We start from the raw sequence: 119,995 nt of genomic DNA, 5'->3' as shown, positions 1-119,995 counted from the left end.
CACCTGCCATTGGCCACTATTGGAAGACAGGATACGGGGCTAGATAGACCATTGGTCTGACCCAGTATGGCCGTTCTTATGTACTGTACTAGCAAGTATGCTCTCCTTAGAAACCCTCTGTGTCTGCAGTGCTAACAGTAATACAGAGCAGGTTATTATATCTCATATTGATACTATTATTTAATTAATGTCCAATACAGTATGTGCAAAGTGCTTAAGCTGATGTATCAGCTGACTGTAGAGTTTTCAATTTAAGGCTCTGATTCTGCAAAGATTTACATGTGTGCTTAAAACCTTATGCACTGTTGTCACCGCTAATTCCCCACTCTGGCACTTCGCATGCAGAAGGTGGGGGCCTGCAAGGATTCTAAAAATTAGAATTCCACTCCAGGCTTGTATTAAACTCCCAAGGTTACAGCTTTTCTCTAACCTTGGATTGGTAGATGCTGCCACTACCTAAGTGCAGAACCCCTTTGGAGAGCCCAGGAAGGCGCACTTGGGAATTCCTTCCTGTGGGGTACCCTCAAGCCCTTTCACCCCCCAACCCGCTGGGGAAGAGCTGAGAAAGGTGGGAGGGAGAGGAAATCAGCTGTTGCCACCAGCTAATTAAACATGTGCACAAACCTCTTAAAACACAAAAATCCAATTCTGTTCTTTAAAAAGGTAAAAAAAAATTAATAAAAAAAGAAAGAAAATACATCTGGGAACTCAGGCTATTGCTAGATTTTAAAGAGCAACTGCAAGGATTAAGCACGAAGAATAGCTTTCTTGAGGTCCGGCTTAAAGGTTACCAGCAAAACAAAAGCACCTGGGTTTAGCACAGAGGAGTCCACAAGCCATAAAGAGATAAACCTAATTGCATCTTCCTAGACATTCCTAATCTACTCACATATCTGGGGTTTTAAATGAGTAGTTTCTACGAATCATACTGATGATTCTTTCATATCTGGCCCCAAGCTTCTTACAACATAGCTGTTGCCCTGTCTGCCTCTCCCCCGGAGAACCAGGCAGACAGACAAAAGGGGAGTCTTGTTTCAATTTTAAAAAGTTCTAGCCTTCCCATTGGCTCTTTTGGCCAGGTACCCACTCACTTCCTTTTACCGATGCATAGCAGTGAGACTTTTTAACCCTTTACAGGTAAAGAAATTAGAGAACAGCTACTAAGAGGGATTTTATAGCTACTGGTTGGCTGAGTGTCCATGAAAGGAAGCTTCCTCCCCAACTGTGAACAGGCCTATTGAAATCAATGGGGACTATTCAGTGCACAAAGTTAAGCACATGTATACATCTGAGAGATTGGGCCCTCTGCAGGCCTTAGACCCTGGATCCTGCAAATGGTTCCATGAGTGGACTTTTGTGCCTGCTCAGAGCCCTATTGACTGTGTGGATTCAGTTGTATGATCTGGGCCTAAACAGATAAAATCCAGACGAAGAACAGGGGAACAAGAAGCAACATGAAAGCAAAGTGACCGCAGTAGCTAGTTCTAATTAGTTCAAGTGAAATAGAAAATATAAAATTTATCCTTCCTCTTTCCAATGGCATGCCCCTCCACACAGGTCAGAAAAGGAAGGATAGTCTAGTGGTTAGGCACTAACCTGGGATTGAGGAGACTTCTGGTATGATCTTGGGATTGGCTCTTGGTTTCTCAGCGGTAAAGTGGGAATAACCGGAGCTTTGTGAGTGTAAATATATTAAAAATTGTGAGATGCTTAGCTACTGCGGTGAAGGGGGAAAACCATATTTGTACCTAAGGTAGATACATGGGGTCTAGTTGTGGCTATGTTCCTAAATTCTAGTGGCTGGTTCAAAAAAATGTGTAGAAAGGATATCATTTCCTATTACGTTCTCTAGGAGTTTTCCATAGGAGATGAAGGGTGAAGAGAAGTGCCATAGATTGGAAGAGCTCTTCCACCCTGTCTAACGTAGCTCAGAAGAGTGGTGGTTCTGTTATGTCAACATTACTTTAAAAGCAGTCCAAAGAAGTTTCCCTGCCTTCTGAGGATCCATCTTTTTGCGCAAACAAGTGCCATTGCAATCTATTTTAAAAAGACTTTTTAATCCTACTACAGAAAAATGGTTTTGACTCAGTCACTGGTTTATGAGTCCATAATGTTGCTTTATTTTAACTATATTTATATTTTGATCTGGAGGCAGTATGTATATTCAGTTGTGCTCTGGTGAAACATTTATCTCATGTCCTGGGGAAAGAATGCAATGATTCCTTCAGTGGGGGTTAACATTACATATAATGAATGTGGGCAAACGGGGTAATATACACAGAAAAGGAAAGGTTGGTTTAGTAGTCTGTTTTAATTAAAACCTACACAAGAGAATCAATAACCAGCAATGAATAAAACACACTAACAACAAATTTATCCAGCCTTTAAAATTCCTGATAAAAAAAATTATATGTACTGTAGCAAAGATGACAGTTGTTCAAATAAGTAATGTAATATTCTGACATAATATGTACTTTGCACGCTTTGCTACACCTGCCACTATTTATGGTCTTGTGGTAAAATTTGGTAAGGAAAACTTCTTCTGATGTCCATATATGTTATCTTTCACAGCTGCTGGTCTCACTTTACAGCATCAGGGACAAGGCTGACTAGAGCACAGCCACACAATTGGCCTGATCCTACAGCCTTTAGTCATATGAATAATCCCATTGACTTCAGTGAGACTACTAACGTGAGCAAGGGCACCAGGAGTGGGCTCATTCTTAGTTCACATTTTAAAAAGTGGTAGGGTGAGATTCAGTCTGGCCTCATGTAATTACAGTATTGCCATTTCTTAACATTCCAGAATCATAAATCAGGGTCCCAAAAATCATGCGATTGTCCTATAAATCATGAGATTTAAAATATTATGTTTGGGTTCTTTTTATTTACCTTCTGGTTTTTGGTCCTCTTAGTGCACGTCTACACTGCAGTTGGGAGAGAGCCTCCCAACATGGTAGACAGACTTGTGCTAGCACTAAAAATAACAGCATGGATGTTGCAGTCAGGCTTGATAGCCGGAGCTCTGTTGTGAGCTGCAATGCACATATACATGTCCAGATCAATAGAATTTATGTCAGGGTCGGGGTTTTTGTTTTTTTGCAAACTCAGTCATAAAAATAATGTACAGTTGTCTCTATTCTTTACTGAACCTAAAAAGAATAGAAACAAAAAAAATATTCTTGTCTTTTATTGTTGTAGCTTCTTTTGCTTGCTTTTATTTTTTTAGACTTGTTATCTAGTAAATTTGCTGCTGTGAAAAGTGAGGTTTGTTTGTTTACTAATGTTTTTCAGAGAAGCAGACTTGCTAACTAGCTGGGAGGCAATGAAAAGCCATATTAACAGCAGTGAGGGCCGGGGATGATGCAGGGAGTGGTGAGGCGGGACAGGAGCCTGCTGCCATGAGCTGGAGCCCAAAGTCCCATGGCCAGAGCTTGTTAGCCACCGCCCCAGAGCTGAAGCCTGAACCCCACCACCCCCAGGAAGGTGGGCAACTCACACTGGCTGCCTGCTCCTCTGGCTACCTGCAATTCTGGCTCCCCTGCTGGTGGCCCTGGGGGAGGGGCCACTGCTCTCCCATCCCCACTGCCCAGAAGGCTGTGGCTGCAAGAAAAGCCCATGTGGCCATTTGAGAAATGCTGCCTTAGGGTCACATTTTCAAGCTTTTCTCCACAACCAGGAAGGCTAGGAATTTACTTTAAGTGAAAGCTGAGATCATCATATAATCACACGATTCCAGGAGGTGAGGCTTTAATAAAAACAATAAATATAATGAGAGTTGGCAACAATGAACTTAAAGTGGGGGGGAGAGGGTGCAAGGAAGCTTCCTCTGCCATTACATCCATGAGCAGGGACCAGGCACGCTCCTACTCATTGTGGTTAGAGAACAGAGAACCTAGTTAGTGCTTAGATTGGTTAGTGCCTAGATTGGCACTAGAAAGGAGACTGGGCAATGACCTGCCTCTCCACTCTTGCCAGCGAAGCTGTTCTCATGCATAGGGTATCATAGGGGCTGTGCATCAAAGAACGTTCCTGGAGCAAGCACAGTACCTCCAGGAAATCCTGCTGGAGTGGCGTGCCTTCCTACTTCCCTCTACCGTGGGCTATGGCATAAAGACACAGGTAAGCCTTCAAGCATAACTTTGTAAAGATCAGTAAAGTATCACCTAAAGGAGTCCCCTCTTTCCAGCATCGCTAGAAGAAAGATGATTTTAGTGCTGGTACAATGAAGTGAAGATGCAGAAGGCTACTCTAAAGCATCTGACTGTTGTATGGCCTTGGGGCACAGATGGGGAATCCTGCCAATGGGCATGGGTGTAGAACCACATATACAAAACTGCTGAGCAAAATCATAGTTTTAAGCACATTTTTTGCAACTTGTTTGCTCAATAAAGCAGCTTGCCCTCATTGGGCCATTAGGTCTTATTGACCCATATGAGCTGGGCCCAATCCTATGAATCTTCTATCCACCAGCCTGGAGAAAAAGTTTACCTTCTTGCTAAGTAGAAGATAAAAATGCAAAATGCGTCACAGAGTCCATGTGAAAACACCTCTACCAGATAGCACTGTGATGCTGGCTGACCAGGTGCCAGCTCTAGCAAAGGCTTTTGGCCTCAGCTGAGCATTGACAAATTCATTGCTGGAAACCAGTCTTTTCCACCTGTGTGTTAGTATGGTTACGAGGAGTATTGGCTTTATAACAATGTGTTTAGACTTTAGCAATTTACGAGCATTTCATACTTGCATTAATCTCTCATAGTATTTTTAGCACATGCTATAAGGTAATATTTAAGTTTTTGCTCTAACATGATAAAAAAAATGTTTGCATTGAAACTGTGAACCCAGTCAGGAGGGCTGCACATCAAGAAGTCTGGTCAACACTAAATGGGTCATTGTGGGACATCACAATAAAAAGACTTTGTTAATTGTCCCCTCACACTAATGAAGAGATTAATAATTACATGCAAAAAGGCTCATCCCATCAGCTTGAATTCTGGAAGGAGGAAATAAAAATAGCTGACAAGAACATTTTTCATCTTTTGCAGTTTTGATTTTCACGGGGCTGGAGCTATGAAACAGAGTGGAGATCCCCAGGCCAACCTGGGTTAGCCCTAAAAGGCATTCAAAACTGACAGATTACTACAGCTCTGTCACTTTTTGAAACCACAGACTAACACATTTGTGTATGTATGTTTTCCTGCTTTAACCCTGTAATAACGCTCTCTTTTTAAAAAAGTTAATAAATCCTTAGTTTATTATAGAATCAGCTGCAAGTGTTTTTTGCTGTGAGATCTAAGGTACAAATTGATTTTGGGTGAATGACTGGTCTTTGAGACTAGGAACAACCTGAATATTTTGTGATCTTTAGTGTACAGAAGCCATCTACCACTAAGTTCAGCTTGCCTGAGTGGCAAGATAGACTGGAATGCCCAAAGGGATTGTCTGCAACTCCAGGGTAGGACTGCTATAGTGCTTTAGGAGTTCACACTTGTTTCTGGGTTGGTGAAATCTAGTTATAGAACATAAAACCAGTTTGGAGTCTCTGTCTTCCTTCATGACAGTCTTTCATGAGGTTGGTACTTAGTCGTGAGCCACTCCAAACAGTGTGACACAGTTATTTAACTCTATTAATATATATTGATAATCTGCTTATTATTTCTCCGTTACCCTCAAAGCCCTTAAATCAGCTTTCAAAAGTCTAATATATATATATTATTGCCAAAAGAGGATTTTGTTTTTTAAACTGTGGAATTTAGAGTATGAAAGAATCCAACAGACAAAGCTTAAAAAGTGGCCGCTGATTTTTGTGTGCTTCAGTTTTTGGACATCCAGCTGGAGACTAATAAGTCTGCTTGTACAGGATCTTGCAGGATCATAGCTATATATTGTACGCAAAATCCTCTATCTTTATTTCCCCCAATAGTAAAATAAAAGATGCTTATGGAAAATTTAGATTTAGTGATATCCAGCTTTGCAGAGTGTGAGAAATGAGAAGACTAAATGCTGACCTTCTGCTGCGTCAGGATATGCAACACTGCTTATGGAAGTGTCTTGAGTTCAAAACCTGGCATTGCCCTTCCTTTGGAGAGTTGACAGACATCTTCACCTATTACAAATCTTGTAATTTTTTCCCCCCTTCAATATAACCACAGACTGAACTACACTATTTGTTATCGGTGGTTATTGTACATTTAATTACATAGCAAGGACCCAATCTTCTCAACATATATCAGGTAACTTGACTCACACAAGATAGCAAAGGGACTACTCACATGAGTAAAGCATGAGTAAGTATTTTCAGGATTGGGCCTTTTGGAGGGCAAGTAAAACGGGGGAAAGGAATACTTAAAATAGATTGTTACACACATACAGGAGTAAGCTGAACAATAAATTACAACATATAATTGTGTTATGTAATATGTATTTTTGTCACCCATGTTTTCCTCAAAAAGTAATTAATAGGATTTCATCTATCTGAAAATGTTTCCAGGCTTTTTTTTTTTTTTTTAAACCATACACCATTTTAAATGTGGCTCTCAGAAGTATGGCAGATAGCCAAAGTTTGATATTTAATGGGGAAGAATCCTTCCAGTGGTACAGAAATATAAGAGCTGTGATTTCTGTTTTCCTTTGTGTGTTTATTTACTGCTCTTTAGTAATTGTTAATTTCAATGTTATTAAAGGTTGATTCAATGTTAATACTGTCTTCATGATTTTTTGTATGGAACATAGTATTTCCTCCAAATTAATGTGTTAATTTGGCAGTGTAGAAGAAAATATCTTTATTTACTTGACATGACCATCACTAATCAAAGTCTGATCAGTTTAGCCTTCTGCATTTTGACAGCTGTCCATGCTGCCTTATGCAGTTGTCAGTAAGAAAACTGGGTGATGAATACAGTCCTATGTAACATGTGAGACTTGTCCATCTTTTGATTTAGGCCCAGATCCTCAAAAGGTATTTAAACCCCTAATTCCAATTGATTTCAATGGGAGCTAGGCACCTAATTACCTTTGAGGATCTGGGCCTTAGCAACAGTAGAAGTTGCACAGTTATAGAAATAGGTTATGGAACTGGATAGAAAGAACTATAAGTGAAAATGTACACTTGGAACTGATTAGATAATGAACAGTAATTAATTAAATAATGCAGTCAATGACTTTTGCCATTACTTGTCAAATACATTGTTTGAGAAATAGCATTTGATTAGCTATAGAGCAAGGCAAATAAAGCAAAAAATTACCAATTTAAAATGTATTCAGTGAGTAATGAACAATTCACTCAGCATATTATATGATTAACTATACTAATTGCAATACTAAAACTATGACAACAATTTAGGCTTTCAGTTCTGCTTCCACTGACTACAGTGGAAACAGAATAGGACTCTTAAGTTTAAAGATCTGGTTCCAAAAATCATACGTTTCAGGAGTAGTAACCAAATGATAAAATTTTGCAGGAAATTCCTAATACATCCGTATCTGAAAGACTGATTTTTTATTTTGCAAATCTTGAAAAGTAATCAAGTGGCCACATTTTCAAAAGGGTGGCTTATTTTTTGTGTGGGTAGTGTTCAGAGTTCCTGCCCCTCTTAAGTTCCTGATTAAGAGCACAATTCAGGCAGTCTTAGGTACAAGGACTAAATCTGAGGCCACAAATTGCATATGCAAAAAGGGAGGCTGGACCTCAGCTATTTGAACATATAGCCCGTTTTTAAAAGTTAAGTGTTTACAGCTGAATCCTGATATATGGATCACCATAAAATTTATATTCTTTTCACAGGTTATTGCCTTTAACAGGTATGTGTTTAAACAGGTTCTACACTCAAAACACAATTTTGAGTTCTTGCATCCTTTACTAAGCTGGCATGCCTTCTCAGTGAATCCTTTAGAAGCTTTCCATTTGTACTTCAGAATGTACACATACCACTTTGTAAAAGTGTAGTCTTAAAAATGACAAATATCTCATTTTTGTTCCCAAACTGCACACCAGGTGGTGCTGTTCATTTCTGTTCAACGGAATAATTAGCCAAAGGAACACTCAAGCAGAGCCAAAGATTTGAAGTTGAAACAGAAATACTAATGACCACAGAGCTGTCATCAGCTCAGTTTGGAGACAACATCCACAGCTTCTCTTAGGAACTGAAAAACCAAACGCTGAACTAATTAAAGTAAAAAGTCCCTGCTGCCACTCCTAGCCACAGCCACTACGGTTGTTTCTGAGAAGTTACTGAAGACTTCTGCAATCTGGAAATGACTGTGCAGAAAAGGGGCCATTTTCTTAGATTTTTAAGGCCAGAAGGGACCATTATGGTTCTCTAGTCTTATCTCCTGCATAACACATGCCACAGAATTTCATCAAGTGATTCCTGCATCAAGCTCGTCTTCTAGCTCAGCTAGATCATATCTTTTAGAAAGACATCTAATTTTGATTTCAAAACTTCAAGTAATGGAGAATCCATCACATCCCTAGATAAGTTTTTCAATGGTTAATTACCCTCACAGTTAAAAAAAAAAAAAAACCTGCACCATATTTCCAATATGAATTTGTCATCTTCAGTTTCTGTCATGGATATATGCTTTTGTTTCCTAGATTAAAAGGCTGTCTACTATCAAATCTTCCCATGTCAGTCCTTATGGGCCATGCTCAATTTATTGCTGAACCTTTTCTTGGATAAACTAAATAGGTTGAAGGAGTTCAGTCTCTTATTATAAAGGCAAGTTTTCCAGACTGCAAATTATTCTTTTAGCTTTTTCCTTGTAGTTTTTCAGCATCCTGTTTAAAGTTTGGACACTAGAATTGAACACAATATTCCAGTAATGATCTCAATAATGGTGCATGCAGAGGTAATACTAACTCCCTACTTTTACTCTATATTCCTCTCTTTATATATCCAAAGGTTTCAGAGTAGCAGCTGTGTTAGTCTGTATTGGCAAAAAGAAAAGGAGGACTTGTGGCACCTTAGAGACTAACCAATTTATTTGACCATAAGCTTTCGTGAGCTACAGCTCACTTCATCGGATGCATAAAGTGGAAAGTACAGTGAGGAGATTTTAGATACAAACAGACTGTGAAAAAATACACATTGTAAGGAGCGTGATCACTTAAGATGAGCTATTATCAGCAGGAGAGTGGGGTGTGGGGAGAGAAAACCTTTTGAACTGATAAACAACGTGGGCCATTTCCAGCACATTTCCAGGAGTTAACAAGAACATCTGAGGAACAGTGGGGGGTGGAGGGAGAGGGGGAGGAATAAACAAGGGGAAATAGTTTTACTTAATATAATGACTTAACCACTCCCAGTCTCTATTCAAGCCTAAGTTAATTGTATCCAATTTGCAAATTAATTCCAATTCAGCAGTCTCTCGTTGGAGTCTGTTTTCGAAGTTTTTTTATTGAAGGATAGTCACTTTGAGATCAGAAATCGAGTGACCAGAGAGATTGAAGTGTTCTCCGACTGGTTTATGAATGTTATAATTCTTGACATCTGATTTGTGTCCATTTATTCTTTTACGTAGAGACTGTCCAGTTTGTCCAGTGTACATGGCAGAGGGGCATTGCTGGCACATGATGGCATATATCACATTGGTGGATGTGCAGGTGAACGAGCCTCTGATGGTGTGGCTGATGTGATTAGGCCCTATGATGGTGTCCCCTGAATAGATATGTGGACACAGTTGGCAACGGGCTTTGTTGCAGGGATAGGTTCCTGGGTTAGTGGTTCTGTTGTATGGTGTGTGGTTGCTGGTGAGTATTTGCTTCAGGTTGGGGGGCTGTCTGTAGGCAAGGACTGGCCTGTCTCCCAAGATTTGTGAGAGAGTGTTGGGTCGTCCTTCAGGATAGGTTGTAGATCCTTGATAATGCGTTGGAGAGGTTATAGTTGGGGTCTGAAGGTGACCGCTATAGGCGTTCTGTTATTTTCTTTGTTGGGCCTGTCCTGTAGTAGGTGACTTCTGGGTACTCTTCTGGCTCTGTCAATCTGTTTCTTCACCTTCAGCAACCTATTGTAGTTGTAAGAATGCTTGATAGAGATCTTGTAGGTGTTTGTCTCTGTCTGAGGAGTTGGAGCAAATGTGGTTGTATCGTAGAGCTTGGCTGTAGACAATGGATCGTGTGGTGTGGTCTGGGTGAAAGCTGGAGGCATGTAGGTAGGAATAGCGGTCAGTATGTTTCCAGTATAGGGTGGTGTTTATGTGTCCATCACTTATTAGCACTGTAGTGTCCAGGAAGTGGATCTCTTGTGTGGACTGGTCCAGGCTGAGGTTGATGGTGGGATGGAAATTGTTGAAATCATGGTGGAATTCCTCAAGGGTTTCTTTTCCATGGGTCCAGATGATGAAGATGTCATCAATATAGCGCAAGTAGAGTAGAGGCATTAGGGGACGAGAGCTGAGGAAGCGTTGTTCTAAGTCAGCCACAAAAATGTTGGCATACTGTGGGGCCATGCGGGTACCCATAGCAGTGCCGCTGATTTGAAGGTATACATTGTCCCCAAATGTGAAATAGTTATGGGTGAGGACAAAGTCACAAAGTTTAGTCACCAGGTTTGCTGTGACATTATCAGGGATAGTGTTTCTGATGGCTTGTAGTCCATCTTTGTGTGGAATGTTGGTGTAGAGGGCTTCTACATCCATAGTGGCCAGGATGGTGTTTTCAGGAAGATCACCGGTGGATTGTAGTTTCCTCAGGAAGTCAGTGGTGTCTCGAAGGTAGCTGGGAGTGCTGGTAGCGCAGGGCCTGAGGAGGGAGTCTACACAGCCAGACAATCCTGCTGTCAGGGTGCCAATGCCTGCACCCAGGATTTCCAGGTTTATGGATCTTGGGTAGCAGATAGAATACCCCAGGTTGGGGTTCCAGGGGTGTGTCTGTGCGGATTTGTTCTTGTGCTTTTTCAGGGAGTTTCTTGAGCAAATGCTGTAGTTTCTTTTGGTAGCTCTCAGTGGGATCAGAGGGTAATGGCTTGTAGAAAGTGGTGTTGGAGAGCTGCCGAGCAGCCTCTTGTTCATATTCCAACCTATTCATGATGACAACAGCACCTCCTTTGTCAGCCTTTTTGATTATGATGTCAGAGTTGTTTCTGAGGCTGTGGATGGCATTGTGTTCTGCACAGCTGAGGTTATGGGGTAAGCGATGCTGCTTTTCCACAATTTCAGCCCGTGCACGTCGGCAGAAGCACTCTATGTAGAAGTCCAGTCTGCTGTTTCGACCTTCAGAAGGAGTCCACCTAGAATCCTTCTTTTTGTAGTGTTGGTAGGAAGGTCTCTGTGGATTAGTATGTTGTTCAGAGGTGTGTTGGAAATATTCCTTGAGTCGGAGACGTCGAAAATAGGATTCTAGGTCACCACAGAACTGTATCATGTTCGTGGGGGTGGAGGGGCAGAAGGAGAGGTCCCGAGATAGGACAGAGTCTTCTGCTGGGTTAAGAGTATAATTGGATAGATTAACAATATTGCTGGGTGGGTTAAGGGAACCATTGCTGTAGCCCCTTGTGGCATGTAGTAGTTTAGATAATTCAGTGTCCTTTTTCTTTTGTAGAGAAGCAAAGTGTGTGTTGTAAATGGCTTGTCTAGTTTTAGTAAAGTCCAGCCACAAGGAAGTTTATGTGGAAGGTTGGTTTTTTATGAGAGTATCCAGTTTTGAGAGCTCATTCTTAATCTTTCCCTGTTTGCTGTAGAGGACGTTGATCAGGTGGTTCTGCAGTTTCTTTGAGAGCGTATGGCACAAGCTGTCAGCATAGTCTGTGTGGTATGTAGATTGTAATGGATTTTTTACCTTCAGTCCTTTTGGTATGATGTCCATCTGTTTGCATTTGGAAAGGAAGATGATGTCTGTCTGTATCGGTACGAGGTTTTTCATGAAGTTGATAGATTTCCACTCCATACGGCTAAATGCAGTGCCTTGCATAATGACAGATTTCAGAATAGCAGCCGTGTTAGTCTGTATTCGCAAAAAGAAAAGGAGTACCTGTGGCACCTTAGAGACTAACCTATTTATTCGAGCATAAGCTTTCATGAGCTACAGCTCACTTCATCGGATGCATACTTGCGCTATATTGATGACATCTTCATTATCTGGACCCATGGAAAAGAAACGCTTGAGGAATTCCACCATGATTTCAACAATTTCCATCCCACCATCAACCTCAGCCTGGACCAGTCCACACAAGAGATCCACTTCCTGGACACTACAGTGCTAATAAGCGATGGTCACATAAACACCATCCTATACTGGAAACCTACTGACTGCTATTCCTACCTACATGCCTCTAGCTTTCACCCTGACCACACCACACGATCCATCGTCTACAGCCAAGCTCTACGATACAACCGCATTTGCTCCAACCCCTCAGACAGAGACAAACACCTACAAGATCTCTATCAAGCATTCTTACAACTACAATAGGTTGCTGAAGGTGAAGAAACAGATTGACAGAGCCAGAAGAGTACCCAGAAGTCACCTACTACAGGACAGGCCCAACAAAGAAAATAACAGAACGCCACTAGCCGTCACCCTCAGCCCCCAACTAAAACCTCTCCAACATGCGATAAAGGATCTACAACCTATCCTGAAGTACGACCCAACGCTCTCTCACAAATCTTGGGAGACAGGCCAGTCCTTGCCTACAGACAGCCCCCCAACCTGAAGCAAATACTCACCAGCAACCACACACCATACAACAGAACCACTAACCCAGGAACCTATCCCTGCAACAAAGCCCGTTGCCAACTGTGTCCACATATCTATTCAGGGGACATCATCATAGGGCCTAATCACATCAGCCACACTATCAGAGGCTCATTCACCTGCACATCTACCAATGTGATATATGCCATCATGTGCCAGCAATGTCCCCCTGCCATGTACATTGGGCAAACTGGACAGTCTCTACGTAAAAGAATAAATGGACACAAATCAGATGTCAAGAATTATAACATTCATAAACCAGTCGGAGAACACTTCAATCTCTCTGGTCACTCGATTTCTGATCTCAAAGTGACTATCCTTCAACAAAAAAACTTCGAATTCAGAATCCAACGAGAGACTGCTGAATTGGAATTAATTTGCAAATTGAATACAATTAACTTAGGCTTGAATAGAGACTGGGAGTGGTTGAGTCATTATATTAAGTAAAACTATTTCCCCTTGTTTATTCTTCCCCCCCTCCCTCCGCCCCCCACTGTTCCTCAGACGTTCTTGTTAACTCCTGGAAATGTGCTGGAAATGGCCCACGTTGTTTATCAGTTCAAAAGGTTTTCTCTCCCCACACCCCACTCTCCTGCTGATAATAGCTCATCTTAAGTGATCACGCTCCTTACAATGTGTATTTTTTCACAGTCTGTTTGTATCTAAAATCTCCTCACTGTACTTTCCACTTTATGCATCCGATGAAGTGAGCTGTAGCTCACGAAAGCTTATGGTCAAATAAATTGGTTAGTCTCTAAGGTGCCACAAGTACTCCTTTTATTTTTATATATCCAAAGATTATGTTAGCTCTGTTAGCCACCAGGCTGCTCTCAGAGAAGATGGTGGCACCCTCTTCTGGCAAGGGGCACAGAAAAGCATGGTTTGTTTGTGGATTAGGTGAGTGTCTCATGTTATTCTGGGCATATAGAAGGGTAGGTAATTTTTCAGTTTTCCTTGTGCCTGCACCAAAAGTCACCGAGGCTGCTCAATGGCTAAATTTCACACCCGGGAATATAGAATAGTTTGGAGAGATATGGGATACTTCAATTGTGAAGAATCTGGTAACTGTGAAGGACAGTGATCATTGTATTGTAAGTTCCCCAGGGCATATTCTTTGCCTTCCCTAGTTATTGTAAAGCACTACATACACGGATGATGCTGTACAAGTGATAGTTATCGTATCACAACCTGAACTCCTTTTCCATCCCATTTTAGCAGTGGATAGACTAGATTCATTGTTTCTGATTTCTGTGATTGTGTACTAAAGGAAGCATATTTATCTGATAAAGCAAATCTGCATTTACCTTTCTATGGGAATGTTAACACCGCTCTTGCTAGTTTAATCTCATTTTCAGCAGTCACAGCTGTTATATTTTAGGGTCCCATTTTTTACTATTTGGGTGATAATCTAACACCTAGTTCTGTAAATTCTTCTTTTAGAAATCTCACATTTCTTCATTCATTTTCTTGTGCAATTTGTCTTCTCCCCTGTGGCTAGTTTAACCTTTTCCTTTAAGAGAACCTGCTATTGCAAAATAAGTCTAGCTGTTGTAACTTGTACTACTTGTGTCAGCCTTGCAATAAAACCCACACTCTCATGTTTACCTCACTGGGTTGGGCTTTTGAAAACGGCATCATTTCATACTCCCTGATTAGGAAAGCACTTACAACAAGTGTAGCTTTGGAAAGGCTCAGATACATTGTTCATGGCTCAAATCACTCTGCTAAAGGACTCTTGAGATTAAATTTTAATCAACTTTAAGTAAACTCAAGAGCAACTGAAAGTCAAGAAAATCTGCTGGTCAAGTGAGCTACACGGGACTTCAGGCAAGAACAGTCATGGGGATACTTTATTCAGAGGTATGTGGTCATTTCTTATGAGGTATGTGAAACTGTAGAAGATCTATATAGAAGAGATTTAGATTTCCTTGACAGGCTTACATTAGGAATTGAAAACCCCATCTTGTCTAAAGTATAATATTTTAGAAGTGTATAAGGGTACTTTTTGTACAAATACCTACATTACATGGGTTGTTTCATTTTCAGAGAAGAAGGTGTTAGCTAAGTTAAGAGTATGCTACAGCTCTGCATTCAGAGCGAAGCAGTTTGGGGTTCTGTTTGACATGTTAGGCAATGCCACTGAGTGGCCACTTTACCAACTGTGTTAAAACCAAGCCAAACTATTGCCTTAAGGGCCAAATCCAGCGGCCATTTCTCTTTACTGAATGGAAGAGAGTTCTCTCCTCATTCCCACCCACATCTTAGCGTCAGTAATGGGGAGACAGCGGTGGGGAGGAAGGGGATTCCTTGATTTTAGCAGGAGTGCTGTATAAAATGTATGGCCAAATGCTTTCCATAATTACAGACAAGGAGCTGAATCTCTCCTTTGCTCCCTAAACTCTGATTACAACGGATAGGTTTCTCCTGCTGGATATAGCATAGAACATACATGCCTCTCAAAAACTAAATTTACATATGGAAAAGCAATAAAGTTTTCATTTAAAAAAGTAAAGCGCTATTTCAAATGAAATGGAATGAGGCACTTTAATTTATATATAGTTCAGTTGCACGCGTTCATAAGCCAACTAACTGGTTCGACTTCATTCCACTTCAAAGCTGTAGACAGATATTTACAACAACTTCCTTTTAACGTCTTTACTACTCGGACAGAACTTTCTCAGGCTTTTTACATCAAAAACTGAAAGTTTAAGAGGTTTAATTAGAGCAGAGTCAGTGTAATTACTGTCAACATTTCTTTCATACTTTTTAGTAAACAACTAAATTCATTAGTTATTTTTCCAGTAGAATGTATTTTTAGGGAGTAATTTTCTTTGGAAAGTAGGGCTCCTACATGACTAATATAAATGAACAGTGATGTAAATGAGTGACAAGTTATAGTTTCTGGACAGTTGGGATGCTGACCGATTTTTCAGAAATGGTGTAATAATTGTTTTATTTTCCAATTATTCTCTTCAACATTGATTCACACCTAATATGTAGAATAGGTGTGTCAGCTTGAGTTAGATTTCAAGGCATAAATTAATGCAATGGAGTTTCTGAAACAGAGTATCTATGCTTTGTGGGAAGGGACTCCATTTTATAAGAGCAAATGGAAATGTAAGACTATTTCATAAAAACCCGCATGCAATTTTGAGAGACTGTAGTTATCTGTACTCTGGGTCACAGTTACAAGACTAGCTGCATTGTTGTCCCCTCTGTGAGTACAGGCCTCATTGCCCTTTCATCAGGTGTCAGGCCTTGTCACAAAGATAAAGGGAAAGGTAACCACCTTTCTGTATACAGAACTATAAAAATCCCTCCTGGCCAGAGGCAAAACCCTTTCACCTGTAAAAGGTTACGAAGCTAAGATAACCTCGCTGGCACCTGATCAAAATGACCAGTGAGGAGACAAGATACTTTCAAAGCGGGGGGAAACAAAGGGTCTGTCTGTCTGTCTGTGTGACGCTTTTGCCAGGAACAGAGCAGGAATGCAGCTCAGAACTCCTGTAAAAAGTTAGTAAGTAATCTAGCTAGAAATGTGTTAGATTTCTTTTGTTTAATGGCTGGTAAAATAGCTGTGCTGAATGGAATGTATATTCCTGTTTTTGTGTCTTTTTGTAACTTAAGGTTTTGCCTAGACGAATTCTCTGTGTTTTGAATCTGATTACCCTGTAAGGTATTTACCATCCTGATTTTACAGAGGTGATTCTTTTACTTTTTCTTTAATTAAAATTCTTCTTTTAAGAACCTGATTGCTTTTTCAGTGTTCTTAAGATCCAAGGGTTTGGGTCTGTGTTCACCTATGCAAATTGGTGAGGATTTTTATCAAGCCTTCCCCAGGAAAGGGGGTGTAGGGCTTGGGGGGGAAGACTTCTCCAAGTGGGCTCTTTCCCCGTTCTTTGTTCACCATGCTTGGTGGTGGCAGCATAGGGTTCAAGGACAAGGCAAAGTTTGTACCTTGAGGAAGTTTTTAACCTAAGCTAGTAAGAATAAGCTTAGGGGGTCTTTCATGCAGGTCCCCACATCTGTACCCTAGAGTTCAGAGTGGGGAAGGAACCTTGACAGGCCTCATGCCCTTTCCAGCCCAGGGGAAGTTCTCTCTGTTAGATGACACTCTGGGATACAGTACCCTGTGCGTCAACTGTGCTTACCCAGCAAGCACAACTGAGCTCAGCACCTGTGACTTTTCCCGTCAGGGGTCTGTGACTAGTGGTATATACAGTCATCAGATCAACCTTCTTAAATCAGTGTACTTATTGATCACAGTAGGAACAAAGAATGGAGGGGAGATAATTTAAATTTAAATAGCTCCATGTCTAGTTGGCAGCCGGTGTCAAGTGGAGTGCCCCAGGGGTCGGTCCTGGGGCCGGTTTTGTTCAATATCTTCATAAATGATCTGGAGGATGGTGTGGATTGCACTCTCAGCAAATTTGCGGACGATACTAAACTGGGAGGAGTGGTAGATACGCTGGAGGGGAGGGATAGGGTACAGAAGGACCTAGACAAATTGGAGGATTGGGCCAAAAGAAATCTGATGAGGTTCAATAAGGATAAGTGCAGGGTCCTGCACTTAGGACGGAAGAATCCAATGCACCGCTACAGACTAGGGACCGAATGGCTAGGCAGCAGTTCTGCGGAAAAGGACCTAGGGGTGACAGTGGACGAGAAGCTGGATATGAGTCAGCAGTGTGCCCTTGTTGCCAAGAAGGCCAATGGCATTTTGGGATGTATACTTAGGGGCATAGCGAGCAGATCGAGGGACGTGATCGTCCCCCTCTATTCGACATTGGTGAGGCCTCATCTGGAGTACTGTGTCCAGTTTTGGGCCCCACACTACAAGAAGGATGTGGATAAATTGGAGAGAGTCCAGCGAAGGGCAACAAAAATGATTAGGGGTCTAGAACACATGACTTATGAGGAGAGGCTGAGGGAACTGGGATTGTTTAGCCTGCAGAAGAGAAGAATGAGGGGGGATTTGATAGCTGCTTTCAACTACCTGAAAGGGGGTTCCAAAGAGGATGGCTCTAGACTGTTCTCAATGGTAGCAGATGACAGAACGAGGAGTAATGGCCTCAAGTTGCAGTGGGGGAGGTTTAGATTGGATATTAGGAAAAACTTTTTCACTAGGAGGGTGGTGAAACACTGGAATGCGTTGCCTAGGGAGGTGGTGGAATCTCCTTCCTTGGAAGTTTTTAAGGTCAGGCTTGACAAAGCCCTGGCTGGGATGATTTAACTGGGAATTGGTCCTGCTTTGAGCAGGGGGTTGGACTAGATGACCTTCAGGGGTCCCTTCCAACCCTGATATTCTATGATTCTATGATTCTAAAACAAACATGTCTACAGGCACATTCTTACGCTTGATGGTAACCTGTGCAGGACTAACTTTCTTCAGACACCCCTGGAAGGTACGTGCACACAAATGGGTTGCCAGAACACCTGCCCAACAACTACCTCCTCCTTTCAGAGACAGTCCATTTTTAAACTGATAGGAGATCTAAAGGACTATTGTTTCAGGCCTGTTTCTTGTAATGGTATTGTCTCAGAACAACCCCCAAGTGTTTGCCAAGGGCTAGCTTATCTGCAGCCATATGTTTTTTGCTTCCTGCTTGTTTTTACCAGACAGCACCCTATTAGACTAAGCAGATACATTCATGCAGTAAACATCCCAATAACCAGATAAAAATCCAGTATTCATACGTTAGAGATCAGCTCCATGACTACCACATTCTGATCTAACCAAATGCTTTAAGACTGATGAACAAAATCTGTCTTACTGTCATCAGTATTTTGGTTAGAGAAGTTCAATTTGTTGAGAGCTTGATGCAATACCCAGTAAGTCCATGGAAGGACTCCCGCTGACTTCAATGGCCTTTGGATCAAGCTCTTGAGGATCCATGCTCCCCTTTTTAGATTATTCCTGTTACTGGGGCAGGAGCTGTGCTGACCATTGTCTGCCTCTGCACTACCCTTACAGGTTTCCACAACAAATGGAAGGAAGTTTTACAACTCACTGCAGACCCCATAGAATCAAGGGCAGGCAGCGTTCTACAAAGTGGCCTGTTCCCCACAACCACACACAGGGACCCCTCCCAAACATGCATCTGGATCAAATACCATGTCCTTGTGTAAGGACTTCTGCTATTTTAGAGAAAAGCACTTTCTCCTCTCTTGCCTCTGTTAGATGCAAGGGTCAGTCAACATCAGTTCTGTGGTGTCCCTCTTTAAGTTCTGGGACTTTTTAGAGTGGATGAAGACCTAGAGAAGGCAGAAGTAGATGTTGGGAGAGTGAACTATGGTCCCAGAGGCTAGTTAAGGCTTGGAGAAAATCCAGGCTACTGCTTCTTTGAGAGCCTGGGACTAGGAGCCTAGTAGAGTGTGGGTGGGCAGGGTACCCCTCGCTCCCAACCAATTGGGCAAGCTCTGGGAAGACTACTATATATTCTGTCTCTTCCCTTAGAAGATGATCTGCCTGCTGAACCCTCCTAAGCTGAGGGTGAAAGCATTGATTGGGGGGAAAAAGGACCAGCTGGAGGGGAAACTGGCCTAAGTTACAGCTTCAGCTCCAAGGAAGAGAGCTTGGGGACACCTATCTTAAGGAGAGGGACAGAGGGATTGTCTGAAGTACAACCCAGCTCCTTCTCTGGGTCGCAGCTTGTAAATGTCTCTGCTTCATTATCCAGGGTCTTCTTCAGAACCTGCTTTGATCTGAGCTCCTGTTGTGTAACAGTGGAGTCTAGTATGTCTTGTGGATGTTTTCAGTACCTCCAACTCTCCCCTCAGCCCCCAGCTCCTGGGTTTCTGGTTTGTTCCCGGCCGCTCAGACTCCAAGGGCTATATTCACAAAAGAATTTAGGAAACTAACTGCCACTTTAGGCCTAAATCCCATAATCAGATCCGATTGGGATTCACAAAACCCCTGCTCAGATGATCCTGAACTCTGCAGGCCTCTAAACTCAGTAAGCAAATGTTCGCAGTGAAAATTCCCTAGGTGCTTATATTTCTGCCTCTGATCATGTGCCCTACATCAGGCACCTGGATACTTAAGCCCAGAATGATGCACAAGCTGGGAGGAAAGACAGGCATTCCTTTGCCGAAATTGCCCATAGGATCCAATACAGTCTGAATGCTCAGATCTGGCCTACTGGATCAGGCCCCTATAGGCAAGTTTACACAGTATAGCTGGGGGAAGTATCACCATCCTAATCACTGGGCTAAAAATTATGAGGGAGGTGCCCCCTTTCTTGCTTTGTGTTAAAATGGTGTAGGTGCTTAACATTAAGACAGGGTTTGCAGCTGAGATTCCCCAGTGCGGGGAGGCACAGGCTTAGCATACCCCTTGGCTTGGCATCTCCCATTGGCTAGCTTAGGCAAGCTATATAGTGTGCTGGCTTTTGTGAATCCCATTATGAGGTGTGGGTCTCTCCCCATTCACTGTATAGGGAGCTTAACCTAGGCTTTGTGAATCCCAGTGATATTTCCAGGACCCTAACAGTTAGGCATGGCAACACTGAGTGCCACCACATTTAAGTTTTTGTGAATCTAGCCCCAAGTCTCTCTGAAGTTCAGTGACCTGAGATTCCATCTTACTGATTACCTTCTGGGCCGCTTCCTTTTCCACCTTCACCAAAGTGGCTTGTAGTTCCTCTTTCGATCAGCCAGTTGTCTTTTGAATTCTGTGATTTGAACCTACAACTCGGTACTCTGGTCATGCAGATCAGTGGAGTTTTCCTAAAGCTTCCTGGAAATTATCCCCACCACTAGTCACTGCTCTTCTTTGCAAGACAGACAGGCATTCCCCCAGAGCGGTGATTGTGGCCTTGTGCCTGTATAGGGTCATCTTAATTTAGTCTTGCCAAGAGTCATCATACCAACAACCCAGGAGACTGAAGTCATTTCTCGAGAGCAGCAGTAATACAAGGTTTATCACACTGTTCAACTACTGTGCCTCAACCCTAAAGCAGAGTACTCTTCTAGGTGTAAGAGGATGAAACTGTCTGCTAAGTCCCTAGCTTTTCCTTTAAGGCTCTAATATCTGCCGTTAGCTGTTATTAGTCTTGAATAGTTTGCAGTTTCCCCTGCTCCTTGATTTTTTTTTCTCCTTCTCCTGTTATTGGAGGACAAGATACAACCTTAAGATCTGTCACTTGCAATTTCTGAGATGGCTCCCTGGCCATCACCTCTCTTGGAGACATGCATCTCTCTCCCATTTGACTGGGATATCTCCAGGCTGAACAGTTCCCTGCCTTCATGGTGTTGTTCTCAGCAAGAGACTCTGCCTAAGAAGGCTGGTGAACTTTCTCTTCAAAGCATTAAGTGTAACTGCTCATAACCACATACACTTCCTGTGCAAGCCTATTTTATTCTTAAGGTAAAAGCACAACAGAGAAAAAACAACAAAATTATACTCATACAAATAAGCTTACCAGAGATTACCTCAATCCTAACATGGGCTGTGACAGGAGCTGTCCTTCAAAACCTCACACAAGTGGTTTCTTTATGGTTCCAAGATCATCACAGCTTCCGTTCAGAACAACAACAGTGTCTTTTGGGGCCTCAGTAGGGTCAGTCCCTCCAACTCCTCCCTAACAATTGGGACCCTCCTTGAACCAGAGGTCCTGTCCATTTGCTGGATCAGGAAGAAAGTCCCAAGGCTTTTTAAAACCAGGCTAATGATGCACAAATCCTTTGTCCATTGGTCCCTGGAGAATCCAGTTCGAACTAGTACGTAGAATCCTCTCCGGGGGTGGCTTCAAAGGGCTGATAATCAGAGTTAGCATACCTGACATTACATACAATCTCACAATAACATAAACAATTGCCTTTTAAATACAGTGGACCCCAAAACCATTGAATTTACTTCAGTAATGCTAATCTTATTGCCATAAGATTTGTTCAGGATATTGTCATATCGGTCACAGTACAGACCTCCCTACTCAAGGGAAATTACTTCCTCGTGGTATACCTTATCTAGGGCACTCTCCACCCTTTTTCTATAAACAGCCACAGCTGAAATTTACAAGGTCCGAGACCAAGTAGAAGTGGACCTTAAATAAGCCTGAGGTGTTTTATGTAGCAACATGGTATCAGGCAAGAGTACCAGGAACATGTCCTGACCCTCAGAGCCTGCACTCTAACCCAACCAGCCCCCTTTTTTTGGTTTAAGTCCCAGTCATACATTTGTCACTTTTATCTCATTTGTCCTCTTCTAAATGAGGGACTTCAATCACCCAGTTTTAAACTAGTCAAATGGCACAACAGGACAGTGTCTGCAAAAAACACTCTCTCTATAAGTCACGATTTTTTTAGGACAGCTAGCTCTTGAGCATTCAAGAGGAAAATGTAGTCCTGAGCAAGTCTTAAACAACACACAGGAGCTAATTCAAGAAGTGACAGTAGTTAAGCCACTAAATAATAGTGGCCATGACACAATTAGGTTCAGCGTCTAAGAGGAGGTAGGGTACCAAAAAGGGCCAACTTTAGAAAGGAAGATTTCACTAAAAGGAGAATGTTAGTCAAAGAAGCAATAAAGTTAAATGTAAAGGAAATAAAATCCCTAGAGGTGGCATGGATGCTGCTTACGAAAACAATAGAGCTTTAGAAGGCAGGTTAAACTGCTGAAAAAAAAGGAACAGGGCAAGCAAGGAATAAAACATTATGGCTAAATGCCAAGTTTTGAAAGACTATTTGAGACCAACTGAAATCCCATGAAGTGAGCTGTAGCTCACGAAAGCTCATGCTCAAATAAATTGGTTGGTCTCTAAGGTGCCACAAGTACTCCTTTTCTTTTTGAAATCTTTCTAAATCTGACCCTAGTGAAGGCAATAAACAGTAGCATGAACTAGAGTAGGCAATATTAGTAGGGAAATTAGAAGGGCCTAAAAGGATTTTGAAGAGCAGACAGAAAAAGGGGTAAAAAGATTCTTTAAGTAGATCAGGTGGAAGAAGGTTGTGACAGAACTTCTATGTCCACTGGATCAATTGAATAAAGGGAGCAGTTAAGGAAGACAAGGACATTGCTGAGAAACTAAATGACTTTTCTACGCAAGTCTTCACGGTTAAGGATGTTGGGAAAATTCCTACCTCGGACCCGCTCTTTTCTGGACTACACAGATTAGGTACTCTCAGGGAAAGTCTTCACAGAGCAGCAATGCATGCTGCAGGGTTATGATTTCTGAAGCACACTAATGTGTTGCACACTAATTGTTCCATTAGACCTGCTGGAGCACACTGAAAGTTCCCTAGTGCACTTTGTACCATTTCAATACCAGCATTCAGGTTGATTCATTGTGTTGGGATTGCTAAAAGAAAAGTCCAGTATATCCTGACAAGAAATTGTGTTACTTGTATTTAAGCTTCTTGACCCATATTTGCAGAAGTGAAGTGATCCTTTCTTGTTTTCTTTTTTAAAAAGTTTCTATTTTAACCTGAAGTGTGGCTCTATTCTGAAGAGTTACTATGTAAAAACTGTGCCTTCTTACTCAAGAGTTCTGATCAATGGGATTACTCACTGTATGTGAAAGTAAGCACCTGTTTAGGTGGGTTAGTGGATTGGGGTGCAGCATTTTTCAAGATTGAACTATTAGGGTATATCTACACTACAAAATTAGGTCAATTTTATAGAAGTCGATTTTTAGGCAGCGATTTTATACAGTCGATTGTGTGTGTCCCCACTAAGCGCATTAAGTCGGCGGAGCGCTTCCACAGTACCGTGGCTAGCGTGAACTTTCAGAGTGGTGCACTGTGGGTAGCTATCCCACAGTTCCCGCAGTCTCCGCTGCCCATTGGAATTCTGGGTTGAGCTCCCATTGCCTGATGGGGCAAAAACATTATCGCAGCTGGTTCTGGGTAAATGTCGTCAGTCACCCCTCCCTCCCTCCCTCCCTCTATGAAAGCAACTGCAGACAAATCATTTCGCCCCCTTTTTCCTGGATTGCCCACACAGACACCATAGCACTGCAAGCATCAGATCACCACGGGGCGGTGTTTGATAAGGGGCAGAGGGTCCCGGGGGGCAGTCAGGGGATGGGGAACAAGGGGGGTTGGATAGGCATGGGAGTCCCAGGGGACCTGTCAGGGGGCAGGGGTGTGGATAGGGGTTGGGGCAGTTAGGGGGCAGAGGGGGTTGGATAGGGGTTGGGGTTCCAGGGGGGGTGGGTGTCAGGGGACAAGGAGCCGGGGGGGGGGGGGGTTGGATGGGTTGGGGGTTCAGAGGGGGACAGTCAGGGGGAGGGGAGTGGGAGGGGCAGATAGGGGGCAGGGCCAGGCTGTCTGGGGAGGCAGAGCCTTCCCTACCCAGGTGTAATGTATTAAATTGTTCCCCGTAAGAATGTGCTACTTACGGTGTACTTACAGCTGCCAGTCCTGGCGCTTCATAAGTAGCACATTCCTATGGGGAGCAATTTAATACATTACACCCCTAGCGGCTCTCGCAGCTGCACTGCCTGGCAGGAGCTTGCAGCCCCGCCGCCCAGAGCGCTGGCAGCAGGGCGAGCTGAGGCTGCAGGGGAGAGCCAGGGGTTAGTCTCCCCGGCCAGGAGCTCAAGGGCCAGACAGGATGGTCCCACGGGCCAGATGTGGCCCGTGGCCACAGTTTGCCCACCTCGGAATTAGACCTTAATCTTTCTTTCTTTTCATGGGGCCTGAGCCTGTGAAGTGCCGAGCGCTTCCCAGAAGGTGGGAATTGAGGGACCTCACATCTGCTTGAAAGGGAGCTAACAGGATTCTCACTTCACCTTGTGGGAAGTACTTGGCTCCTCCTAGGCTCAGGCCTATAATGCCTGGGTCACTAACATTTCCTCCCCTCCTTTCCTCAGCCCATTTGCCAGGCAGCTTATGATAATGACTTCAATCAAATTCAACTGCTGCTGGAAGAGGATAGCAATTATTTGAACATTCAAGACAGCTTTGGGGGAGACACCCCCCTAATCTGTGCGTGCAGACAGGGACACAACAGAATAGTCAGTTTCCTTTTGAAATGGAACGCGGATGTGAACATCAGAAACAAGGTGAGTGGCAATAGCCAAGTGTCCCAGGATTTCCCCTCTTTTCATTAATGACATCTGATTACATTTTGCAATTAGGGAGTGGAAGAAAATGATTGCAGTATTGCCAACCCCAAAAGTTTAAAAAAAAAAAAAAAAACCAAAAAAACCCCCAAGTCAGACCTAAAAAAGCGCCATGAGATTGACCCCAAAATTGTGATTTTTAATTGGTTCTTTTTAAGCGGTCTCCAGAGTTTTGAACTCACTCATCCCCTAGAGCATATGGGACAGCAAATGAGAAACTGGATTTTTTGGTCATTGTAGCCTCATAGCAATTAATGTTGTGACTCAGCCTGCCCATCAACTCCAGCCACACCACAGTTCTTCACCCGCCTTGCTCCCCACTCCACATCTGTAGCTTTGGAGGCTCTTCACACCCTCCCAGGCCTGGCAGGAGGGCAAATCCGGGGACTTTTGTGTGTATGTCTGTCTGTGTCTCTCTCCCCCCGCAGGTCAGGAGGGATGGCAATTCCAAGGGAGCTCTCTTCTCTCCCTTCCCAGGCCTGCTGTTGCAGCATTACAGAGGAGGAGCAGACCAATACATTTTTCACAGGCGAGGAAGAGGGAGCAGAACTGCCAGGCTCTTACTGCTCTCCCCCACCCCATCCAGAAGCTTCTTTGCCTTCTGAGGGCATGGGGAGCTCTCCCTGCCTCTGCAGCAGCTCTGTTTGGCTGCTTATTCCAAACCCCTCCTACCTCCTCCTCCAGTCTCACTCCACAGCTACCCCATTACCCCCTGTGACTAGGGGAGAGCCAATGGGATCTCTAATGACACAGATTAACAATTAATGGCACACTTAAAAATGGGGGCTATTCTTGCTGTTCTTCCCCCACAGGCTACAGTAACAGCCACATGGGAACTGCAGTGCACTCTTCCCCCATGCTCCCCCTAACCTGGCCCAGGACTGGAGACATCAATTTCAGACCCCAGTCCCATGCACACTGTGCCCCTGTGAAGCTCAGGGACTGTGGCTTTGTGCAACTGAAATGTATTTCACTCAGTTGAGCAAGATACCCGTGTCCTGTTTCAACATTAATGAAAAAGAAATGCTCCAGATATAACGAGTCAGAAAGCTGTGACATACACAAGGGGAATAATTGTGCATCTAATGCTAATCAGTTGTTTCTTCCCTGTTTAGAAAGATCGCACATGTTTGCATTATGCTGTGAGAAAACGGTTTAGTTTCCTTGACTACCTGCTTATTATCATCCTAATGCCTGTTCTGCTTATTGGCTATCTTATCATGGTGAGTACAAACTAAACTAGGAAGACTTACCTTACATTTTTCCATCCTGAGACCCACTGTAGGTACACTGGCTTCCTAGCAGTGGCATACCATCTGTGTACGCAAGGCATATAACACGTGTCCCAGAAGTCACAAAAACCCTGACCCAAGTGGCAGCCTGCAGGCCAATTCCATTCAGCTCCCCACCATACACTGTGGAACAAAAAAGTATCCTCTGCACAGCATGACCTCACATGCCGCATACACGCAAGGCCAAGCCACAGGAAGGAAGCCATTTCGGACCACCTCAGGCATGCAAGTGTCGAATTACTTGCCTTACTAAAAGCATCACAGCATTCCACTGCTACTGTTTCACTGTCTCCTTCTTAGACTCTCCAATAACTCTGATGTAGGCTTTCACATGTCAAGTAATATTCCTTCTTGGAATATGGGTTTATTAATCAAGTTCACAAGGAAACACAGGACCTCCCACTCTGCCTTCCTATATGGCTTATATCTTTGGTACAGGGTCCTTAGTTCTGCTCCTGCTGAGGACATCCTATAGGCAGACTGACTCCCCAGCCTCCCTACGTGGCTTCTACAGCTTATAGGCTTACCACAGGCCCTCTGTTGGGAGTAAGAGGGGAGAAGGCATCTCTCTCTTTTTACTTCTCCTCTGGTCTCTATTAAGTAGCAACTCCAAGGACTATTTTCCTAGAGTCTCCCAGACCACTCCACTCTTGATTGACTTCTCTGACCTCTTGTAAGCCTCTCATGACCCCGTCCCAGTTGGTTCTAATAATTGAACAGGCCCATCTGATCCCTAGTCAGTCAGGGTCAACTGAGAGGGTAGTTGATCATGACAGGCAAGGCTGGGCTTGACTCCCCTTAAAGGGCCAGCCAGCCGGTGTCACCTACCTATCACAAATTAGCTATTACAAGCAGGACCCTGTACTGTAGCTCATCCAGAGTTATGAATATACACAAAATAATCCTGCATTGCATTCAAATTAAGGACTGAGTAACAACTGTAAAAGTGTATAAGGACCTCAGGATTTGGCTCTGAATATAACTGATATACTGCTGAGATAGTAGTGTCACATGTAAGTGTACTGCACAAATAGGGCATTTCCATTGTTTTGAGTAGAATACCCATAGCTAGCCCAAATCTGCTTAGTAACATGTGTTACCTGAATTAACATTCCAGCTGGGTTGGACTTCTTTCTATGTGTTTAACAGGTATCAAAAACTAAACAGAATGAAAACCTAATCAAGATGTTACTTCGAGCTGGCACAGATGTTAATGCTACAGACTATGTAAGTGGATTTGTACAGCCACAGAGGTCACTGGTGTGGTGTATACAACATTCATTTAGTTAATTTAGAAAAAGTACCTTTCAGAAGCTACTAGAAATAGTGTGATGCTTCAGGGGAAGAGCAACCTGTAAAAGGTCGTTTTGATATGTTAAGCTTGTCTGTCACTGTGGCTCACTGTTGTCCCTTGAATTTTAGGGTGAAATTTTCTAAAGTACACAATTTTCTCCCCCTTTGCAGCTCAGATTGGCTTTTATTCAACTCAATTATTGTTCTTGCCTCTAGAGTCTTAATCACTATTGCTCCAAACACAGCATCTAAAACAGATGTGAAATGTTAGACACACTCCCCTTACCCTGCTGTGTGACATTTGACTGTCAGCCTCTTTATTGCTGTGGTAGAGTCTTAGTCAAATGCTGGGGAATGATGAAGTGTTACATTGCCACAACACCCTTAAAGGAGTGCAAATGGCAAAGGAAACAAACCTGAGTTCAGTCACCCATCATCCTTCAGTGGAGTGAACATGCTTTAATTCAGCAGAGGTGATGGAAGGATTCTGTGTGTGTAGAATTGGGACTATCAAGTTTGCCAGTAGGTGTGGACTGCACCAGAAAGGAGCTGACTCCCTAGGTTGGGGGTGGTTAGACTTTGTGACTATTCTGAGTGATGTCGTGGTATGAGCGACTGTATGAACAGCTGGCCTAGAACCCTTTATCCATCCAAAGTCAGGGTAGGTTCAGGTTCTAGTCCTACACATGAACTGTCAACCTGGCTTCACAAACATCCATGGACCTGGTCTGGTGCAGTTTATGGGTCAAGGGCACTCCAATTTTGCCATTTTTTTGTTCTGGAGGAGGGGGATAATTTGATCCCTACAACCTCTTAGTCTTCAGAGGGCACTGGGTGGCTCCTTCTCCCTCCTGGTCTCATCTAGAGACTACCTGGTATACACCTACATCCATCAGGGTCTCTGGGTGCAGTAAATAATCTCTTTCTCTTTCCTCCACATAGAGCAGGAGAGGGGGGAAAGCTCCATCTCTTTCTTCAGCCAGTTTCTGTAACACTAAGGCATGAGCAGATAGTGTCCCATAAGCCTTAGTTATTGATAATGTCTAGGAAAGGTCTTGACATTCAATTGTGGCCATAGGCTACTTGCTAGGGAATCCCAGGTGCTTCTCTAACTATTATACAAAAGCTGATGTGGTATGGCAGGAGCAGGCATGCGTCTCTATTCCTCTTCTCTCACAAGAATGGAATAATTTCTCTTGTGTAATGAGCTAAGGAAGCAGATGCTATAGTCACTGAGGCCAGCCTTTAGAGGGAAACATGGTCATAAGCTAATGCATTGCAACTGCATCATTATAGAATCACAGGACTGGAAGGGACCTCAAGAGATCATCTAGTCCAGTCCCCTGCACTTATGGCAGGATTAAGTATTATCTAGACTATCCCTGACAGGTGTTTGTCTAACCTGCTCTTAAAAATCTCCAATGATGGAGATTCCACAACCTCCCCGGGCAAATTATTTCAGGGCTTAACCACCCTGACAGTTAGGAAATTTTTCCTAATGTCCAACCTAAACCTCTCTTGCTGCAATGTAAGCCCATTGCTTCTTGTCCTATCCTCAAAGGTAAAGGACAACAATTTTTCTCCCTCCTCCTTGTAACAACCTTTTATGTCCCCCTCAGTCTTCTCTTTGCCATACTAAACAAACCGAATTTTTTCAATCTTCCCTCATAGCTCATGTTTTCTAGACCTTTAATCATTTTTGTTGCTCTTCTCTGAACTTTCTCCAATTTGTCCACATCTTTCCTGAAATGTGGTGCCCGGAACTCGACACAATACTCCAGTTGAGGCCTAATCAGCACAGAGTAGAGCAGAAGAAATTACTTCTTGTGTCTTGCTTACAACACTCCTGCTAATACATCCCAGAATTATGTTCACTTTTTTTGCAACAGTGTAACACTGTTGACTCATATTTAGCTTGTGGTCCACTATGACCCCCAGACCCCTTTCTGCAGTACTCCTTCCTAGGCAGTCATTTCCCATTTTGTGTGTGTGTGCAACTGATTGTTCCTTCCTAAGTGGAGTACTTTGTATTTGTCCTTATTGAATTTCATCCTATTTACTTCAGACCATTTCTTCAGTTTGCCTAGATCATTTTGAATTATAATCCTATCCTCGAAAGCACTTGCAATCCCCTATCAGCTTAGTATCGCCCGCAAACTTTATAAATGTACTCTCTATGCCATTATCTAAATCATTGATGAAGATATTGAACAGAACCGGTCCCAGAATGGTCTTCCAGCATGTTGTACAACTCAGTTTTTTAAAATCTGTGAAGCTTACTTTGGATGCTAGTAAACATGTCTAGATAATACATTCACCTGGAAAAAACCAGCATACCTGTCCAATTTTTTTGAATTTTCATATTTGATAGACATACCTGGTCTGTTAAGTGTATGACCACTCAATTTAGTAAAAATCACAGAAATGGCAATCAGGGGTAAAGATTCTCATTCTGTAACATGGTAATGCCCTGTTAAATAGAGAGATCCAATGACTACTGTGTAATGTTTCTCTAATTGTTGTAATGATTATTGTATTGTCTCTTGATATTTACAGGGCTAGGATTTGTAAAACTGTTAAAATTTCCTAAATACAGAAATAGTTTAAAAAAAAAAACCCCACCAACCACAACTTCCTAAATTCACAGGACTGGACACAAACATGCAGTGATTCTCCTCTACCTCGGCTACTGCCTAGCTATGTTTACTAGCATGCAGCGTAAGCTTTGCTGTAGCAAAGCTGTACACAGTTAGGCTTTGCTCTGCATTAGGGGGTTGTGGGGAGGATGAGGAGTTGTACTACGCTGGGGGTAGGGGAGGGAGGGTTGTGCAGCCTGGTTTGTAGGTAGATGTGCTTTAGGATAGCAATGCAGCCTGAACCAGATCCCTCAATCTCTATATTCTCAAGCTTTGCGGAGACTGATGTCTGGGCCCTGTATCTAGATTGTTGTTTTGTGGCTTAGACCCATCTCTGGTAACAGTAAAACAATCAATCTTGTCACTCCATCACATTTTAAGTGCCTTCTGCCCTGTATCACATATGGCTACATATCATCCTTTTTCAAGAAACACACAAAACAACTTCCAACATCCAAGTACCATTGGCAGGTGGGCTGATGAAACGAAAGATAAATGTCTGTCTAAAATTTCTGCTTCAAGCGTGGTAAAAGTAAACTCTACCTGGATTCTGTTTACTTTCAGTCTGGTAACACAGCCCTTCACTATGCCTGTGAAATGAAAAATCAGTCCGTTGTCCCTCTACTACTTGAAGCCCATGCAGACCCTTCTATAAAGAATAAGGTAAGGAGATAATAGCTGTGTCTGTGAGCATTGCGCTGCTAAGCTTCCAGAAATCAGGTGGCTGGCACAGGAGAATGCTCCCCAAGAGTGGATTCACTTCTGGTGAAGAAGAAAGAAATATTTGCCCCACTGCCTTCCTGGGGGGAGAGCAGCTTTAAACTGTAAATAGCGCATGGTTGGAGCTGTGCAGGCTACTTGGGGGATGTATTGAATCAATGCATCTCCTAGGGGTCTTCGCCATGCCCATGCCCCTGTCAGTCCAGCACTACCCACTTCCAGTTATGATGGCTGGTTGCAGGCCCCCTGGTGGAATGAGATATGTGGGTGTCCTCCCCAGGGCTGCTGGGAGCCTTACACTGGCAAAACCTATTGTGCAAGGGGCTGAATCGGCAACTTCCTTTCCCAAAGGAGGCTCATCCACCTCTAATCAAATGTCAAAGGAAAGAACTAATTTCCTCACTACATACCAGAGACATGAAAGAACCTTGACAACACTGCAGTTCCTTCATTTACTATTGCTTCGACCCTGACTTCTGACATCAGCCATGTTGAATAACAGAATGGATTTTGATGTGATTGAAATAAAGACCCTGACCCACTGACTGACAGGGAGCAGGATCAGACTCAGTTAATTGAGACATCTTTTAGTGCTGGGGATTCTTATTGGTCTGGATCAGGCAATACAAACCATACAGATGAACACAAACTGGCTGATCTGCCCAATGAGGCTCTCAGGTATGTCTGCACTGCAGTCCGAGGTGTGATTGCAGCCCACGTAGACATACCCAAGCTAGCTTTAATCTAGTTAGTGGGAGTACCAATAGCAACAAAGCTGCATCAGTACAGACCTGAGGCTGCTCTGGACATTTAGTCAGAGAACTAATCTGTACCGAAGTCTGTGCTGATACAGCTTCACTACTCCTGGGATTGGTGCTAAATAGATTAACACTACCTCACATGTTTCTACACATGCTGCACCCCCTCCTCTGGTTGCAATATAGACATACTCACACTCAAGTACCTGCTTCCATGACTATTATCACAACATGTTTTGTCTATTTCTTTCAGAATGGGGAGTCTCCACTGGATATAGCGAGAAGATTAAAGTTCACCAACATTGAATGTGTGTTAAAGAAGGCATCCTAGTCCTTAATGAGATGATAAGAGTGTTAAGTAGATTTTTTTTTTCATGCCTATCTGGGCACTCCCTGTTGTACAGTACCAAGAATGCCCTGGAGGCATTGATTTTTTTGTTTTTTAAAAGATTTGATGTTTGCTGAAGACATGTACTGTATTATATTTACTGGTATGCAGTCAGTACATACGGCATATAAAATACATAGCCATGTGGTATGCCTGGAAGGAGTTGTCTTATTTTTATTCTGTTGATTTAGATAATTTTCATGTTTTTTTTTTCCAATTTATCCCCTTACTTACACTAGCAGGGAATTTTAAAAAGTTAATTTTTATTTGAAATCTGATGACTATAGAAGACATGATTCACAACAGATTCAGAAAAAAATTGTATTTAAATTTTATAATTTTTTTTAATAGATTGCTGGATATATTTGACCACAAGACAGTTGTCACCAGTGGTCTGCAAGCCCAAGATATTACATCTGAAGCTTTTCCTTTCTAAATATTCTTGACTAATGATGGCAGGCCAGAGAATGAGTCTTCAGGCATTCTGTACATGTGGAGCAAAGCTGCCACTCCAGGACACCCCCTTATGCCTGGATGTAATGATGCAGCAACTCTACTTCAGTCTCACACGCTATCCTTCAGCCCAGTCTAGTTGTAAGAGTGACCTGGCCCTCTGGCCAGACCACTTTAGAGTCCAGCCCTTTCCCAGGGCTTCAGTCTTTTATCAAAGTCTAACCAAACATAAGAAAACAATCCAACCTTCAGCCTGGCTGGGGTCAGCAGGCCATCTCTCCCTCATATGCATGCCTCAGTTACTATAGTCTTTCTCCAATGACCCCTCTGTCCAGGGGCTGGCACATTCCTCCCCTCACTCAGGGGTTCAGACAGGCTGCTGCTTATCTGGTCTTCTACCTCTAGTTCTCCTGGGCAATAGCATGTGCTGTCCTGTCTTCTCAGCTGTCGATTTCTCAGCCTTCTTTCAGGCTGTTTCCCAGAAAGGAGAAACTCCTCTCCTCTGGGACTCCTTTCCAACTGTGCTCATCCAGCTCTAAATAGATAGCCCCAGCTCTCCCCCAATAACTAAGTTTTGCCACCTCTCCATTTGATCAGAATCAGCTGTTGGGGGGGAGAGGCAGGAGTAGCTGATCCATCTCACAAGGAACCTTTAAAGGTCCCTCCCCCAAACACGCAACAACATAGAACTCTCATTTTTGTCCCTTTGGTGCATTTTGAAGGGGAAAATGAACAAGTGAAATCTAATCCTTCCAAGTCAAGAAATAAAGGGACAGCCTCTCTCCTGTGCCAGCGAGAGACAGTGCAGGAGGAGCAGGGTGGCATACAGCTCCCTGGTTCTCAGGTCTGGGTCAGTGCCAATGGTGCTTAATACTAGTCCTGGTCAGCTCCAAATTTCACCATGGCCTAGGATCCTTAATCAAAAATCAGTGGAGGATTGCTATGGCAGACTGGAGTTCTTCCACATCCCTTTCCTCCCCTGCCATACCTGTTATACCTTCAAGTGAGGGCATGGAATCATATTTTGTTTGACATACATTTAAGAAAAAGGACATTCTTGAAAAACAACGTGGTAGTGGGAGAGGAGACCATAATAGGAGTGAATGCTGGCATTACTGGGGGCCTGGAGAGGGGAATGTGATATGCAGTAAGGTTGGAAATGCAGGCCAGAGCAAAATGGGTTAGGGCCTTACTATAGGAGCAGATTTCAGAGTAGCAGCCATCTTAGTCTGTATCCGCAAAAAGAACAGGAGGATTTGTGGCACCTTAGAGACTAACAAATTGACTAGAGCATAAGCTTTCATGGGCTACAGCTCACTTCATCAGATGCATAGAATGGAACACATAGTAAGATATTATATACACACACATACTGATAAGTTGGAAGTTACCATACCAACTGTGAGAGGCTAATTAGTTAAGATGAGCTATTATCAGCAGGAGAAAAAACTTTTGTAGTGATCATATGAGCAGAGACTCTAAATACAGATTTTGTCCATACCTACCTGATATGATAGCCATCTAGGAGGCTTAAGAGAAGCAACTTCCACAGAGCAGCCTAGAAGCCTCAGCTAAGAAATGTAAATGAAAGGAAAATGTTTGCCAGCCTAACATGATTGCATGAGAGCTGACAGGTGTGGGGCTGAGCTAGTGAAGAAGGCAGCCAAAAGGCAGACAGATACCATTTCTAAGAAAGAAAGAAAAGCAGGTGATATTTGCTATTATTTTGGAAGTCTGGTGAAAATTCAAGAAAAAATGTGCCTATAATTTTTTGGTTTGTGACTATTTTGTTCTGTGTTTGCAATACATGTGGAGGGGTTAATTTTACTTCTGGCTGCTGTATCCTCTGTGTGTCTCTCCTTCACTCATCTTTGGTAAAAACAACCACCCAACAAAAATCTTAAAATGAAAAATATCTGTCCCTTTCCATAGTCATTTCATTTAAAAATCGCACTTATGGGATGTTGTTTTCACTATTGCCACCTCTGCATGTTCAAAACTCTCAAGTTAGACACCCAAAGGGGCATGAGATTGGCTTCAAAATCATGAGGATAAAATGACAATTAAACTGTTTAATGTCATAACAGTAATCCAGGCTTTTTTAAACATCTAACTCTGGTTGAGGCTGAGATACCCCTATTGATAGAACATCCCTCCTCATCCCCACCAGTCCAGAAACTATTGGATATACAGTAAGAGAACTTGCATTCTTATATTAGATCGAACATTTAATACAGGCACAGCTAATCCAGGGACATACACCAGGAGATGATTGAGTTTTTTATTTATTAATTGCAAAAATCACAAATTTGTCTTAAATCACAAATCATAACTCAAAGCATAAGTACACACAATATATTGCCTTGATTATATACCTGTCACATGTTTTCCAAGTTAATCATACCATAACCGCCCAGTTTCTTGCTGTTAATAATATAAAAAGCCCCACAGCCTCCCTACAATGTTTTTAAGACAGGAGTACGAACAGGCAGGAACAAGTTTAATTTTTCAGCACCTTAAACCCACTGAAAGAATCACCCAGGGCAACATATCAGAAGTATATGAATTTTTTAACTGAAAGAACTCAAAACAGAATCAATAACTTCACTCACTTGAAAGCAGTAAACAGCTGAGTCTGCTCACAGCTTGCTTGCAGCTGATTACTGACTAAAGGAACTCACTTCCCGTAGTTAGCTAAGCCTAAACAGTAACCCATATTTCAGTTTGTGCCTACTGGTTAGTAATTACCACATCAAAGCTGCTCATGGAAATAGAGTATCTGAATTTTTAGCATAACTCTTGCTACAGTGTGGATTGGATGGAAAAATTTATGAATACCCAGAAAGCTGAAATAAATCTTTCAATATGAGCTAATAAAACTTAGCACGTGTAATCTTTTGATCCCTAAAATTCTTTACAAACATTAACAAATTAATCTTCACTACATCCCTACAAGGTAGGCTATTTTGAAAATAGGAAACTTGAAAGAGAAGTTGAGTGAGTTGGCCAGAGGCTATGAAGGGAATCATTCTCAAGCACCAAAGTCAACTGTTTTTTGACCTAAGCACTTTGACAATCTCTTTAAAAGCTTCCCACTAAAAGCATGCTTTTTAAAAGTGATGAAAGAAATGTTATTGTCTGGAACTGGATGAATGTCATGAATCACCCACTCATAGACTATATGGCAGAGATTAAAACATTTCAAACAAAGTGATCCCCTGTGGTATAACAGGGGGTATGTACATGACTGCTTTTGTAGGTCTTAAACAGATTCCTCTTGGAAATGTTTCAGAGTAACAGCCATGTTAGTCTGTATTCGCAAAAAGAAAAGGAGTACTTGTGGCACCTTAGAAACTAACCAATTTATTTGAGCATAAGCTTTCGTGAGCTACAGCTCACTTCATCGGATGCAACATCCGATGAAGTGAGCTGTAGCTCATGAAAGCTTATGCTCAAATAAATTGGTTAGTCTCTAAGGTGCCACAAGTACTCCTTTCCTCTTGGAAATGTATCTCAGCTTCCTGAGGTAGTTCCCTAGTTATTGAAATTCACCAGGTTGGAAAATACAGTAGAGTGACAAATGTAGTAAAATACAAGTCAGTCACCATAAAGCCCTTTACTAATCCCCTGATTAATCACTTTAAGGAAAGAAAACCATCCTTATTTCTGAGCACAATAGAAGGATCAAATCATTCAACCTCAGGAACCACTGTGTGGCTTCAGGGATGCTTCCTCATCAGTTCAATGATTTTCACATACATGCGCTTAGCTGCATCAAGACCCCAGGTGAAATCTAGATGTTCCCATTCAGGAAAATGCTTGTGATAAATGAGATTAGTAATTCGACCAAGTAATGCGGCCACGTCCTTTGGGTCTGCAAACAAGTCATGTCCACCACTCCAAATAGCAATGGGCATTTTCAGTTCTTCTATCTTGTATATAGGAGGGGTAGTCTGGCAAAAAGGGAAATGGATTAGAAATGAAAACCTGTAAAGCTACACCAATTTTTTAACAAACCAATTCTGAAGAGACAGAGGCCTACTTTCTTGGTTTCACAATCTGCTAAAATAAAAATAGTAATAATAAAACCTGCTTTCTTAGTCCATTTTTCATCCTGTTAATTGCAACAACAACCCTATTCCTGGATTTTTGCATAATACATGAATGAAAATTCTCCAGCAATTTGATATCTGGATTGGGGGTAAACCTTAACATTAGAGTGATCAGTTTCAAAAGATTAATAACCATGCTTATAATACAGGTGTTAAAGTACATTGGTTCATGTTACACATTTTGTAAGAAAATATATTTGTATCATCTTAATATGTCCTAGCATTCTATTCACATCTTATAGGACTGTGATGCACTGAGCAAAATACAAGCCATTTTATTTCTTGTGCTCCATTTGTCCATAACCCAGACTGTTGCAGCTTATTGCTTATTAAAATGGGACATTTTAGACCACTTTTTTTTATTCATAGGCTTTTCTTTGGTACTCATAGTACCTCACAAACCTTAATGAATTCATCTTCACAGCAATCCTACAAGGAAGTATTATTATTAATCTCAATTTACCAATGGGAAACTGGAGTAGAGGGAGACATTAAGTGCATTGCCCAAGATCATACAGGAAATCGGTGACAGAGCCAGGAACAGAATTTGGGTCTCCTTAGTCTGAATCAATGCCTTAAACACAGGATTGTCATTCCTCCCTGTAGCTATACACACACACCTCTCTTTTAAATTGACCTTTGGTAGCAAAGGGTGCGTGCTTTACATTGCTTTGGTTTTAAATGGTATATTTAGGAAATATCATTGCCACAGCCACACAAAACACTGAAAATGCAAATACTAGCTGTTACAAAATGGATTCTTCACTTTCTGTTAAAAGATGCAGTATGCAAGGATAGCATCAAAAGACACTCTTAGCTGGCAGGGTATTACCGCCTTAGAGGATGAACCTCCTCACACAACTCAGGGCATGTGACTTCTGGGGATTTCCTTCAACTGAAAGACAATTCTGTCTTCTTTGTTAACAATCCAAAGCAAGTCTATTACATTTATTAAAGAATTGCCAAATCAGATGGGTGTTTTGTGGATGAATGTAGTATGTTTGAGTGTTGCTGTATGCATACCTGATGCACTAATTTCTCCATAACAATAATCCTCTCATATCCGGGATTTGTTTTGTTTTTTGAAACATCCTCTAATTTTGCCTTTCCCAATTAGACACTGTCAATAGTCTAGCAGCTACTATCAGGTGAGAGATTCATTCCTTTGCCTGTGACCATTCCCACTGGAAAGTCCCAGGAGAATTATCAAAGGATCATCTGGTAATAAATCTCCATCCATTTGTAATATTTGGTTACGTATCTTAATAATTGGACATGTCCACATATATGCATGAAATCACCTCTTTCTCCACAGTTTCACCCACAACTATCCGAACACAATCTATTTATATATATACTTTTTAACCTCACTGATGTAAGGTATCATTGGCACATCTTATAGAAATTTTCCTTTATAGTACTAAATATTGAGCTTTCCAGTCCTCAATTTTTTTTTATTTTTCTTCAAAGCTCACAGCATTTTTCAACAAAAAGTATGTTAACCTACCTGATTGTATTTTTCCATGTTCTTTTCCTTAGAGCCATAGTCATAAGCTTGCAATTGCTTTGAATACAATACCTATTAATTATATAATATAAAAAGTTATAATGATAGTGAAAGTCTGGATAGCTCAGGGGATAGAGAGCAGAATACAGCGTCTTTCATCCTGTTAAAACTTTGGGCCAAATGCTGCTCTCACGCTGTTCCGGTGGTTAACTACCCACACTTTTAGAAATGTGTACTTTATTTCTAACCTAAGTGTATTTCTCTTCAGTTTCCAGCCATTGGATCATATTACATCTCTGTCCACTAGATTAAAGAGCCAACTGCTATCAGAATTCTCCTTCCCGTGTAAGTATTTATAAATACTGAATTGAAGGACTTTAAGGAACCAAACAGTAGGCCAGATTGCTCCTTTGTGTCTCTCCAATGACTTCAGCTGTTACACCTGAGAGAAATTTGAACCATTGATGTAAATATGGAGTAACTCCACTGACTTCCGTTACTCCAGATTTATACCCAGTGTAAGTGAGATCAGAATCAGGCCCATTGTGTTTACCAGTCTTGGCTATTTTCAGGTCGTTAGATGCAATTGGTATATTAACATTTATATTGGAGTAGTGCCTAGAGGCTAGCCAGGTCAGAGGCCCTTGGTTCTAAGCATCCTATAATCATGTAGGAAGTTACAGCTGCTGTCCCCCGCAGAGGGGCATATTTTGCATCTTAATCTAGAAAGAATGCAGGAAAACAATTTTTATCCTAAGGGTAGTGAACCAGCCATTTGTGATAATTGCTTGACTATTCTGGGCTCAGTTGAAATCAAGGAGACTACTCACATAGTAGGGTACTATGACCCAATGAAATGGATTCCTTCACCAAGTAGTTGCTGAACCAACAAGAGGGGATGCCATTTTAGATTTAGTTTTGGTGAGTAGCGAGGACCTCATAGAAGCAATAGTTGTAGGACACAACCTTGGTTAGAGTGATCATGAGCTAATTCAATTCAAACTAAATGGAAGGATAAACAAAAATAGATCTGTGACTAGGGTTTTTGATTTCAAAAGAGCTTACTTTAAAAAATTAAGGGAATTAGTAAGGGAAGTGGATTGGACTGAAGAACTTTTGGATTTAAAGGCGGAGGAGGCTTGGAATTACTTCAAGTCAAAGTTGCAGAAACTGTCAGAAGCCTGCATCCCAAGAAAGGGGAAAAAATCCATAGGCAGGAGTTGTAGACCGAGCTGGATACGCAAGCACCTTAGAGAGGTGATTAAGAAAAAGCAGAAAGCCTACAAGGAGTGGAAGATGGGAGGGATTAGCAAGGAAAGATACCTTAGCAGAACACTTAGGGATAAAGTGAGCAAGGCCAAAAGCTATGTAGAGTTGGACCTTGCAAAGGGAATTAAAACCAATAGTAAAAGGTTCTATAGCCATATAAATAAGAAGAAAACAAAGAAAGAAGAAGTGGAACCGCTAAACCTTGAGGATGGAGTGGAGGTTAAGTATAATCTAGGCATGGCCCAATAGCTAAACAAATACTTTGCCTCAGTCTTTTAATGAGGCTAATGAGGAGCTTAGGGAAAATGGTAGGACGACAAATGGGAAGGAGGATTTGGAGGTAGATATTACCACATCCAAGGTAGAAGCCAAATTTGAACAGCTCAATGGGACTAAATTGGGGGGCCCAGATAATCTTCATCCAAGAATATTAAAGGAACTGGCACATGAAATTGCAAGCCCATTAGCAAAAATTTTAATGAATCTGTAAACTCAGGGGTTGTACTGTATGACTGGAGAATTGCTAACATAGTTCCTATTTTTAAGAAAGGGGGGGAAAATGTGATCCGGGTAACTACAGGCCTGTTAGTTTGACATCTGTAGTATGCAAGGTCTTGGAAAAAATTTTGAAGGAGAAAGTAGTTAAGGACATTGAGGTCAATGGTAACCGGAACAAAATACAACATGGTTTTACAAAAGGTAGATAGTGTCAAACCAACCTGATCTCCTTCTTTGAGAAGGAAACAGATTTTTTGGACAAATGCAGTGGATCTAATTTACCTCGATTTCAGTAAGGCATTTGATATGATTCCACATGGGGAATTATTAGTTAAATTGGAAAAGATGGGGATCAATATGAAAATTGAAAGGTGGATAAGGAACTGGTTAAAGGAGAGACTACAACAGGTCACACTGAAAGGTGTGGAAGGAGGTTACTAGTGGAGTTCCTCAGGGATAGGTTTTGGGACCAATCTTATTTAATCTTTTTATTACTGACCTTGGCACAAAAAGCAGTAATGTGCTAATAAAGTTTGCAGATAGCACAAAGCTGGGAGGTATTGCCAATACAGAGAAGGACCGGGATATCCTACAGAAAGATCTGGATGACCTTGTAAACTGGAGTAATAGTAATAGGATGAAATTTAATAGTGAAAAGTGCAAGGTCATGCATTTAGAGATTAATAACAAGAATTTTTGTTATAAACTGGGGACGCATCATTTGGAAGTAACAGGGGAGGAGAAGGACCTCAGACTATTGGTTGATAACAGGATGACTATGAGCCGCCAATATGATGTGGCCATGAAAAAAGCTAATGCGGTCTTGGGATGCATCAGGCGAGGTATTTCCAGAAAAGATAAGGAGGTGTTAGTACCATTATACAAGGCAGTGGTGAGACCTCATCTGGAATATTGTGTGCAGTTCTGATCTCCCATATTTTAGGAAAGATGAATTCAGATTTCAGCAGGTACAGAGAAGGGCTACTAGGATGATCCAAGGAATAGAAAGCCTGTCTTATGAAAGGAGACTCAAAGAGCTTGGCTTGTTTAGCCTACCCAAAAGAAGGCTGAGGGGAGATATGATTGCTCTCTATAAATATATCAGAGGGATAAATACCACGGAGGGAGAAGAATTATTTAAGCTCAGTACCAATGTGGACACAAGAACAAATGGATATAAACTGGCCACCAGGAAGTTTAGACTTGAAATTAGATGAAGGTTTCTAACCATCAAAGGAGTGAAGTTCTGGAACAGCCTTCCAAGGGAAGCAGTGGGGGCAAAAGACATATCTGGCTTCAAGACTAAGCTTGATAAGTTTATGGAAGGGATGATACGATGGGATAGCCTAATTTTGGCAATTAATTGATCTTCAACTATTAGCAGTAGATATGCCCAATGGCCTGTGATGGGATGTTAGATGGGGCGGGATCTGAGTTACTACAGAGAATTCTTTTCTGGGTGTCTGGCTGGTGAGTCTTGCCCACATGCTCAGGGTTTAGCTGATCACCATATTGGGGTCAGGAAGGAATTTTCCTCCAGGGCAGATTGGCAAAGGGCCTTGGGGTTTTTCGCCTTCCTCTGCAGTGTGGGGCATGGGTCACTTGCTGGAGGATTCTCTGCACCTCAAAGTCTTTACATCACAATTTGAGGACTTCAATAGCTCAGACATAGGTTAGAGGTTTGTTACAGGAGTGGGTGGGTGAGATTCTGTGGCCTGTGTTGTGCAGGAGGTCAGACTAGATGATCATAATGGTCCCTTCTGACCTTAAAGTCTATGATTCTTAAGGGTGGCAGAATCATGGCCTCTTTGATTAGGCAAGGTCACTAACTATTTGTATTTCTATTTGAGAGACAAGATATGTAACACGATTTTATCAAAATTCCTCGTACTGACCCATTTAAGTTCTTACTGACCTTATGGAGATTGTTTTAAAAGATTTTGCCATTTTTAAGAGAAAATTCAAGAAATTATCAGTCTGATCCTACAGCAATGTTGTTACCTCTTCATTTTAGGTTTAAGATTTAAATTCTGGTAATGTATATTAATGGCATTCCAGCTGACATCAATTTTTAATGAAAAGCCAAAGATCACATAAGGAGCACAGTACATTACACCTAAATTCTATTATTTGTAATAGAGGAAAACAAGGATATTTATTCGCAGTTTCAGATCAAAATCTTTAGAACGTGCCAGCCTTCTTCTATGCATAATAGGCTGAATTCTGCACCACTGACTTTCAACTGGTACACGATCAATCCCGGTCAGGTAATGGTGACAGCACGGGTAAAAAATGTTAAAGCACCTAAGTGACTTAGGAACCCCAAGTCTCATTTTCACAAGTGACTTAGGGCCAGATTTTTACAGATATTTGAAATCAGTGAGAATTAGACACCTAGGACCTTAACACCTTCAAATTACATGTAATATGCTCTATTTCACTTATACACCTTTCAAATAAAAATGTTTTTAACTATAAAAAACTAAGCCTGCAAGCTCCTGACCCGACTGTCCAATTCCTAAGTGCATAATGTGTCATAAAGAAATCTCAGTACCTGATATCAAGGGGTTAAGGCTTTTGTGAAAATTGTTGTGATAAACAACACTCTGTCTAGCAAAAGTAAATGACAATGTGTGATAAGACAAGTTGGGCAAGTCTCTAAGGCCTGGATCCACAAAGGAACTTTGGTGATGTAACGCCTAACTGTTAAGTTCCTAGAAAATCACTGGAACAACACCATGAACCATGTAGCCTGAGTTAGGCGACTTCTGCTCCTATGCAAGGAATGTGAGGAGCAGGCTTCTAAGAATGTGATCCACAAAAGCCAGAACATTAGCCAGGGAGCCGCCTAAGTTAGCCAATGGAAGAGGTGGGTTCTAAGCCCCACTCCTCTCTCAGAGATAGACACCTAAATCCAGCCTATTTCTGCTTGCGATTCACAGCTGGGAAGCCACTGCCTGGAATCAGGAAGCTTAGGTGTCTGAGTCATTTCTTGTGAGAATGTTAGGTGCCTGCTTTGTTCCACACCAAACCTAGCAGGTGGTGGTGCTCACTTTGGATAGGAACTCACTTGTCATGTAGGAACCCCAGGTTCAGTTCCCCCCTCTGCCTGAGGGGGCAGGAGCATTTCAATGGGGTCTCCTACCTCTCAGGAGGGTTCTCTAATGGGGACTTCCTCAGTCTCTCCTGTTGAAACTGTTCCACTATGGATAACTACTTAAAGAGAACAAAGGAGTCCAAGGGCACCTTAAAGACTAAGAGATTTATTTGGGCATCAGCTTTCGTGGGTAAAAACCATTTCTTCAGATGCATGGAGTGAAAATTACAGGTGCAGGCATTATATAATGACACATGGAGAGAAGGGAGTTACCCCACAAGTGGAGAACCAGTGTTGGCAGGGCCGATTCGATCAGGGTGGATGTAGTCCACTCCCAATAATAGATGAGGAGGTGTCAATTCCAGGAGTGGCAAAGCTTCTTTTGTAATGAGCCAGCCACCCCCAGCTCCTTGTTGTTTTTGTGGATACAGACTAACACAGCTACCCCCTGATACTTAAAGACAGGCACAAAGAGAGTGAGAATAACTCTGTAGCCTGGTGGTTAGAGCAAGCAGCTGTGAGGTGGGAGACCGAGGATCTACTCCCCCTGCTCCAATGACTTTCATGGGAAGAACTTCAACAGGAGAGACTGAGAGAGACCCACAGCAGACTATCCCATTGCCCAGCTGTTAGAGCACTCTCCTGTTTAAACCCTTTCCCCCCGATCAGGCCCGAGTGAATGTTCCAACCACTGAGTTAGAAGGTGGGCATTACCTCTTCACCCAGTTTTGGAACAGAACCTGATCCAACAGGCAGCCTCTGAGCTTGTCCACTGGATCAGGCCCTGCAGGCAACACAGGTAGGTGAACATCTTCCCCATTTGTGGCTTACTCTGTAGTCTGCATGGCAGATAGGCATCCGGGCACCTATAATGAGGAAGCCACATGCATACCCAGAGACAGCAACATACATGCACAGGAAACTTTCACACCAAAGATTTAGGTGCTGAGTGAGTTTAGACTTCGACAGGGTCAGGCAGCAGCTAAGCAGGAGTTCTTTGGATCACAGAGGAGCCTAACATTGGATCTTAGGCACCTACGTACCTTTATGGATCTACGCCTAGCACAGTAGCCCTGACTTTGTTTCAGAGTATCAAGTACACTTATACTACATGAAATACCTGGCGCCAATGTAAGCCATTTTGTACAGATGTTCCAGCAGGTGAATGTCCGATGTACATGGCTAACCGACTCTGAAAAGAAAACATTTACTAATTGTTATCAACGTGGGATCCATTTGGTTAGATTCAGACTCACAGACTTTAAGGCCAGAAGGGACCATCATGATCATCTCGTCTGACCTCCTGCACGTTATTGGCTACAGAACCTCACCCACCTCACTCCTGTAATAGACCCATAATCTCTGGCTGAGTTTCTGAAGTCCTCAAATCAGGGTTTAAAGACTTCAAGTTACAAGAGAATCCACCCACATTTACACTAATTTATACCAGCAAGTGACCCATGCCACACACTGCAGAAGAAGGCAAACCCACACTCCCCGCTTTCTAAAGCTAGAAAGCACCAGTTTTACCATTGCATGAAAAAGGACTAGAACACGTTACCCTTAAGATATAAAAACAGGGAACTTACAAACAAGTCTACAAAATAATTGGCTTAATGCTAAGAATTTACAGGTGGCATTTTGGCCACTAGAGGGAGTCCCTGTTATGTGAAGTCACTATTACTGAATAAACACAGTTTCTGTGATAAAAATAATTTTAAATGACTATAAAAACTAGAGTTTTCAAACCAGGTACATGCCTGACCTCATAAAAAATCCCATATACATGTATATTTAATAACAAAGACTTAATTAACTATGTGTTTTACTTTTTCCACAAACAAGGAAGAAAAATAATTTTTACATATATATTTTTCTAGCTATATTAGTACACTCAAAGACAATTACTTAATATTGTGAGACAATAACTTATATTTTCCATCAAATTTGGTTCTGAATTGAGAGTCACATTACTGATATACCCAATGTCAGAAAAAGCATTAATTGTTTAGCTGCACCATTTAGAAAGGCTAGACCTTTCCTGAAATGGCTGTTTTAAATCGCTATCACATCTTTCTGTGGTTAATTTTTTATATTGAACTTATTAAATGTTTTAGGTCAGAGCAGACCTTGGTAGGGTTTATTTTATAATTTGGCTTTAAGACACTACCATGATTCTCAATTGTTAGAAAAATCTGACATACTATCACTGATTAAAAACTGGATATTTTTCTTACAATTAGATAAAACTTCTTTAATTAATTGTTTAATCTCAGTTTAACAAAAAGCAAAGGAGGACAAAGATGGTGAATCCAAATCAGTTTGCAAACTTCAGGCCATGCCATACCACCCATTTCTGAACAGAAGCCCCTACAGAAATCTACAAAGATTGAATAATCAATGGCAGGATATGGCCCACAGTATCTATTTAGACTAAAACAAGCTTCCAATTGTCAGAAGTACCTCTGGGAAATGGAGTGCTACTGCACTTTTATAGTCTGATAAATTCTGATTATTAGCCTTATGGCAAGAGAACAATGTTTAACTCTTAATATGAGTTTAGTTACAGTAAACTTTGGAGAGTCACAGTTTCTTCCTGCTTCCTTCAGGGCACAGTACATTTGCCCTACCCCTGCCCCCATATAGCCCAGCTGGCTGGTATATGCAGGGATGGAGCATGGAACTATGGTTTCACCCACTCCACACACCTCCTTAGCCACTAGCTCATGAAGGGAAGAAAGCATTGGGTATGCAGACCCAGAACCTTCTTCTCACCCTTGTGCCTTACACACATGATCCAAGCAAGACTAAGATGCCACACAAGCAGAATGGGATGGAGAGCTTCTTCCCCCCTCCTCCTCCTGCATGGCCATGTAGTCTGAGGGCAAGAATGAGCCCATGGATAGACAGGATAAAGGTAAAATGAATCTTAGATTAAGAAAAGATAGCAAGTATTATGCACATGTCATTCATGGGTTAAAATTAGAGAATGGCCCTGTTGCCAAATTGGCTCTGAATCTTTAACACCTTGCAGTTGGTAAGTGGTGTTTAGACCCAGAAGCTTGTATCAACCAGATAGAGATATTTGTGAAATCTGGATCCAGGACTGGATTCAGACTCTCACCCCCACCTGCTTTGGAAGGTTTGAACCTAGTGTTCTGGTTGATCCCATCACTAGTTAAAAGCCACCTTGGCATTGGTCAAAGTCACCAAGAAGCTCTTACTCCCTCAGAACATCACTGAGTTAAGCCAAGTACTATGCATATATTTCCCCACATGAAAGTAGCTATGTGCCACACACACAGGGCACAAATGCTATTTACCTCAGAAATTATTTGAGCAGTATTTGTTTTAAATAGCCTGGTCCATACTTACCATATTTAAGTTTTGCTCATTACGCCCAGCCACAAAAGAGAGGACATATGCACAAAACTTATCCAGCTTGGTACACAATAGGGTAAGAGGCTTTTGCAGATGTTCACTCTGATGAAAGACTCCTTTAGTTCCAAATACAGTCTGAAAAGAAAATTATTCAGTAGCTGTATCCTTACAGTTCCATTTCATACAGATATGTTGCCACTTTACTCTTGAATATGAGCTAAGTATTCAGAGCTTGATGAAACCCTCTGACATCCTGTAATACTTCAGTTGTAATCCTGACCTTTCTTAGTTTACTGAGTGATAATCATGAAGGAAATTCTCTATCCATTCCCAAGTCAATGACCTCTGTTTCAGAATATATTTCAGTTGGTTGTAAGCCTGGTTACAGAATACAGCAGTCTTCTTCATTGCCACTAACACTCACCATATGCAAAGTCTTACTCTGTGTCCTCTCATTGCCGTAGTTCTAAAGGAGCATGTGAGACAGAGAGCCTTGGAGTCTGATGTTCTTTAGCCACAGAACAGATACAGCATACAAGCTTCTCTACTCTGCCCTAACAATATAATTAATCAGACAGAATTCACAGAAAAAAAATATACTAAACTGGAGTTAAGGCTGAGAGCAATAATTTAAAGGTAAAAATATTTCAGAGATGTTGTAATTATCCCCAAAACAAGATTTTCAAGTCCAGGAAATTCAGAATTCAGGCTACACTTTAGAGAAATGCAAACATGTTAAGGTAGAGAAATGCAAATTTAAGGCACACAAACTGCTCTGCCATGTAGTGATGCCATGCAATAACTATGTATTTATGGTTCGTCCATCATAGTGTTTGTTTTCCCAGATTAGATTATATTGATTTTTAAGACACATTGTACTATTTTTGGGGTGGGGAGGTAGAGGGAATGGGACTTATAGTTTGTAAAGCTTGTTTATGGGATAATTACAGCAACCTTATAATGTTTTTACCTTAAGCCACTGATATGTCCTCTCAACATAACTCCAGTTTAACAAGTTTTTATCTAGGAATTTCCTTGGGTTTTTAAGTTGTTAAATATTTCACACATGAACACACACAAGAAAACCAAAGAAAATGTTATGATGTACGTTTCTACCAATTTGAAGAATGAAGTATCAACCTTAAATCTTTATTTTAACATTTAGGGCCAGATTCATTGATAGCCTCTGACTGCTTTTTTTCTGGAGCAGCAGAAAGCAGCCAGGGCATAACAGCCATTTTCATCCACACTGGGTTATCTACATTCCTCTGCATGCACACCCCCACACTATTCCTCCCCCGCCACTCCATTCCTCTGCACACATACATCCCAGCTTCAGGTCATGCAGTGAAGTAGAAAATTAGTCAGCCTCTGCTAAAGGAGAAACTTTCAGTTATGATGTATTATGGCAAAAAATGACCAATTATACTAAAAAAGGTCTTCAAATGTAGCCAGTGTAGGAGATTTCAATAATTCTAACTATATGAAAAGTCTGAAGAGTCTGCATTATTCTGTTATTAAGATCATTTGGAAGAAAAGCAACCTGACTCAATGCTACATTTCTTAAAGGACCACACAAACCCTTTTGATCCTAGTGGTTAGCAAAAATTTGGGAGGAGAAATTTATGATAGAGTCGAGGGGCTTTGATGCAATCTAGTTTATTTACAAAGAATATAAAAAGTTATGTTTCTCTGAACACAAGAGAACCCAAGATACACAAGATAGTCTCCTTGCTCACAGCCATAAGCCCCTTTTCTCCATAACCCCCTCCAAAAACTCTTTCTAGACTTCTCTTGGGGCTACATGCTATGCTTGTCCAGGCTGTGTCTGGAGCTTCCTTCTCTATTTGTTTCTGTGTGCTTCTCTGCTTCTCTCTCTCACACACACTCACACTCACAAATTCAGACAATACCTGGCAAGTTCAAATTCCTGAGTGGCTTTGGATGTGTTTTTGGTAGAGCTCACAATTACTTCACAACAGACCTTAACTGTTTCTATCATCTTAAAGGGGGGGGGGGGGGGGAAGAGAGAGAGACACTGTAGCCACCAGCTTCAATGAGGTTATGAGATTTCAGTGATTTTTTAACTATCTGGGAAGTCTGAAGTATCTGCATTATTCTATTATTAAGATCATTTGGGACAAAAAATTAATTTTAAACTCAAAATTCAAGGATTTACTTTTAAATTCTCAGAAAATTCATATTGTACTCAAAAAACAAGAGCTGTCATTTTGAGGAGGATATTCTGCAGTCTTCATCTGTAGCAAAGTGGTTGAATGCTGGCTTTAAATTTAAATCTCAACTCAGTCTTAACTACAGAACCTCAACCAGCACTTTCATGATAGTCCATAGTTCAAGCCCACACCAGTGTTGTGGTAGTGATTCCTTTGAAATCACTTCCAATCTGATAATTCTCAGGTTTGCTTTGCATATAAAATACTAGTATACATTGAGTTAGTATGTATGTACATGCTGGCCAAAGGGGGCAGTTCTCATGCGGCCCCAGGAGCCGTTCCTGTGTAACTTTTACCTGCCTCCATAAACAGGAAATAGAATTCTAAGAAATTGTCATGGCTGTAGGACTAGCTACACCTCTGTCCCATGTCCGGTCTCTCTGGGTGCACCCTTCAGCTTTCAGGTCTCATGACTTTTTTCTGTCTTGGGACATAATTTTACAATTTTCCCACTCTTAGACTTGGCTCTGGGCTACAGTCCTCTGCATATCAACCATGGGTATCCAGTGGTTCTGACTGGATTTGGGCACCTGCAATTCTTCCCTTCAGGAGTCTTTGATTGGTGATGTACAGTGACCAGCCTTATTAGACAGAAGGATTTATTTATTTTGCAGTAAGAATAAGGCTTTTAGAGAAAAATGATTTTAAAACCGTCTCTAAGCATATCTATCTTATGTACAGGCTTGCCATCCTGCGATGGTAAGTAGGCAGGCCAGTGTCCTGTGTTCCAGGGTCCCAGTAGGGTCCTTGTTCCCCTATTACTTCTTTCTTGAGAAAAGGTCACTTTTTAAACATGCTATAGTTCTTTTGTTCTTCTAGGCTCAGAAGGCAATCGAAGTAAAATCCTTAGAGCCAATAGGACTGCCACTGTCTCCGAACAACTCTTGAGTGTTTGTTGAGGGGTGAATTGTCTTGAGCCATTCTTTTCTTTCCTTCCTGTTTTTCCACACAGACTCTTGTTGAGTTAAAGAAATATAGTCATTCAGAAAACACCCCAATAACTAGGCCAACATGCAGTATTCATAAATCATCATAGAGCAGCTCCAAGTCCATCATAGAACTATCTGAATAATCAAATATTCAGGGCCAGATTCTCAGCTTTGCTGAGTTTACTTCCCAGTCCCACCTAACTCTTTTGGCCCCTGACATGCCCCCCAGTAGAAAGGGAGTATGGGGTACACAGCAGCTCTGCACCACCCAAGGATTCCCCTCTACTTTTAGGCAGAGCAGATCAGGTGGAGTAGAAGCCAACAATCTGGCCCTATAGGTGGAGGAATGACATACCTTGAGCAGTGTTTCAGGAAGACTCACAAACTTTACCAGAGGGCTTTTGGCAAATGTAATTGTGGCTACCGGCCCCAAAGCAAAGAACATTTTTATTCTTTGAGCCAAGTCTGGCCTAATGGAAAATGCTATGAAACCTAAGAAAATACAAATTATTTTGTATTATTGCAAAGAAATCATCCATAATTAAAATAAATAGTTACCATGCAGCAAACTGAAGGTTAAAATGTATAAGTAGCCTTTTATCTATTCAAATGCTATATAATTGTTCTCCATGCTCACTGAAGTAGGACAAAAAGTAATGAATCTGAAGCAAGGGAGATTTAGGTTCGAGATTAGGAAAAAATTCCTAACTATAAGAGTTGTTGAACTCTGGAATAGGCTTCCAAAGGAGCTTGAGAAATCCCCATCATTGGAGGTTCATAAGAACTGGTTTAACAAATAACTGTCAGGGATGATCTAGGTTTACTTGGTCCTGCCTCAAGTACAGGGGGCTGTACTTGATGACTTGTCGAGGTCCCTTACAGCCCTATGATTCCATATTATCACAGCAAAATGTTCATCCTAAATCTCCATTTAGTCTTCATTGGGAAAAATTAATTTTTGGGGTATTGTTCAGATGGATTCAGGTGGCCAAGAGTCAGATTATAGTTTCAACTTGTTTTGGTGTAGAACCAAATTTTCTATTAACCAGATTTCTTGATGATTCCAGAATCTTTCCTATCAAGTTTCCAAAATTCCCATAAAATATTTTCTGAGTTTTATGATGCCCAGTTTCTAAAGCACTATTTATAGGGTTGTAAATGAATTGTTCACATTCAAAACTATATTTAAAAGACTATTAAAACTGTGACTTAAATTCACAAGGGCAGGCAAATGTTCAGAGAAAAAAGAAATACACTGTACTGTGAGTAATTGCACAGCGTTTTAAGAAGCAATTAAAATGGCCTTAACAATGCCTATGTATAGAAGATATATGGTACTGTTTGTATTCTAAGGCTGGGATTTTCAAAGGTGCCTAGCGGAGATGGGTGCTTAACTTCTATTTATGCCTTTGAAAATCCCAGCCTAAATGCATGTTTTATCACTTTTGTCTTAGAGCCTAATACTGTTCTGACTCGAGGAGGAAAAAGGGGAAAAGGATATTATGCAAGAAGTGGTAACAGGCTTCCTGCTCCCAACCACCCTGTCTTTTCCCCACTTTTTTCAAATGGCAATGGTGCAACATGGCATACCAGCCTATATCCCCCATCCCACTGTCACCAACAGATCCTATGGGTAAACCAGGAACCCTCAAGTGACTGCAAATGAATCAAATCCCTCATTGTATTCATACACTAGGGACTGAGTTGACTTTCTGTACTCACGGTATATGTAGTAAACAATTTGTAAATACTGATTTAGTGGCTATAATACCAGCAATTTGTTTTTAAATAGCAGAATAGCCAACACCAAGCACACAAAAATCCTGCATCAGGCCCCACTAAAATAATAAGATTGGCTTGAAATTAAATAATGTTTAGGTTCTTTTTATTTGCCTTCTGGTGTTTGAGCTGCAAGAGTTTGTGTTTTTAATCTTCTCTCCAAAACATGAGTAGTGGGATACAGGAGTCTGGTCTTATTGGGATCCACTGCTAAAGGACCCCCCCCCCAGCCTAAGAGGGGGGTCCACAGGACCTGGAAAACCAAATAACTACGGGGGACAACTAATGAACAACAGGGACAGGAGTGCGGTCAAAGGGTCAAACGAAGGGAACTGGATGGGGACACCGAGCAGAGAACTCTGGACAGCACCCACTGCTCCTCAAAGGCATCAAGGGAGTCAGTGGACGACGCCCAGAGGAACTCTGCCCAGAGGTGTGAACGGACGGAGGATACAGGAGTCTGGTCTTATTGGGATCCAGGAAGTGGGCGGGCGAAGCTCGTCCACTACTAAAGGATCCCCCCGCCAGCCTAAGAGGGGGATCCACAGGACCTGGGAAGCCAAATAATTACGGGGGACAACTAATGAAAAACAGGGACGGGAGTGCGGTCAAAGGGTCAAACAAAGGGAACCGGACGGGGACACCGAGCAGAGAACCCCGGACAGCGCCCACCGCTCCTCAAAGGCGTCAAGGGAGTCAGTGGACGACGCCCAGAGGAACTCTGCCCAGAGGTGTGAATGGACGGAGGACACAGGAGTCTGGTAGAAGGCAAATATATTGGCCACTGGATGAACAGTTTTCTGTTCCCTGAGTGACCAGAGCAGGTGCTGCCCTAGAGCAATCAGGAACCTGCCAGAACCAATTAAGACAGGCAAGCTAATCAAGACACCTGTAGCCAATTAAGAACTTTCTGGATTCAATTATGGCAGTTAGGCTAATCAGGACACCTGGTTTAAAAAGGACCTCCCAACAGTTAGTAGGGGGTCGTGCCAGGAGCAGAAAGTGAGAAGGTGTGCTGCTGGAGGAGTGAAGAGTTCAAGTGTGATCAGGCTTCAGGAGGAAGATACCGCAGTGAGGATAAAGAAGGTGCTGGGGGGAAGGCAATGGGGAAGTAGCCCAGGAAGTTGTAGCTGTCACGCAGCTGATACAGGGAACATTGTGGACCGTTGCTATCCACAGGGCCCTGGGCTGGAACCCAGAGTAGAGGGTGGGCCTGAGTTCCCTCGCATCCCCCCAACTCTTGATCGGACACAGGAGGAGTTGAACCTGGTCTGTGAGAAACACCAGAAGGGAAGGTCTAAACTGGAAAGGGATCCGCCCTGACCCACTAGGTGGGACCCAGAAACTGCGGGGATTGTTCTCCGTTTCCCCCATGCTGGCCAGTGATGAGGTTAGCTGAGTGGATGGCAGGTTTGAGCCACTAGCAAGAATGGCCAAACTGAGGGCTGCTGTGAATCACTGAGGCAAGCAAATCCACCAATAAGCGCAGGACCCACCGAGGCAGAGGAGGAACTTTGTCACACAGCATTGACTGCAGGAGATGGCAACAAATATTGTGAGGCTTGTGATAAAATTGCAGGAGCTGGCAAAACTATAATAACCAAAGACACCAGGCAAGCTTTCACAGTGACCACCTTCTAAATAATTGTTTGATATCAACAAACCTTACCAAGAAGGTCTAAAAGGATGTCAGGAACCAATTTGTTTGCTTAGTTCAGACACACAAAAATTGTTCTGAGAAAAGTTATCCAAACGTTGACAATTTCAGTTTAGAAAGTATGTCTACCTTTAACTTTTAAGCTAGGGAGAAAGGGAGTTAATAACCGAAGTCCACATCCTGCTGGGATGTAAATAGGATGCTATGGTATACCAGCTTGCATTCCTTCACCTACCTAAAGTTGTGCCCTCTGAATGGGCAACATAGTACAGCTGCTTTTGTTCCGTTTTATTCATGGCAAAGTAGAGAACTGCTGGAATGTCATATTTACCCATCTCATCAAAACTACAGAGAGGAAACACAAAAGGCTTACATGCATTAATTACCATAGTCTCAACTACATTAGAATGCACATTAGTAAATCTCAAGTTTGTTAGCTAAGTAAAACAGAAACTGTTCAATGTCCTCCCCGTGGAAGGAAAAGGCCGGGGTAGGGACCGTCGAATCGTGGAAGTCAACGAATGGCTACGCAGGTGGTGTCGGAGAGAAGGCTTTGGATTCTTTGACCATGGGATGGTGTTCCATGAAGGAGGAGTGCTGGGCAGAGACGGGCTCCACCTAACAAAGAGAGGGAAGAGCATCTTTGTGAGCAGGCTGGCTAACCTAGTGAGGAGGGCTTTAAACTAGGTGCACCGGGGGAAGGAGACCAAAACCCTGAGGTAAGTGGGAAAGCAGGATACCGGGAGGAAGCACAGGCAGGAACGTCTGTGAGGGGAGGGCTCCTACCTCATACTGAGAATGGGGGGCGATCAGCAGGTTATCTCAAGTGCCTATATACAAATGCACAAAGCCTTGGAAACAAGCAGGGAGAACTGGAGGTCCTGGTGATGTCAAGGAATTATGACGTGATTGGAATAACAGAGACTTGGTGGGATAACTCACATGACTGGAGTACTGTCATGGATGGATATAAGCTGTTCAGGAAGGACAGGCAGGGCAGAAAAGGTGGGGGAGTTGCATTGTTTGTAAGGGAGCAGTATGACTGCTCAGAGCTCCGGTATGAAACTGCAGAAAAACCTGAGTGTCTCTGGATTAAGTTTAGAAGCGTGAGCAACAAGGGTGATGTAGTGGTGGGAGTCTGCTATAGACCACCGGACCAGGGGGATGAGGTGGATGAGGCTTTCTTCCGGCAACTTGCAGAAGCTACTAGATCGTAGGCCCTGGTTCTCATGGGAGACTTCAATCACCCTGATATCTGCTGGGAGAGCAATACAGCAGTGCACAGACAATCCAGGAAGTTTTTGGAAAATGTAGGGGACAATTTCCTGGTGCAAGTGCTAGAGGAACCAACTGGGGGGGAGCTTTTCTTGACCTGCTGCTCACAAACCGGGAAGAATTAGTGGGGGAAGCAAAAGTGGATGGGAATCTGGGAGGCAGTGACCATGAGTTGGTCGAGTTCAGGATCCTGACACAGGGAAGAAAGGTAAGCAGCAGAATACGGACCCTGGACTTCAGGAAAGCAGACTTCGACTCCCTCAGGGAACAGATGGGTAAGATCCCCTGGGGGAATAACATGAATGGGAAAGGAGTCCAGGAGAGCTGGCAGTATTTCAAAGAATCCCTATTGAGGTTACAGGGACAAACCATCCCGATGTGTCGAAAGGATAGTAAATATGGCAGGCGACCAGCTTGGCTTAACAGTGAAATCCTTGCGGATCTTAAACATAAAAAAGAAGCTTACAAGAAGTGGAAGATTGGACAAATGACCAGGGAAGAGTATGAAAATATTGCTCGGGCATGTAGGAATGAAATCAGGAGGGCCAAATCGCACCTGGAGCTGCAGCTAGCAAGAGATGTTAAGAGTAACAAGAAGGGTTTCTTCAGGTATGTTGGCAACAAGAAGAAAGCCAAGGAAAGTGTGGGCCCCTTACTGAACGAGGGAGGCAACCTAGTGACAGAGGATGTGGAAAAAGCTAATGTACTCAATGCTCTTTTTGCCTCTGTCTTCACGAACAAGGTCAGCTCCCAGACTGCTGCGCTGGGCATCACAGCATGGGGAGTAGGTGGCCAGCCCTCTGTGGAGAAAGAGGTGGTTAGGGACTATTTAGAAAAGCTGGACGTGCACAAGTCCAGGGGGCTGGACGCGTTGCATCCGAGAGTGCTAAAGGAATTGGCGGCTGTGATTGCAGAGCCATTGGCCATTATCTTTGAAAACTTGTGGCAAACGGGGGAAGTCCCGGATGACTGGAAAAAGGCTAATGTAGTGCCAATCTTTAAAAAAGGGAAGAAAGAGGATCCTGGGAACTACAGGCCAGTCAGTCTCACCTCAGTCCCCAAAAAAATCATGGAGCAGGTCCTCAAGGAATCAATCCTGAAGCACTTACACAAGAGGAAAATGATCAGGAACAGTCAGCATGGATTCACCAAGGGAAGGTCATGCCTGACTAATCTAATCGCCTTCTATGATGAGATTACTGGTTCTGTGGATGAAGGGAAAGCAGTGGATGTATTGTTTCTTGACTTTAGCAAAGCTTTTGACACGGTCTCCCACAGTATTCTTGTCAGCAAGTTAAAGAAGTATGGGCTGGATGAATGCATTATAAGGTGGGTAGAAAGTTGGCTAGATTGTCGGGCTCAATGGGTAGTGATCAATGGCTCCATGTCTAGTTGGCAGCCGGTATCGAGTGGAGTGCCCCAAGGGTTGGTCCTGGGGCCGGTTTTGTTCAATATCTTCATAAATGATCTGGAGGATGGTGTGGATTGCACTCTCAGCAAATTTGCGGATGATACTAAACTAGGAGGAGTGGTAGATATGCTGGAGGGCAGGGATAGGATACAGAGGGACCTAGACAAATTGGAGGATTGGGCCAAAAGAAATCTGATGAGGTTCAACAAGGATAAGTGCAGGGTCCTGCACTTAGGACGGAAGAATCCCATGCACCGCTACAGACTAGGGACTGAAAGGCTAGGCAGCAGTTCTGCAGAAAAGGACCTAGGGGTGACAGTGTAAGCTGGATATGAGTCAACAGTATGCCCTTGTTGCCAAGAAGGCCAATGGCATTTTGGGATGTATAAGTAGGGGCATAGCCAGCAGATTGAGGGACGTGATCGTTCCCCTCTATTCGACATTGGTGAGGCCTCATCTGGAGTACTGTGCCCAGTTTTGGGCCCCACACTACAAGAAGGATGTGGATAAATTGGAGAGAGTCCAGCGAAGGGTAACAAAAATGATTAGGGGTCTGGAACACATGACTTATGAGGAGAGGCTGAGGGAACTGGGATTGTTTAGTCTGCAGAAGAGAAGAATGAGGGGGGATTTGATAGCTGCTTTCAACTACCTGAGAGGTGGTTCCAAAGAGGATGGCTCTAGACTATTCTCAGTGGTAGAAGATGACAGGACAAGGAGTAATGGTCTCAAGTTGCAGTGGGGGAGGTTTAGGTTGGCTATTAGGAAAAACTTTTTCACTAGGAGGGTGGTGAAACACTGGAATGCGTTACCTAGGGAGGTGGTGGAATCTCCTTCCTTAGATATTTTTAAGGTCAGGCTTGACAAAGCCCTGGCTGGGATGATTTAGTTGGGGATTGATCCTGCTTTGAGCAGGGGGTTGGACTAGATGACTTCCTGAGGTCCCTTCCAACCCTGATATTCTATGATTCTATGACTAAGTCAAACCATTTAGAGGTTTGGGTTCTTGGCCTCACTTCAGAAAGTAAGGCAGCTCTGTCTCCAGAGATCAAGGCAGAAGCATGTCAGCTCAGGAGACCTGAGATTAGTGCAATGTGCCAAAGCACCAAGCCATGGGCCTTTCCCCATGCCCATGAGGAGCTACAGACAGGAGAACCCTTCAGTCTCATACCAGTTTTGATACTTTGACTCTGAATAGGTGTTTTTTTCTCTCATTTGCTCCATTGCCATTGGTTGTCCATGCCACTTTATCCTGACTCTCTCCTATCACTGCAGCCCTTCAGCTGCTCAATCTCACTATCACTGTCCAGTATGCTTCTTATCTTCTTTTTCTTCCTCCTCCCCTAACTCACTTCAGTATCCACCTCCCTTTAACCACACCCTTCCCTTACACCTTCAGTCCCTCCCCACCATTCCTCTCCCGCACTTCAGCCCCAATGGGTGCCCTGTGTCTTTTTATCATATTGTTTGTCATTATAGGCCCCCTCCCACTTTTGGGTCACTACCAATCTGTGCTAGGTATCAGCTAATAATGTGAAAGGGAAAGATTCCCCTATCCCATTATCTATCCCCCAGCCCAGCCAGTCACCAAGGACCCAGCCAGTTCCATTTTTAGTAGTTCTAAATAATTCACTCTACCTGAATTCCCAGAACTTTTGTTGGTCAGGTTTAAGTGTCTTGTGTTTTGTAGACCAAGTGTTCCCTCTGCTGTTTCCCAACCAAACATCAAAGCCTGCATCTGCTAGCACGAAGCCCAGGCTGTTGTTGTCCAGGTTTGAAATCCAGTGAGTAGCATCTCCTAGGACTGGATGTTGCAAAAACACTACTGGCTTTTGCCCTGAAAAGGAAGAACATTTTATTAGGGTACGGCAGTAGCTCCACAGTAGTGAAGGTTGTGTTACAGAGTTTGCTTTAACAGGACCTTATTTTGTAAAAGTCTCATTGAAATGGCAAAAATCAAAACATAGAATAAAATTGGGGCATGACTGGGTTTTTCATGCTGATTTGATGAAAAGTGGATCGATAGAGAAAGAATAATAAGGTCAAAGGTCACCTCTTTTGGCAATTTCCCACTGGACTGTGTCACTTTTTGCACGCCTTTTGCAAGAAATCTAAAGCTCTGGGATCTGTTCTTTGCCCACATTGTGACTCCTCATGTGCAGATTCCAAGAATAGGAGTTATACATCGGTACTTTCTGTCTGTGGAGTATTTTAGAGCTTTGGCATCTGAATGGCAAATTTGTGTGACTTACAGAGGGGCAACAATGTGTTAGTCTCTAAGGTGCCACAAGTACTCCTTTTCTTTTTGCAGATACAAACTAACACGGCTGCTACTCTAAAACAAACGTGAGAGCCTCTCCCCAAATATGCCTGTAATCTAGGTGAAAGGTCCTTGAGTGGGGCAAGAGGAGACCTGGGGTTCAAATCTCATCTATTTTAACTGCAGGTGAAATTCCTGTGTGTTACAGAGTGGCTGGCTCCTATAAATGAGCTATGTTGGAACTTCTGGTTACAGAGAAATTGCATGTTGTTTGTGTAATAAACCAGCTACCAGAAGGTGTGCTACTGAGGCAAGAGAGCCTGTCATGGAGTTCTTCGGGTATCTGAAAGGACGAACTGAGGCAGGCTCACCTGGATTACTGAAGGGCACTCCAGGTGGGGCTGCCATATCACACCATGCCACGAAACCCAAATTAGAAGACAGTCAGGAAGGAGTCTGGAGATCTAGAACCCAGATCTCTAATTAATGTGACAAACCCAACTGCATCACACTGCCACTCAGAGTGATTAAACCAGGTTGGATTATCTTTTTTCCAACCTGTGTAAACTACAGACCTTTTCCCAAAGCCAGGGATAGAACACAGGAGGCTACTGCTGACTAGTAAACAGTTATGTAAATCACTGGGAAAGTGTGTGTCAAGTCCTCCTTCACTGGCTAGTCTCCAAAAGGTGGGAGCAGTTACTGCTGGAGCTCAACAGTAAAAGTCTAAAATAGGGATTGGAAGGCCTAGCCCTTCACACCCTGCTGCTGATCTATGTGGGAGGATGGCATTGTTGCATGTGAATCACATAGTGTAAAGATCTCTTTAAAATAGATCTTTGTACTTGAAAATGTGAGTAATCTGTAAATTAAAGTGTGACTCACCAACTGAAATGTGTATGTTGTCACACACTTTGCTTGTGTAACCCATTGCTCAGTGTGTCCTCTGTGATTCTCTGGACCCAATCCATAGACCAGTGATCACCAACCGGTCGATTGTGATTAACTAGTCGATCCTAGAGGAACTTCCAGGCAATCGCAATCTCCGGCGGCACAGTGGGGCTGCTGCTAAGACAGGCTCCCATGCTGCTCCCAGGAACAGTCAGCCAGCGCGGCCCCAAGGAAAGGGTCTCCCTCTGTCCGCTGCTCCTGCCTGCAAGCATCACCCCCACAGCTCCCATTGGCCAGGAACGGGGAGCTGTGGCCAATGGGAGCTGGGGGGGCAGTGCTTGCAGAGAGGGGCAGCACACAGAGCCACATGCTACCCACCCTCGCTTACCCCCTCCCCAGGGCCACAGGGGTACGTTGGTCCCTTCTGGGAGCGGTGTGGGGCTCGCGTAGGCAGGGAGTCTGCCTTAGCAGCAGCCACGCTGCACAACTGGGAGCCACCAGAGGTAAATACTGCCCGGCGGGAGGCCGCATCCCAACCCCCAGCACTGTACCCCCTCCTGCACCCCAACACTCTGCCCCAGCCCGGAGCCCCCTCCTGCACCCAAACTCCCTCCCAGAGCTTGCACCTCTCACCCGCTTTTGCACCCCAACCCTCTGCTCCAGGCTCAGCCCAAAGCCCCCTCCCACACTGCAAACCCCTTGGCCCCAGCCCAGAACCCACACTCCCTCCCCCTACCCCAGCCTGATGAAAGTGAGTGAGGGTGGGAGACAGCAAGTGACGGGGAGCGGGGGAGATGTAGTGGATGGGGTGGGCTTTGGGGAAGGGGTGGGGCCTAGGGGAAGGGGTGGGATAGATCCTGGGTTGCCCTTAAATTCAAAAAGTGACCTTGGGCGTAAAAAGGTTGGAGACTGCTGCCATAAAGAATGCAATTCTGTGTTAGCTCTCAGCCTTGCTCTTTAGTACAAGCTAAAGACTCATGCTTTTAGCAGTGGAGGTTATCAGTTCTACACCAAGTTTTGGTCAAGATGGTGTCTATATCCCTTATTAGCATCTTTGAAGGTTGAAAACTATGTTTCATGGTGGCAAAGAAATGGGCAGAAATTGTATTGCAGCTGCATATACTCGAGTGCAATTTAGGGGACTGTTTTTTAGAAACTTGGGCCACCAAGCCTTCCTTACTTCATACAAATAACTCATACCTGTGTTCCCACTGTTCTTCCCACCAGGAATTCTGTTAATGCTAAGGATATATCCATCTTCTGTTGTAACTTCATATTCCTCACTGGGGTATCCATGGTACCTGATGATTTCAGTCTGCAGGGAGCCAAATAAAGGTTTGTTTACACATATATCCATTTTTCACATTGTGTGCGCACTGAGGTCTCTTGAAGGAAACATTGGTCCCAATCCACATGTCCACTTGAGCTCTTGCTCAACACAGGAGGCACAGGGAGAAGGTGCCACCTTTGTGCTCTTCCAGGTCCCAGGGCTGCTGAGGACTGGTTCATTTACCAAGAGTTATAATTATGCGAGCTGGTAATGGCCCGAAAGCGATCACTGAAGCACAGCAAAGCTCTGAGCCCTCCCTTTAACCCCGGGGGAAACAGATGGCCAGGAAGGGCTGTTGATGCAATATGCTGTAACATCACCATAGAAGGGCACCTGTGATTCACCTGGGTAGTGCAGCCTCTACACCAGGGGTCACTAACCGGTAGATTGCAATTGACTGGTCAATCCTAGAGGATCTCCCAGTCGATTGCGATCTCCGGCGGCACAGCGGGGCTTCCGCTAAGACAGGCTCCCTGTCTGCCCTGGCCCCACACTGCTCCTGGAAGTAGCCAGCGCAACCCTGAAGCCCCAGGGATCGGGCGCAGGGCAGGATTCTCCCTCCGTGCACTGCTCCTGCCTGCAAGCACCGCCCCCGCAGCTCCCATTGGCCGGGAATGGGGAGCTGTGGCCAATGGGAGCTGCGGAGGCGGTGCTTGCAGAGAGGGGCAGCATATGGAGCCCACCCCGTCCCTCCGGGGCCACAGGGCTGTGTTGGCCCCTTCTGGGAGTGGCATGGGGTTGGGGTAGGCAGGGAGCCTGTCTTAGAGGCAGCCACGCTGCACCACCGACTGGGAGTCGCCGGAGGTAAGTTGCCTGGTGGGAGGCCGCATCCCAACCCCCAGCCCTGAGCCCCCTCCTGGATAACCCTGAACCCCCTCCTGCACCCCAAGCCCCAGCCCTGACTCCCCTCCCAGAGCCAGCACCCTACCCCCTCCTGTACCCCAACACTCTGCCTCAGCCCTGACCCCCCCTCCCAGAGCCAGGACCCTGTACCCCTCCTGCACCCCAACACTCTGCTCCAGCCAGGAGCACCCAAACTCCTCCCCAGAGCTGCACCACTCACCCACTCCTCCACCCCAACCCCCTGCCCCAGGCTCAGCCCAGAGCCCCCTCCCACACTGCAAACCCCTCAGCCCCAGCCCAGAGCCCACACCCCCTCCTGAACCCAAACCCCAACCCCCTATCCAAGCCCAGTGAAAGTGAGTGAGGGTGGGGGAGAGCAGTGCTGGGGGGGGGGGATAGAGTGGGTGGGGCAGGTCTTTGAGGAAGGAGGGACCTCAGGGAAGGGGCGGGGTAGATCCTGGGTTGCCCTTAAATTCAGAAAGTGATCTTGGGTGTAAAAAAATTGGAGAGCACTGCTTTACACCATGTAATAGTCAGATTTCAATGCTGCATCCCTAAAAATGATAAAGAATTACAAGCCATTCTAAATTTCTGGGATTAGATCATCAGTTAAATTCAAACATCAAAATCAAGAAACTATTGATTATATATATCTACTGTATTTTAGATTTTTCAGGAGTAGTCATCACCATAGTGCTGGTATCTAAGTACGGAGTGGATTAGGGAGTTGGCTAAGCCCTGGTCTACACTAGGACTTTAGGTCGAATTTAGCAGCATTAAATCGATGTAAACCTGCACCCGTCCACACAATGAAGCCCTTTATTTCGACTTAAAGGGCTCTTAAAATTGATTTCCTTACTCCACCCCCTGACGAGTGGATTAGCGCTTAAATCGGCCTTGCCGGGTCGAATTTGGGGTACTGTGGACACAATTCGACGGTATTGGCCTCCGGGAGCTATCCCAGCGTGCTCTATTGTGACCGCTCTGGACAGCACTCTCAACTCAGATGCACTGGCCAGGTAGACAGGAAAAGAACTGCGAACTTTTGAATCTCATTTCCTGTTTGGCCAGCGTGGCAACCTGCAGGTGACCATGCAGAGATCATCAGTAAAGGTGACCATGATGGAGTCCCAGAATCGCAAAAGAGCTCCAGCATGGACTGAACGGGAGGTACGGGATCTGATCGCTGTATGGGAAGAGGAATCCGTGCTATCAGAACTCCGTTCCAGTTTTCGAAATGCCAAAACCTTTGTCAAAATCTCCCAGGGCATGAAGGACAGAGGCCATAACAGGGACCCGAAGCAGTGCCACATGAAACGTAAGGGGCTGAGGCAAGCCTACCAGAAAACCAGAGAGGCGAATGGCCGCTCCGGGTCAGAGCCCCAAACATGCCGCTTCTATGATGAGCTGCATGCCATTTTAGGGGGTTCAGCCACCACTACCCCAGCCGTGTTGTTTGACTCCTTCAATGGAGATGGAGGCAACACGGAAGCAGGTTTTGGGGACGAAGAAGATGATGATGATGAGGTTATAGATAGCTCACAGCAAGCAAGCGGAGAAACCTGTTTTCCCGACAGCCAGAAACTGTTTCTCACCCTGGAGCCAGTACCCCCCCAGAACCCACCCAAGGCTGCCTCCTGGAGCCGGCAGGCAGAGAAGGGACCTCCGGTGAGTGTACCTTTTAAAATACTATACATGGTTTAAAAGCAAGCATGTGAAAGGATTACTTTGCCCTGGCATTCGCGACTCTCCTGGATGTACTCCCTAAGCCTTTGCAAAAGGTTTCTGGGGAGGGTAGCCTTATTGTGTCCTTCACTTTACCACTCCAGGCCAGTAACATGTACTCGGGAATCATTGTACAACAAAGAATTGCAGTGTATGTTTGCTGGCATTCAAACAACATCCGTTCTTTATCTCTCTGTGTTATCCTCAGGAGAGTGAGATATCATTCATGGTCACCTGGTTGAATAGGGTGCTTTTCTTCAGGGGACACTCAGAGGAGCCCGTTCCTGCTGGGCTGTTTGCCTGTGGCTGAACAGAAATGTTCCCCGCTGTTAGCCACGGGGAGGAGGGAGGGGGTATCCACATGGTGAGGGGAGGCAAAATGTGACCTTGTAACGAAAGCACATGTGCTATGTATGTAATGTTAACAGCAAGGTTTATCCTGAAAGATTGTAGCCATTGTTTTATAAAATGTGTCTTTTTAAATACCGCTGTCCCTTTTTTTTCTCCACCAGCTGCATGTGTTTCAATGATCACAGGATCTTCTCCTTCCCAGAGGCTAGTGAAGATTAGAAAGAAAAAAAACGCACTTGTGATGAAATGTTCTCTGAGCTCATGCTGTCCTCCCACACTGACAGAGCACAGATGAATGCGTGGAGGCAAATAATGTCAGAGTGCAGGAAAGCACAAAATGACTGGGAGGAGAGGTGGCGGGCTGAAGAGAGTAAGTGGCGGGCTGACGAGAGGGCTGAAGCTCAAATGTGGCGGCAGCGTGATGAGAGGAGGCAGGATTCAATGCTGAGGCTGCTGGAGGACCAAACCAATATGCTCCAGTGTATGGCTGAGCTGCAGCAAAGGCAGCTGGAGCACAGACTGCCACTACAGCCCCTGTGTAACCAACTGCCCTCCTCCCCAAGTTCCATAGCCTCCACACCCAGACGCCCAAGAACACGGTGGGGGGGCCACCAGCCAACCAGCCACTCCGCCACAGAGGATTGCCCAAAAAAAAGAAGGCTGGCATTCAATACATTTTAAAGTTGTAAAATTTTAAAGTGCTGTGTGGCATTTTCCTTCCCTCCTCCACCACCCATCCTGGGCTACCTTGGTAGTCATCCCCCAATTTGTGTGATGAATGAATAAAGAATGCATGAATGTGAAGCAATAATGACTTTATTGCCTCTGCAAGCAATGATCGAAGGGAGGAGGCGAGGGTGGTTAGCTTACAGGGAAGAAGAGTGAACGAAGGGGCGGGGGGGTTCATCAAGGAGAAACAAAGAGAACTTTCACACCGTAGCCTGGCCAGTCATCAAACTGGTTTTCAAAGCTTCTCTGATGCGCACCACGCCCTCCTGTGCTCTTCTAACTGCCCTGGTGTCTGGCTGCGCGTAACCAGCAGCCAGATGATTTGCCTCAACCTCCCACCCCGCCATAAACGTCTCCCCCTTACTCTCACAGATATTGTGGAGCACACAGCAAGCAGTAATAACAGTGGGAATATTGGTTTCGCTGAGGTCTAAGCGAGTCAGTAAGCTGCGCCAGCACGCCTTTAAACGTCCAAATGCACATTCTACCACCATTCTGCACTTGCTCAGCCTGTAGTTGAACAGCTCCTGACTACTGTCCAGGCTCCCTGTGTACGGCTTCATGAGCCATGGCATTAAGGGGTAGGCTGGGTCCCCAAGGATACATATAGGCATTTCAACATCCCCAACAGTTATATTCTGGTCTGGGAAGAAAGTCCCTTCCTGCAGCTTTTGAAACAGACCAGAGTTCCTGAAGATGCGAGCATCATGTACCTTTCCCGGCCATCCCACGTTGATGTTGGTGAAACGTCCCTTGTGATCCACCAGAGCTTCCAGCACTATTGAAAAGTACCCCTTGCAGTTTATGTACTTGCCGGCTTGGTGCTCCGGTGCCAAGATGGGGATATGGGTTCCATCTATGGCCCCACCACAGTTAGGGAATCCCATTGCAGCAAAGCCATCCACTATGACCTGCACATTTCCCAGGGTCACTACCCTTGATATCAGCAGATCTTTGATTGCGTGGGCTAGTTGCATCACAGCAGCCCCAACAGTAGATTTACCCACTCCAAACTGATTCCCAACTGACCGGTAGCTGTCTGGCGTTGCAAGCTTCCACACGGCTATCGCCACTCGCTTCTCAGCTGTGAGGGCTGCTCTCATCTTGGTATTCATGCGCTTCAGGGGAAAGCAAGTCACAAAGTTCCATGAAAGTGCCCTTACGCATGCGAAAGTTTCGCAGCCACTGGGAATCGTCCCAGACCTGCAACACTATGCCGTCCCACCAGTCTGTGCTTGTTTCCCGAGCCCAGAATCGGCATTCCACAGCATGAACCTGCCCCATTAGCACCATGATGCATGCATTGGCAGGGCCCATGCTTTCAGAGAAATCTGTGTCCATGTCCTGATCTCTCACGTGACCGCGCTGACGTCGTCTCCTCGCCCGGTATCGCTCTGCCAGGTTCTGGTGCTGCATATACTGCTGGATAATGCGTGTGGTGTTTAATGTGCTCCTAATTGCCAAAGTGAGCTGAGCGGCCTCCATGATTGCCTTGGTATGGCATCCGCACAGGAAAAAGGCGCGGAACGATTGTCTGCCATTGCTCTGACAGAGGGAGGGGCGACTGACGACACGGCTTACAGGGTTGGCTTCAGGGAGCTAAAATCAACAAAGGGGGTGGCTTTACATCAAGGAGTATTTCAGGCAGGACTTAACGGAGGGTTCCAATAAGAAACGGTGCACCTAAGTTATTGTTCTTATTGGAACAAGGAGGTTAGTCTGGCCTCTGATTGATACATGGCTAGATTTACCTCGCTGCACCTTCTCTGTGAGTGACTACCGTGTGACCTAGAGGAATGAGTCCCCTAGACAGGGGACGGGGGGAAGCAAATGAGTACAAAACAAATCTGGTCTATTTCTTGTTTTGATCCACTCCATCTATCTTTTACATCTTTGGCTGGCAGCAGACGGTGCAGAAGGACTGCATGCCATGTACCTCTCATGGCTGCTCGGCAGAAGATGGTACAATATGACTGCTAGCCATCCTCATCTCTTGCCTTCCCAGCAGAAGATGGTACAATATGACTGCTAGCCATTCTCATCTCTTATCTGCCCGGCAGAAGATGGTACAGTACGACTGCTAGCAATCCGTATCGCCTGCCTGCTTACCATAAGACGGTTCAATAGGACTGACTGCAGGACTAAAGAGAATGACCTGGTCAAGTCACTCCAAATTTAGTCTGTGCGCCCATGTCTGCCCAGGTGCTTCTGGCCGACGTGGCCAGGAACACCTCGGACATGACAATGACGGCTACCAGTCGTATTGCACCATCTGCTGCCACAAGGCAATGGGTTGCTGCTGCTGTATAGCAATGCAGTACCACGTCTGCCAGCACCCAGGAGACATACGGTGACGGTTACCTGAGCGGGCTCCATGCTTGCCGTGGTATGGCGTCTGCACAGGTAACTCAGGAAAAAAGGCGCAAAACGATTGTCTACCCTTGTTTTCACGGAAGGAGGGAGGGAACGGGGGCCTGACGATATGTACCCAGAACCACCCGCGACAATGTTTTAGCCCCATCAGGCATTAGGATCTCAACCCAGAATTCCAATGGGCAGCGGAGACTGCGGGAACTGTGGGATAGCCACCCACAGTGCAACGCTCCCGAAGTCTACTCTAGCCTCGGTACTGTGGAAGCACTCCGCCGAGTAATGCACTTAATGCACTTAGAGCATTTTCTTTGGGGACACACACACTCGAATATATAAAACCAATTTCTAAAAAACCGACTTCTATAAATTCGACCTAATTCCGTAGTGTAGGCATACCCTAAGGATTAAACGATACAGCTGGTTGAATAGAATTAGACTAATATGTTCTTTTCTGATTAATTTCAACCTTTTGGACATCTGAATCCTTTTTGTGGTATTTAGTCAGCGTCATAGATGGTCCAATACTAGTCAGCTCATATATTTTGATTATTTTTGAAATTGGTCAGGTGATATATTCACCAGATACCTTTTTCTACGATTTGACTGCATCTATTGAATATTCAGCAAGCTATTAGCAGAAATGCTGCCAGCTTAAGATGTAAAAGATAGCTGGAGTGGATCGAAACTATGGCCATGAAAAAAGAAATAGACCAGATTTGTTTTGTGTTCATTTGCTCCCCTCTCCCTCCCACCGTGAAATCAACGGCCGACAATTGTTTCGGTGAGGTCTGTCAGGGGCACCTTGAAAAGTTTAATGGAGATTCAGTCCTGTCTGGAATACTGGGGGAAGGGATAGCTCAGTGAGTTGAGCATTGTCCTGCTAAACCCAGGGTTTTGAATTCAATCCTTGAGGTGGCCATTCTGTGTGACAGTTGTTTTTGTTTCTCCTTGATGAAAAGCCACCCCCTTTGTTGATTTTAATTCCCTGTAAGCCATGTCATCAGTCGCCCCTCCGTCCGTCAGAGTAATGGCAGACAATCGTTCTGCGCCTTTTTTCCGTGCAGATGCCATATCATGGCAAGCATGGAGCAAGCTCAGATCACTCTGGCAATTATGAGCACATTAAACACCACACGCATTATTCAGCAGTATATGCAGCACCAGAACCTGCCAACGTGAAACCGGGCGAATAGGCAACATCAGCGCAGTGACAAGAGTGATGAGGACATGGACACAGACTTCTCTCAAAGCACAGGCCCTGGCAATGTGGGTATCATGGTGCTAATGGGGCAGGTTCATGCCGTGGAACGTCAATTCTGGGCCTGGGAAACAAGCACAGACTGGTGGGACGGCATTGTGTTGCAGGTCTGGGACAATTCCCAGTGGCTGTGAAACTTTCGCATGCGTAAGGGCACTTTCATGGACTTTGTGACTTGCTTTCCCCTGCCCTGAGGCGCAATAATACCAAGATGAGAGCAGCCCTCTCAGTTGAGAAGCGAGTGGCAATAGCCTTGGGGGGGCTTACAATGCCAGACAGCTACCGGTCAGTTGGGAATCAATTTGGAGTGGGCAAATCTACTGTTGGGGCTGCTGTGATGCAAGAAGCCAACGCAATCAAAGATCTGCTGACATCAAGGGTAGTGACCCTGGGAAATGTGCAGGTCATAGTGGATGGCTTTGCTGCAATGGGATTCCCTAACTGGTGGGGCCATAGACATAACCCATATCCCTATCTTGGCACCGGAGCACCAAGCCAGCGAGTACATAAACCGCAAGGGGTACTTTTCAATAGTGCTGCAATCACTGGTGGATCACAAGGGACGTTTCACCAACATCAATGTGGGATGGCCAGGAAAGGTACATGACGCTCGCATCTTCAGGAACTTTGGTCTGTTTCAAAAGCTGCAGGAAGGGACTTTCTTCCCAGACCAGAAAATAACCATTGGGGATGTTGAAATGCCTATAGTTATCCTTCGGGACCCAGCCTACCCTTTAATGCCATGGCTCATGAAGCCATACACAGCCAGCCTGGACAGTAGTCAGGAGCTGTTCAACTACAAGCTGAGCAAGTGCAGAATGGTAGTAGAATGTACATTTGGACATTTAAAAGCACGCTGGTGCAGTTTACTGACTCACTTAGACCTCAGTGAAACCAATATTCCCATTGTTATTACTGCTTGCTGTGTGCTCCACAATATCTGTGAGAGTAAGGGGGAGATGTTTATGGCGGGGTGGGAGGTTTAGGCAAATCACCTGGCCGCTGGTTACACGCAGCCAGACACCAGGGTGATTTGAAGAGCACAGGAGGGCGTGGTGCGCATCAGAGAAGCTTTGAAAACCAGTTTGATGACTGGCCAGGCTATGATGTGAAAGTTCTGTTTGTTTCTCCTTGATGAAACCCCCACCCCTTGGTTCACTCTACTTCCCTGTAAGCTAACCACCCTCCTCTCCCCCTTTTGATCACCACTTGCAGAGGCAATAAAGTCATTGTTGCTTCACATTCATGAATTCTTTATTAATTCATCAAACAAATAGGGGGATAACTGCCAAGGTAGCCCGGGAGGGGTGAGGGAGGAGGGAAGGACAAGGCCACACTACACTTTAAAACTTAAAAACTTAAAAAATTTAAAACTTATTGAATGCCAGCCTTCTGTTGCTTGGGCAATCCTCTGGGGTGGAGTGGCTGGGTGGCCAGAGGCCACCCCACCGCGTTCTTGGGTGTCTGGGTGAGGAGCTATGGAACTTGGGGAGGAGGGTGGTTGGTTACACAGGGGCAGTCTGTGCTCCAGCTGCCTTTCCTGCAGCTCAACCGTACGCTGGAGCATACATGCTGAGGCCTCCAGCAGCCTCAGCATTGAATCCTGCCTCCTCTCATCATGCTGCCGCCACCTTTCAGCTTCAGCCCTCTCTTCAGCCCGCCACCTCTCCTCGCGTTCATATTGTGCTTTCCTACACTCTGACATTGTCTGCCTCCACACATTCATCTGTACTCTGTCAGTGTGGGAGGACAGCATGAGGTCAGAGAACATTTCATCATGACTACGTTTTTTTTCACCTTCTAATCTTTGTTAGCCTCTGGGAAGGAGAAGATACTGTGATCCTTGAAACATATGCAGCTAGTAGAGAGAAAAAAAAAAGAGACAGTGGTATTTAAAAAGACATTTTATAGAATAATGGGTACACTCTCTTTCACGGTAAACCTTGCTGTTAACATTACATACATAGCACATGTGCTTTCATTACAAGGTTGCATTTTGCCTCCCCCCACCGCGTGGCTAACCCCTCCCCCCATTGCATGGCTAACAGCAGGGAACTTTTCTGTTCCACAGGCAAACAGCCCAGCAGGAACGAGCACCTCTGAATGTCCCCTTAAGAAAAGCACCCTATTTCAACCAGGTGACCGTGAATTATATCATTCTCCTGAGGAAAACACAGAGAGATAAAGAACGGATGTTGTTTGAATGCCAGCAAACAAACGCTGCAATGCTTTGTTCTGCAATGATTCCCGAATACGTGCTACTGGCCTGGCGTGGTAAAGTGTCCCACCATGGTGGATGGAATAAGGCTGCCCTCCCCAGAAACCTTTTGCAAAGGCTTTGGGAGTACATCCTGGAGAGCTTTATGGAGATGTCCCTGGAGGATTTCCGTTCCATCCCCAGACAAGTTAACAGACTCTTCCAGTAGCTCTACTGGCCGCGAATGCCAGGGCAAATTAATCATTAAACATGCTTGCTTTTAAACCATGTATACTATTTAAAAAGGTATACTCACCGGAGGTCCCTTCTCTGCCTGGCGGGTCCAGGAGGCAGCCTTGGTAGGTTTGCGGGGTACTGGCTCCAGGTCCAGGGTGAGAAACAGTTCCTGGCTGTCGGGAAAACCGGTTTCTCCGTTTGCTTGCTGTGAGTTATCTTCCTCATCCTCAAATTCTGCTTCCATGTTGCCTCCCACTCCATTGACGGAGTCAAATCACAGGGTTGGGGTAGTGGTGGCTGAACCCCCTAAAATGGCATGCAGCTCATCATAGAAGTGGCATGTTTGGGGTTCTGACCCGGAGTGGCCATTTGCTTCTCTGGTAGGCTTGCCTCAGCTCCTTAATTTTCACTTGGCACTGCTTCGGGTCCCTGTTATAGCCTCTGTCCTTCATGCCCTGGGAGATTTTGACAAATATTTTGGCATTTCGAAAACTGGAACGGAGTTCTGATAGCATGGATTCGTCTCCCCATACAGCGATCAGATCCCGTACCTCCCGTTCAGTCCATGCTGGAGCTCTTTTGCGATTCTGGGACTCCATCGTGGTCACCTCTGCTGATGAGCTCTGCACTCACCTGCAGCTTGCCATGCTCGCCAAACAGGAAATGAGATTCAAAAGTTTGCGGGCCTTTTCCTGTCTACCTGGCCGGTGCATCTGAGTTGAGAGTGCTGTCCAGAGAGTTCACAATGGAGCACTCTGGGATAGCTCCCAGAGGCCAATACCGTCGAATTGCATCCACAGTACCCCAAATTCGACCCGGCAAGGCCAATTTCAGCGCTGATCCCCTTGTCAGGCGTGGAGTAAAGAAATCGATTTTAAGAGCCCTTTAAGTCAAAAAAAGTGGCTTTATCGTGTGGAGGGGTGCAGGGTTAAATTGATTTAGCGCTGCTAAATTCGACCTCAACTCCTAGTGTAGACCAGGCCTAAATAACCAACTATGGCTTACAGCAGTATATGTTTGATCATATACATGGAGAGACTCCCACTGATTTCAGTAGGAGCTGGATCAGACCTTAAGCACACTGCTCATAGACAATGCGAATCAGTGGCAGAGCTGGGTACAGAATTTAGGAGTCTTGACTCCCAGTGCCCTAAAGCAGCTACTTGCCTGTTCTTTCAGCCAAAGGTGAGGTGGTAGCAGCACCAATCTAAAATGCTGTCTTATTATGTGATTTTATGCAAGGTACATCTACTGTACACATAACCATAGCTTGTACTCATTGTGAATTGGACTCAAATAACATTAATTTGGCATGCAGACCATTATCAGTGTTGTTGTATTAGTAATAATGCAATCCATACTTTAAAGAGAGAAAATTACATAACTTACAACATTCATAAAGCATTCTGGAACCACCGTGATCTTCTTTAGCATTTCTTCTCCATGTTTAGTGTTCCATCCTATGAGTTCTTCTGAATATCTAATTCCTTGGAATAAATATGCCAACATAATAAACAGCTGCATCTTGGGCCTGTGTGAAACAATTCAGTTATCTGTTAATGGTAATGCTATGAACATACTGTAGCTCTCTGCTTTAAAAAAAATGATACTATTTACTTTTATAGCAAGAAAAAAGCCAATAGTCTGACTTAGAAGTAAATACCTGCACAAAGAACAGCTGATTTAGCTCCCTGGCCTGAGGGAATGTGTGAAAGCATAGGAGGTGGGTAAAGCTCGGGGTGAAAGTAAGTCCAATGACTTACCAGTACGCTGGGGCCACCTCTGGCCCCCCAAAGGGGCAGGGCCTAGGGTGGAAGGGACAGGGCTGAGGGGGTCAGAGCCAGCCCCAGACCACCCTGTAAGGTAAGTGCCCCCCCCAAGGGTAAGTGCCCCCTGCGGAAGTGGTGGGGCTCCAGCAGCTCTTTAAAAGATGGGGCAGCAGAGGCAGCTGGAGCCACAGGCCCTTTAAATAGCCCCTGGAGCCCCCACTCCCCCAGGGCTCCGGGGGCTATTTACAGGGCCTGCGGCTCCCCTGCTTCTACCGTCCTGGTCCTTTAAATAGCTCCCGGAACCCTGGAGTAGCAGCGGCGGGGCTCTGGTGGCTATTTAAAGGGCTGGGGCAGTAGAAGCAGGGGAGCCCCAGGCCCTTTAAATAGCCCCCGCAGCCCTTCTGCTTGGGAAGGCAGTAGCCCGTCTCTTCTGTCTGTGGCCCTGCCCATATTCCACCCCTGCTCTGCCCAAGACCCTGCTCTGTCCAAGCCCTGTCCCTTCTCCACTGTCTCCCTCCTCTCTTCCCTCCCCCTCCTTTCTCAGCCCCACTCACCACCTGCACATCCCCTTCCAACCAAATCCCTGAACCTAAGCCAATGATGTTTGAAAAAACCCTCCACTTTTCTGCAATTTCTTTGTAAAGAAAATGGAGCATGTTTTCCACTGTGCACCAGATGGTGTTTGTGAAGGCTGGAGATGCAGAAGGTACCTAATTAAAAGCACTAAACTTGGGAATAAAAAAAAGTCAGTCACAGGTTTTTTGATTTACCCTGATAGTTGACATGCAGGCAGCCTGCAAAATGGCCTTTTCAAGTGCCCAGACCCCCTCTGAATGATCCTGGGGAACTATAATGGTAAGCTGCAGTTAAAGCTAATTGAGAAACCTTTATCCTTGCTTCACACAATAAAACAAGGTGTCAGGCCTCACCTTCAGCTGGCATTTGCACCCTGATAGGAAGAAAATGGCTGGAATCAGACTGCAAAAGCTGCCACCTTATTTTCACTTCTTCACACAAACAAAGCTTGAGTGCTTCCTGTGTTTATTGTTTAAACAGCAGTAAGCACCTCAGGCAATGAATAAGAACTGCCAGGAGGAGTGGCTGCTGCAGCTAGAGATGAATCCTGGCAGTAAAATAAAGGCTAGCTGCTACTTTAATAACAGTAATACACGCTTAGCTCAAAGAACCAAGAAGGCAAAAAGTCCCACTGAGGCAGCATGGTTGTGCCAGCTTTATGTACCAGACCGGTAGATCCCATATCCCCATGGGTGAAGGAACCAAATCACCAGCCCCATTCTCATGCGAAACTGGCCACCAGGCAAATGTAATCTCCCATCCACTGAAAAGAATTGAGTCTTATCCTATCAATGCCGCCTCTCCTCACCGCCACCATGTCCCTCCTCCCTCTGCCCCACCTTCCTTACCTCCATACCTCCCTCCCCCCCAGGCTCCGGCCACTCAAGCTCTCTGCGCCTCCCCCAGCCCTGCCCATCGCAGAATTTGAACAAGTGAAAAAACCTAATTGCCACTGCTTACCTGTAGGAATGCTCTGAAAGGCTCTGGCCCTGGTGGAGGGGGCCTCCTGGCCATTTATTGTTCAGCCTCAGCTGCCAGTCCCACTTAGCTGGCCCTGGCTCGGAGGACAGGACAGCATAGGCTGCCTGCTGCCACAAGTGATCCAGCCCTCCCTGCAGAACACTGACTGACTGCACACGTAGGATAAGGCTGGCTGGCCTACCTGCGTCTTTGTCTAGTCCTCCCACCTCCTACTTTGAAAAGTGATGATGGGGTGGATCCCTGCTTCCCCTCCCCTTCTGGCAAGCTGCTCCAGCATCACACAGTGGGAAGAGGAGTCGTCCCATAAAGTCCCAAATTGAAATTCTCCTCTGATCCAGGAGAAGTGCATACTGCATGAATGAAGCATAAAGGTTTTGGAATTGTAAAAAACACTTTGCAAAATTGCACTTCTAAGCATTTTCCACCTGATGACCTCAAAGCACCTAACCAAAAACAATGAATTTACACAAACTCCTGTGAGGCAGGCAAGTATTATTATCCCTGTTTTTTGGATGGAGAAACTGAGGCACATGCTAATTAAGTCCCCTATCTGCTGTCTTTTTAAATCAATGGAAAGACTCCCCTTGAGATTAAGCCTTAAATGATGGGTACAATGTCACACTGGAAGTCTGTGACAGGGGGGCCATTAATAGAACCCCAGATCTTCACATTTCTAGCTCTGCTTTCAACACCAAACCATGCTTCTTCCCTTAAATTTTACTTTCCATTATCTGGAAAACAAACGAGTCTCTTTGAAGTGACTCTTAATTGATTACTAAACAGGCTGTGCATGTAGGTAGTTGTATTTGTGGTACAGTAGAGTTCAGAGAGGAATCATCCAACAACTTTGATTTCAACGGGATTCCTTATTTCACACAGAAATTATGTGTGATGAGTTTTATATGCAAAAAGAAAAGGAGACTGACCAATTTATTTGAGCATAAGCTTTCGTGAGCTACAGCTCACTTCATTGGATGCATACTGTGGAAAGTACAGAAGATCTTTTTATACACACAAACCATGAAAAATGGGTGTTTACCACTACAAAAGGTTTTCTCTCCCCCCACCCCACTCTCCTGCTGGTAATAGCTTATCTAAAGTGATCACTCTCCTTACAATGTGTATGATAATCAAGGTGGGCCATTTCCAGCACAAATCCAGGTTTTCTCCCCCCATCCCCCCCCTTTTTTTTTTCCCACACACACAAACCCACTCTCCTGTTGGTAATAGCTTATCTAAAGTGATCACTCTCCTTACAATGTGCATGATAATCAAGGTGGGCCATTTCCAGCACAAATCCAGGGTTTAACAAGAACGTCTGGGGGGGGGGGGTAGGAAAAAACAAGGGGAAATAGGTTACCTTGCATAATGACTTAGCCACTCCCAGTCTCTATTCAAGCCTAAGTTAATTGTATCCAATTTGCAAATGAATTCCAATTCAACAGTCTCTCGCTGGAGTCTGGTTTTGAAGTTTTTCTGTTGTAATATCGCAACTTTCATGTCTGTAATCGCGTGACCAGAGAGATTGAAGTGTTCTCCGACTGGTCTATGAATGTTATAATTCTTGACATCTGATTTGTGTCCATTTATTCCTTTACGTAGAGACTGTCCAGTGTGTCCTTTTAGAGAGACAAGGTGTTTCCCCCTGGACTATTATACCTGCCACCCATGAAGGTGGGTGAGGCAATAATATCTTTTATTGGACCAACTTCTTTTGGTGAGAGAGGCAAGCTTTCCAAAAGCCCGCCCTCTTTTAAAAGTGATCTGCCCTCCTACATCTTAGCTGAGTTGCTCCAGCATCAGCAGAGCAGGAGGCATCCCACAGCTAGGCCAGCCAGTGAAAACCAGAACCACTTTTCAAACTGATGGGGCTTTTTACCTCCCACTCCCCTGCATTGTATAATGCATAGTACAAATAGCATCCCTCAACGAGACAACATGTTAAAATGAACAACTGGGATAGGGCAAGTGAGGGAGGGGGAAGGTGGGTGGAACTGAGAGCAGTGAGGGGGAGGGCTGAGTGAACAGGGAGAGGGGGACTGCAATGAGTGAGTGGTGGGGGACAGGGAGCCAAACACAAGCAGGAAGAGGAGAGGAGGAGGAACCCAGGGAATAGGTGGGCAGGAGGGATGAGGAGGAAACCCCACAAAGAGCAAGCAGGAGGGAGGCTGAGCAGGGAGACGGGGGGACTCACTGGCTGGGGCCAACCGAACAGGGAGAGGGTGGAGGAGGAGGATGAGCAGGACAGGATGGGGAGGGAAGGAGGAAGCCCACTTAGCCCACCCAAGGAGCAGGGAGGGGGGGACTAGATGGGGCGAGGGCCAAGCAGGGAGGGAGCCGAGCAGGGAGGAGGGGGAAGGAACTGGCAAAGCAAGCAGCAGCACAGGAAGCTGGGATCTCTGGAGAGGAGGGTTGGTGGCGTCTTGGAGATGGTGGTGTGCTGGAGAAAACTGGAGCAGCTGGGAAAGCAGACATGACTGAAATTTGACCTTGTATCTGTTCCATGCAGGTTCAGGGGCAGCTAAGCAGGCTATCTGCTACTTAGCCTTCTCAACTGTCTCTGCTTGGGGAACCATAATAAAGAAAAATATCCGGTAGCATGGAAGGCAGGGAGGGGAAGAGGCAGGGCCACCATGGCCCCAGCATTCAGCAACGTGTCTGCTGCACCTGTGTGGGAAGGCAATGCCTTCCCGTGCCTATTATATGCGCCACCCATGTGTGAAAGTGAAGAAAGCGCTATTTGAAAATGCCAGTAATTATGACTGTGCCATTTGTAGGGGGCATGTGACCTCTCGTTATCAAGGTGGTGAGCAGTGACTCCCATTGAAATAATTCTAAATACCGAAGCAGTAGCAATGACCATAAACATCTTCTTCTATCTTCATATAGGCATAGGACTGTGTCCCCCCTCTCAGAAATGGACTTTCCCCATAGCAATCCATGCTTTTGTCAACTAGAGATTAGACTACTGCAGTGTGCTTTACCCTGGGTTGACTGTGAAGGTCACAGAGAAGCTTTTCTGCTTGTCGTCGTCATCGTCAAAGAACCCATAGGGCTAGGGCCTAGTTATCTGCAGGAATCCCTGAATGCTTCCAATATTGGGATCAACAGTGACGCTGTGGCTGAAAACACCTGGTGAAGCTTGGGGACTTAGACCAGGGTTTGCTTGTTAGAGGGCTTCTGGACGTGGTAATCCCTGACTGCAGACCAGAGTGAATACAAGTAATGCATCATTCAGCTCACAGTGCTTTGCAGAGTTTTCCTGACTAAATGTAGCTACCAAATGTCCTGATAGCCCTTCTCTCTTTCCTACATAAAGAAGCTCAGAAAACAACTTTATAGAAAATATGATTTGTCAGTGAGACCAAGGTCCTGGGCATAACTAAACAGACATTGTGTTTGTAGTACTTTTTGTATCTGGTTCCTACACTGATGGGCACATCAGAGTGATTGGAAGAGTAAGAGATAATAAAGAAAAGAGCAGCATTTTTTCAGCTGAATAAAGTCTGCAGGCAAAGACATGCATAAAATATAATCCTACATGCAAGACAATGATACATCAATCATTACAAACTCATCTCATCAAGGCTTGTTGTGTGTTTCCAGGTTGTTCCAGGTCCCTTTTATTGCTTCCCAAAACACTCATTAAAGGCTGGATTGTGGCTTTTATTACTTTATTTTTTTCAAAGTGTTTTGAAATTTTTCATCATAAAATGAAAAGAAAAATCAAGATGAGTTTGTGTGTGAACATTTGTGTTTTGGTCCAAAAAAGAATTTTCCATTGAAAGAAGGGTCAACCTGCTCTACCATTTATGGCACAGCCCTACAGGGGGGAAGTGTGGATCTTTCAGTACACATGAGGTGACGAAGCAGCTGTATTACCATGGAACAGGTTGTGCCCTTACAGCACACCAGCCTGGATCTGCTAGCCCATGCACAGAGGAGCAGGGTAAAGGCCCATGTCTTCCCCTTCTCTGCTTTCTGCACCTGTTTGTGCTCCCCAGGGACTGCTTTTGTGGGAGGCCCTTGCATAGCTGCGTGAGGACAGGCTTCTTGCATGCACCTCTGTCCCTGTACAGCCAAGCAAGCATGTCTCCTGCTCTGACTCAAAAAGGCCAAGGGTTTTGTCAACCCGAAGCTTTCAAAAATCATGAGTCAAGCCCCTAACATTATGGAAGACTTAAAAAGCATGAGATTATTTTAAAAAAACAAATGTGGAGTTCTTTTTATTTGCCTCCTAGTTTCTGAGCCCTTGGGTGCACTCGATTCATGTTTTCAAGCTTTTCTCCACAACCATGAAGAGTAGAAAATTCCTTTTTTTTAAACCAAAGATGGGATTCTTATGAAATTTTTTGATTCAAGAAGCAAAACACGAACTATTGCAAGACTGATGAGAGCTGGCAACACTTGACAAAGCCACTCCCAGTGGGAAGTCAGTCTAGTAAGACGTGTGTGTGTGTGGGGAGGGGGGGGGCAGGAAAGATGTGCAACACAGTTTCTACATAAGCTAATCTTTAAAAGAAACTCTCAGGCATATCAAGATAACTTTCCAAAAGTGCTGAGGCAGCAATATCTTCCTGAGCCACCAGGACTGGAATAAAAGAGCTGTAAAACAGCAACGGCCCAACCCGTGGCAGCATCAGCACATATCACAAGCAGCCATGTGAGTTCCTCCAAGATTGGAAAGGAAGGAATCCTCGCATGTTGACCACTGTTATATGAACAAAGAATGCATATGTGCCATCTCTACCCTGCAGCTCCAGTCCTTCTGCTTGCTTCAGAGACAACTTTGGGCAATGTATATAAGTAAAACAAAATTTACTAATCCACGACTATATTATTTCTTTGGATTTATACATGCCTAGTGCAGGGTGTCTATATACGTAGTTGGGGGCACCTTTGACTTCAAGATGTATAACAGGACACAACTTCACCATCATATTTCTTATATAATCCATAAAGTGCGTCAGGGAAAAATAATTCTGTTTTGCAAAAAAAAAAATTAAATAAAAAAATTGAGGTTTCAGAATTTGTTTTCATTCCACATTAGAATGAAAAAGAGACCTGAAACTTTTCACTAAAAAACAGAGGGAAAGAGACAAACCTCAGACAGCCAATATCCCAGTGATTTGGGTGGCTCCCCGGGCAAAAAGGGACCCTGGTGGCTTTGGTCAACACTGCTGATCAGGCTGTTAAAAGTCAACTTGGTGGCACAGCAGGTCTGGCAGGCTCCCTGCCCGGCTCTGCACAGCTCCCAGGAAGCAGCTGGCATATCCCTCCAGCTCCTAGGTGCACTGCCCCCCCCCCCCAAGAGCTGGCTCTGTAGCTCCCATTGGCTGGGAACCATGGCCAATGGGAGTTGTGGAGGTGGTGCCTATGGGAGTGGGAGGCATGCAGATCCCCCTGGCCAACCCTCTGTCTAGGAGCCAAAGGGAGATGTGGCCACCCAGAGCCTGCACCCTGAACTCCCTCATGCACCCCAAACCCCTGCCCCAGTTTGGAACCCCTTCCCACACTCAAACTCCCTCCTGGAGCCTGCACCCTGCACCACTCCCACACCCCAACCCCATGCCCCGGTCCTGAGCCCCCTCCTGCACCCCAAACCTCTCATGCCTTGCCCCACTACAGAGCCTGCACCCTCATCTTCTCCCACACCCCAACCTCCTGCCCCATCCCGGTGAAAATGAGTGAGCGAGGATGGGGGAGAGTGAGCAACGGAAGGAGGGGAGAATGAAGTGAGCAGGGGCAGGGCCCTGGAGAAGGGACGGGGCAGAGACAAGGCCTCAGGGAACAGGCAGGGCGAGGGTGTTTGGTTTTCTGCAATTAGAAAGTTGGCAACCCTATCAGGAAACAGTTTCAAGTCCCGGCTCTGAAACAGGTAGCAATGTCTCCTACAGCCCAAATGAGTGCTCAAACCACCAGGCTATTGGCTATTTTGGGGTCTCTCTCTTGACCTGACAAAGTTTCAGACAAAAATATTTAAGAAAAAATTTCCCTATCAGCTCTCATAATCACTCCACACCCGCATAACCAGCAAAAATATAATAGCAGAATCCTGTAATGGGGCTCATACTGTTAACTCTTCAGTGCTCTTTTAGCTTATTTATACAGTGACTCCTGAGGGGCAAATCCTGTTTCCTTCCCTATGGGAGTGGAGTGTCCTCCAGTAGCAGAACTTGTGAGGTTCTGCTGATGTCCTAGCATGTTTCTGCCTAGCTGTGGAGTCCAGCTGGAGAGACTGAGGAGGCTGATTTCCCCCTTAGGCAGAGGGGGAAACGCAGGCAGAGATTTTCCTTAATGCTCATCCTATTACTGTTTTGCTTTGCTGACATGCTGGAATCCTCAATGCACTTCTCTTGATTGCCTTTTAAATCAGATACACAGTTGTCAAGGTTCCTTCCCCACTCTGAACTCTAGGGTACAGATGTGGGGACCTGCATGAAAAACCCCCTAAGCTTATTTTTACCAGCTTAGGTTAAAACTTCCCCAAGGTACAAACTATTTTACCTTTTGCCCTTGGACTTTATTGCTGCCACCACCAAGCGTCTAACAAATATATAACCGGGAAAGAGCCCGCTTGGAAACATCTTTCCCCCCAAAATCCTCCCCAAACCTTACACCCCCTTTCCTGGGGAAGGCTTGATAAAAATCCTCACAAATTTGTGTCGGTGAACACAGACCCAAACCCTTGGATCTTAAGAACAACGAAAAAGCAATCAGGTTCTTAAAAGAAGAATTTTAATTGAAGAAAAAAAGTAAAAGAATCACCTCTGTAAAATCAGGATGGTAAATACCTTACAGGGTAATCAGATTCAAAACATAGAGAATCCCTCTAGGCAAAACCTTAAGTTACAAAAAGACACAAAAACAGGAATATACATTCCATTCAGCACAGCTTATTTTATCAGCCATTTAAACAAAACAGAATCTAATGCATATCTAGCTAGATTACTTACTAAGTTCTAAGACTCCATTCCTTTTCTGTTCCCGGCAAAAGCCTCACACAGACAGAGAGAACCTTTGTTGCTCCCCCCCTCCAGCTTTGAAAGTATCTTGTCTCCTCATTGGTCATTTTGGTCAGGTGCCAGCGAGGTTATCCTAGCTTCTTAACCCTTTACAGGTGAAAGGGGGTTTTCCTTTGGCCAGGAGGGATTTAAAGGTGTTTACCCTTCTCTTTATATTTATGACAACAGTATTGAAGGGACTAACCAGCATCGCTCCTGCCAGTTACAGGAACAAAGACTCAACAATATGAGTCTGGAAGCTCACATGAATGAATGAATGAAATACATACATAAAGGTGGCCTCCTTACAACACCCTGCTACTAAATGAAATAATTCCATCTGGGTCTGGCTCTGCTGTTCACCTGATTCATATTTTGCTAAAAGTTGATAGAAATTGTAATTACATTTGCACAATAATAATTTAAACTAATATTACTTGGGCCCTTGGCATACAGCAGAGATTTCTTTAACCAAACACACACACAGGATCAGCAAGAATCACCTTAATAATCCAACACCACCACCCAGAATTTTATTTGTAAGGCACACAAGGCATTGACTGAAACAAGTTATATTAAAAATCAAACAAACAAAAAAACCGCCACACAAACACAGGGAGAGACCACTCCTAAAGCTTAGCAAATAAAATCCACCATATGGCCAGCCCTGGGACAGCTCTCCTCCATCTTGGTAAAACCTAGAAGGTGCTCTCTAGGAACTTGTAAGACAGTCCATCCAAGATAGGGTGTGCATACATGTACTCGGTGATGACACCAACCAACACACTAGTACCAGCTCAGCGAGTGCAGCTGTAAAGAACCCCATAAAATCTGTTTACACACCAGCAAAACTGTAAGGGTGGGTCCTAATTCAGAGGCAAAAGGAATGGGACATTCTGAAATAAACTAAACTGTGGATGAGCATCCCATGTCTTACAAGGTGGATGGAAATAGGGGTGGATGGGAAACAAGATTTCCATTTTGTAAACAAAATTTGAGGTTTTGTAATTTGTTTCCATTACAAGAAGGAATGAAACCAAGAACTTTCTTGACACCTTAAATGACTGCTTCTTAGAGCAGCTAGTCCTGGAACCCACAAGAGAAGCAGCAATTCTTGATTTAGTCCGAAGTGGAGCACAGGACCTGGTCCAATAAGTGATTATAGCTGGACCGCTTGGTAATAGTGACCATAATATAATTAAATTTAACATCCCTGTGGCTGGGAAAACACCACAGCTGCCCAACACTGTAGCATTTAATTTCAGACAGGGGGACTACACAAAAATGAGGATGTTAGTTAAACAGAAATTAAATGGTACAACACCAAAAAGTGAAATTCCTGCAAGCTGCATGGAAACTTTTTAAAGACACCATAATAGAGGCTCCACTTATTTGTATACCCCAAATTAAAAAACAAAGTAAGAAAACCCAAAAAGTGCCACCGTGGCCAAACAACAAAGTAAAAACCAGTGAGAGGCAAAAAGGCATCCTTTAAAAAATGGAAGTTAAATCCGAGTGAGGAAAATAGAAAGGAGCGTAAACTCTGGCAAATGAAGTGTAAAAATATAATTAGGAAAGCCAAAAAAGAATCTGAAGAACAGCTAGCCAAAGGCTCAAAAAGTAATAGCAGGAAGTCTACTAAACAACCAGTGGGGGGACTGGATGATCAAAATGCTAAAGGAGCACTCAAGGATGATGAGGCCATTGCGGAGAAACTAAATGAATTCTTTGCAGAGGTCTTCACAGCTGAGGATGTGAGGGAGATTCCCAAACCTGAGCCATTCTTTTTAGGTGACAAATCTGAGGATCTGTCCCAGATTAAGGTGTCATGAGAGGAGTTTTTGAAACAAATTGATAAACTAAACAGTAATAAGTCCCCAGGACCAGAGGGTATTCAACCAAGAGTTCTGAAGGAACACAAATGTGAAATTGCAGAACTACTAACTATAGTTTGTAACCTATCACTTAAATCAGCTTCTGTACCAAATGGAGGATAACTAATGTGAAGCCAACTTTAAAAAGGGCTCCAGAGGTGATTCCGGCAATTACAGGACGGTAAACCTGACTTCAGTACTGGGAAACTGGTTGAAACTATAGTAAAGAACAAAATTGTCAGATACATAGATGAACATAATTTGTTGGGGGAAGAGTCAACATGTTTTTTGGAAAGAAAAATCATGCCTCATCAATCTACTAGAATTCATTAAGGGGGTGAACAAGCCTGTGCACAAGGGAGATCCAGTGGATATAGTGTCCTTAGATTTTCAGAAAGCCTTTGACAAGGTCCCTCACCAAAGGCTCTTTAGCAAAGTAAGCTGTCATGGGATAAGAGGGAAGGTCCTCTTATGGATTGGTAACTAATTAAAAGAGGGGGAACAAAGGGTAGGAATAAATGGTCAGTTTTCAGAATGGAAAGTGGTAAATAGTGGTGTCCCCCAAGGGTCTGTACTGTGACTAGTCCTATTCAATATATTCATAAATGATCTGGAAAAACAGTGAGGTGGCAAAATTTGCAGATAATAAAAACTACTCAAGATTGTTAAGTCCCAAACACACTGCAAAGAGCTACAAAAAGATCTCACAAAACTCGGTGACTGGGCAACAAAATGGCAGATGAAATTCAATGTTGATAAATGCAAAGTAATGCACATTGGAAAACTCAGTCCCAAGTATACATATAAAATGATGGGGTCTAAATTATCTGTTACCACTCAAGAAAGAGATCTTGGAGTCATTGTGGATAGTTCTCTGAAAACATCCACTCAATGTGCAGTGGCAGTCAAAAAAGCTAACAGAATGTTGGGAATCATTAAGAAGGACAGATAAGACAGAAAATATCATATTGACTCCATATAAATCCATGGTATACCCACAGCTTGAATACTGCATACAGATGTGGTTGCCCCATCTCAAAAAAATATATTGAATTGGAAAAGTTTCAGAAAAGACCAACAAAAATTATTAGGTGTATGGAATGGCTTCCATATGAGGAGAGATTGATAAGACTGGGACTTTTCAGCTTGAAAAAGAGACAAAGTGGGATATGATTGAGGTCTATAAAATCATGACTGGTGTGGAGAAAATAGGTAAGGAAGTGTTATTTACTCCTTCTTATACCTTATGAACTAGGGGTCACCAAATGAAATTAATAGGCAGCAGGTTTAAAACAAACAAAATGAAGTATTTTTTCACACAACGCACAGTCTATGGAACTCCTTGCCAGAGGATGTTGTGAAGGCCAAGACTATAAAAGGGTTCAAAAAAGAACTAGGTAAGTTCTTGGAGGATAGGTCCATCAATGGCTATTAGCTAGGATGGGCAGGGATGGTGTCCTTAGCCTCTGTTTGCCAGAAGCTGGGAACGGGTCACGGGATGGATCACTTGATGATGACCTGTTCTGTTCATTCCCTTGGGGCACCTGGCAGTGGCCAATGCCAGAAGACAGGATACTGGGCTAGATGGACCTTTGGTCTGACCCAGTCTGGCTGTTTTTATGTCTGTTCTTGTGACCTGTTGATTTTTTATTTATTTATTTTTGCATGGGAAAAAACAAGGGCAAGAAAGACCACTGCGGAATAGTCAAGTGCTTAGGGCACTCACCTGGGATGTCAGAGATCTGGATTCAACTGTCTGGCCTGAATCAGGGAGATCAGGGAATTGAACCTCACTCTCTCTCACTCCCATTACACTATTCTGGGATGGGGGTGGAGAGCTGCCTGCGCAGCAATTCCATCCTGGACCTGAGAAACCTTCTGCTCAAAACAGGTACATTTCTGCAGAAAGTTTTGGTGTTGATGAATTGGCATTTTCTAACAAAGAAAAAGTTACTTCAAAAATTCCCAAGTAACTAAAAGTGAAGTACCAGAGCTACTCCTTCATTCTACAGGAGGTGATGGATCAGTGAGTATCTAAGCAGCACCAGTTCTGGGCCCATGCCATCACTTACCTAGTTCTGAGAGATGCATGCTCTATCAGGTGACTGACTGACAGAATCATTAAGGCTCTTAGCTCCATTCACAAGCTGAACTGTCATTACTCAGCCATAAAAATCCATACTGTAGGGATCTGAAAGACCCTTACTATGCAGACTACATGAGTATTTCTCAATAAGAGCCAACAAAAAAAAAAATTGCACAAACAAGGCATCTTCTACAGCTTCATTTATTCACTTTAATTTAAAGGTTTTGCGTGCCAGTAATACATTTTAACATTTATTAGAAGGTCTCTCTCTCTAAGTCTATATATTATATAACTAAACCATTGTCATATGTAAAGTAAACAAGGTTTTCAAAATGTTTAAGAAGCTTCATTTAAAATTAAATGAAAATGCTGATCTTACGCCGCCAACCCGCTCAGCCCGCTGCCAGCTGGGGTTCCATTCACCTAGGCTGGCAGCAGGCTGAGTGGGGCCCTGGCTGGCAAGGGGTCGGCGGCCAGAACCCCAGACCGGCAGCGGGCTGAGTGGGGCCGGCAGCCGGGACCCCAGACCGGCAGTGGGCTGAGCGGCTCAGCCCGCTGCTGGCCTGGGGCTCCATCCACCAGCTCCTGCCAGCCAGGGTCCCCACTGCCAGCCCTGCTCAGACCACTGCCGGTCTGGGATCCCAGCCCTGCCCACATAGAGTGGGTACCTACCTTCTCCCTGGTTCTAGCCCATCCTCTTCCTCTCTCTCTGCACTGAGCTGAGGGTGGGAGTGCACTGAGCACAGGGCTGGCGGGGGGGAAGGAGCAGGCTGGGGGTTGGGGTGTAGGGTCTGGCCAGAAGCTAGAATGAGAGGGGGGGGGCTCAGGGTTGGGGCAGGAGGTTTGGGGGTGGAGTACTTACCTGGGCAGCTCCCATTTGGTGCTAGGGGTGCAGGTGGGAATGTGGGGGGTGGGGAATGGGTGCAGGAGCTCCCATTTGGTGCTCAGGGTGGGGATGGGAATGTGGGGGGTGCAAGAGTCCAGACATGGGGTAGAGGGGCATGTGAGAGGGGTGCAGGAGTCAGGGCAGAGGGCTGGGTGTGTGTGAGGGGGGTGCAGGAGTCAGGGCTGGGGTCGTTGGGGGTGCAGGGGTCAGGGCAGGAGGCTGGGTGTGTGTGGGGGGGTCAGAGCAGAGGGCTAGGAGGGTGTGGGTGAGGTGCAGAGGTCAGGGCGGAGGACTGGGGGTGCGGGCTGGGGTCGTGGGGGTGCTCCCAGCCCCCTGCCCTGAGCAGCCCTCTGCCGTGAACTGGAGGGGATATGCCCTGATTCCACCTGGCCCTGTCCCCACCTCTTTTCCGCCTCTCCCCAGAGCAGCCAGCGCGCTGCAGCTCCGCTTCTCCCCGTCCCTCGCACGGGCCATCGGCTGATCGGCAGCAGGGAGCGAGAGGAGGAGGGGCAGGAACCCAGCACGCTGGGGGAAGAGGCGGGGGAGGCGAAACTTGCCTGCTCTGCAGCAGCAGCACCAAGCTTCTTCACCCTGCCCCGGGCGGCGGGGGGCGGACAAGAGCAGGCAGGGGCGAGCAGAATTTTTAATGGCAGGCTCCTGCCTGCCGGGGTCCTGGCCTGGCTTCGGCAGCGGGCTGAGCTGGGCCAGCAGCTGGGACCCAGCAGGCAGCAGCGTGCCATTAAAAATCAGCTTGCGTGCCATAGGTTGCCGACCACAAATAAAAGACACAAAAGCCATTAGACGGCGCGCATACTCACAAAAATTGGGCACTAACCCTCTTTTCAGTACATCTTCCACTTGTTACCACAAAAGCAGCTTTACCAATGTTAAATTCTGTGTCTAATTTTTGCCAGTTTAGCTGCACCCTGAGAGAGCAGGGATTTGCATTTCTTAATCCTCAGGGTTTAAAAAAAAAGAAAAGAAGAAGTAAAGAAGATGAAATAGTTGATCTCCCTTACCGCTTTCAAGCAGGAGAAGCAGCAATTCACACACACATATCCCGTCTTCCAGCATCAATCACCAAGCAGAGAGCTCTTATTACACACTGGCAATAAGCATCAGAAACAAAGACACCATGCATTCCCTGCAGATTATTCTTATTCATAAATAGGTGATAAAACAAAGAAACCACGAACTCACATATACAAGAAACTTATTTTTGCTTCAGTTCTATCAGACCTTCCTTCCCTCTCTACTTCTGAGGCTGATTCCACCTCAGCTGATTCATTGTGGGAAACATACCACAGTTACAGGTAATTAAATGCATTCATTACTTAAGAGCAGCAGTTACAATTGCTGTGTGTTGCCAGCACATGTAGAAGGGTGTGTTTAAGGCCACATTAGATAGTAATGTAAAATTAAAAACAAATTGATAACAAAATTTGTTTTTCATTCAGCTCATCGGGTGTGTGGAGAGGGGAATACAGTCTGTCCTCTCTTATCTCCGATTCTTATCAGGCTGACTGCATCAACCTGTTGGGATTTCATGTTGTATATTTTAATATTCTGACTTTTTGGGATTATTTAAAAAAACCCTTTTCTGGTTATTTTTAATTGATTTTTACAAACATTCACTAAGAAATGATAAGATGTAATTAAAACAATGAAAATATGATATGGCCTCAGAAGCAAACTTTTTCAAATTGAGATTTTGAAAGTAGCATACAGAGATAAGTGATAAAATATGTAATTATAGAGTGATATAAAATTATTCCATAAAAAGATGCAGGGTACAAAATTGTGGCTCTGTCTATGAAAATCAAAGGCAAAATGCCCATTGACTTCAGTGGGGCTAGGATTTCATACATGGTATTAGGGAAATGATGTACAACAATTTTTGAGGAGGCCAGGTAGCGTTATAATTATTATTTTTATTCCTTTGGGTAGTGTGACAGGTTTGGGTTAGATGGCTATAGGAGAGTTTAGCCCCAGGCTAAGTAGGTCCCTTTGTCACAACTGGTGTTAGCAGTGGGATCTGGTGTCCACAGCGCTGCGGAAGAAGGAGACTGTTTGGAAGGGGAAAAAAAAGGGAGAAGAGGGTCTATTTTTATTTTTTTTCACCACAATGGAGGAGGCCGTGCGGGCAATGATACAAATCACGGCTACCCAGCAGGAGGCTACTCATGTCCAGACAGCTGCCCAACAGGAGGCAGTGTGGCTGCAGCAAGAGACTAATCGCCTGCTAATAGACCAGGCTGCTCAAGACCGGGCTATGTTGCAGGAACTGGTAAACCAGGTAAAGGCCCTTACAGATCTGAACCACAGCCATGATGGGACGCAGATCATGTGGGCCAGCAATTGGCTGCAGAAAATGATGCGGGAGGATGATATAGAGGCATACCTCCTAGCCTTTGAGAGGACAGCCCTGTGGGAGGCTTGGCCCCAAGAACAGTGGTCTGGCATCCTCGCTCCATTCCTGTGTGGGGAGGCCCAGAAAGCCTACCATGATTTGCCTGAAGAGGCTGTGGCAGACTACCCCCAGCTGAAAGCAGAGATCCTGGCCAGATCTGGGGTAATGAACGCAGCGTGGGCCCAGGGATATCATGAGTGGAGGTACCAGGAAAACAAAACCTCACGGTCCCAATTATATGACCTCATCCATCTTGCACGAAAGTGGTTACGAACTGAATCCCAGAGTCCGGAGGAGATACTAGAGGTTCTGGTCATCGACCGGTACATGAGAGGACTATCACCAGACCTTCGCACCTGGGTAAGCCAGAACGAACCCTCCACCTACGATGAGGTTGTCGCGCTGGTAGAAATGCGAAGGACGGCGAGAGAGCTGATCCGACCAGTTAAGGAAGAAGCACCCTGGGTTAAACTAGCAGCACCAAGCCCTAGAGCTCGGGTGACTGGGCCACCAATATATACTTGTCATTCTGGATTATGCTACTCGGTACCCAGAAGCCATCCCCCTGCGGAACATGGCCTCTAAAATGATAGCTAAAGAGTTGGTGGGAATCTTTGCCCAAGTGGGGCTACCAAAGGAGATATTAACAGACCAAGGTATCCCATTTATGTCGAAGCTAGGGCCTCCTGCGCCTTTTCCAAATGTTCCCGTACAATAGGAGTGACCCGGGCTATCCGTTCTCACATCTGCAACACATGGTCAATTTTATTTCTCCCCACATTGGGTTCCTCTTCCCAGATTTCTTTTGCAATATCTAGTATGCCATGGGGGTGGCGTCCATATAATAATTCAAAGGGGGAAAACCCAGTTGAGGCCTGAGGTACCTCCCGGATTGCAAACATAAGGTAGGGTAGTAGTGTGTCCCAATCCTTTCCGTCTCAACTTACCACTTTCCTTATCATTGCCTTGAGGGTTCTGTTAAACCTTTCTACCAGCCCATTGGTGTGCGGATGATACCCTGAGAACTTCAGTCTATGTACATGGAGCAGCGGTCCTTCAAGCGAAGCCATTACAATCACCAGGCAAAAATCCGACAGTTCCAACCAGGGGATCGGATGATGGTGTTGGTACCCATGGCAGAAAGCAAGCTTTTGGCCCAATGGCAGGGGCCCTATGAGGTGGCTGAATCTGTGAGGGAAGTAACCTACAAGGTGCGGCAGCCAGGACGCCGAAAACAAGAACAAATGTATCATATTAACCTCTTAAAGCCTTGGCACCAACGAGAGGCGTGTGTAGTGGCCCAAGAGACCCCGATCCAGGGAAATAATATGCAGGAGCAGATCAGGATATCCACTGATCTGACACCAAACCAGAAGAAGGAGGTAACTGAGATGATCAACTGATACCAGGACATGTTTTCAACCAAACCAGGCCGGACCACCGAAACATATCACCACATTATCACAGATCCTGAGGCAAAGGTAACTTTAAGGCCCTATCGGGTCCCAGCAGTAAAAAGGGAGGAGATCAAGGCAGAGCTAAAAAGGATGTTGGAGCTGGGAGTCATCGAAGAGTCCCACAGTCAGTGGTCAAGCCCGATTGTGTTGGTGCCCAAACCCGATGGCACCACTAGGTTTTGTAATGACTTTCGCCGGCTGAATGAGATATCCAAATTCGATGCATACCCCATATCGATGAGTTAGTTGACCGCCTGGGCAATGCCTGATATTTGACCACCCTTGATTTAACAAAGGGGTACTGGCAGATTGCCCTTGCCAAAGATGCAAAAGAAAAGACGGCATTCTCTACGCCAGAGGGTATGTTTCAATATACTGTTCTTCCTTTTGGACTGCATGGGGCACCTGCCGCCTTCCAGCGCCTTATGGACAAGCTCCTACAGCCCCATACCAGTTATGCAGTGGCATACCTGGATGGTGTGATTATTCACACCCCCAACTGGGAAATCCACTTAGGAAAGGTGGAAGCGGTTCTGGACATGCTAAGACAGGCTGGCCTCACAGCCAACCCAGCCAAGTGTGCTATAGGGCTGGCCAAGGCTAAATACCTTGGCTACATTCTAGGAAGGGGCATGGTCAAGCCCCAACTAAACAAACTAGAGGCTATCCAAAATTGGCCCCAGCTGAATCGGAAAAAGCAAGTCTGGCCATTCCTGGGTGTGGTGGGTTACTACCAATGATTTAGTCCCCATTTTGCTACCAGAGCGAGTCCCCTGACAGACCTGATAAAAGCCCGGGGTCCAGACATGGTGAAGTGGACAGATGCTGCAGAGAAAGCATTCATGGATCTACAGACAGCCCTTTGCAGTAACCCCGTGCTTATAGCCCCAGACTTCAACGAAGAATACATTTTACAAACAGATGCATCTGAAGTAGGATTGGGAGCTGTCCTATCGCAGAAGGTCGGAGATGAAGAACACCCAGTCCTCAACCTCAGCAGGAAACTCTTCCCAAGAAAGCAGAAGTACGCCATGGTTGAAAGAGAGTAACTAGCTGTGAATTGGGCCATGGAAACACTATGTTATTACCTTCTGGGACGACGGTTTACCCTTGTGACCGACCATGCACCCCTCCAGTGAATGCAGCGAAACAAAGAGAACAACGCAAGGGTGACCAGATGTCCCTACAACCTTTCCAGTTCACCCTACAGCACTGGGCTGGAAGCCACTATGGCAATGCAGATGGCTTGTCATGGGTTCACTGCCTGACATCCCAAGTTGTCCAACCCCATAGTGTTGAGCAGAGGGAGGGGATATGTGACAGGGTCAGGCTAGATGGCTATAGGAGAGTAATAGAAGGCAGATATATTAGCCTCAGGCTAAGTAGGTCCGTTTTTCCTGGGTAAGGTAACAGGGAAGGTTCCAGAACAATCAGGAACCTTCTGGAGACAATTAAGACAGACAGGCTGATTAGAACAACTGCAGCCAATCAAGAAGCTGCTAGAATCAATTAAGGCAGGCTAATCAGGGCACCTGGGTTTTAAAAAGGAGCTCACTTCAGTTTGTGGTGTGCGTGAGAGGAGCTGGGAGCAAGAGGCACTAGAAGCTGGGAGTGAGAACTCGGTCTCTTGGAGGACTGAGGTGTACAAGCATTATCAGACACCAGGAGAAAGGTCCTATGGTGAGGATAAAGAAGGTGTTGGGAGGAGGCCATGGGGAAGTAGCCCAGGGAGTTGTAGCTGTCGCACAGCTGTTCCAGGAAGCACTCTAGACAGCTGCATTCCACAGGGTCCTGGGCTGGAACCCGGAGTAGAGGGCAGGCCCGTGTTCCCCCCAAATCCTCCCAACTCCTGGTCAGACACAGGAGGAGTTGACCTGGACTGTGAATTCAAAAAAACGACCAAGCTGAGGGCTGCCGTGAAGCTCCAAGGCAAGCAAATCTGCCAATAAGCGCAAGACCCACCAAGGTAGAGCAGGAACTTTGTCACTTAGTAAGAATGTCCCATATTTTAATTAACCAAGTGATCATAGAAGGAGCATAGGGATTATGATCCTGAACAACACTGGAATGTCTTGCAACTATCAGAAAAAAAAAACAGAGAAGATGAACTACCCTCCTCTTAGGAATGACGTTATCAACAGGAGGATTATGGATATTTTTAGTTGTATGGAAAAATCAATCCACATATTTGCTCTATTTTTACCAAATTTTTATGGAACTACAATCTCACAATATTTTTAAAGGATCTATTAGCAGACTTACAGGAACGGTATCTCTCTGATTCAGTTCAGCTCAGTCACGTAATCTAGGTGCACTCAAGTAGGTTCTCTGTGTAATGACTTGCCTTTGGTGTTCAAGTGGTTAGTACATAAAGATGATTTAGAATTGTCTCAAGATGTTTCCTCAGGATTTAAAATTAAATTCAACAGGAATATTAATATCCAACTCCTGAATATCTATATTGCCTTCATGCTGGGGGTTCTGAGCTTTCAAAAGTGTTGTGTAGATTTTAGAAAAGCTACTTCTATCATTAGCTATATTAATTGGTATTATGTCAAAGCCTGATAGGCACCTGATCATTAATCAATTTTTCACCTGTAAAAATAAAGTTTGGAAGCATTGAAATAAAGGTGTATCTCTGAAATTCTTGTGTGTCCTTAAATTGGCCAAATACATTATATTTGACATTCTATCAAGAAATCTAGTAAAACCACCAAGATCCCAACCTTCACAGGGTCGGCTCCAGGAACCAGCGAAGGAAGCAGGTGCCTGGGGCGACCAATAGAAAGGGGCGGCATTCCGTCCATTATTGGGGCGGCACGTCCGGGTCTTTGGCGGCAATTAGGCAGTGGATCCTTCATTACCTCCCTTCCTCTTTGGCGGGACTTTGGCAGCAGCTCAATCAGGTTTTTCTTCGCCGCTTGGAGCGGCAAAAAAGCTGGAGCCAGCCCTGAACCTTCATACAAGGATTCACAGTCTCCCAAGAGTATCAAGAAGGTTATTGCATAAGGGAGACAAGGGGACCCTCCCTTGAGGGTCCCAGAGCCCAGGCTCCAGCCCGAGCCTGAACATCTAAACTGTAACTTTATAGCCCCACAGCCTGAGCCCGAGTCAGCTGACATGGGCCAGCTGAGAGTGTTTTACTGCAGTACAGACATACCCTTGGGTAAGGCCTAAAGAGAGAGCCTCTGTCTTAGAGTAATTAATTCTAAACCCAGATAATTTCCTTAAGTGTCTACACTGCTTGTGTATTGGGAAAAGTTGTTCTGAGGATCATGGAGAAAAGAAATGTATTAACATATCACCCAATCTATCTTCAACTTCTCACAGTGCAAAGCTGTGGTGAGAAAGAACATACTGCCAAGGTCTGTCATATGGAGAAAAAGAATGCACTGAGAAGTCATCATTCATGTTTACATAAAGGAAGCCATGAACAAGCTATTTGACTATGAGAGAGAATGGGGCCGTCTCATGATAAAGTGACTCATGGGAGTAACAACATTTCTCAGAACTGAGGTTTGACTGCTCCATGTTAGGTTGATGAAGTTATAAAACAAATGTGAAATTGAGAGTGGAAGTTGATAGCGAGTAACACTCACTGTAATCACCAAAGAAATGTATAGACAATTTTTTCTTAATGTAAAACTGAGAGAAACTAAGACAGGTTTAAAACATTATAGTGATAAAATTATGATATGACTGCAGGTCACTTTAAACTACAACTATTTCTATTGATTGTTGCTAACTATTTGTATTAGTCACAATTCAATGCAAACAGCAACAGCAGCAGCTCCTCAAGGAAACAGACGTTCATTGATTGATTTAAATATAGAGTGAGCAAGTCTAAATTGTAATGGGGAGGTTGGCTTTGTAAGTCTTGCCTAAGTGCTCCAGGTAGTTAGGTAGAGATTAAAGGCCCTTTATGTATTCTGCCCTTCCCCTATATGGAGGGGGTGGGGGGGATGAGCCAGGACAACCCCCTACCCACAAACTAACCAACCAAAACATTAAAAGAGGGTTGTCATCATGAACAGTAGAATAGCCAGGTCCAAGACAGTACTTACTAACTACTCCTCTTCCCTCCTGCCCTGATCTCTTCCCTGACTTCTCGTCTCATCTATACCCAACATAGACAATTTCCCTTTATCTTAACAAGCTAACCCACTGTAACTGAGACTCTTCCAGCTCCCAGTAACCTCAGAAAATGAGCCCTGCAGGAAGAGGGGAAAGAATCATAGAATATCAGGGTTGGAAGGGACCTCAGGAGGTCATCTAGTCCAACCCCCTGCTCAAAGCAGGACCAATCCCCAATTAAATCATCCCAGCCAGAGCTTTGTCAAGCCTGACCTTAAAAAACTTCTAAGGAAGGAGATTCTACCACCTCCCTAGGTAACGCATTCCAGTGTTTCACCACCCTCTTAGTGAAAAAGTTTTTCCTAATAGCCAACCTAAACCTCCCCCACTGCAACTTGAGACCATTACTCCTTGTCCTGTCATCCGCTACCACTGAGAATAGTCTAGATCCATCCTCTTTGGAACCACCTTTCAGGTATTTGAAAGCAGCTATCAAATCCCCCCTCATTCTTCTCTTCTGCAGACTAAACAATCCCAGTTCCCTCAGCCTCTCCTCATAAGTCATGTGTTCCAGACCCCTAATCATTTTTGTTGCCCTTCGCTGGACTCTCTCCAATTTATCCACATCCTTCTTGTGGTGTGGGGCCCAAAACTGGACACAGTACTCCAGATGAGGCCTCACCAATGTCGAATAGAGGGGAACGATCACGTCCCTCGATCTGCTGCCTATGCCCCTATTTATACATCCCAAAATGCCATTGGCCTTGTTGTCAACAAGGGCACACTGTTGACTCATATCCAGCGTCTCATCCACTGTCACCCCTAGATCCTTTTCCGCAGAACTGCTGCCTAGCCATTCGGTCCCTAGTCTGTAGCGGTGCATTGAATTCTTCCGTCCTAAGTGCAGGACCCTGCACTTATCCTTGTTGAACCTCATCAGATTTCCTTTGGCCCAATCCTCCAATTTGTTTAGGTCCCTCTGTATCCTATCCCTACCTGCCACCGTATCTACCACTCCTCCTAGTTTAGTATCATCCGCAAATTTGCTGAGAGTGCAATCCACACCATCCTCCAGATCATTTATGAAGATATTGAACAAAACTGGCCCCAGGACCGACCCTTGGGGCACTCCACTTGATACCGGCTGCCAACTAGACATGGAGCCATTGATCACTACCATCTAGCCAGCTTTCTACCCACCTTATAGTGCATTCATCCAGCCCATACTTCTTTAACTTGCTGACAAGAATACTGTGGGAGACCATGTCAAAAGCTTTGCTAAAGTCAAGAAACAATACATCCACTGCTTTCCCTTCATTCACAGAACCAGTAATCTCATCATAGAAGGCGATTAGATTAGTCAGGTATGACCTTCCCTTGGTGAATCCATGCTGACTGTTCTTGATCAGGAAGAAAAGGAAGCAACTCAGCCAATTCTCCAAGGTCCTTGACTGCCATCATAAGCTACCACGAATCATGTGCTAGATTCAATGGGAAAATTAACAATAAAATGTGTTATTTGATTCTTTTCGACTTTCTACATCTGCTTTCAGTGAAATCCTAGTTAACAAGGTTAAACTTTTTTAGTTTTTTTTTTCTGCTGCGACAAAGTTCCTCCTCTACTTTGATGGGTCTTGCGCTTATTGACGGATTTGCTTGCCTTGGAGCTTCACAGCAGCCCTCAGTTTGGCTGTTTTTATGAACCCACAGTCCAGGTCGACTCCTCCTGTGTCTGACCAGGAGTTGGGAGGTTTGGGGGGAACCTGGGCCTGCCCTCTACTCCGGGTTCCAGCCCAGAACCCTGTGGAATGCAGCTGTCTAGAGTGCTTCCTGGAGCAGCTGTGCAACAGCTACAACTCCCTGGGCTACTTCCCCATGGCCTCCTCTCAACACCTTCTTTATCCTCACCATAGGACCTCCCTCCTGGTGTCTGATAATGCTTGTACTCCTCAGTCCTCCAACAGTATGTGTTCTCACTCTCAGATCCTAGCATCTCTTGCTCCCAGCTCCTTACACACTCACCACAAACTGAAGTGAGCTCCTTTTTAAAACCCAGGTGCCCTGATTAGCCTGCCTTAATTGATTCTAGCAGCTTCTTGATTGGCTGCAGGTGTTCTAATCAGCCTGTCTGTCTTAATTGTCTCCAGAAGGTTCCTGATTGTTCTGGAACCTTCTCTGTTACCTTAACCAGGGAAAAGGGACCTACTTAACCTGGGGCTAATATGGATCAATGGCTCCATGTTTAGTTGGCAGCCAGTATCAAGTGGAGTGCCCCAAGGGTCGGTTCTGGGGCCGGTTTTGTTCAATATCTTCATTAATAATCTGGAGGATGGTGTGGATTGCACCCTCAGCAAGTTTGCAGATGACACTAAACTGGGAGGAGTGGTAGATACACTGGAGAGTAGGGATAGGATACAGAGGGACCTAGACAAATTGGAGGATTGGGCCAAAAGAAATCTGATGAGGTTCAACAAGGACAAGTGCAGAGTCCTGCACTTAGGACGGAAGAATCCAATGCACCGCTACAGACTAGGGACCGAATGGCTAGGCAGCAGTTCTGCGGAAAAGGACCTGGGGTGACAGTGGATGAGAAGCTGGATATAAGTCAACAGTGTGCCCTTGTTGACAACAAGGCCAATGGCATTTTGGGATGTATAAGTAGGGGCATAGGCAGCAGATCGAGGGACGTGATCGTTCCCCTCTATTCGACATTGGTGAGGCCTCATCTGGAGTATTGTGTCCAATTTTGGGCTCCACACTACAAGAAGGATGTGGAAAAATTGGAGCGAGTCCAGCGGAGGGCAACAAAAATGATTATGACTTATGAGGAGAGGCTGAGGGAACTGGGATCGTTTAGTCTACAGAAGAGAAGAATGAGGGGAGATTTGATAGCTGCTTTCAACTACCTGAAAGGTGGTTCCAAAGAGGATGGATCTAGACTATTCTCAGTGGTAGCGGATGACAGGACAAGGAGTAACGGTCTCAAGTTGCAGTGGGGGAGATTTAGGTTGGCTATTAGGAAAAACTTTTTCACTAGGAGGGTGGTGAAGCACTGGAACGGGTTACCTAGGGAGGTGGTAGAATCTCCTTCCCAAGAAGTTTTTAAGGTCAGGCTTGACAAAGCCCTGGCTGGGATGATTTAATTGGGGATCGGTCCTGCTTTGAGCAGGGGGTTGGACTAGATGACCTCCTGAGGTCCCTTCCAACCCTGATATTCTATGATTCTATGATATCTGCCTTCTATTACTCTCCTGTAGCCATCTGGCCCGACCCTGTCTCACTGCATTTGTGCTACTCAATTTAAAACAAAACAAAACAAAAAACAACCCACAAAAACTTCTGACAGACACACACACACACAGAATAGGAAACAAGCATCAGCAAAATGGTTTGGGTTGAGCATATCATCCTTCTAACAGATCCTTAAAAACCAATGACTCCCCCATCTCCCCTCAATTCCTTAAGGTGATTAACCTGTAGACAAGCAGTTGCAATGCTTATTGTGCAAGCCTTGCTTAAACCTAACTCCTTATGTAATCTAAAACGATCAGTCAAAACCTAGATTTAAATGGTTGCTGTTCCAACATGTTTCTGGAGATGCCTTCACACATTCTTTAAAACACAGTAATGAAATATTGCTTCTGGGGAAAAACTCTGATGCAAATCATTATCAAAATGACCACATTCATCACAGAAATAATTTTCGCCTGAAAAACAAAGTTGCATACTCTCGGATAGACAAAGAGTTCAGTTTCTTAAGTGAGGTGGGTTGGATCTGGACAAACATCTCAAATGTCCCCCATTGTCATTCAAAGTCCCCCTGGGCAGGCAGGACATTTACATATAACAGCCTCTGTGCTCTCTGTTCCATCTTCTATCCATATCATAAGTGTCGGTAGAACTCACATTTGTCAACTTAACAGCATGTTCACCAGCAGCAGTAAAATTCAGCACTTTCTGCTTCAATAAACACAGGCTGCTTTCAATAAAGCTAGAGGAAAATCTCCCTTATTAGTAAGAAGTATTAGGTATATCTCCCTAAACTAGCCACTAGACGGCAAACAATCTAAAACATTTGAATATTCCTGAGTAGAGCTGCAGGAGCATCATTCCTCCTAGAAATCCATCACCTGATTTTCAAAGATGCTGAGTGTCAGGGTTCCCTCCCCACTCTGAACTTTAGGGTACAGATGTGGGGACCCACATGAAAGACCCCCTAAGCTTATTTTTACCAGCTTAGGTTAAAAACTTTCCCAAGGCACAAATATTGTTTTGTCCTTGAACAGTATGCTGCCACCACCAAGTGATTTAGACAAAGAACAGGAAAAGGACCACTTGGAGTTCCTATTTCCCCAAAATATCCCCCCAAGCCCTTACAGCCCCTTTCCTGGGGAGGCTTGAAAACTAACAAGATGAGCACAGACCAGCCTTGGATTTTTAACACCCAAAAAACCCAATCAGTTTCTTAAAAAACAGAACTTTATTAGAAGAACAAAAAAAGACAAGAGAACATCTCTGTAAGATCAGAATGGAAGATCATCTTACATGCACTCAGACTCAAAACATAGAGAATCCCTCTAGACAAAACCTTAAGTTACAAAAAGACACAAAAACAGGAATACACATTTCCTCCAGCACAGTGAATTTCACAAGCCAAAACAAAGAAAATTTAACGCATTTTCTAGCTAGACTACTTACTAACTTTACAGGAGTTGGAAGGCTTGCATCCTTGATCTGTTCCCGGCAAAGGTATCACACATACAGACAAAAGCCTTCCCCCCAAGATTTGAAAGTATCTTGTCCCCTCATGGGTCATTTTGGGCCAGGTGCCAGCCAGGCTACCTGAGCTTCTTAACCCTTTACAGGTAAAAGGACTTTGCCTCTGGCCAGGAGGGATTTTATAGCACTGTATACAGAAAGTGGTTACCCTTCCCTTTATATTTGTGACCTGAGCATCTAATTTCAACTAGAGATGTGGGCACTCAGCATCTCTGAAAATCAGCAACAAAAATCTTGTTCATCATAGGAAACAGCCTAAAAAGGCGAGGAATAGACTGGTGGTCCCTAATGATATTGTTGGCCCTTTTCAACCCTGAGCAGCAAGTCAAAGCTTTGGGCCCCAGGGATCATAGAATATCAGGGTTGGAAGGGACCTCAGGAGGTCATCTAGTCCAACCCCCTGCTCAAAGCAGGACCAATCCCCAATTAAATCATCCCAGCCAGGGCTTTGTCAAGCCTGACCTTAAAAACTTCTAAGGAAGGAGATTCTACCTTCTGGATGTTCCAGTTAGAAGTAGAAATTGATGGAGTTGCTTTGATGCCGTTCTTTTTTATTTACAATGTGTCTCTGTTTCTGAGTTTCTGTGTCTCTGAGCGCATATGGAATCAAATAGCAGGAAACAGCTTATTTGCTCACCACACCAAAAGCACTCTTAGCCATCAGCTCAGACACCTCTTCCCAGGATTCTTCCAGGGCCAGCCACCATGTTTTCAGCTGCCTCTTCAGGCTGTGTTCCCCTCTCTGTCTGTTCTTGACTGATCTCTCTCTCTCTCACACACAAAATACTCAGCCAAAATCTCCCAGGCAGGTTCACACATCCCTTTTGTCTTAGGTGGGGCTTATGCTAATACTTATGTTAACTGAAGGGTGAGTCCATAGCTAGTAATCTCAATAGGGTTTTACCTCAATGCAAAATATAATTGATTTTTCCTAATGTACATAGAGCATACTTATGTACCTCAGTGATGAACAATTTATAAATGCTGATTCTATTGGGAGTTAGGGCCTAAATGCCTGTGTGGATCTGGGCCAAAGAGATTAGATTGAATAGAATTATATATTCAATCAATGCAACAAAAAAACACAAACCCATGCAAAACAAAGCGTGGCCTGGAAGTAGGGTCTGGGGAACAGACATATCCTGCAGAGAAGCCAGGTGGTAGACAATCAGACCTTTTAAAAAACACTGCTTACACTGGTCCTGAATGTAAGAGCTAGCGGATCTTTATTGTTTCATCCCAATGATAGCTGGGTGTGGGGGGCAGGAGTATGTCTACCATTTATGAACTGCAGATAGACAGGATACTGCTCAGCACTTCTACACACACACACACACACACACACACACACACACACACTCTCAGCACTGGACTCTCTTCTGCCTTCCATAGCAGGAGTGAAGTTAAAGTGATTCTTTGAGAAATGTCAGATTTCAGAGTAGCAGCCATGTTAGTCTGTATCTGCAAAAAGAAAAAGGGGGACTTGTGGCACTTTAGAGACTAACAAATTTATTTGAGCATAAGCTTTCATGAGCTACAGCTCACTTCATCAGATGCATCATCGGATGCGTTCTGTTATTTTCTTTGTTGGGCCTGTCCTGTCTCTTCTGGCTCTGTCAATCCGTTTCTTCACTTCAGCAGATGGGTATTGTAGTTGTAAGAATGCTTGATAGAGATCTTGTAGGTGTTTGTCTCTGACTGAGGGGCTGGAGCAAATGTGGCTGTATCATAGAGCTTGGCTGTAGACAATGGCCTTCATCCAGACCACACCACTGTCTACAGCCAAACTCTATGATACAGCCGCATTTGCTCCAGCCCCTCAGACAGAGGCAAACATCTACAAGATCTCTATCAAGCATTCTCACAACTACAACTGCTGAAGTGAAGAAACAGATTGACAGAGAGACTGCTGAATTGGAATTAATTTGCAAACTGGATACAAGTAATTTAGGCTTGACTAAAGACTGGGAGCGGATGGGTCATTACAAAAAGTAAAACTATTTCCCCAGGTTTATTCCATTCCCTTCCCTTCCCCACACTGTTCCTCAGACATTCTTGTCAACTGCTGGAAATGGTCCACCTTGATTATCACTACAAAAGGTTTTTTTCCCCCCAGCTCTCCTGCTGGTAATAGCTCACCTTACCTGATCACTCTCCTTACAGTGTGTAACACCCATTGTTTCATGTTCTCTGTGTATATAAATCTCCCCACTGTATTTTCCACTGCATGCATCCAATGAAGTGAGCTGTAGCTCACGAAAGCTTATGCTCAAATAAATTTGTTAGTCTCTAAGGTGCCACGAGTCCTCCTTTTCTTTTTGAGAAATGTAGCTTTGTTTCCTGAAATGATGCTGTAGTTACCGAAAATCAGCAGCAGGATAGAAAATATGACAACAACAAAAGTAGTGAAAATACAGCCAATCATAGTAAGTAATGGAGTCAGTAGAAGGGTTAACTTTTTTATAAAAAGGAAAATAGGTTCTTCTCTTACACAGAGAAAACTAGCTTCATCAGAGGAAGCCATCATTAACCTAAAGCATGTCTACTGTATGTGGTTTATGGATGCTTCTCCATTAGGTCAATGATTTCACTGTACAGGCGCAGCGGTGCATCCAGCCCCCAGAAGAAATCCAGATGTGCCCATTCAGGAATGTTTTTGTAATGAACAAGATTAATAATTTGAGGAAGTAAAATATTAACATCCTTTAAGTCTGCAAGCAAGTCTTGTCCACCAGTCCATATTGCAGTTGGCACTGTCATATCTTTTATCTTGTATAAAGGAGGGGTGGCCTGGAAAATAGTGAATAGTGTAGAAATAAAAGTCTGTGAGGTCACAGCAAATTTTATACACATCCATTCAGTAAATAATGAGAGAAGCTGCTCCGCAATCAAAACCAGGAAGAAAAATACCCCTTACTCCCCCCACTCCTGGGCTCTCTTCCCAATTGTTTTATTTTTCCAAAGATGATGGCACTGTTAAGCAAAAAAAAAATCGTAATCCTACCTGACCAAATTTCGCCATATTCTTGGTTTGACTGCGCCAGTTATAAGCTTGGAATTCCCCTGAATTAAGTATCTAATATGAAAAGCACGAAAGATAAAAAGTTACAATTCTAATATACAAATCAATTGATCAGGGGATAAAAAGTAAGTCATGAAATCTTTCACCTCAAAGACTTTGGTTGGATTCCACCTTACACTATGTTGACAGCAATTACACTTAATCCCATTTCAAGGCTATGTGGAGGCCTACACTAAATTAGTTAGAGGTTTCAGAGACAAGTGGATAGGTGTTGCTGTCAGTTTCCAAGAAATTACCAACAGTTGGTAACCTTGTTAGCACAATGGGGTCCTGGTCCATGAGTAGGGCTCCTAGGCACTTTGGTAATACAAATAATTAATAGCAATATAAAATAATAAATAGCAATAACAACTAACTGGGCTTGGGACACCAAATTACAGCACCTGTCATATTTGCCAACTGGTGGACAGACACTAGTATAGAATGAAATCATTTTTTCCCCCTTGAGCCTCTATAAAAGATTAAAATATATGATCTAGTTAAAAAGGAATTATTTGGGGAAATTCTATGGCCCATGTTATACAGGAGGTCAGACTAGATGACCACAATGGATCCTCTGGCTTTGGAAGCTATGAATCTGTATCTATTTCTTTAAAGAGATACAGGTCACACATAAAAAGTACACACATAAAAAGTATGACTGTCAAGCAATTTAAAAAATCGCTATTAATCACGCTGTTAATAATAGAATACCATTTATTTAAATATTTTTGGATGTTTTCTACATTTTCAAATATATTATTTCAATTACAACACAGAACACCAAGTGTACAGTGCTCACTTGATATTTGTTTTTCATTTTTATGAAATATTTTTATGAATATTTTCATTTCATTATCAAATATTTGCACTGTAAAAAACTAAAGAAATAGTATTTTTCAATTCACCTAATACAAGTACAGTAGTGCAATCTCATCATCATGAAAGTTGAAATTACAAATGTATAATTATGTACAAAATATAACCGCATTCAAAAATAAAACAATGTAAAACTTTAGAGCCTACAACTCCATTCAGTCCTACTTCTTGTTCAGCCAATTGTTCAGACAAGCAAGTTTGTTTACATTTGCAGAAGATAATGCTGCCCGCTTCTTATTTACAATGTCATCTGAAAGCGAGAACAGGCGTTCTTATGGCACTGTTGTAGCCAGCATTGCAAGATATTTACATGGCAGATGCGCTAAAGATTCATATGTCCCTTCATTCTTCAACCACTCTTCCAGAGGACAAGGGTCCATGCTGACGACAGGTTCTGCTCGATAACAATCCAAACAAGTGTGGACCAACGCATATTCATTTTCATCATCTGAGTCAAAAGCCACCAGCAAAAGGTTGATTTCCTTTTTGGTGGTTTGGGTCTGTAGTTTCTGCATCAGAGTGTTGCTCTTTTAAGACTTCTGAAAGCATGCTCCGCACTTCGTCCCTCTCAGATTTTGGAAGGCACTTCAGATTCTTAAACTGGTTCAAGTGCTGTACCTATCTTTCAAAATCTCACATTGGTACCTTTTTTGTGTGTTTTTTCAAATCTCCAGTGAAAGTGTTCTTAAAACGAACAACATGTGCTGGGTCATCAGCCAAGACTGTTATAACACGAAATATATGGCACAATGTGGGTAAAACAGCTGGAGACATACAATTCTCCCCCAAGCAGTTGAGTCACAAATTTAATTAACGCAATTTTTTTTTAGCGAGTGCCATCAGCATGGAAGCATGTCCTCTGGAATGGTGGCTGAAGAATGAAGGGGCATATGAATGTTTAGCATATCTGGCATGTAAATACCTTGCAATGCTGTCTACAAAAGTGCATGCGAACACCTGTTCTCACTTTCAGGTGACATTGTAAATAAGAAGCGGGCAGCATTGTGTCCCGTAAATGTAAACAAACTTGTTTGTTTTAGCAATTCGCTGAACAAGAAGTAGGACTGTGTGGACTTGTGAGCTCTAAAGTTTTAAAATGTTTTGTTTTTTTAGTGCAGTTATTTAACAACAACAAAAAAAACCCCTACATTTGTAAGTTGCACTTTCACGATGCAGAGATTGCACTATGGTGGTTGTATGAGATGAATTGAAAAATACTCTCTTTTATCATTTTTACAGTGCAAACATTTGTAACAAAAATAATAACGTAAAGTGAGCACCGTACACTTTGTATTCTGTGTTGCAATTGAAATCAATATATTTGAAAGTGTAGAAAAACATCAAAAATATTTACTAAATTTCAATTGGGATTCTATTATTAACAATGCAATTGAAACTGCAATTAATCACAATTAATTTTCTTGAGTTAATCACATGAGTTAACTGTGATTAATCAACAGCTCTAATAAAAAGTATAATCAGGACAAATTTCCCAAATGTTCACACATCCAAAATATCTATTTTGCCTCCCTTTTGTAACACTTTGCAGTCTGCTTTGGATTTAACTATCTTGAGTAATTTTATATCTGCAAACTTTGCCACCTCACTCTGTTTACTCCTTTTTCCAAATCACTTATGAATATACTGAACAGCACTCGTCCCAGTATAGATCCTTGGGGGACCTTGCTATTTACTTCTCTCCATTGTGAAAAGTGACAATTTATTCTTACAGTTTGTTTGTGTCTTTTAACCGGTTATGGATTCATGAAAGGACCTTTCCTCTTATCCCATGACTGCCTACTTTACTTAAGACCTTTGGTGTGGGACTTTGTCAAAGGCTTTCTGAAAGTCCACGTACACTATATGCACTGGATCACCTTTGTCCACTTGCTTGTTGCAACACAAAGAATTCTAATAGATTGGTGAGGCATGATTTCCCTTTACAAAAGCCTTGTTGACTCTTCCCCAACAAATCGTGTTCATCTGTGTGTCTGATAGTTCTGTTATATATTATAGTTTCAACCAATTTGCCTGGTACCGAATTTAGGTTCACTGGCCTGTAATTGCCAGGATTGCCTCTGGAGTCTTTTTAAAAAATTGGCATTATATTAGCTATCCTCCAGTCATCTGGAACAGAGGCTGATTTAAGCAGTAGGTCACATACCACAGTTAGTAGTTGTGCAATTTCATATTTGAATTCCTTCCAAACTCTTGGGTGAATACCATCTGGTTCTGGTGATTTATTACTATTTAATTGATCAGTTTTTAATTTTAACATCTCAATCTGTTACAGTTCCTCAGATTTGTCACCTAAAAAAATGGCTGGTGTGGGAAGCTCCCTGATATCCTCTGCAGTGAAGACTGATTGAAAGATTTTATTTAGCTTCTCTGCAATGGCCTTGTCTTTCTTGAGTGCTCCTTTAGCACCTTAATCGTTCAGTGGCCCCACTGATTGTTTGGCAGGCTTCTTGCTCCTGATGGACTTTAAAAAATGTTGCTGTTAGTTTTTGTGTCTTTTGCCGAGTTGTTCTTTAAATTCTTTTTTGGACTGCTTAATTATACTTGCACACTTGACTTGCCAGAGGTTATGTTCATTTCTATTTTCCTCAGTAGGATTTGATGTCCAATTTTTAAAAGATGTCTTTTTGTCTCTAGCTGCCTCTTTTACTCTGCTTAGCCATCGTGGCACTTTTTCGTCCTCTCATTGTTTGTTTGTTTTTAAATAAGGAGGATACATTTAGTTTGAGCCTTTATTGTGGTGTTTTTAAAAAGTTTCCATGCAGCTTGCAGGGATTTCACTCTTGTGACGGTTCCTTTTAATATCTGTTTAATTAGCCTCCTCATTTTTGTGTGGTTCCTCTTTCTGAAGTGCTGCTGTGGTGCGTTTCTTTGGTATTTTCCCTCCTGTTCAAGTGTTTGTGGTTGCAATGGCTGCATATGCATATTTGCAAGTGCACGGTACTTGGAAGTGTTTCCTTCTCTGTCCCCCATCCTGCAGTATTGGCAGAGTACTTATCTTAGTATAAGAATGTCTTATCTTATACTGACCACAACACCAAAAATTCATCCACCTGGTCATACAAGATTTCCTTTTCCTAGAATATGCTATCACACAAGGCAAAATAGTAAACCTACTGACTAGAAAAATTATCATCTGTAGTTCTAATACTGCCTCTGAATTGATAGGTTGTATAGAAAAAAGGATGTAATAAGAGCTGTTATAAGGAGTAATTAATTAAAATAAGAACCTGAGCCTTTTCGTTTGCTGTACCGTATATATATTAGTAAGCCTACGTGGCGCATTACCCTTCCCTCGGATTTCCAAATGTGCTCGTCTTTCCTGGAGGAATTTCAATACCTGTTGTTTAAATGTCAATAAAAAGTACTGTTTTTGTTGAGATTTCAGTTGTAAACCACAAATTAGGCGAGTTTCCAACCCATTAGCTGTAACTTCATTTGAGAATATTAAATATACCCAATTTGTATAACATTCAGTGCTTAGTACCTACTTTGCGGCCTAAAAGCTGAACAGTACCTGGCTCCAGTGGATTATATTTTGCACAGATGTTCCTGCTGGGGCTCGGGCTACATATACATTAACACGACTCTGAAAGAAAACATTCAGTGAGGGACCAGTTCCACCCCTTTCTCACAGAGTAGTATCTTTTCACCAGAGTACTTCTGGTGATAGCAGTGGGACTACTCATGGAGTAAGGTACTCCATAAGAGTAAGGGTGGCAGGATCAGGCTTTACCAAGTACTTCAAATGTGGCACCACACTGGATACCGAAAAACATTGTGCAGAATTTTTAACGGAGTTATAGTCTCAAAGGATATGAAGTCAACCATTTTGATAAGGCAGGAGATTTATCCAAGAGACTACAGAGTATTTATTTAGTTCACACTTGTAGGGATTAATAGCTAGGATTTGGGATATGAGGGGGAGCCCTTGATGGTCCAGGAACGTGTTAACTACTATAAACATATACAGCCACATCCCGAGTCACGTCTTTAAGAAGCTGTTACACATTCCATAATTCAGCAAAACTCTAATTCAAAAATCAAAGGGGATTTTGCTTGAAAAAAGTGCAAGTAAAAACTTGAGGGGCAGATTGTTTTGCCTAGAATTGCACGAAAAAGGGATCCTCCAAGTGTCAATTTCCCTGTTCATGCATGTCTTTCATTCTTGGACCCTTGGAGAGACCTCTGCAGTGTTGAGGAGTTAGATGAGGGGGCTGGGTTTGCTACCAAGCATTGTTCCTCTCTCCCTTCCAACCTTAGAGGGAATCTGCTGAAAATGGGGTGCAGCCTGAGGCTTAATAACCTCTTCTGGGTGACCCAGTGCACTGTGAAACCCCAGTTATAAACTACAGTTCCATAGGCAGCAGCCAGCTTATTTCCCTAAAAAGAAAAGGAGTCCTTGTGGCACCTTAGAGACTAACCAATTTATTTGAGCATGAGCTTTCGTGAGCTACAGCTCACGAAAGCTCATGCTCAAATAAATTGGTTAGTCTCTAAGGTGCCACAAGGACTCCTTTTCTTTTTGCGAATACAGACTAACACGGCTGTTACTCTGAAACCTCTTATTTCCCTAAACACTTGTGAGTCTTGGGACATCTGTGGATTCTGGGGACTGAACTGCCTGAATTTCTGACAGGTAGAGCAAAGCTCTCCTCCAGCACAGGCACATAGCCCTCTGAAGGTTTTCCTATCTCTCAAACCATTCCTGTGGACTTTTCCATGGAAGGATGTGATTTGGCCCTGACTAAGGACTTCAAGATTCAGGCCACAGAGTTTCAAGTTAAAAATGAATACAAACACAGGGGCTAGAAATCTCCCCACACAACTCAGCCAGCTGGGTTGTACATACCATATTTATGTTATTCACATTGTAGCCTCCCAGAACGAAGAAGACATTTCCACAAAGCTTAGCAAAAATGCTGCGGCCACAAAAGGAAACAACTAGCTTTCTCAGCCATTCACTTTGGTGAAATAATTCCCTTCTGCCAAGCAAGACCTGTAAAAACACAAAGGTATTGCTCACTTACTGAATTGTTCTATGCATTTTTCTTTTTTCAACCCCCCCCATCCGTTATACTCTATTTCCCCCTTTTTATTTCCTCCCCTTCCTTATTGATTACACACCTATTTTTCCTCCCTGCTGGCTACATACTGCTTGGGGGGGGGGAGGGGGGACATGTGGGAAGTAAGTTGTTTGTTTATCCTTCAAACAGGTATAGCACAGGCATTGCCCAATCAATGTGCTTCAGATTTTTTTGCCTGTTTAATGATAGACTCACTTTCAAGTTAACTCCAGTTCTGCTTTTGCTCCTGAACCTGCAAATACTTATGCACACGAGCAGTTTTGCACGAATAAGTAGCCCCACTGACATCAATGGGATTACTCACACTTGCGTAACACTTATGCATGTGATTTAGTGTCTGTAGGACTGGAGCCACAGCAATTCTTCTGGAGTTACAGAAAATATAGGTAAGTATGTTTTTTTTAAGTCATGAACTTAACTTTGTGGAATGAAATATTCTCCTTTTGTATTTCTGGACATAAGTAAGTGAAAGACGTAAGGAAGTCAATTAATTCACCCAGTGTTGTAGGGCAGAGCTGAACATCTTTAACCACAGACATGAACAGACCCATAAATTTCTAGTTAAATATATGTTTTCAGTTCGTCCATTCTAAAAGTCAAATAAATATTTAGATGATCAAATATTTTGAGTAGAAGTACCACATACCCTGAGAAACTTTTCAGGAAGATACAGGAGTTTTATTGCAGGGCTTCTGGCATATTTAACTGTAGTTACAGGGGCTAAGGCAAAATACAGTTTGATTCTTTTAGCCAGCTGGGGCATTGTTGAAAATGTAATGAAAGCTGAGAAAATTCAAGAGAAAAGTTAACTAGAGCAACTTTCATAAACTAAAATATCAGTATTTATCCTACTCCAATCAATATTTGAATAGCTATAGGATTGCCTGTAAGTCTGAAACTGCAGGATGATTACTGAAATAAGTGTTCATCCTAGAGTTCATTTGAAACTCCACTATCCTCCCTGTCCTACAGGCTTGAAAACTATTATCTTACATACTCCTCCTACACTGATACCCTATCTCCACTACTTCTCCAAAAATTCATCCCAAGTATATATACTATTTAGCTCTGAAGATACATGCATTACTCTCCCAAACAACTACCTCATCATATTGCCTTTGTTTTTATCCTCCACTAAACCCAACCCCTCTGTGTGCGGCCATCTCGATATTTTGCTTGCCTTATCTTAAGCCCTGATCCCCCAGTTAGATTCCAAACCCCTTAACCCATGAATTGCGCCATTTTAAACTCCAGTGTAAGTCAAAATCATTGGAGTTACAGCAGGAATGCATTTGGCCCATTCTGTTTTGTTATCTTTCATATAAATAAAAATTGGATTCATTAAAGTTGCCTACATTTTACAACTGTCAGTTTAGGAGGTGTTTTTACATCTGAATTTTAGGTCACTCATAAAAGGAGTCAGAGAGATCCAAACACAGTCTTCACTACTGTATAGCAGTGCAGACATGATTCCATAACTAGAGCCCTACCAAATTCAAGGTCCATTTTGGTCAATTTCATGGTCATAGGATTTTTTTAAATCACCAATTTCATGATTTCAGCCATTTAAACCTGAAATTTCATGGTGTTGTAATTGTAGGGATCCTGACTCCAAAGGAAGCAGAAGTAAGGGTGGCAATACCATGACCCCCCTGAAATAACTTTGTGACGCCCTGCAACTCCATTTTGGGTCAGGACCCCGAATTTGAGAAAAGCTGGTCTCCCACATGAAATTTTTATAGTAGAGAGTAAAAGCACACAAATGACCAGATTTCATGGGGGAGATCAGATTTCATGGTCCGTGATTTGTTTTTCATGGCCATGAATTTGGTAGGGCCCTATCCATAACACATCAGTCTGCATTCCTTGTAACATTACGTACCCATAGTGGCACCCTGTGAATAGCCAACATAATACAACTGCTCTTGTCCAGTTTTCTGCATAATAAAGTTTAGCACTGCTGGAAGGTCAAACTTCGCCATCTCATCAAAACTGCAGAGAGAAAGGATGCAAAACATGCATGCATAAATTAAATCCCAGGTGAGTTAGCACTGGATAAGGGAAATCTAGGTTTGTCAGATGAGAAAAAACAAACTGTTTTGTGAGTAGTTCTACTTTTGAGAGTCCTAGGTCTTTGTGGCGCTTAGTGTAAAAGAGACAGTTCACTAATTTCCGAGGTGCTTTCTGCTCATACCCGAGGGATTGATCCAGACCCCATTGAAGTAAATGGACAGACTCCTTTTAATTTGAGTGATCTTAGGATCAAACCAATGCCTAATCTTCTTATGTAGAAGGAAGAATTAATTACACAGCAATGGAACCATTTCCATTGTGACACAGGATCATATAATGTACCACTACAGTCTAGTCTTCAAACAATCATTAAAATAAAAGTGCATTGGAAGCCCTAGTGATTGAAGTTTGAGGGAAGGATAGCTCAGTGGTTTGAGCATTGGCCTGCTAAACCCAGGGTTGTGAGTTCAATCCTTGAGGAGGCCATTTAGGGATCTGGGGCAAAAATAAGGGACCGTACTTGGTCCTGCTGTGAAGGCAGGGGACTAGGCTCAATGACCTTTCAAGGTCCCTTCCAGTTCTATGAGATAGGTATATCTCCGTATTAACTTTAAAGTTTTCTGTTTGTCTTCAGGGAAGATACAGTGTGGACACAGGCAGTACAGTCTTCCATGAGCCCGTTGTTGAACCACGGCAGTGTCTGATAGGCCAACGAGGACTCCAATTAGTGCCAGTTATGGTAATATTTTTACAGTGTGGACAGATCACAGCCAGCTCATGATCCAGCACCAGCTTCTAAGCCAGCAGATGTCAACAATTTTTACTCATTGTCAACCTGCATTGAGTTTAAACCAATGACCTAGATTCACTCTGACACCACAGTGATGGGTGCTTTATAAAAATCTAGATAGATGAACAGACAGATAAAAATGAAAGATTTCAATATCCCATTATCAATATCCCAAGTCCCTCCAAATACTATTTCCAACAGTGCTCAATAATTCAGTCTACCTGAAAGACCAGAACTCATCTTGCTCAATAGAAAGATTCAGGTGTCTTCTAGACCAGGTGTTCCCTCTGCTGTTTCCCATCCAAACGTCATAGCCAGCATCTGCTAGTATGAAGCCCAGGCTGTTATTGGCCAGGTTTGTGACCCAGTTGCTAGCATCTCCTAGTAATCCATGTTGGAGAAACACAGCAGGCTTTACAGCTGAAAGAAAAAAAACACACTTTACTGAGCTGCTTGATTAATATGGTAATACAATGATAATCCTATCCAGTACTCAAAACTGTGATTCCCAGTCCTGCGCTGGATTAAAGTCAGACTCCTATGGATTTTTTTTTAAAGTGTGTATCCCTTTTTCAATTTGTTCTGCGATATAATGAATGCCTGGACTTTTAAAAAGTAGATTTGCTGTTTATCTTAGAAATACCAGAATGTAAAGTCTAGTCTCCCTGGTTTTACTGAAGACATTCTGGCGGAACTGAGAAATGAGCTTCTAAATACCTTAATTTAAGTAGTAAAGGCATGAAATATTTAATAAAGGCCTTCTTTATTCAAAATGTTAATTCATCACTGAGGTTAAACAGCTGTGAACAAAAGCAACCACAACACAAACCATGAGATCCAAGGAAGAAACTGGGCTCTCCTGACAGTGGGTGTTTGGGGTAGATTACATTTTTTTTTTAAACTTCTACTGATCAAATGCCAAATCGCTTATGATCAGAGCACAAGCTTCAGTTCATTCAAGGCCAAATTTTCAAAAACAGACCATTAGCACATGGGTGCTGGAACCAGGAGCGCAATGGCTTTCAGCACCCCCTCTATACAAATTGTTTAATACCACTGATTTAGCATCAAATTCTGCTCACCTTACTCACAAAAACATTTCCATCAACTTCAGTGTGACTACCCACTTAAGGCAAGCAGGACTTGAGTCCAAACTTATACAGATTGGCAAAGCAATTTAGACACCTGTTTTTCAAAATGTGTCCTCTTAAGTCTTCCTTGCTTTACAGAAATAAATCATACCCGTATTCCCCTGATTTTCTATTCCATAAGGGATTCTGTTAACGCTAAGGATATAGCCATCTTCTGTCACCACTTCATACTCCTCACTGGGGTACCCTCTATAGGTAATGAGCTCGCTCTGCAAAAGAAAACACAAATGCTTTTGCTTCAGATGGCTTACGGGTGTCCATTTTCTACACAGTATGTACATGGAAGGATCTCTGTAATGAGAAAACATTGTGGACTAGACCAGCTGAGGATCTGGTCCCTTAGTTATTAAGTGTCCAAAAGAAAAAGAAAAAAAAGACATATTTTAATGACACATCCCTCAAACTACCCCTCTTTTCTTTCATACTCCACAATACATTCTGGAATGTTTTAGCAGGAGTGTTGTAAGAAAGACATGAAAAGTAATTCTCCCACTCTACTCAGCACTGATAAGGTCTCAGTTGGAGTACTGTGTCCAGTTCTGGGTACCACACTTTAGGAAAGATGTGGATAAATTAGAGAAAGCAACAACAAATATTAAAAGTCTAGGAAACAATGACCTACATGGAAAGATTAAAAAAAATGTGTTTGTTTAGTCTGGAGGGGAGAAGACTGAGTCTTAAAGTATGTAAAAGGTTATTATAAAAAGGAGAATGATACATTGTTCTTATCCGCAGTGTACGGGACAAGAAGCAATGGGCTAAAATTGCAGCCAGGGAGATTTAGGTTAGACATTAGGAAAAACTTCCTAACTAAAAGAGTAGTTAAACACTGGAACAAATTACTGTACCTAGGGAGGTTGTGGAATCTCCATCCATCATTGGAGGTTTTTAAGAACAGGTTAAATAAACACCTGTGAGGAATGACCTAGATAATACTAAGTCCCACTCCAACTGCAACAATAACATTGATCACATTCTCAAAAGATTCCCTGAAAGTTAATCTTTCAGTAGATCAGAGAACTTTTGCAGGAAATTGAAAAGAAATGTTATTTTTGTGATTAAAACCCCTTAAAGTTGGCTCCTTTTTGATAGGTGTGCCAGTTACATAACCCTTTTCTTTGTCTCCAATGAAATCAACTAACACTACAAAATTTGAATATAGGTAGATATTGACATTCACTCATGCAAGGAGCCCTTTTCAAGGGCAGGAATAGTAAAATCATTACAAATTTAAGATGTAAAATGCTGACATTTTTAAGAGTGTAAAATGTGGTGCGGTGGAGAAAACTTAGGTCTATGGACTCTGTGTTGAGGCTTGGTGAGATGATGATTCATTGGTCTCTATGCAGCTAGGGAGTGCCAGAGAAGACATGTGGAATAAGTTGGAAATGTAAGCAGGGGGTAGGAGGGAATAGGGAAAAAGGAATGATCTCAGGTAGTGTTAAAGTCAGTTTTTGAACTTTTCTGATACTGAATTTCCAGCTTTTTAGAATAGAAATATTATGAAACCACCTTAACTTTCAATTCAAAATTGCCTGTGAACTAAGCAAACCTCACAACTGCCCCATAATATACTGTTATGTCCATTTTACAGTAGGCTACATGATGGCTCAGAAAGGTTAAGTGACTAAATATACCCCGGTATTCACAAATTTTTGTAATAATCTTTGTTCAAAGTATACCTTGTAAGGTATCATTTGAAAACTCAATTTGCTGGTCATTGTTGTCCTGATAAAATGTGTGTGGCAACAATGTATGCGAAGTTATAAGATTTTCCTATATGACTTTATTAACACATAGAATCATAGAACTAGAGGGGACCTGGAGAGGTTGTCTAGTCCAGCCTCCTGCACTTGTGGCAGGACTAATTATTTAGATGATTCCTGACAGGTCTCCAATGATGGAGATTCCACAACCTCCCTAGGCAATTTATTCCAGTGCTTAACCACCCTCACAGTTAGGAACTTTTTTCTAATGTCCAAGCTAAATCTCCCTTGCTGCAATTTAAGCCATTGCTTCTTGGGCTATCCTCAGAGGTTAAGAAAAACAATTTTTCTCTCTCCTCCTTTTTATGTACAGTACTTGAAAACCATGATGTCCCCTTTCAATCTTCTTTTTTCCAGACTAAACAAAGCCATTTTTTTCAATCTTATAGGTTATGTTTTCTAGACCTTTAATAATTTTTGTTGCTCTTCTCTGGACTCTCTCCAGTTTGTCCACATCCTTCCTGAAATGTGGTGCCTGGAACTCAACACAATACTCCAGTTGAGGCCTAATCAGAGCAGAGTAGCGTGGAAGAATTACTTCTCATGTCTTGCTTACAATACTCCTGCTAATCCATCCCAGAATTATATTCACTTTTTTTGCAACAGCGTTACACTGTTGAATCATATTTAGCTTGTGATCCATATGATCCCCAGATCCCTTTCTGTAGTACTCTTTCCTAGTCCCAGTCATTTCCCATTTTGTATGTGTGCAACTGATTGTTCCTTCCTAAATGGAGTACTTTGCATTTGTCCTTATTGAATTTCATCCTATTTACTTCAGCCCGTTTCTCCGGGTCGTCCAGATCATTTTGAATTTTAATCCTATCCTCCAAAGCACTTGTAACCCCTCCCAGCTTGGTAGCATCCACAAACTGTATAAGTGTACTCTCTATGCCATTATCTAAATCATTGATGAAGATATTGAACAGAACTGGACCCAGAATGATCCTTGTGGGACCCCACTCATTATGCCCTTCCAGCATTTTCCAAAACCCACTGCCCTGCCCAAACTGAGGTTGGCAAACAGGTCTGTCATAAACAAAGGAATGTGTGTTCTGCTTAATTTGCATGTAAGCAATAAACAGAGTCATCAAACAGGAAGGGAAACAAAGGAAGCTGAAACAGGTGAGAAAAAGGCAGCAGGGTAATCCTTCCACATAGAATTTTTGTCTCTTAGTGCTCATCTGAAAATGTTGAATCTGAACCAGAGAAGGGGTCTGTATCTACAGGGTTTGATCAGAAAGACTGCTGAAAATATATGGTGAGAAACTGCTTGAATCTGATATAGTTTGTTAAGTTAGGTATTAGAAAATGCCTTATCTTTATTTTTCCTTAATCATGTCTGACTCTTATGCCTCATTTCTTGTACTCACTTAAAAATCTCTCTTTGTAGTTAATAAACTTGTTTTATCTAATCCAGTGTCTCTAAGTTGAAGTGTCTAGGAAACTACATTTGGGATGGCAAGTTGTGCACATATTATTTATTTTAAAGAAATAATGGACCTAATGTAACTTGTGTTGTCCAGAAGAGGGCTGGGCTGTATGGGACATACATTTCTGGGGGGAAATCTAAGACTGGGGGTGTGTTGGGGTCACCCTGCAGTATAACCAAGGCTGGTGAGAGCCAGCGTGTAATCCAAGTGTGGCTGGCAGACTGCAGTCACACACAGACACTCAGCATGTGGCTTGCCTGCTGGAAGGCTGTTTGTGAGCTGCCCAGGTGGGAGTTACTTCAGTAAGGCATTGTAAGGCACCCAAGGTTGCATGGCAAGGGTGACACAGCTGTTCCTGAGCCAGGATTGGACCCAGGTATGTCACAGTGACTTGCCCAGGGTCACACAGGAAGTGAGCAGAGCTGGCTCATTGCTCTGAAACCACCACTGTCCCAGAGCTTTAAGGTTCCACATTTGCTGCTGGAAGACAGGGTTGTTTTACAGAGATTCAGCATTCTTTAGTGGCATTTACCCTGCAGGACAGTAGGATCAAAAATTTTTAAAAGAAACTAGTGATTTAAAGGGGCTTGATTTTCAGGGAGTGAGTGCTCAGCACTTTTTGAAAATCAGCCCCTTTACTATGTCTGATGCTGGGCGCCCCCCAAAATGGAGACATCCAAATATCACAAATCACTTCCAAAAATCTTGGCTGAGGAAGTATGTAGTTCCAGAACCCTCAGTGCTTGCCCTTTTCAGCTGGAAGGCTGGTGCTGCTGCAGCAATCAAATATTCAAAGGGGAAATTTTACTATGCTACTTTAGTAAAGAAAAATAGAACTTGTTGTAGTTTCTACCCCTCATAAGCTGGACTCCTATATATGTAGATAGGAAGGAACATTTGGCAAAACAGAATGACAGTAAGTGTTTGAGAAGAGGGGAAATGTTAGCGAAGTGCATCTCACCTGCACCTGTTAATGCAGACCATTCTAAACAATTTTGTGCTATCAGCATTCCATTCATTTTAAATTAATTCCAATGAATAACTTACAATGTTCATATATGCTTCAGGATACACATGATCTCTCTTCATTCTTATGAGTTTCTCTGAAGATACAGTTCCTTGGAACAAATATGCCACTGTAATGAATAGCCACATCTTGGTTCTGTGTAAAACAGCACATTCATCTGTTAACAAGAGTGCTCTCTCTGCACATACAATACAATGCAGACACTGCACTATATCCGATGAGAAGTGAATTGCTGAGAGATGAAGCTTGGTGTGGTGAAGTTGTGCCTGGTACCACAGTAAGCCATCTGGCACAGCCTCTGATTGCTTATGCATTGCAAGCAGCAAAAACTGGAAGCAAAAAGCAAAGGTAGCTTGGCAGCAGCCTGCATTCTCTGTTAAGTTCATCCAATACTGGATGAAAAGATCAGTAAACCAGGAGGAGAACAGTACCTGGAGAAAGGGCCCTGTAGACATTCTCATGGAGCACACACTATTGGAGTGATATAGTTTTGCATGTTCGTTGTAGGTTACTTACATCAAATTAGCAGCTGTCTCTGCTTGGGTGTGCTAAGAGAAGGGGTGATGGGATCCATTTCTTTGTAATGCACCCACGCAAGAGTCAGGCACATTACCAACTCAGGACTCCCTTGCATGCTAGGCTGTAGTGCCCAGGGGCAAATTATTCATACCTGTCCATAGCTCTCCAATGAAAATGAGGCAGATAAAAAACCTAGTTCAGAGAGCTATTAAAATTGGATTAATTAGCCCTAGTAACCCTTCATAACAAAGGTGCTAGACATCTGGTGGCAGGGAACTAATCTCAGGATCAACACAGGGAATGTCATTGTCACCTGTATAAACAATACCTGATGGCCTCATTCTTGGCATATCTGAATTAACTGAGTCACTGGACCCAGCTCCATATACTATTTTTGTGTTTTTATCTTTTGTGTAAGATAAAACTGCCTGGGAATGAGTGTTAAGTAAAGAAGAGGCAAGCCAGATGGTTCAGGGAAATGCTGGGTGTCCACAAACCTCCCCATCTGAAAAAAATTAGAAGAGAAAAGTTTGAAGTTTTGGGTTTTGGTTCAACATTTCTTTGGTTCTGAAATGTTAGTTCATTTATACTTAAATAAAGGTTAAAAAACTGTTGAAAAGAATTACACATAAGGAGTCAGCAAAATCTCTGAATGGGTGATGAGTGTGCTATGCACTAGGGATGACTATCAACAGAAGCAAGAGTTGCACCGCTGCTGAGTAGTCAGCACTTTTGAAAATCAGGTGACTTACGTAGCAACCAACTAAAGACTTCAGATCCTAAATGTAGACACCCAGTTTTTAAAAACTTGGCCAGAATTTGTAATTTATACAAACTACCTAAATGTCAAAGTCCTTCTACTTAACGGGATAAGGGGGTGGGCCTTGAGAAATTCAGTTGAGTGCAGCAAGATCCAACCACACCGTGGGAATAAGAATGTAAGTGGATGAGGACAGGACAAAAAGGTGAGAGGGTATTTATTAAATATGTCTTTGGTCTGTGAATACCTCTGAATCATTTTGTAGATTTCAGAGAACCAGTAATGTACATCTAAGCTGAGCAGATTTCACTGGCAAACACACTACAGTTGCTGCTCCTCAGGCCAATAAGCATCTGTGGTAGTCTTTTCAGAAAAGCTGACATAAATAAAGGGTTTATTTTTCCTCTTAGAACAGAAAAGTTACCCACACATATATACACAAAGATATACACACTGTATACACAAGGTCCCTTTTTAAAAAATATTAGCGGTTTAGAAAAGTTCACTTCTTTTATAATGAAAAGGATAAATGCATTTTAAAGTACTTTCAGATCAACTGATCCTTCCTACTCATTCTCTCACCTCTCTCCCCCCTACCAAAAAGATTTACAGACCAGAAAAGAATGAGTTGTACAGTCACTCTTTACCAGAAACCACCTTTCAGCAAGCAGCAATTCTTTTGTCCATGTAATTTAAACAACAACAAACAACAACAACAACAACAAGCAGCCTTGGAAAGGTTACTCCTCAACAGCACATGCTAAACCATTATTTGGCTTTGTCTCTTGCAACCCCAAGAAAGCCACCACACAATTCTGGGTCAGAGTGAAGTGAAAGTATTACCAACCTTGTGCTCAAGTTCACTTGTTCCACTCAGAGATTCCGATGCAGGAGAGATGGCAACTCTGATGGCCCCAATGTTTAACAGCAGCAGTAGGTAAAGGAGATAAACAATGTGATATAGATCGCACAAAAGTTTTCCAATGATAGTAATGAGCACTTCCTTTTACTTGGTAAGTTAGCAGCACTTCAACTTATTCATATTAAAGGAAGTGCACTGCTCTAGTGCTACTTATAAGAGCTGACTGCTTTGACTCTCACAGAATGCTGTAGTTTTAAAGGGAATACCAAGCCCCTTGAAGTGGAACAGCCTCGTCAGGAATTTCAAATACAAACACATTCACAGAGGTATCACGCCAATAAAACCTGGAAGAATTCCCTTTTTTACCGCTAGCCTGCCAAGCCAGTTATATTCTTGTTCTATGGAGGGGATGGAAGGTAGCCTCATTCTTTGATGCCATGATAAATACAAATTTTACAGCACAAAAACGTTTTCATTCTCTTTTATGCACATGCTGCCATTCCATATTGCTAAAGTGATGCAGAAGCAGCTACAGGGATTTCCATATTCTGATTACACAGGCATACTCTCAGTGTGAATTCCATACACACACAATAATGAATATACAAACCCCTTCGGTGTGCAATTATAATGATCAAGGTATTGTGTAATATAACAATCAGTGTGGAAGCAAGCCCTAAAAAGCACTACTTGCTTAAATGGCTCGTGGTGTACTGTCCATCACATTCTCAGTGTCCTCAACTGTTGGGCCCAGCCTCTGGTAGGAGTGGACCCAAGTATACATTTATTACATAGTGGCGTAACAGTGGGCCTACCATTCAGGTAACGTGACCTGCTCTTTATGTCCCAGATTAGAAATTCACAAGGATGTTGGCTGAAAGACTTTGGAAGTGAATTGCCAGGTGCCTTTTTAACTGTAAAAGGCTAAAGAAGACCATCACAGCTGTTAGAAAATTGTGCTTGGTATTCAAGCTTAACCTGAGATAAATACTAAACAGCTTCAAATTTCAAAAGTATTTTCCCCAGCATAGTTGGGACTGAGCTGGTTCCAAAGCTGTTTATTTGCTTCCCAGAGCAAGTATAGATTGGAAGCTTTTTGGGAGAACCATCCCTTTGGCCTGGGTTTGTATAGCACCTAGCACGGTGGGACCCTGATCCATGATGGGGGCTCTGAGGAACACCCAGATTACAACTTATAAATAGTAATAAGAAATGTGGTCAAAGCTCATTTCTTTATAGTCTGAGTGTAGCAACAGCTACTGTTCTTTATACTATGTCCACTTCAATTTGGTATTTTTAAATCTTGAAATGAATCATTCCTTATTAGAGAGTTTGTTTTCTGGCATTTAAATTTCTTATCAGACACTGTTCTCCTGAACAAGACTAAGAATGAGTCAACTGACTCAAAGCTTTGTCTGTGTGTTTGGCTGAACCTCTTTCAAGGTTTTGAATAATTCTATTTATTTTTATTATTAGTTCATGCAACTCCCCTCAGCAGTTTTGGTTCTGGTTAGGACCAGATGTATTTGAATTACTATAAGAAAGATTGTTCTTCTAGTATTTCCAGCCCAGGCAGAAATGAGAAGGAAAGTTTTAGGAGAGAGTCTGATCCCATGAGATCTGCTGTCACAGAGTCCTGAACTCAGGACCCGGCCGGAAAGTAAAAGAGGAAATAATTATCAAATATTTCGTGTTAGAATGTACTTATAAATGTTATGTCTGTCCCTGGATTTTGTCTATCCCTCCTTTCAGCATGAGCTCCAAGTCCCCTTATCTTTGAAGAACAACATGAATTTCAAGAATGGACTGTTCAAATATGTGCTTACCTTTGAATGCCTCACATTGTTCAGATTCATTAAGCTGTGGTGTTAACTGGTTCTGAAGAAAGTCTGATTCATTCTTCTGGGAAAAGTTGTATCTTATGGAAAAATATGGAATTTACAACAAAGGACATGATTGGTAGAATCAAACAAATGCACCAACTCCATAATTGTCAATGTATTGGCATATTGACTATTGTAGGGCAGGACTATTGAGCTCAATGGGACTACAGATGTAATAAGTGCTTGGTTTAGTAGTAAATGTTCAGAGGATCAGATGCTTAGGGCTTAGTTCTCCCAAGACTTATAAACGTGCTTAATTTTATGCACATGGGTAGTCTCAGTTTATAGAAATTATTTATTACTGTATATTACCCTTCCAAGCAAGGAACATTTGTGGAGCACAGAAGCCACTTAACCATAGGTTCAATTTTTCTGCACCCCAGATGAATAGCTGAACAAATTCTGAATTGAAACAAGAAACTAAAGTTCCAGATCCAAACCCCCCTTAACTTGGTAGGTTCAAAATGGAGATCGGAGTGGATCAGGCTCATAACGCACAACCACAAAAGAAAAAAAAAAGTGATGGAGAGAGCAAATAAAATAAGTGGCAACTAATGTAAAACCGTTAGACGATGTCCTGCAGCATCTTGGTTGAATATGCAGGGCTCTGTATTTGCTCACAATGCCTCTCTGAATGTTGATGATTCTTTTATATTATTAAAACAATCAATTTCAGTTAAATGAAACCATCAACAAGGCATTCTGATTTTCTTTTATATTAATGGGAGCTGCAATTAATCTTTAATACATGTTCATCTCTATTACGTTGTCACACCTTCCAAGTGGTCAGGAAAGATTGGATTTACAGGAGTGGGTTATTTGCTTGGGGAGACAGGGATGAGTTAATCTTGCACACTGTATTCCTACTTGCGTTTATTAAGTAGAAGGCATACATTCAAACAGAAATATTACCAGAGGTTTCAAAACCAAAGTGTCTGTTGCATCTTGTATATCCAATACCATTATTAGAACTCCAGTAAATAGCTCTCTGTACTATAGTTCTAAGTCAAACTGTTCCTTTCATTTTAGTTTTTTACAGAACAATCCTTCCAGTGTTGCATTACTTTGTCTCTTGTCTCTCCTCATACAAATCAAATCCTTTGGGCCTAATTTTCAGGAGACTTCCTCCACTTACTTACATGCTGTTTTGCTTGTGTACACATGTACAGGTGTGCTTTGTTGTGCAATATCACCTGTGCAGGCAGGTGGTGGGATCT

General features: G+C 43.5%; 3 protein-coding genes across 3 annotated transcripts; 1 reads left to right on the top strand and 2 right to left on the bottom strand.

The window, feature by feature from the left end:
* The first annotated feature begins 14,348 nt into the window (after positions 1–14,348).
* On the top strand, positions 14,349–32,530 carry ANKRD22 (ankyrin repeat domain 22). Its single transcript, XM_077822712.1, has 6 exons — positions 14,349–14,545; positions 24,499–24,690; positions 25,866–25,973; positions 27,192–27,269; positions 30,536–30,634; positions 31,703–32,530. Exons 1-6 carry the CDS (start codon positions 14,525–14,527, stop codon positions 31,778–31,780), a joined length of 576 nt encoding a protein of 191 aa, XP_077678838.1. The 5' UTR covers positions 14,349–14,524; the 3' UTR covers positions 31,781–32,530.
* Positions 32,531–36,009: 3,479 nt separating this feature from the next.
* On the bottom strand, positions 36,010–73,056 carry LOC144267443 (lysosomal acid lipase/cholesteryl ester hydrolase-like). Its single transcript, XM_077821424.1, is given in 11 exon segments — positions 36,010–36,243; positions 37,910–37,981; positions 43,894–43,965; positions 46,149–46,289; positions 49,673–49,809; positions 52,989–53,098; positions 57,078–57,276; positions 59,791–59,905; positions 71,023–71,164; positions 72,939–73,011; positions 73,014–73,056. Coding segments are annotated over 11 exon segments (1,338 nt in total).
* Positions 73,057–100,085: 27,029 nt separating this feature from the next.
* On the bottom strand, positions 100,086–114,915 carry LOC144267481 (lipase member M-like). The gene is made up of 9 exons (XM_077821487.1): positions 114,775–114,915; positions 110,620–110,737; positions 109,599–109,797; positions 108,457–108,566; positions 107,221–107,357; positions 106,340–106,486; positions 105,005–105,076; positions 100,534–100,605; positions 100,086–100,319 (listed from the first exon to the last, which is right to left on the bottom strand). Exons 1-9 carry the CDS (start codon positions 114,880–114,882, stop codon positions 100,086–100,088), a joined length of 1,197 nt encoding a protein of 398 aa, XP_077677613.1. The 5' UTR covers positions 114,883–114,915.
* Between the last annotated feature and the right edge of the window lie 5,080 nt (positions 114,916–119,995).

This window comes from Eretmochelys imbricata, chromosome 7 (genome assembly GCF_965152235.1).
Source record: "Eretmochelys imbricata isolate rEreImb1 chromosome 7, rEreImb1.hap1, whole genome shotgun sequence".
Classification (NCBI taxonomy): Eukaryota; Metazoa; Chordata; order Testudines; family Cheloniidae; genus Eretmochelys; species Eretmochelys imbricata.
Note: the sequence above shows the minus strand (reverse complement) of the source record. Positions and strands in the feature narration are given on the sequence as shown.

Coding starts and splice junctions, on each gene's coding strand:
- LOC144267481 (XM_077821487.1), bottom strand. CDS start 114,882: ATGTGGCTATTCATTACAGTGGCATATTTGTTCCAAGGAACTGTATCT. Junction 109,798..110,619: donor AGAAAATCAGGGGAATACGG/GTATGATTTATT, acceptor TTTTTCTTTCAG/CTGTAAAGCCTGCTGTGTTT. Junction 100,606..105,004: donor ATATAATCCACTGGAGCCAG/GTACTGTTCAGC, acceptor TTTTCATATTAG/ATACTTAATTCAGGGGAATT.
- ANKRD22 (XM_077822712.1), top strand. CDS start 14,525: ATGGGGATACTTTATTCAGAG. Junction 14,546..24,498: donor TGGGGATACTTTATTCAGAG/GTATGTGGTCAT, acceptor TCCTTTCCTCAG/CCCATTTGCCAGGCAGCTTA. Junction 30,635..31,702: donor ACCCTTCTATAAAGAATAAG/GTAAGGAGATAA, acceptor TATTTCTTTCAG/AATGGGGAGTCTCCACTGGA.